We start from the raw sequence: 142,785 nt of genomic DNA, 5'->3' as shown, positions 1-142,785 counted from the left end.
TTATCATTTAATAAGTATAAAATTTCTACTTAGTTACATATAATAGCTTTGTATAAATTTTAACAGAACTGTTACTATTTTAAAATTGTAATTTCCGAAGAATATTTCGTAACTATAACTTATTAGAAACCAGTTGTTATATATTATACTATCAGCATAGTATCAAATTGTAAGTTTTATATGAGTACTTTTATCTAAAAAATTCTCACGATACAAGAGTGATAACTTAGTTTTTACTTTTATCTAAATAGCAATTCCCTTTTAATAAAAGCATTTAGTTGCCACTTGCTACCAGATATTATATTCTATAATAAGTTAAAATTAAGAAGTTAAAATCAATATGTTTTGAAATTAGGAACAATGCATGTGTCGGTTGAATTTTAAAAAATAATAATAAAACTAAAGATATTAAGATATGAATTAATGTCGAATACGATGGTGTGACCATAATTTTTTGAATGACATGTAACACTCGAATGAATGTTGATCATGTATAAATATAAGTGTAACTTTCATCATGTTCTTTGCATATCTATCTATTAGCCCGGCCCACTAAACTAACGTACGGGTATATTTGGACTTATAAGTTAAATCATGAAAATATATTATCGTTATTATTTTTTATCTATACTATATTAATAAACAAATTACCCTTCCTTTTTTAACTCTCTACCTTTAAAATACCAAAAATACCTTTAATTTTCAACACATTTATAACTCACACACTAAATCTATCCAATATATTCTTAAAATATTATACACTCATATTTATCAAAACTATCTATCTTTTTTATTAATTAATTTAAATATTTTCACCTAATATCTCTATAATATTCTTAATAAAGTTATTTACAAAAGATACATCACTTAACCATTCTATACTATATTAATAAACAAACTACCCTCCCCTTTTTAACTCTCTACCTTTAAAATATCAAGAATACCCTTAATTTTCAACACATTTTTAACGCACACACTAAATCTATCCAATACATTCTTAAAATATTTTACACCAATATTTATCAAAACTATCTATTTTTTATTAATTAATTTAAATATTTTCACCTAATATCTCTATAATATTCTTAATAAAGTTATTTACAAAAGATATATCACTTAACCATAAAATAACTACACTACCATTTAAGTCAATTACCTTTAGATTAATAACCATATCGTTACCACCACCGCCACTAGCACCATCCGTTGCCGCCACTGCCGCCGCATTGCGCGGGTACCCATCTCATTTCCTTATACACAGATTTGCATCTATTAAAGTTAAAATCAAACTATTTGTAGATAGTGGCGTATTTACTACGTTGTTAAGGGGATGGTCGCTTAAACACCCCTTCAAACAAAAGTTTAAAAGTGCTATATAAAAACCTTTGAAACCTACATAGATAAGATGTACGAATTCTTTTAGACATGCAGTTTTTGGAACTTAAAGTTTGAAGGACTCCTCTAAACTATAATTCTAGACCCATTACCGTTGATAGGTTATGTTGAGAAAGATTGGGAATGTGAAAGAAAATAGGGAGTTTTAAATTTAGTTAATTACATCTGGACCTGATGCTTTTTATTTCTTTTAGCTAAATATTGGTCACGGGTTCAACACCTATGAAATAGTACATATTAGGAGTCTTTGCCAATGAGGTGCGGCATGGAGGTCTTCTCTAGCATTTAGTTGTTTTACTCTAGAACGGTAATGAGACTTCCACCGTCAGTCATGCCCTCAGACAGTGTCGGCTTAAGATTTTTGGGGGCCTTAAGCGAGATTAAATTTTGGGGGCCTAGTTGACTAACATACAACTTAAAGTAAACACAAAAAGCAGATAAAAAGTAGTTCGTCTTATATACTTGACTGTTATGTTGCTTCTAGCATGAATTTGTGAGGGGAGATAATTTTGTATTTACACATGTGATTTTCGGGGGGGGGGGGGGGGGGGGGGGGGGGGATTGTGAGAGGGAATGGAGAAACATACATGCTTCTAACAGCATATTTGTTTTTCCCATAAATTAAATCTTGAAAGCGTGAAACATTTTTATATTAAATCAATTCAACTCACCCTAAAATATTCGATCGTAAATAAAAAGAGATTTAAAAACATTTTGTATGTATGATTTTGAGAACGTGAAAACCAGAATATGACCAGAGAATGTTATGAACGGGATATATCTCTGTTTTTGGCCCATTGAATGCCTTTTAGGTAGTTAATTTCATGGGTTTTACAATATTGCAAAATAAGTTCTCCAAACTTGACCCCAGCAAGGACTCTGTCGCTTAGAGTCCACCAGCTGTTGTCGCCCCTTTGACCCCGATTTCAGGGGCGTTGCCCCCAAATCCCCATCCTTTAAGGGTTTCACCCTTAAGATCATAATAAATTTACTTAAGTGTGTATTCCGCAACATTATACTTACGTAATGTTTTATTATGATTGAATTGGGCAAACAAATTAATTCAATTACAATAAATATCTAATATTACAATTTTTTGTGTAGGATAAATATAGTAAATGTTAGTGCATGATTTTCAGTGACATGAGCATTATAGATATGTGAAGTATATTTGTTTATATATTCAAGTCTTGTAATTTTCTTGTAATTACCGTTTGTCAATAATATTACCTTGGCATATATTGTTAATCCAATTGGGATCCTTTTATGTTTATATGTTTGTTTATTATTTGTATTTTGCAAGTTTTAGACATAACATGTAAAAAGTCATTAAGTTAATATTGTTTCTGCATTTAACATCAGTTGAGATATTAACTTAATGTACTTCCAAAGGGAAGTTAAGATAATTGTGTTTCTGCGTATTAACAGCAGGATAAACACTATCTTATATACACACTTCCAATAGGTAATATAGACGACGTTATTTTTGCGTATTCACGGCAGTAGAAATGTTGTCGAAAGCTAATGTTGTTTCTGCGTATATTTACAGCAGTTGAAACATTAGAGAGTTAATGTTGGTTCTGCGTCTTGACAGCAGTAAAGACATTAACTCTGAGTGTAATGTCGTTTTGCGTCTTGACAGCAGTAAAAACATTAACTCAACATATCCTAAGTGTTATTTGAGGGTTCTTAGGAACGAGCAAAAGTTTTGCTTATTCAAATAAGAACACTCAAATGGTTATTTGAGAGTTTCTAAGAAACAAGCAAAGGTATGCTTGTTTATAATAACTCTCAAACGGTTTTGTGTGTTCAGGGAAACACGCAAACGGCCAAAACCCTAATGGGCTTGGGCTTAAAGAAACACGCAAACCCAACAGGGTTTTGCGTGTTCCTGGCCGCGCCTATATATATGGGTGTGTGTTCATGCGTGTTTGAACAAGAGTGTAGAGAGAGAGAAACGAGCAAATCCTATAGAGTAAAACCAAGAACACGCACGGTCTATCTTGTGGGTAATACTCGTCTCGTGCACGAACCGCAAACACACACCCGGCCCCCAAACGGCTCGTAGACTGCAGATTACCACGTGTTTGGTAAGGTGTGTCCGGAGAGTCGTCCCCCCGAGTGTTTATATTCACGCAAAAAGATATATATATATATATATATATATATATATATTATATAAAGGTTGATAAAAAAAACCATGGGTTATCTCGAGGAATTTCCACACCTCGACATATTCTTAAGTTAATCTCGTTTCGATAGAAGTACAAGACCCGAAAGACTTACAAGAAATTTATTTTATCATCATACAATGCATCGTGTCCAAAAACAAAATATATATACCTAGTCTAAATTATTTGTAAACTTAAAGTTATTCGGTCGTGGGTCATACAAATTAAACAAATCAAGATGGGATTGATACAATTTGAATCGAGACTATCTTATCATTTTATGTCAGTCTAAGTTAAGTTCGATAGTTTAACATATTTCATAATTATAGAAGCTCTAAACCATCAATGATGAGTTGGTGGAGTGGTTTGGAGTTCTCTGGTGACTTATAGGTCTCAAGTTCGAATCTCTATTCCACAAACTTTGAGATATAGTGCTTAGCTTGGGTATACCCATGTTTAAGTCTGAGGGGGCAAGGGTTTTCCCCTATTAACCGTCGTGCCTTCGGGCGGATTAGTAGGGAGTATTTGAAAAAGGCATTTCTACTTCGAGTGAGCTCTCTAGCACGGACCCGGCTAAGACAACGTATACTAGACCTCTCGTTGTCGAATCACGACACGAAGTTTCAAGCGAAATTCACCTTTATAAAAAAAAAAAAAAAACTCTAAACCAATTAAAAAGTCCCGACTTTTATATAAACAATTATTAAATACGAATACCAAACTTGTTAAGTTTCAGGTACATTAAATGTTAAATACATTATTAAAAGATGTGTATGAGTAATATATATACTATAAAACTTAATATGTTCGATAAAAGCTTATTTATAAGCTCAAGTAATCAAGTTGATGTATATTTCAGGATCCATCTTTCGATTTCAGGTTATCTTTGGTGGTCAGCCTTCTTAAAGACAGTTATGTTCGATGAAATTTTGGCTTTGTCGTATAATTGGTGTAATACTAGAAGTAAGTTGAATTGTAGTTGGATATGATGGTTACATAATCCTTTGCTTAATATATTGTAATTATGATGCTAGCATCTTGCTAGAATGTTTTAAATAAAAGTTGATGTTAAAAAATAAAAAAAAAAAGTTCGATTCAATTTCATGTCTCCTTACATACATGTCAGAAAAAATATTTTGAGCAGACAAATTTATAATGTTAATTTTATGATTTGCATTTATTTCTTATACTTACTTTTTTTTATAGGGGTAAAATTATAAATATATCTTTAAAATAAAAAATAGTTACATTATATCAAAATTTGATTGAGTAGTTGTCCATATTGTCCCAAAGCTAAATCCATTCATGATTACCATTTTACATCAACTTACTTTTTATTATTATTATTATTATTATTATTATTATAAAATAACACTTTTATTAAAAATTTCATAAAAACTACAAGATTATTATTATTATATACTAGCACGGTACCCGTGCTATGCGGCGGTGTTCGTGGCGGCGACGGTGTTGGTGGGGGACGACTGTTGATGGTAGAGGCGACGTCGAGTGATATCGATAATTGATGTAAAAGTAATTAATGTAAAGAGTTAATTGAGATACTTTAAAATATTAAGGACTAATAGTGTAATAAATCATTAAGGGTATTTTAAACATTTTCCCCCATGTAACTTTCAACATGGGGGCTATTCTTTTTATAATACTAACATGGTGCCCGTGCAAATGCGGCGGCCGTGGCGGTAATGTGCTGATAACTAGTGGTGGTGACGATGAACAATGTAGTCTATTGATATAAATCTATTTAGTATAATGATTAGTGTAATTATTTGAAGAGTTGAGGGATTAGTGGTGTAATTTATTTCATTACGAGTATTTTAGGTATATTAGTGGAAAAATAACTAATAGTGAAAAAAGAAGAAGTTGATTTAAAGAAAGAATATGGGTATTTTAGTAATATTGCATAGAGTAACTTTCAATATTACCATAAATAAAATGAGCTATTTCCTTTATATATAGGTATAGATAGTATAGATTTGTTATATATAGACATAGATAAGCATGTACGCAGTGTCGGTTCAAAATTTTTGGAGACTTCAAAGGAGATCAACTTTTAGGGTTACCATATTAATTAAAGTATAATAAAAAACAAAAACGTAGCTCAACTTTTGTTATTGAATTACTAATAACAAAAATGATGTAAATGTTGATGCAAAAACCAATAAGAGTGTTACTACAATGCAAATTATATAATGGTATTTAGTCCAAAATTCAAAAATCAAGTCTAATATATAAAATACTAAGACATTAAAAAATTTTAGAAACCTAAAATGATTGTCTAGTCTCATAGTATTGTCAAGCCACCTCTCCATCTACGTATGAATTATTAGAGGGATTCGTATATGATTGAGCATCTCCATCATTGGTTGTTTCCATCTCCTTGACAAATATGAAGGCACATGAGTGTGGGACTATGGGAGGCACCCCCATGTTGTCCTTATTAATATATATTGGTCAAACGCAAGTTCATCACATTAACATTATATAACCATTTTGAAAATTATATCGCGTATGACAGACATGAGTTAACATATGCAATCATTCCTTGGCTGAAATTTAGCTGAAAAGATTAATATTATCATAAAGCTATATATAATTGGTAGTGATATTCGTACCATTTATTTTAATTAATGTATCATAACTGTGCATTACTGACTTGTATAGTCAGTTATACAATATATACATTGTGGTACATTAATCAAAACTGGTGGTACGAATATCAATTCCCATATATAATGGTTCGAATTCACTTACTTACTCGTATTTACTACTTTGGAAATAAACTGTTAGACCTAGGACCAGTCGACCAGATATAACGGGGCATATTGGTTTAGTCTTACTTTTTCAACATTTCGGTGTTTTAGTCTTACCGATCCGACCATATTTGGTTCGGGTTGTTTTCTTACTATTTACAACATTTTGGTTTTTGGATTGCGCCGGACCAGGTTAGGTCGGTTAGGCTTATGACATAAATTCAAAACAACAGGTTTTTTTAACATAAAATACGAATCCAAAACAACATTTCGGTTTTCGGGTTGCCGTTGCCCGACCAAGTTCGATCTAGTTCATCTAGGGTATCTCTTTAATTTTTCGGTCTTCGATTTCACCGGTTTGGTCTAATTGGGTATGCCTAACCCAAGTTTCGTCCAGTCATCTATATTGTCCCTTTTTTTTTTTAACAAACTAATTAGCATTCGAGTATTATTGTTTTGTTTTTTTGGGACTCTGAGTTTTATTGGTCATATTTTTTCATTAAGTCAAAATCAAACACCATATTAATAAGATAGGGATTTTGGATTGGGTTGGTAACTGGGAAATTGTAAACGAGTTTTTGAAGCACAATACTGAAATAAAAAGTAGATATGAAGCTAAAAACGTGACTTTCATGTGATGTGTGTGTGTCGATACTGTCGATGATAAGGATGGAGAAACCACATGGGGAACGTGAGACGAAGATACCCTCAGGCCTCAGTCATGTTACACATTCTGTTTGTTTATAGAATTGGGCCACACTTTGGACCGCTTCTCAAATGGCCCATAGTCTCTATTCACTTCAAATTAAGTGTCACTTAAATTTTTAATTTTAATTTGAAAAAGTATATAGTCTCAAATGGCCACACTTTTGAAAGTTGAAAGTTTTTTATACGCGGGTTGGGAACTTGGGATATTTATATTTTTCATGCACGTAAAAGTATAAGGGTGTCTGGTTAGAGGTTTTTAAGGGTAAAGAATGACAAAGGTAATGAATACTAATGTTTGGTTCTACAAAGGAAAAAGGTAATCAATGTTTAGAAATGAGTAATGAAGCATTACCCAATAAATTGGAGGGTAAGATATTCATTCCTCACCTATCACCTTCTTCTCCTTTCTCTGACAACCAACCACCACCACCATCTGACATCACCACCGACAACCATCTCGACATCACCTCCAACAACCACTGACAGCCATCCCAACATCACCGCCAACAACCACCATCCGACACCACGACCGACAGCCATCCCAACATCACCTCCAACAACCACCATCTGACATCACCACCGACACAACATCACCCATGCTCATTGTATACTGCTGGTCAAAGATGATGTTGATATATGCTATATTATATATATATATGTGTGTGTGTGTGTGTGTGTGTGTAAAGTATGATATATATATACGATACGATATCAAAGAACAAAAGTAGATCGGAGTATACTGTTAGTCAAAGATTTGGAATATAATATTGATATATGATTAAAAAAGAAACAAAAGTGGAGTAGATTTCGGTGGACAGTGATATTAGAGAAAGATAGAAAATTGATTGTAGGTTGGGAACCAAGCACCTAGAATATAATGATAATATAGTGTATAAAGCTTTCCATTATACTCGTATTCCCTTATCCTTACCCTTTCCCTTTACTTTTCCCCAATACTAACCAGACCCCCTAACTGTTTATATTTATCTATGTTATATTCTAGTTACTCTATAATGGAATTAAATTTGTTATTGTTTAATATTTGGTATTAGACACTCCCATACCATTTATTTTTTTTAATATTTAAATCATATTAAAAGTCATCTCATCTCTCTATATAACTAAGAAAGGATATAATTTTGATTATGTAACAATTATCTTTGTTTGCCGTCTAGGATTTTGGCTTATATGTCATTGTTTGGTTTTTTAGCACTTTTTTAATTTTTTAATAAGATAGTCATCAATTAATTAATTAACTAACTAAATATAAATATATTATCTATTTCTTAATTAATTAAGTTACCTTTAAATATAAATTAATTACTATTTTTTTAAATACAAAAGCTTTATATTTTATTTTTGAAAAATTTAAGAATTCCATCCAAATTAGTGTTACGACCTTTATGTAATATTAATTTAATATACAATCAGTTATATTCCATTTTATTCTATGTTGATCATAATCATGCATAAATCAACAACAAATATATATTTTTTATCTATATTTTTTACTTCAAGATACCAATATTAATTTCATCTTCTTCTTTAAATTATTTTTACTATATATTCTAAAAACATAATTATTATTTAATCAATGTGTTAACTTTTATTGACAAAAACTATGGTTTGTTTAAGATAAAAAAAATACAGTCTTATAAAGAGCTTATGATATTAGTTAATTAATTAGTATTAAAGTATTGATATAACTATACTTAATAAATACGTTTACATTTGAAAGTATTATTGTTATTTAGTTTCATAATTTTTAATCTAAAACATGCATTATGTATTTTTAACATATTTTTTTAATAATAATTATTTACTATGCAACGCATGAGTTTAATCTAGTATATAAATAAAAAAAGATTGTAATGACATCATCAATATAAATGAAAAACCTATTTGGTATTATTAGAAATTTTTTAATTAATTTTTTATTTTAATTTAATTAATTTATGAAAAATCAAATATTGATATTAATTTTTTGATCCTCATTTTGAAAAATATCTTTACTTTTAAAAAGTATGAGATTACATGACATATACAAATATTTTTCAGTATATCAAAATACATTTATCCTTGATTAGCCTGCGGGTTGCTAAGCTAGTTTATGAAATGGTTCAATTGTTGAGTTCGAAATGGGCCATCACCGTATGAAACTATTTTATTCATGGCTTCAACCTGGTTACTCAACCAGTTTAGAAATACCCGAATGTATAAAGTCCAGGTTTATTGTGCTATGAAAATTGAGGTTTATATTCATCAATACTTATACATTTTATAAGGTGATCTGGATCAAATTTGAAAAGCTAAATTTGAAACAAATGAATGTTTACTACTAAAAACATGTCTAATCTAAGCTTACAAACTAAAACAAAGTCCAAATCTTGGCGCTATTGCCTCGCCTAAAACTTGGTGCAATATAAAGAAAATTCAAGACAAATACCAAAATAGAATTACATAATTAGACCCTAAACTTTTGATCAAATTCTATATGCATTCCAAACAAACACAATTACTTAATTAAACGCCTACTATTTGAAATAAAACCATCCCTTAAAGGACTATTTAGTTACTACCTGTAAAGAAAACATAAAATTTTATTAATCTTTCTCAACAAAATTGCCCATCATGTCATATTAAAAACATTCTAATCTTAATCCACCTGAGATTTGTTAAATCATCAAATCATATTAATAAGTTTATCTGCTTTTGTTGTTGTTTTCGGGTTTGAAAGAAAAAGAGGAAAGATGAACGACGCAGATGTATCGAAACAAATACAACAAATGGTTGCATTCATTCGGCAAGAAGCCGAAGAGAAAGCGAATGAGATCTCTGTTTCTGCTGACGAGGTTTTATTCTCTTGTCAAATCTATTCTTTTTCGCAATGTGGTTGTTTTTATATATGAAACTTTATGGATTTGAAAAACGTTAGGTAATTGTAACAAAATGTACATGATTCGTTATGCAAAATTTTACATATATAAAATGTTACGAAAGGGGGATTTTGGGCACAAATCTTGGAAATGTAACACGTCTAATGTTGTAACTTCCAATTAAATTTATGATTTCAATTTTTATCTACATTGTACATGAAAATTTCACATCACAGCACTATCTATATAGATAGATTTGTAAATTGTCCATTAATTTTATGTGATTGTTTCTGACCACTTTTTCTCTTATGTTCATAAAATTTATTTGTTATTCGTAGGAATTTAACATTCAGAAAATGCAAATAGTTGATACCGAAAAGAAGAAAGTCAAACAGGAATTCGAGCGAAAGACAAAGCAAGTAGAGGTTAAAAAGAAAATGTGAGTTTGTACTCATTTTTATCATTATAGATACAAATATTTTGATGTGATAATTATAGTAGATGGTTTATGAAATTTTTGGGAAATGATTGTGGGTTATGTTCGTTCGTGGCAGTGAATACTCGATGCAATTGAATGCAATGCGTATCAAAGTTCTTCAAGCACAAGATGATTTGGTAACTGCCATGAAAACTTCTGCTAGCAAAGAGCTTCTTAATGTCTCTCATAACAAGAAAACATACAAAAAGCTTACCCAAAGCTTGATTGTCCAGGTACCCTGTTTTTAACGAGTTACTAGTACACTATACCACTCGAAATTATAAAAGGTAATTCAATACATATGTTGTTTTTAACGAAAAAGTGACAAACTATCTTACTACTACTTCGCCGGCATGCCTAACATCAAATTCAAGACTAAGTACGAATGAAATTTATTGTATACATGTAATAAGAGTATTTATATACTTGGTATCAATTTAATGTACTAGTTTAACTTTCAAAATCTTCTTTCTACAAATTTGATCTTAAATGTTTTTGTTTGTGTTACTCATATGACAATTGATAAAAGTTATATCATTGAAAGATATATTTAAAACCTAATCCATTTATATATCATATATCATGTTTTATATAACATATAAAACATGGTCCAAATGTTTTATATAACATAAGCGGAAATATCTACAGTCAAAGTTATAATAAGAAGACTTGAAAAGTCAAAATAAGACATCTACATTAAGACTTATGAAATAGTTAGCAAACCAGTGAGATGAAATTAACTCTTGGAACTTGCAGGGTTTGCTAAGGCTAAATGAGCCATCAGTGTTGTTGAGGTGTAGAGAGGTTGATCTTTCACTAGTTGAATCGGTTTTAGAAGATGCTAAGAAAGAGTACGCTTCAAAAGCAAGAGTACAAACACCAAGAATCGATGTAGACAAAATTGTATATCTCCCCCCTCCTCCAACCAATGCAGACCCTCTTCGTCCTTCATGGTAATCACCATTTTTCTTTCTTGAATAATCTATACCAAAAGGAAAAAATTATTTTAACAAACACAACAACGTATTAAAACCATGTTTCACAATTTTGTTATAGTCAAGTACATAAAAATGTATCAATGTTACTGTATTTACTAATTTTCAATTTTTGGTAATGTATGTACGTAATCTCACTTATTTCTTTATCAAAAACCGATATTTTTGTTCACATGACAAGTACTCTATAATTTTCACGTCGTTACAAACAAGTGTTTACAAACATAGATGGACAAATAAAACAAGAATAGTGAATGAAGAAAAAAAATATTATAATAATTCAAGTGGTTTTTATTGGTCTACTTATGTTTGTAATTACTGTTTGTAAATAGTTGTTTGTAAATAATTATTTGTAAGTGTAACATTTCTCTTTTTTTTTTAAATGAAATGAAATGAAAAACCAAAATATATATAAAGTTGAATTCAAACAATAACAAAACATAACATGACGTTGAATGCTCAATACTACACATTTTGGTACCCTCGAGGCCTCGAACCGTATTAATTGTTATATGATCCCCTAACTTATGTTAATTTGTTAAAATGACTTCAAAAGCTCTGGAGGGGTTGTGTTAGCTTCGAGTGATGGAAAGATTGTTTTTGAGAACACCCTTGATGCTCGGCTAGATGTTGCATTTAGAAAGAAGCTTCCTGAGGTATGTTATTGTTTATGACTTTAATTATTTTAAGAACATAAATTTATATTTTTAATAGTAAAGTTTTTAATACATCTATAGAGCGTTCTAATTTTGTTATATTGACCGCATCTAGTTTTGCACACATGTCTAAAAAAACCAGTTCCTCATGAACCGGTCCCAAATAACTGGAATTGGAACATGGATAGCGGGTGTTACTTCAACAAGTGCATCATAATGAAGCTCGTTGGCTAGGATGGTTTTATTTTAAGAAAATGAATGGATATATTTTTTGAATACTAAATCTTTAAACACATTAATGGGTAGAAAACAAAAAAGAAATTTACTCCATATAATGTTTTTGTGCAGATTCGCAAGACTCTTTGTAGGGAATAAGTGGGGGAGTACTTCATCTTGGCAATTTTCCCTTTTTGAGGTGCAATGCAAATAATATTCTACTACGAGTTGTACTTGAGTGAATAAGCAAGCCACTGAGTTTCATGATAAGAAGAGTCAAACTCGTTGATATTCTTCATTTGTTCAATAAATTGGATCTCCGGATTTTTAATGACGATCAATTGATAGTTTCTGTTTGAGGGTCGCAACGAGGCTAGGCGGTATCTCCAATAAAGTCTCATTAATCAAAGACAGATTTATCACGATTTTAACATATTGCTCTAATAGTCACTATGTTAGGTTTAACGGTCTCAATTGCATTTTTAAGATCCACCTTTAAAGTTTAAACTACTCGTAAATGATTTATAGAGCCCTCATACATAATTTTGGAACCCTTTTACAAAACATGGATGGACATCTCTGGATTTAAGCTTACCAGACATAGTTGTTAGACTTTTACGAGTCACGAGTCGAGTCAATTTAGACCAAAAACGATGCGACTCGATGGGTAACTCTTTTTTCTCCTGACTCTTACGAGTCGCTGTATAAATTTTGAACGAGTCAAGCGACTCACAAAGTTATGATTTTTGTAGTTTGATAATATAATTATATTATATATTATATATCATATTTAATGGTTACATTATTTTGTATGTTATAAACGTATTTTTGATCCTTTTAGTACAATTTGTAAATAAACGGTAAGTTTATGATTCAAAAGTATTGAATGTATAATATTTTGGTAATGTATTTAGATAATCAAATTATATTTTGTTTATAAATATGACACATATATATAATTATACGATATTATGAAGTATAGAAAAATGTCCTGACTCTTACGAGTCGAGTCACGTTTCAAGTCACGAGTCAAAAAACAGGTTTTCGAGTCGAGTCAAAAATTACGAGTCGACAACTATGTTACCAGATATAACAAATTAAGTTAATAAGGTTTTATTTTGAAAACCGTTACAAAACAATTAAATGATGCTTTCTAACTAGTCATCGTATTTAAATAGGTAAACAAAATCGAGTCAAAAGACTTGTCTTTTTCAATTGGATCCAACAGAATTAACTTCGTATCTTTCTCAGCAGAGCCGACTTAAGTTATTTGAAGGCCTTGAACGAGATTAATTTGGGGGCCTAATTGATCAACATATAAATTAAAGTAAACTAAAGAAAACATAAAAAAAAAGTAATTCATCTTATAAACTAGGTTGATATGTGAAAAAAACGCAAAGAAGCAAACTTCTGCATCATTTTTAGGAGAAAGTCTTTCATGTAATCAAGATTTAATCACTAACTCGTTGTTGAAAATCTTTTTTGAGAGTGAAAATCGACTGACGAACTTCTCGATTTCTTAATAGTCGTTTTTTTTTCTTCCTTTTTTTCCTTGAAGGTTATAAATTCATTTGTGTGGTGTATTTTTTTTTTCTAAAGGTTAGTCATAAGGCCATGATGTTTATTTGCCTATTTGTTTTTTTGGGCATTCTTGTCACCCTTGTATAGTAACATGATCTAACACAAAAAAGTCTACAGTCTTAAACATTAAACCCAAAATATGGAGGCCTTTGTATTTTGGGGGCCTTAGGCCCATGCCTAACCTCAATACATAGTCAAGCCGACACTGTTTCCCGGATAACTCCAACATGGAAAATCTCGTATGGTTCTAATTAATTATTTGTTATCTAATCAGTCCTTCTCTCAAATTTCTTTTTAAATGTTTCCATTAATTATTAAGTTATAATAATTGAATGGCATAACCAATTGATCATATATCAATTGATACCGACATCATGTAACCACATGAACATACAAATAAAATATTGCAAATTACAAGTTCAAATCTCGTCAAATGAGAATGAATAAACTATATCATGTGATCCAAGTGTGAAAATGATAACTCACCGTTAATAAAATCTATGTGATGCGCTTTGGTATCAAGACGGTACATGAAAATAGAGGGTTCTCATTCATTTACTTGTTTTTTTTTCCATAGCTTATGAACTAAAATCATAAACTCGCCTTCGATAAATATTCTAAATAAACAAGGTTAAAAATACCTAAGGTTAGAGGAAGTGGTGAGCTCCAACCTAATTTTACCAAATTGTCATATTACCACTTTCCAATTAAAACACTAAACCCAATTTTGCCTAAAATAAAAGGAGTGGTGTGGTTATGTACCCAAATATCAAATTATTCCATTTCTTCCACCATCACCAACTTTGTTTATTTACTCAATTAGTGTTATACCTGGATGTTGGCCGGGGATAACGGAACATAGACTTGAATGAAGGTAACTAATTCTAATATGTCAATCTTTACCATTAGACAAAAAATACATCGTCAAACAATACACCGTTAATCTTAAAACATAAAACTTTGGTGGCGAAATATAAACTTGTGATGTTCTTGGAAGATAAATATAAGAAGCTAAAAACTTTGATTGTGAAAATTAAAATAGACTAAAGTTGTATCACATGAATCGTTAAACATAAAACTTTAATGGTAAAAATAAAAAGTCTTAAAAGGATTTAGTGTTTAAAGTGTGAAGGACTAAAAATATTACCACCCTAAATAAGGGGGAAAATATAAAACTCAAGAAGTTAAAGTAACATCACAACACGCTAAAATTGGAAAGAAAAAAAAAAAAAACAGGCAGGTACTAACTTCACGTGAAAAAATTTTTAATAGGTTGTAATTTCTTATGCAACCCACCATACCTTCCCAGTTCCCACCCCAGTCCCAGACCCAACTCCAAATCTCCCATTCTGTCCACTTCCACTCTTAAGCAAAACACGAATAAATATTCACACTATGTTACAATAAACCATTGATTGGCAAAGGCCACAGACACCCCGTTCTGTAAATAGCCATTTCTAACTATCTTCTTGTTATCGAATTTCGATCAACTATTCATTTACAAATTTATCTTTTATTAATCAATTGTTTTTTATAAAAACAAGTCAAAGATTGTATACTATCTTTAAACCAAAAAATTTGGTTAAAAAAGGAGGACAATTTTATATTGGCATGCACACTCACATTCAACCATTTAATTTTGAGTTAGAAAAGTCATTCCACAAAATCAATCGAAATCTATCAATTTTGTTTTCCACATAATCAATCAATTTTATTTTCCACAAAATCAATCAATTTTGCATGATAGATACTAGCCGTAAACAGTTAACTAATAAACAATGTTTCATTATAGTCATAAATGATGGCTTATTTTACACCATGAAAGCAATATTAAACCTTTCAAAACAAGTGTACCTATGAAAGCTTATTGTCTTATCTCAAAATAAAGTTTTATTTTCCTATTGTATTGTATTTTAAATAAACTGGATCCTTTATGACATAAAATCTTAATATATACTGTAAGACAGTTGAATTAATAATGACTTATTAACCAATTAAATTTCTCAATTTTATCAAATTGAGTTTTACTTATGTCATTATTTAATTTAGTTATACATTAAAAATCCTAATAATCATTATCTAAATATATTATTATATTAATATTTGTAGAAAAAATCTTATTAATTTACACTTTTTTGTTTTCCATCAATAATTTTATTTTTTTAGCTCTGAATACTTAATTTACATTTATTTTTAGCCATCAATAATTTTCTCCCTTTTTATATATTAGTTTTGCGTATTAATGTTTAAAATTACGATTGTCAATCAAATCAAGAGTCTTAATTGTTATCGAAGAACATGAAAATAATACTAATTGTTATCTAATTATCATAGGACAATTGATTGAAAATAATCTTTTTCGTGTTATGAGCTCCAATTATGATTAAAAACATATACTTGAATGTCAAGTATTATGTTTATATTTTAATTCTTAATTATCTTTTATAATAATATCACATTATGAGTATAACTGGTTTCGAAAAATTATATAATAGAGGAATTATTGTAACATGTGAATAATGGAATGACTACGACAAACAATTCCATCAATATGTCTCAGCTAATAATAACAATGACGAACCTGTAATTATTATACTACAACTTGCAAAATATAACATATGGAACCATATATTTTTAAAGTTATTAAGCTTTTATGACTTAATTATATGAAGATCTAATATTGATAATATCGTAAGTTCAATGTTCAGTGCTAGACACGGGTCTAAAATCTAGTAAAGTATTACATTTAAGAATTCTCATAGAAACAGCAAATACTGAGTATTAATTATCATCGAAGTTACCAATCGTACAACAAAATTCCATTCAATACAAACCCTATCCAACGTCTCCAATGTCAATATATGTCTAACACTTACTATTTAAATATTAAATGCAAATACTATTGAGAGGAAGGAATTTTATATTAAAACGCCTATATTCCTCATCACATATATGATCCAATACATATATGTAACACAGCTCAATACAAGATATGTCTAATGGTGTTCATATGAGAACAAGCCCAACACGCAGGCCCGTATTCGCATCGGTATTGTGAAAAAGGTACACAAAAAATGAAATACGAGTAGTCGAGTAATAAAGTTTAATTGCGGAAGTGCATTTATAGAAATGTAGATGTAGATATTTATTTTTGAGCGGACAGAGAGAGCATACCGAAACATGGTGGTCTCCGTAAATTCCATCATCATTACATATTTTAAACATGAAAAATGTTTAATCCTCCTAATACAATAGCTTAAAAATCATCCTAAAAGCTTTAAAACATGATAAGTGTTATCTACTAATTATCTTTCTTAATCTCACCTCCTGATTTTGCCACATATCTCAATCTAATAGTCAGAATGTTTTTTAGGCTATTGTATTGAGAAAATTAATCATTTCGCAATCTCTAAGTAAACCACCTTTTGATGCTATAAAATAAGTGAGGTCTCCATGAATTCACTCCACTAGAAATCACACTTTTTGACTTAATATATTCTACCATAAGTACTTAGCCACTTACCAATATCTTGAATGACTTCAAATCATTGTAGAATTATGCTACAACCGGCCTAAATGAAAACTACGATCATAAAATCAAGTAATGCACAAACAGTTTAATTACACCACTAAGCTACAGACACATAAAAATGCTAGTCAATATGTAATCAACATCATTATACTTGGTCTACTTGTAAAAATATGTCATCAATAAATTGTAATTTCAATTGATTATCTATAGAAACAAATCTGCTAAATAATACGAAGTAATAAAAGATAAAAACTTGCGTGTACTGATTATTAATGAACGAGTATCCTTTAAAGTTGGATAATTTTATTGGTCTAGTTGGAAAAATTTCAATTCTTAAATGAAAATCAAAGGTTAAGATTAAAACTTGATGTTTGAATCTAAACATACATTGATTGCAATCCAAAGGTTAATGATTATCCAACTTTACTAACTTTAGAGTATTTTAATAGTGGCCTAATGATTGACACCATGTTTTATCATTTGTTTAGTTTAAAATGTTTTTACAAAAACATTTTGAGGTAAACAAAAATATATATTTGTAAACCTAATTAAAACTCAATTGTAAGTTCCAAAAAGACGGCTTATAAAAGTAGTACTGCAAATTTTTCACGAAGACGCCAAAATCTAGAGATAAAACATCACTAAATTGAAGAAAAGACGAGTCAACATAATCCTACCTTCACAGTCACTCTACATATATAAAAAGAAACATGAGTACATGACATATATTCCCTATTTATAAACTCTATATTCACACCAATTGCATAGTCATCATATACACAAAAACAGAACCAATAAAAAAAAAAAAAAAAGTTTGAGTGCATCACCAAAACAAACCTTACCACAATAACAAGGAAACACACACACAAAGTTTCTTTAATTAGGATGTGTATTCATGAGTAGATTATCCATACCCACCAACCAACTATATACAATACCAACTTGCTTATATACAATGTATATATAAATATAGTATCAGTCAAAATATTATTCTACTGTTCTGCACTACTTCTTATGATAGTGATACATTCAGGTAAATCTCATCCTATTTCATTTTATCATATATCTAACTCGTTTTCTACCTTATTTCGTTTTGACTAATCTTTTAAAAACTATATTTTCTTATGTCTTATATATCTTACCTAATTAGCTTATTTTCTTTAGCTCATGACCTTTTTTTTTAAAAAAAAAAATTTAAATCATTATAAGCTTACAAGTCTTAAAATACTTACAAAAATAAGCTTAAAAATAGACCAAATACCTTTTAAGGTGGTAGGGAGTATAATTGTAAGACGTTGTTAAAAAAAACAAATCAAGTTTAAACTTCGTTTGATATTTAATTATATTTACATATTTATTTTTCAAATGGACTTGCAACCTTTTTTTTTTTTTTTTATTTTATTTATGTTAGTATCATTTTTCAAATTAAAAAATAAATAAAAAAATAAAGTAACCATCAGGTTTGAACACACTCGTATGTCGGGAATCTGCTTTCTTGGGCATTTGACTAAACAAACTTATTCAAAGATTTGGTTATCATACATAAATTATTGGCCTATAATTCCTTTTTAACAAATTAATTAACTTTATGTTGTTATTGTCTTGTTGACATATGAAATTTGTCATCTTTGACTTTCATAATTTCAAAACGTTTTATATCTTGAAAATTCAAGATTTTCTTGTTTTTTTTTTTTTGAGATTTTACTACAAATTTTGTTATTTGAAGTTAACATCAAGTTATTGATTTTGGGAAGCATTTTTTGAGATATAATTTGAAGATGGTGGGATTCAAGTTTAAATCTTGTGGAAAATTGAAGTATTATATCCAACCTTATGAAATTTTGAACTTTTTTTTGGATAAAGATTTTCTCTTTATTCGGGAAAGTTCAAATTTTTTATTAATTTTTGTGAAATTTTATTGATTTCAGGATGACGGGGTTCAAGTTTAAGTCAAGTGGATTCATCTTTGTGTTCATTTTGCATTTCTTGGTGATGATTGCAGCTGCAAAAGTTACTGATCCTTCTGAAAGTAAGCTAGGTGTTTATATGTATGTGTGTGTGTGTGTGTGTTTTTTTTTTGCCTAAGTTGGTTTGGGAAAGGCCACCCGAGTCGTTGAGTGAGTGTCCTTGTTGCCTTCCATGGCAACTACTCGCTTTGCAAGTGACCAGGAATTGTCGTTGGTGAACCTCCATGGCCATAAGGGGTATATTTTTTTGGCTCATAGAATTCGAACTTGGGACCTTCAAGAATTTTCACCCTTAGAGACCAAACTTTTACCACTAGGACACCACTCTTGTGGTTATGCCTAATATCTTGAACGCTATGATTATGACTTTTTCTTTCTTCATTCTTTCCATTGATATCATCATGTGGTTTAATAGAAATTTGATGTCCATTTTTAGGCACACCAAGTAGGTCTATCAATCAATTCTCTTAGGAATAGTTTTGAATAGCTGGTTTGATACCAGCCAAAACAGGACTGATTAGCAGTTGGTAATTTAAGTTTACACATCTACCCTTGTATTGTTAGTTACTTTTTCATATATAAGGAGAATTTGTCAAGTGCTCAACATAATATGGAGTGATATTATAACTTCAAACGTTAGCACATCTGAATACCTGATTCTAAGTATCAATATGACTTACAGATATATATGCAACATTATCGGATTCTTGATTTAGTTTCTGGGTCTAAATTGACTAATGTTTGTTTCTGTGTTTGTTTTGATTATGTTTAGTATCTGCATTGCTAGCGGTTAAAGGTAGTTTAGTTGATCCAATGAATCATCTTAGTAATTGGAATAAAGGAGATCCATGTACATCAAACTGGACTGGTGTCTTATGTGTCCATAAAAACCGAGTTGATAAATACTGGCATGTTCAAGAAATGTATGTTTCCATTCCTTAATTAACTACTTTTCATGCACTGTATGTTTTTATGTCGTAAGTTGACTTATGCGGTCCTATTTCGACTTTCCTCTGTTTACAGACAACTGCTAAATATGAATCTTTCAGGAAGTTTAGTTCCCGAACTTGGTCAATTTTCTCATTTGACAATTTTGTAAGTCGTGATGTTCTATCTTATGAACTGAGTGCATAAGTTCTCTGGGTGATCAACTAACTCCCATTGTGTTTTATTATTTGAAGGGATTTCATGTGGAATAACTTGACTGGCAGTATACCAAAAGAGATTGGAAATCTTTCATCTTTAGTACTATTGTAAGTTAAATGCTGCTCTTCCTATAGCTTTTTGTTTAAATGATGTGATAGCATGTTATTGTAAGTTTTATGGATTAATATTCATCTATGACGTTCGTGACAGGCTTTTGAACGGAAACAAGTTAACTGGAAGTTTACCGGTTGAGCTTGGATATCTAGTGAACTTAGACAGATTCCAAATAGACCAGAATCACATATCAGGACAAATTCCCAAGTCATTTGCAAATTTGAACAATATTAAACATATGTAAGTGGATAATAGAACCAGATTTTGAGAAATTATGTGTTTGTATGAGTGATTACGTGACACTTTACTAGTTTACTTCGAATTACGCAGCCATTTTAACAATAACTCGTTGAGTGGTCAGATTCCTGCAGAACTTTCCAACTTATCTACTCTAATGCACCTGTGAGTAATCATGTCATCTTTCATTTCTTTTATATACTTTAGACATGTCAAATCATCCCATTTACTTATAAATGGGTCGTTTTGGCTGTGTTATATCTCTAATGGGTCAAGTCAATACATGTAGCTACAAGGGAAACATGGTGAAAGGGTCAAATGTTTAAGAGTTGTCAGGAGTCTATTTTAATGAATACAACCTTCTAAATAGTTTTGTTATAGATCTGGATATGTATGGTAACAAGTTGTAGCTGAACACTTAAATATTAAGAGTATTTTTTGTATATTTTAGAATGACCAAGAAGCTCTTGTGGAGACTCAACGCATATTGAAATGTATTTGACCTATCGATATTGCAACTGTTAATACATTTCGTGCTGATTTTAGGCTTTTGGATAACAACAACTTATCTGGGTATCTTCCATCAGAATTTGGAAAATTTCCAGGCATGCGCATACTGTAAGTTTCTCATTTTGCTGATTAGAATATGTAGACCAGAATGATATAGTTGAATTGTATATAAATATATAATTACTAACCTAGCTGTTAATCCTATCTTACAGTCAACTTGATAACAATCACTTTGAGGGTGAGATCCCTTCTTCATATGGAAATCTATCAGGAATTGTAAAAATGTAAGTACAAAGCTCTAAACATTTACTCGCAAAAATACAATAAAATTCAATCATCGAAAAATATATTTTTTCCGTTCTGTGCATTAATGTTGTATTCACATGCTCTGCAGAAGCCTTAGAAACTGTAGTCTGCAAGGAGTTATACCTGACCTTAGCAGACTTTCAGATCTTAGCTATTTGTAAGCTCGTATTTTTTACTTCGTTGTGTTTATGTAATATGTATGTGCTTATGCAAGTATATACATAATGTATATGTGTAATTTTATGTACATATTTATCTATATATGGCATATTGTATTGGCCTTCTGTAGTTTGGCTGATGATTGCTATCAAACTTGACAGAGATCTCAGTAGAAATAGGCTCACTGGATCAATACCATCATATAAACTTTCAAACAGTATGACAACTATGTAAGTTTTGAAGAAATTCCCCAACTTCTTACATGGTTTTATTCCTTATGTTTCTTTTGATTATTGTTTAAATTGCTTACTTATGTTCATTGATTGTATTACTACTACCATTGTGTAGTGATTTATCAGATAACCAATTGAGTGGATCTATACCTGAAAGTCTATCAGATCTCCCTTCTCTTCAGAAACTGTATGGATTTTTTCGCTTTTCATTATGTCAGAAAAATCATAATGGAAGTTGATTTTAAATGCATATTGTATAATCACAATTTTCAGGTCCTTGGAGAACAATCTTCTTAATGGTTCCATCTCTGCTGAGCTATGGCAGAACAAGTCGTTTAGTGCTACCGCGAGACTTCTACTGTAAGAAATACAGCATAGTAAATGACTCCTTTATGTAACCATAACATTTTACTCCTGAACCACAAAAATGAACCCTATATGAAACCAAGTGTCATTATTTGTACTTTGTTACTCATATTTTGACACTATGCAAAATGTCTTCATTTTCTGCAGTGATTTCCGAAATAACTCCCTTTCAAATATAAATGGAGCTCTAAACCCGCCTGTAAATGCCAGCCTAAGGTATGTCATCTTCTTCCCATGCTTCTTCAGTGAAATGTATGAGCAGAGGTGGCAAGATGAGCAGGTAAGGAAGTGGGTCAAAATGGTTTGGGTTGAAAGGCGTGATTTTCTAGTATGCTTGGAAGGGGCTGGGTTGACCCAAAAATATTCATTGTTTGTTTAAAAAGAACTCAATGAATCAATATGATTATAAATTACATTAATAATCTGGATATTTAAATAAAGTGATTCATAAGCTTGTCTAATAACACATTAATAACACATTAACACTATTCTTAAAGTTACAATTCATTTGACTGGTTCCTTCTTTTAGCTAATTTTTATTTGGCCCATTCAAGATTCCAACTTAACCAAATGCACATGCTGATACCTAATCATGTCATGCAATTGTTTTATCAGGTTAAATGGAAATCCAATTTGTCAAAATTCAAACATACAAAACAAAGATAAATTTTGTGGAACTACAGATTATGGTGATTACACTCGGGACAATTCAAAAAACTCAACTGTGTGTCCAGTCCAATCATGTCCCACAAGCAATTACTTTGAGTATGCTCCAGGATCCCCAACCCCATGCTTTTGTGCTTCACCTCTAAGGATTGGCTATCGGTTAAAAAGTCCAAGTTTCTCTTATTTTCGACCGTATCAAGATGAATTTGAAATTTATATCACCAAATCTCTTGGTTTGGACCCTTATCAACTGTCTATTGACTCGGTTATGTGGGAGAAGGGACCTCGTTTGAGGATGTTTTTGAAACTTTTCCCCAAGAGTGGCTCTGAGCTTTCAAGTACTTTTAGTACCAGTGACGTGTTGCGAATCAGGGGCATTTTTACGACTTGGGTATTTCCCGGAAGCCACTTTTTTGGACCCTATGAGCTTCTGAATTTTACTCTTCTGGGACCTTATGCACACTGTAAGCGTTTACTTATTATTGGTTGAGTACTAATTTGGGTAATGTTTTCTCTCTCTCGGGTTAGATGGGTCAGAAAATAGATTTTTAGAAAATAGTGAAAATGAGTCACATGGGTTAAAAGTTGCCGAAAGCGTTCTTTTAATACATACAGCTTTTAATTTGTTATTTCAAGTTATATTGCTTTTTTAAAAAAAAACAGTATGAAATTTTGTTTGACACGGTAATTATCTATAGAAGATGTTAAAAAGTCTTTCAGGTCAACCTAACCCGACCTGTTTTGAACTGTGCAAATGTTACGTAATTTGGCCCGTTATCCAACATTCCCGTTTTGCAAGTGTTATGTGTGTGCAAATATTTTCGATGTTCTTGACATTGTACATTTTTTTTCATTGATGTAGTAAATGTTGGAACTCCAAGGAAAGGCATAAGAAAAGGTGTTTTAGTAACTGTTGTAATTGTAGCAGTTGTTTGTGCTTTATTGATTTCTTCAATACTGACCGTTGTGATCAAGAAACGAAATGAGAGATACAAGCACACATCATCAAGAAAAGCTTTGCGTAAGTCTCGTATTTGGATTTATGTATAATCAGATAAAGTAATTTGTGCAGCAGAAGATAGTGTTTTCGGATCTGCTTCTTCTCTTTAGACCTGTAGTTGTCAGATGTTTGAGTGTTTAAAATATTTTCATTTTCTATAAAATTACTGGAGAAAATGACCAATAGTTTACATACTTACATTTTCGTGAAAAAAGGAGACCTTTTGTAATATAGAAGTAGAAGCTTTAGATAGGAGATTAAAAGAAGTGATATGAAACTGTTTATAGAACATATTATTTGAGCCTCAAATAATTACAAGAAGAATCGATACATCCGAACACAAAAATACTAGTTGTTGTGACTTCAATGTTAGTATTAAACTTTACTTGATGTTGACTGTTACGCTACTTTTGCAGTCTCAAAACTTTCCGTCAACCTTGATGGTGTCAAAAGCTTCACATTTCGAGAAATGGCAATCGCGACTGAAAACTTTAGTAAATCAAGTGTCATTGGCCGAGGAGGTTATGGGAAGGTTTATAAAGGAAAATTATCGGATAACAAAATGGTAGCCATAAAACGCGCTGAAGAAGGATCGTTACAAGGTGAAAAGGAATTTTTGACAGAGATAGAGATTTTGTCGAGAGTACATCACCGAAATTTAGTCTCACTTGTGGGATACTGCGATGAGGAAAAGGAGCAGGTATTGCATCAGATTACCTATATTATTTTTTACTATTATGATTTACCCATAGCTCAAAGGTGAAGCAATATGTAAGTTCTTGAGATTTATGCAGATGCTGGTCTATGAGTTCATTCCTCGGGGAACATTGCGTGATTGGCTTAATGGTAAGAACTCAGGAGATTTACATGTATGGCTACATATGTATTTATTTTTTAGCACTTACACTTTTATGGTTGCTGATATATTTTACAATTGGTCTCAATTTATTTAATTACAGCCAAATCTGGAGAATCATTGAGCTTCAGGATGAGGTTAAATGTGGCATTGGATTCAGCCAAAGCCATCCTTTATCTTCACACTGAAGCCGACCCACCTATATTCCACCGTGATATCAAATCAAGCAACATTCTTCTTGACGCCAAACTCACTGCCAAAGTTGCTGATTTTGGACTCTCGAGGCTTGCACCTATATTGGATGATAATGGAGCCGGGCCTAAGTACGTATCAACACTTGTTAGAGGAACACCAGTAAGTCTCTTTCCATCTTCTGCTAGTCGAGAAACCTTGGTGTATGAGGGTCAACCTTGCTCTTTTCTTTACTGTACAAAAAAGGAAGTTAGCTTGATATGTTCTAGCACAAGAACGAGAAACACACAAGGGTGGCAAAATGGATGGGTTCGGCAACAAGCTGAAACAACTAGCTTTATTTTGTGTCGGTCAAGTTGTTGACCGTTGATACTGTCCATCTTTTTTAAACTATAAACGTTAATATGTTAAATATAATATTTGACACAAATTTAATGTGGAGTATTATTATAGCTATTTAGGCAGCTATATGCATTATAAGTACACTTAGAACAATTTTGGACCCATTGATCTGTTACCATTTTAGCTGCAAAAGGTTTACCAAACTGATTGGAGTCATAAATTAATTGTTCCATTTACTTCTTTTAATGTTTTCCATATGCTATTCCAGGGTTACCTTGATCCTGAATACTTGTTGACCCATAAGCTGACTGACAAGAGTGACGTATATAGCCTTGGAATCGTACTTTTGGAGATCTTGACCAGCATGAAACCAATATCACATGGCAAAAATATTGTCCGTGAGGTACATTGTTTTTTATTTTTACCTTCGGATATCGAATTTCCCAAATTGGGAACAAAAAGTTGTAATTTTTTCTTAAAAGATGTGGTTTTTGACCTTTTCCAGGTGAAAATAGCTCATCAAATGGGAACAATGTTCTCAATCGTAGATAGCAGAATGGGTTCATACCCTTCTGAATGTATTGAAAAGTTCGTATCTTTAGCTCTTTGGTGTTGCAATGACAAGCCTGAAAAAAGGCCATCTATGTCAGATGTGGTTCGGGAGCTTGAGCACATACTTGAAAAAATGCCTGAAACTGGTGATGACTTTTCAGAGCCCGACTCAAAGTCATTTGCGGAATCATCGTCGACGTCTTCTTTTTATAGCTCGTCAAATGTTCCAGGAAGTGATCTTAGCAGTGGTGGTAACCCTGTAGTCCATCCTCGTTGATACACGGCAAAGTTTTGCACCAAGAATAGTATTACGAAGTTGTATATTTGTATAGACAGACAGGATAAAAAGCAGTTCCCTGTACATTAAAACCCAGTAGAGAAATTTTGTACACGTAATAAAGAGTCAAATGTAAGATTGTACTTTATCCTTGCTTTCAAAATGAATACATGTACAAAAGCTTATTTAATATATTCCAGTTTCTTTCTTCTATGGTTCAAAGTTGAAAAAAATTTGATGTTTATAGTAGTAAATGATTTTAATGAGACGCGGGTTTGAATCTCCATGCGTAAACATCTTTGGATGGCTAGGAAAGAGGGGCACAAAGATTCCGGTTATGCTGCATACATCTCAACTAAATACTCACTTTTAAAGGTATCCTGCACAAAAATCCCTCACTATTCACCTATTCATTCTTAAGTCCAAGGTTTCTCCTATCATGACATTCTTAGAAAGATTCTAAAGTCCAAGGTTTCTCCTATCATTACATTCTTAAAAAGATGCTAGGTATTTGATAATCAGTCATAGATTCTTAGGCCTCTCCCTAAAACACTTTATCCTTACCCTCTTCCACACCTCTTTCACACTGCCATGTCAGCTTTTCTCTCTCTTCATCCACTTCTTCCACAATCACTCCGTATAACCCCTCTTCCACACTTTTTATTTTTTATTTATTTTATATTTACACAAAATTAAAAACTACTTAATTTTATTAAAAATTAAACATTACAACTAAATTTAAAAAACATTACAATTAAACATTACCACTAAAAATAAAACACATAACACACTTAAAAATAAAACATTGCAAGGAAAAATAAAACATTACGATTATTAAAAAAAAAACTACTCGTCGGCGGCGGCGCTCTGGTCGTCCTTGTTCTCTTCCGGGTCGTGGCTAGGACCCGGCTGTGGCGCCGGTGCCGACGGTGCATAAAACGAGCTTGCATAGTTCTCTTGCAAGTATTGATGATATCTCATATGTGCTCTAGGTCGTATTGCGACAAACCCGTCAGAATTGGTCTCCCCAAAAACTTCATGGCATCTCTAATCTTGGCCCGTCGCAAAGCATCTTTTGTTCTTGAAGATAAGAACTAATCTGTTGAGCCGTTTCAGAACCCGAAGATCGACCCGATGTGGCATCGGATAAACTAGACAACCTACGGCTAACGTTACGACCCGGTGGTCGCCTAATGGTGTTTGGCCCAAATAAAGCCTCAAATGGGGCCGGGGTGGGGGTGGGAATGGGAGTCGGAATGGGGTCCCGCCTAATGGAACATCATCGGCGGTCAAATCTACCGCCGGAGCTTGTCGACTACTCGTGGCCTGGTTTTCATTCCGAAAGTTGGAGAAGTTTTTAAGAAGATTATAGCAACTCTGGTAATGCCAATATTTCTCCCCTGTTTGTTTCTTGTATAGTTTGACAGCCGCGTCAGTCACCTGTCGCTCATCCGCCCCACTTTGTCGGCCTTGCTCGCTAACCTTCTTCAACGCCGCACCAAATTCCTTAACACCTTTTTTAATCTTGTTCTATTTGCCATGTATTTGGCTCTTGGTACGTGCACCATATGCCGTTTTGCTGTTGAACATCTCCACCACTTTTTTCCAAAAAACACCCTCCGTCTGACTATTACCTACCACCGGGTCCTGCGACCAATGCACCCAACACCTTGCCAACAACAGTGTATCATCATTTTCCCAGTTCCTTTTCTCTCTCGGTTTTGTGGTGCGTCTCTTCCCACGACCCACCTCCACAACTTCATCTTCTTCTTCATCATCGGCAGACGCGACACTATCTTTGTCGGGGACATTTTCATTGATAATCAATGGCGGTTGTGACGTTTTTAGTCTTTGTTGTTGTTGGTGAAAGTCAAACGCCATTTGAGCTTGGACTAACGCCACACGTTGAGACTCAGTCCAAGTTTGACCCATAACTGGATTGTAACCAATTTGATTGTAATACGCTTGAGAATATGGGTTAACGAGGCAAGGGGGAGAAGGACCCATTGGGGGCGGGTTGGATGAGGTTGAAGAATGGCTTGTTTGGCCTTGGTTAGTTGACGACATAACCGGCATAGGCGGCATAGCCGACACCGGGTTTTCTAAAACGTGATTCCAAATGTCGTTACTTTGGTTTTCGTTGTTTGACATGGTGAAATATTTTGTTGATATTGTGAATAGAATAAAAGGAATTGTGGAGAAAATGGAAGAAGTAGTGAAGGAGAGTGAAAAGGTAGTATATATATATATGTGTGTAAAGTTTAAAAAAAACAAAAAAAAAAAGAAAAAGAAACTAGCCGTTTCCTTTGAAAACTTTTGAAAATATCTGGGTTTTTTTTTAGTTTACGTTAAGCATGGACCCCACATTTCCTCGTCTTCACACATCGATGGATCGAATAGGTTTGAATTATTCGCGGTCAACGAGCGTGCTCCCTAAGGCTTCGACAACGAAGAGCCATTGACGACCCATCGACCAAGCCCTTAGGGAGGGGCCTTATTGAGGTACTAGAATGGCCAAATTTCTATTCTGACTATTACTTTATTTTAACAAATTTTTCTGGAGTAATTTAACATTTTAAAAGCATTGACACTTTATGTGCCAAATTGCGGGTAACTGGTCAAAATATGTAACTTTTGTGACACTTTATGGTTCAAATTAATTTAACAATTTTTCTGGAAATGGGTAATCTTAGTAGCTACATAAGTACAGATAAATGAAAGGAAAAAAAGACAAAACTTTATGGTTTAAATGATATTAACTAATAAATTTATATATTTATATATCAACAATAACATACATATGTAACAACAATCTCACATGAATAAATTTAATGAATCTTATTTTACAAATGCATCACCAAACAAACAAGAAAAATGAATCATTCCTTGCTCTAAACTTTATACTCCAATCTGTACCTACTGTTCTATTTTCTTTAAAATAAAAAATAACATAAAATCCAATAAGAAACTCGCTGGTCAGAAGAGTCAGCCTATACATTTCAACTTTGTTCAGAAAATTAAGTGATATAATATATATCAGGGTGTATATGTATAGCAGGTTTCAGGTAGGATCTTACTAACGCCCAGTTTTGGGACGTTTCATGCCACTTGTGTTGAATGGTGACACGCTGCCACTTGGTCCGGGACTCTCTTCACGAAAATTTGAATTCAGCATGGCTAGTTCTCGTAACTGCTGTCTTTTGATATAATCTTCAGTCTCATCCTGTAAATTCAGAGATAATTATAGGACATGAGCAAGGAAAGTATCCAGATAATGACACTTTATGAACTATTTACTTCTGTTAAATTTATCTTACACTTATTATAACTTCTATAAGAGACATCTCAGTATTAAATTCTAGGGAAAGCTGCATCATCTCAAAGTTATCATAAAGTTAAATTTGTACTATGAAAAACTTTCCATTTGTTGCCATACCTTAGGTTTTTATGTCAGAAAACTTATAGCAATGAAATAATTATACGTCGAAAGAAAAGAGAAGGGGGAAGAGAAAAAGGGCGGTCGGGGGGGGGGGGGGGGGGGTCGCCAAACTCTTTGAATTACTTTTCAGGTTGAGTGGACTGCTTTCTAGTTCAAGATTATCCTGTATCTTTCAGATTACCTATATTATTATCTCAATAACTTATCTTATAATGAATAGGAAGTCAGATATAGAAATCAGTCTGTTTTAAGTAATCAGTTATAACTAAATCAATGAAGCTTAAATTATAACTTTCAAAAGTCGTAAGTACTTTTTTAGTTGTGAATTTTTTATTTTTTAAGTCAAAACAACAGCTTCCAGTTCCAGATTGACATGTCTCTACTTAAACTGTGGAGAAATAAGCAAAAAGTACATGACATGCTATAAATAGAAGAAACTTGTGTTGAAAATATAGAAGTATAGAAAATTGTGCAATATGTTCGAAAAAATAATTACTTCAAAGTCGAATGCTCCAACTTATAACGAATGTTAGGCAGTAACTTAAAAGAAACATACCACGGGTTTGAGCAACTCTTCAATTATTTCTTGTGCCTGCCTCAGCCTTAAATCAACAACAGTTGCAGGCAAATCAGCTTCGATCAAGATATGAAGTGGTTCGTTTAGATGCTCGTAGCCTGGTCTTCCCCTTAGCTTCTCTTCCTATTAATATGAGAACATTAATTAGTCAGGTATTAGAGCCAAAAACCACACAAAGGCAGATTAGAGAACTTTAGGCAAATAAAATTCAATGTATAAACAGACGCAGACCTTATCAGGATCCTTGATTGATCCCTTTCCTCTAATAAACACACGACAACCCGTTGTAGCTTCTATACGTTTTAGTGAATTGCCTCTAGGTCCCAAAAGCCGGCCGACGAAGTTAAACTAAAATTCAAAGAAATAATGTTATTGGCACATTCTCAGTTTCGTGGGTTCCATATATATAATATGAGAATGGAACGAATATTAATTGATAGTAGTGACTCCCAAAAGAAAAGGGGAAAATGATGTAAGTTGGAGGTGGCACATTCAACCCATATATATATATATATATATATATGAAAATAAGTCAATTCATGTTGTCTGCTACCAGATCATATGTAGGAAACTAGAAAATGGGTCAAACAAGTTAAACGGGCAAAAAGTTGACAACCATTTTACCTGCGTACAACAACATACCTGATCCCAAACATGCGGGGTATGGGGCATGTCAATGATATTAATTAATTACTTTCAATAAATGTTGTGTTCGTCATAAATTTTAATGCATTAAATATTTTGAAAAAACAATAAATGGACAAATAAGTGTAGATGGGTCTAACCTGGCACAAAAGATACATATTTTGACATGAACCCATTTTGGCCGATTACCCAACCCACAGTTTAATCACTTTCCTATAAGTAATGAATAACTTGGGGCAGTTTTACATAAAGATTTTCAACTATTGCAACTTCTTGAAACCTTACATTGGGATAAGAGTCAACAGGAATTTCTAGCCGCATGATTCGCTTTACAGTGTATGAACTAGGGCTTGCTGGAGCACCTTGCCAGTCCATTGTCATTCCACTTAATCGCTGCTATGACACAAGATAGAATGTCATGGTTTTTCTTCTTTTTTCGTGAATTAAGAAATGTGCTAACGTTCTTTAGCATATATATATATATATATATACAGAGCAGATAAACATGCAGAAAAAGAACACCAAAGATGACAACTTAATTAATTTTCATTGTTTCAAAAATATCTGATGGTGTACAAAAGATATTGGAGCTCTAATTAGTCGCTAATTCTCATAAACAAAGTAGAAGAGATATAACTTTACGTGTACATCAAGTTTTGGAGTTTGTTAAAATTCAAATAACTACCTCTTGTCGAAAACCATTCCAACCAGAAATTCCTGTTCCTGGAACATTTGACATAAGATCTGAAGAAGCCATGGGACTCGGGCTTCTATGCCGCAGTCTGTCATGCTCGTTAAACCCTTGGTTATGCAACATAGAAGAGACCCTCAAGATTTCTGCAAAACAAACAATTGAAGTGAATATTGAATCATAGAAACATATCATGTCCTGGCTTTTTTATTGAGGTAGCAAAAGGGGTAGTTTTAGGTTGAGTAACATTGTGTCTTTATTCTTGAAATTAATAAATAATACTCAGTTCAATTATGATTAAAAGGAGCAGCATAACTATGAAAATAATAATGAAAGTTCATGACAAAGCTTTCTTTTATGGGTTTGTATGAGTTAGGAACAGACATTGGGCTGTTTAAACTATTCCTAGCAGCTAACTTTATTTTATTTGACGGACTTGAGATAAAACACCACCTGGAGCTAATTATAATTAGCTAGGTCAATATCGCCATTTCTAGTTTTTCTCAATACCAACATTAAGATGCTTCAAAATCATACCAGAAACAATTTGAAACCATAAATATAAGCCTCTAACTATAAAACAAGTGATAAACTACAAGATAATTTACCATATACCATATTTCCGCTCTTCACAAACGATATAAACTTTCTGCCTTGAAGCATAAACACTTATGTTGCACAAAACTTACGAATAACAAACCCATGCTAAACCCAATTTCTCAAAAACACAAGGCTCTCCATTTAGATACAACAAGCCTCGGGCCTTCAAAAAAAAGTAGCTAGTACACCCCTAATGACCTCGACAAAAAAGTAGTGACACTAAGGCGGTGATTGGTTTTTTAGGAACGTTGATCTCACACACCCACCTACAGCTACTTTACACATTAGTCCTAGTTGGGACTTGAACCCTCAACCACTTAGCGGCGAAGCACCTTATATACCCTGAATATGGCTAGGCTAAAGGCTTTGGCCTGTTGGTAAGGTATCGCTTGGGGGACGAGTATGAGAATGAAGGAATGAGCATCATCCTAACAAGAGTGTTTGGAAGATGGCTATTGACATTTAAGATGGCAATGAAATATATGAACTTAAGAAACCTTCAAACCTGCCAAACGGAATGAGCTTGGAAAAATAATTTTCTGGTCATATATTCTCGCTTTTCTAGTCTCTCACAAATCCAACGCAACACGTGGCTTATCTTCTTATCTTTATTCATATCCATCCCCATTACCATTTCATCTTTTGATCAGAAACATATCAATAGTGACTCTTGACTTCAAACCAAAAACCTCCTAAATGTGTAATAGAGAGAGTTGAGTGAATCTAAGTGCTAATGAACTAAGACGCAGATAACCAATGTTGACAACACCATTGTTATGACCACGTCACACATTCGAGGATTCTTTAAAAGACCATTTAACTCTTGGAAAAGATCAATGGTTATGGTTATATTCTGCCTTTTTCACAACCACGGTTAAACCTCAAGCTAATGACGCTTTCACTGTTTCACCGATCAAGCAACTTCATTTAACATTCTTAGTGTGCTTAAGTTCATATTCTGTTACTTTAAAAGACTATGTAGTCGATAAATAAATCAAGAAAACTTCACATTTAACTAAGTTTCAAGAAAATAACAAGTGAATATACCTCACATAATTATTAATTAAAACGAAAACAAAACAAAAAACTTTTCATTTATAACTTATAATATACTCCCACCCACGAGTCGCGGGTCATTCTGGAAGGAGTCTCTCTACCTAGGGTACGTCATAAGTATATAAAAGTCTACGTCCCATCTTCCTCAAACCCCGTCTTTGCCGGATTAGATATCGTTTTTAGTCGAGTTACTTGTTATCCACAAACCATACACTAAAGAAAACATAAACCCTAAAATCTAAAATCATAAAAAACAAACCTTTATTTAAGAATCTTGTACATAAAGGAAAAACTTGTATAAAAGGCTGAAGCTTTTCATGTTCTGCCAATAATTCAGCCAAATACTGACTGCAAAACAATTCACCAAGTATTAGAAAAAACAAAAAATACATAAAAAAGCATAAACTTTATGATATGAAACTAAAAACCCATCAAAATTCACTAAAAAAAGATTAACAAACCTATCAACATCTCTATTGGGTCTAATTTGTGGAGACACTGGTCTTAATGGTGAAAAATTAGGATTATATAAATCTGACATGGGTTTTTTTCTTTTTTTGATCAAATCCACCAAAAGAAATGGTGGGAATTAAGTATAAAAAGAGAGAAAAAAAAAAACCAAATTTTTATTTTTGGGTGTGTGTCAATCTTCTTGTTGCTGATAATAAGGGGAGCAGGGAGAGTCCAAGAAGGTCTGTCAAGTTTGAGCAGAAAATTTGAGGCAATTATTTTCTTACTTGTTTTGGTTTTGGATATTAATTTTAAAATATTGAATTTTTGGAAGAAAAAAGATTTTTAATGATAGAAAAAAGTTGCCAGCATGACTTTTTGATTGATACTGTTTTAAGGTGGAAAAAACAAAAGAAATCAAGAGCACAAAATATTCTCTTTTTTATACTTTTGTTGTTGTTATATTAATAACAAACTTTTATTTTTTCAAGTTAATGAGATTTGTTAATCATTCCAATCACTGTATTGTTTAGCTAGCTTAAGAATGAAAAGGAGAAAAAAAAGAAGAGAGGTTTTACTTCCTAATCACCTCAATCACCTCAAAAATGAGGGAAAAACTTTTTAGACAAAAAAGGTCTAAACTTTCTCTTTTAATCATTTATACTCATTCTTTCTCCACACTTAAAAAAGACTTAAGAATGCATCTTATATATTTTCTCTCTTCTCTTCTTTCCTTTCCACCTATAAATAAATTAAACAATACAGTGTTAGTGGATAAAAGATCAATTTTATTGGACCATACAATACAATAGGTCAGTCCGGCATACTATTCAAATTTATACTTAATTTATAAATAACCTCAAATAAAAAAGATAAAAAAAATTCAAAAGCTCTTACCAGTATTCAGTAAATAACCTCAAATTTGTCATTTTGAACTCAATATTTAAAAAGATAACATCATTAATGAGCACTTTCTATGTTTATAAATAACTAGCTAATTAACCCGAGTTAAACCCGGACATATTAATAAAAGTTTTTTAAAAATGTGTTACCGTTGTTGAAGTTGCGACAGAATGGATTGTATCTATTCTGAAATATGTATGTGAAATATGCAAACGGCTACCTTTAAGCTTTTATGTATCACATATACTTGGTGTACTTAAACAACAAACATAAATATATTTGATGATAATTTTTTTAATTTAAACTTCATAAATCAAGTTATTTTTTTTTTTTATATAAAATACTTAGCATGTAAAAAAAACAATATGTAGTTATATATTAAACTTTAAAATATTCTTTTTACTTGGAGATAAATAGAACATGTCTATATTTATTAAAGTTTAATCAATACTTAAACGTAAATTATAAAACTATATGAAAAACTAATGAAGTAACTAAGATAGTGTTAAGATTGATTAATTTTTTAAAAATCTAAGATGTTGCTAAAATTATAATTTTAAATATGATGTCATAATTTTTAAAAACATTTATAGGAAAAATTGTGAGTTTGCCACATAAGAAATTTTTAAAAAAAATCTTCTAGAAACAATTCTTTTTTATTTATATAAGAGAAAAGAAGAAATTGTTACTATGATTATAGTTGGAGTAAACGATATAGATAATTAAGAGAGGCAAGAACGTATTAGATGTATGGGGGTCGAGCTTTAAAAGAGACAAATGTTCAATGAATCATATAGTAAAATAATTCATTTGTATTTATACGTCAAGTTAAATGAAATAATATGAACAACAATATTTTTCCATTTAGTTAAAAAAAAAAAGGCGAACATGAGCATATGAGACATCAACTCATTTATATCATGAATGATCAATAATTTGTTTATAAACATTTGTTCGTTTATAAAAGAATATATAACTTATTTGCAATCTATATTTATCTCTATACAAAGAAATAAAAGACATTTATTATTGGCTCAAATTGATATTTAAACACTGGCAAAAGTTTATATGTGATTACAAAATAACGGGTTAATCGACTATATATATTTCTTCAAATGTGTATATATATCATGATTTTTGATGTATTTATCATACTCGTAATATACTGCACGGTATATATTCATAGTTTTGATAATTGGTTAACATATTTGATATCAATATCAATATACAGGGGATGAGAATATAAGGCTGTCGAGTATCTAAGCTTAGATGTGAAATACTCATATATTGTTTTTTTAATCTATAAAAATTATAGGACTCATGCATTTATTCATTAAATAAGAAATAATAAAATATTAGTATGTGAGGGGTTTCACATCTAAGCTTAGGTGCCGAACAACCTTATATTCCCTTTTATTTCCATAAATATATATATATATATATATATGCATATAAAGTGTTATGATTAAAATATATATATGAAAAGTTACTTGGTTGATTTTATAAGAGAATTTTTCATATCGACATATGAAAAGATTGATAATTAATAACGGCGGTCAAGGAGGGAGGGGCGGACGATTGATTGAGATTCTACTAGTAGAGTAGTAGTAGGTGAAAATTTACATTTTCACACGTGTCAAACATGCAGACAAGGCAACAAAGGTGAAAAAGGGGTGGGACCCATAGCATGCGGCCAATAAGAGGTACTGATGTGGCCAACGGAGTATTAGCTGGAATTTACATTTACATTACAGGGTGGACCGACCGACACCTACCACAATCCGTCGCCGTTTTGTCCCCTCCTCCCTCATTCAATATGCATGCTCTTTTTTCTTATTTATAAATTTAAGCATACTTTATTTATAAATTATATATCCGCCGAATTTAATACTACGGGCTTTTCATTTTGAATCAACCGCGATAACATTTTGTACGAGTAACATTTTTATCAGGGTCATTAATGATGAGTTATATGGAATCAACGATCGTGATTATATTTTACAATTCGTTAAATGCATCGTTAAGGTATAAAATTAATGGGTCCTAACAAAATATAAACTTGAATTGTTAATTGTTAAGCCCTTCAGACTCACACTGTTGACTTTGTCACAATCAATTAAGGTTTACACTGTCACCCGAAGGTGTATATTTTATCAAAAGATATTTTACAGTTGAAACCTTCACCTTTTCTAATAAATTGTATCTCTCATTGATCGATCGAATTCAAAGTCAGTTGTCTTTACTAATATTACTAGTATTAACGAATTCTTATTCGTGTTGTTAAATCTTAGAAATGACGACATTGATCTTATCGTATACTTTATATATAATATATAATGTATATATATAATATATAATGTATGAGATTGAGTATTGTAAAACAACTATTAGAGTAAAACAAATAAGATAAGATCTTGACTTTTAGATCATAGTTAAATTTATGCACGAAGATTCACGAAGCAATTGATGTACGATGATATTTATGATGCATGATGATTTTCACCGATGTAAAACCTATTATTTTATTTGTTTTACTTTAAAACTTGTTTTATTTTACCTAAAGCCTATAATACACTATAATACTAAGTAATTAAGCATAAATTGTATAAGTAATAAACTGATAATACGTATCTTATAACCTTTTTGTTATATTTTAAAATATGATACAAATATATATATTTATGAAAATGATGTATAATTGAACAATCCATTATTGCGACATGTGCAACTTTTCTTTGAACAACTTCGATCAAGAAGGTATCCAATGAATTCCAGAGAATAGGTTAAAAGGGTTTGCTGGTTCTATTTTGGATTGAGTTTTGTTTTGTAATGTAAATAAGTAAGGTTGGATAATTCGTTATTACATTTGCTTATAGACATGGAGGTTAAAAGTTTCATATTAATTTCTTGTAAGGTTTTTTCTATCTTAATTTTAATCAGAAAACAATCTCTTTATATAGTTGTGGTGGGTTAAAGCTGACTACATTCTAATTTCTTTCATATATAATTGAGGTATTAAGACCTAAAGCTTGTAGAAGATGACGTTTGATGTTTAATTAATTACTTTTTTTTTTTGTAATGTAGGAAAATAAACACTAAAAGTGGGTTTTTTTTTCCGACTATATATCATACTATTCTTCACTAATTGACAAGTATGAAAGTGAAAAGTGAGAAATAATACATCATTAGGTTCACCACGTAGTTAGAAATCCATATTGTCTTTAATCCCTTATAAAGAGAATTAGATTAAGAAATTAAGCATTTTTTTTTTAAAAAAACTCTTTCAGCATGTTTATGGTTCTCAAAATGTCCCTCCACACACTACAACACTAAAATACCATATCTACCCGTATAACAAATTGTCAATCCTAAAACAAAATGACAGTGAAATAAAATCACAACTTTGTTGTCATGAAATCACACTTTGTAACCAATGTATTTATCTAATAAGGTGGTTATTAAATTTCGCTACAATGTGAGTATTATGCTCGTTATATTATATAAAAAAGTGAGGATATCTTATAATTTCATGAAATTTATGCATAATTTTAAAAATTTTAGATCAATTAGACAACTTCTCTTTTATGAGTTTTTTTTTTTTTTTTTATCAATATTAAAGACACAACACTAACCATCAACATATAGATTGATATTTAGAACAACTTTTTAAAGTTTTTTCTTTAAATCTTGATATCAGTAAAATGTTCTAAAAAAATAATTTAAATGTTGTTTTAGATATGAGTTTCCTTTGAACTTACCGATAAAAATAAAGAAGAAAAAGATACCACTTCTTAATTATTAACAATGTTAATTAATAATACAGCTTACTTTGTATATTAACACACATGTCACATTTTTCTAATGCATGTTTTTATTGAAAACCATATAAGTTGCAATTAATTATGTTTGAATGGCAATTAGTATTGTTTAACCCAAAGTTCAACTATTTATTTTTATTAAAACAAAAAATGGGTCAATCAAGAATATTCTCTATGTATCTGGTGTTGGTGGATGATATAATAGAATTTGATTAAAGCCTCTTTTACCATTTAAAAAAATGGCAAAATAATATTTAATGTGGACATATATAGTTACAATTTAAACAAGATTTGACTATATATTATACTAACACATTTGACATCATCACTATGGTCAGAATAAGATGCTTACAGGTGTGTTTATTATTTAGCAATTGTATGTATCACACCAGCTTACCATCATGCTTCAGTTTCATGCTCATGATTTCAATGTCAAATACTCTAGTACGTATTATTTATTATTTAAGAACTAGTCCTACAAAGTTCAATAAAAAGTATTTTGTATAAGAATCAAGAAGAAACTCCACGTTTTACAAAAACTATTAAATCAAATATACTAAATGGTGCAAGTATAAGGTGAACTATATACATAAAAATGACAAAAATTTGTAAGTTACTTAAATTGATAAATGAAAGTCTGATCAATTATTAGTTTAACTAGGTCTATGATTATTATGAAAGAAAGTAAATAACGTAATATTATGGTTAAAACTTAAACGGACATCAAATGAGATTTGGACTTCAATTATGCTTAATTTTAACTAACGTTTATATTTCACGTTTTCTGAAAAATATATCCATGTTTTTTTTTTTTTTTTAAAATTTTTTTAAAGAAAAGTGTCTAGAGCTAATAGGCTACATAAAAACTCATTACTAAACATTTCCACGTGGTCTTGTCTAATATCGTGTAATTTTGTATGCAACATTTAAGGGTAGATATGTAAGAAGGTTGATATTTGTATCACACAATTAATACTTTTCACTCATCATGTTACATAACTTCTAAAATAAGCTATACTTTATTACCAATACAATTGTGAAATATGAACTACATGATATGGTTCATGAATCACCTTTAATCTTGTAAGTGTAAGCCTTCTCCTGTATTAACCACATATTAAAACCTCCCAACATATGCTAATGTGACACCAATCACATCCTTAAAGGTTGTAGCATGTGTGTGAACGGTCCCTCCTTGCCAATTTTGCCAAGTTTTTAAAATCTATTCTAGGCAACGTTCTATTTCTCCAAACCCAATTGGTCCAATTAACAGTATTACAAACTTCAATTGGTCCAGAATATGAGAATATCTTGAAAATGGTTGTCATATTCTTTTCAAAACATATATAAAAATCAATCTAGAAAGTATAAAGATGTCACCTAATCCAACAAAATGATAGATGGATTGGCAAAAACAAGGATCCAGGTCATATTTGCTTGGTTTAGGCGTTGGGGGGGTGGTTGGTCATAAAGCCCAAAAAGCTACATTTCTTTTATAATTACTCTTTACACCTTTATAGAAGTGGTTGGACCAAAGTAATGCCCCTTTACAGACTATCCACCCATATTGTCTCATTAACTCTTTGGCTCTTTCACAAACATCATTGCACCAAATATGACTCCTACATATTTTCACTTCATTCTGGTACATCACAGAATTACTCTTCTATGTGTATCAAATAAGCAAATCGAAAGGGCAGGCTGACCAGAGACCGGAAACTAATTGTGGACTATACACTATTAGGAGGGTTGTATGACAAGCCCGGTCTTGACCCAAACTAAACTTATATTTCATACTTGATTCAAAGACACAAAGTACAGAGCGTTAAATACAGGTTGAAGACGGTCTTTGAATCGATTTCATACTAATCATATTACACTAAGTAGAATACAAAGGTACAAATTGACAGGAATTCTGATATGGACAAGATTAGTTACATAGTAATAACACATTGCAGACTAAAATCAACACATTCTTCAAGTTAAAGATAACTTCACAATTTCATGTGATGAATTACTGTCAGTTATATGAACTTTGCATAACAATGTATCAGTACTTGTCAATGGAAAATCAAAAATCACCATGAATAAAAACCACTCTTCTCTCAAAGCCTAAAATTCACTCAACAACGAATCATTGTGTGAGGTCAGAAAGTATCATTTACACAAGAACCCTAAACACATTTGCACTATTTCCATGAGATTACCAAAGAATGAACCAAAACATGAAATTAATGCACCTACAAAAACATGTGCAATTGGAAAGAATACCTAAAGAAAAGAGCTCATGGTGCATACTCAGTTTCAAGAGTCGGTTGTGTTCTGGTCACCATAGCTGCTGGTGCTTTCATTCCCCCAATCGTTGTCATATGTAACGGTTCACCACGTTCTGCAGTCCTTTCCATCTTATGCATCTTCTTTCTCTTTTTGTATCCCCGAACCCATAATACCAACAATGCCAACAAGACTAACAACAAACATCCACCAACTACAGAGCCAACAATCACCCAAACGGTAGAATCAACTCCTCCACCTTTATGATTTGGGTTAAGAACCACAGCCGGCACAGGAGATTTTGGCAAAGGAGACGCTGGCACTAAACTGGTAGTCGAGTTTACCACAATAGAAAAATGCCCTTGTCTGAAAGCAAAACATTTGTTCCCAGATACCACATTTGTGAAATTCACTTGACCATCAAGATCAACCCATACACACTTAGCAGTTGAACCATCAGGCCCGAGTTTTACCTTCCCAAAATCTATCAAAATCGGTTCACCAGATGCAAAAATATCCAACTCGGGTAGATTCTTAGCTAACAAATCTGATGCATCATAAGCAAGAAGACCTAACATAGGTGCTAAATACATGTATCCAGGTAAAGGGTAATAAGTTTTAGACCAATTCCCTAAATTTTGATACACCAAAACAAGCCGTTCCACATATGGCTGCTCGATAACACCTCTCGAGATATTAAACTCTTTATACATAGAAAAACCTCTTTTAAACAAACTACCACTTCTTAGCCTCAATGCTGAAACCCGAATACCAGTTAAGTTCTTAGGAACGCTACCGTCAAACGAAACCCCTGTTCTCGGTGTAACAAACGCCCGATAAGCGTAGTCTTGTAACATTATATCTAAAGCCCTAGCTGATCTTATTTCAGTAACATTTAAAAGTGACTGTGATTCAACTATTGGCCACGAAAGCAACAAAACAAACACAAGTAAAAACTTCCCAAAATTTAGCACCATTGTTTGATCAGCTGGTCGGGCCATCATTTAGTTGGGATTCTCGAAAACCAATGCCAATATCTCTTTTTATTTTTTCACCACAAAATCACTAGTGGGTCTAGCCCAATAGGTAAACCGAAAAAGTTTTCTGTTCAGGTTATCCGAGAATGACAAGTCAGAGGTATGCGACCCAACCGGTCTATCCTGTGGTGTATATTAAGTGGGGTTGTCAAAAAAAATAAACAAAAGTCAATAAAATAGAACGAACTCAAACAATGTGGATCAAAACAACATAGATCATATAAAAGAAAATTACATCTAAAGATTAAAATATGTCGATGAAAAAAATTACCTGATGTTAGAACTTTTGGGTTTATGGGTGCACGAAAAAGTAGAAAACCCTAAATAAATACTTACAAAAGTATTGTAAAAATATATATTATCATAAAGTATAAATTACCATATATATTTGGTGGCGAAAAATATGTACTAAAAAATAAGTTGATTGGGCTAAAGTATTTTAGGTGTCACCAAACTGTTCCGTGTTTTGAGGTACATAGATATGGTAAGTTGTAAGTATATGTGTGTGTGAGTGAGTGTGTGTGAGTGTGATTGGAAGTGAGATTTTTATGGAAATGAGTTGCCATCAATGGGGATTGAATATAGACAAAAGTGTCCAACAGAGGTGACAGTGAAGCAAGCTGTTTGTTTGTTAAAAGATGGATGGTGTTTTTGCTTAAATGTATTAAAAAATTGGATCAAATGAGGTAATAGTTGCATGCTCCTAATCTAATTTTAAAGTAAATAGAGTAAATTAAAAAGTTTTAATAAACAAAACCTTAATGATATAGTTAAAATCCATTAGATAGTATACCTTTATTATAAAATTTAAACATGAGTTTTTATATAAAATGCACAAGTTTTTTATGTAGGTTAACAATCTTAACTCTTACATTTAACAATTTCTTAAATTAAATGGAAATCTTCAAAATATATAAATGGTTCGTTATAACAAAAAACATTTTATTTAATTTCATATATAATTTTGCAAATTCTACAATTAAAAGTTATAAAATATATGTTTTTTTTTGTAAAATTATATAAATTAAATCGATGATTTAAAAAAGTAATTATCTAGATAATAAATCTAAACTGAATGTTTAAAAATTTTTAATCTTCAATGATTTTATTCTGAGGGTTAAATACTTTATAAAATATTATAAATAATGAGTGTGTTTAAAATAGTTTGGTTCTAATACTAGTAGTACCAATCCCACTTAGATGGGTTGGTTGTAAGGTTTCTCCTTAAATGGTTCCTTATGGCTGTTCAAAAGAAAAAGAAAAAGAAAAAAAAAAGTTAGATCCTTAAATGTAGGTTGTGGATTCTACCTTCACCGTGCGCTATTTTTGGTGAATTATCAACTTTACTAACAATACTAACATATGCTATTCAAAAAATAAGAAATAAATAAATACTAGTAGCACTATTAAACCTAACGAGATTGGAGTCATAATTGCTGACTTGTGTTTTTTTTAACCCAACGGATCTCGTGGCTTTCTTAGCTGGAAAGTGAGTTTTTTGTCCATAAAAAAACCATTCATTGGATAGGAATGGAAAATACAACCACCACTATTGAAATCTCAAACAAAAATGACCCCTGCGGGAGAGAGGGGGGAGGGGGGTTGCTTGCTTGTGGGTGGGGTGTGCCACGATGAAACGAGGGAGTGAAAGATCGTTTTGCGTTGGATGCTTTTTACCCTCCCCACAATGATGACTCTTTTGTCTTGTGGAGGACTCGAAAACCTGTTATTCTGTAGAATATAGTTGTCTGTTCACAATGATAAATATCACTAAACGTAAGACAATTTGGTACAAATTGATTTGATAATGAAAGGTAACCAAGTCACATGGAGGGTAAGATGGAGAGCGATATCCTCAAGTATTAGAATCTGTTACCAATTCAACAAATGATAATGAGGTAGGAACTTGAGAATTACACATGAATCAACAATCTAATATCATGATATAAATCGTGACATGACATGAACCAAATAAAATCACTACTGCAATGTTATATTATGACACTACTGTCTTCATTCGACAACTTAAATCACGAAGTTGTTGTACAACATCAAAAGAATTGTTCTTATGTATCCAAATTATTTGCAAAGAATCATGGGATAGCCATAACAGGCCACAAATACATAACAAGCCTTCTGTTATTGTTCATCAACATATCACACTAGACACTACTTACAAAACCAAACAAAGAATAAATAATCACCCCCATCACCCAAGTAAAAATAAACCACAAAACATTAAAAGAACAAAAGAATTAAGCATGGCGCTACCACTAACCAGAACACGAATCAAGGAGGTTCACGTGGGGATGAAGGTAATGGAGGTAAGGCTGAGGTAGAATGTGTTCTAGATATTTTAGGGGATGAAGGTAATGGAGGTAAGGCTGAGGTGGATAGTGTTCTGGACAATCCTGGATTAACTTCTGTAACCTCTTGGATACCCTCATCCAGATACACGACATCTTGCATTGTTAGTTGATGGTATTCAACAATTTCTCTCAAAAAGCGGTTCTCACGTGCATATATAGAATTCTCATTAGCCAAACGAGCCTTCTCTGCCAAAAGTGATTCAAGTTGAAGACGTATCTGATCACATGAATGTTCACCAAGAATCAGTCGAAAAACATAGAATGGAAGGTGCAATTGTGATCAATTAATTAATGAATGGGTCGTTGGGAGATGTTTTATTCTTAACTCGTAATAAACAAAATCATCTGAAAGGAAACAGGTCAAATGGGTTGAAAGTAGTCCCAAAATTGCAAGATTCCAGCAAGTAATTATTATTTCATAATTGACACAGTTTATATAGATAATAACTACACACACATATATGTATAAAGTGAAGCATCAACCCAACCCAACCCCTTTCGTCCGTCACAATGAATACCTGTTTTAACCTATTACCCAACCTGCCCATCTTGCCATCTGTAAAATTACAACAGTGCACACAATGAGACAAGTTGATACCATGTCATCGTCTGTAGGGTGTTCTCCTTTTTCAAGAGCCTCGCGTAACATCTTATTTTCTTCTTCTAACTGTGAGCTTCTATCTTTTGCAAAGGCCAAATCTGCTTTGAGAGTTTTCAGCTCCCGTAGGAGTAGTTTCGCCTTAGCAGCGGTTGCAATCGCCACCTGTATTCCAAACAGAAGGCAACAATGCATTTCACGGGGAAGGATACAAAAATATGGCTAAAGAAAAATACTTGATGAGAGTGGATCATAAAGCAATTCTCTAGTCTGGTGAGTGATCATCAAGACTGCCAACATGATGGCCTCCAAATTTGTTTTTCTATAGCATAGCAAATAAGGGGAAGAATAGGGAGAAAAGTCTCCGAACGGTAGAAAGTGTAGGAGGGATTTTGGTGCTAACACGCGTTTGAAACACCTTCATGCACCAATGATCTTTGGTGTATCAAGGTGTTGATAAAAAGCTGCATCAAGGAGTAAAAAAGGTGCAGGAAAAAATTTCATCAAGACACGCGGCACTTCAAAATTCTTCCTACACATACTACCTACCATGAGGAGACTTTTCTCCTGAACCACAAGCTTGCAAATAAATGATCTTACTTCCCCATTTTTTGCTTTACTACAAAGATGTTGTACATGATATGATGCATTTGCTGCAAGTAATTTGCACACATCCAAAGTATGTACTACGAATTTCAGATAAATGTATGAAAATTCCCCAAAATTATATACATAATCCACAAAAATGCAACTACACATTTGCAACCTTACGTCGCGAGATGCCTTGATTTGATTTTCTTGGTTTGTCTGTTCTTGTTCAGATAGCCTTCTAGGTTCCTGTAATGGGTCCTGCAAGCCAAAAAACTCGTTCGGTTCATCGGTCGTTCCTTTTCTCCTGCTCTGCAGCTTGCGAGTTTCTTGTATGATACCTTGAGTTTTCTTGTCCACAATTGTTCGCCCTTCCTGAAAATCAAAGTATGTTACTTTTGTATCTATAAGATTGTTTACTCAATCAACATTCTTTATGATTGACAAATTCAAATTTAGCAACCAAAAACAGTTTCCCTACATAAAACTTCCAAACAATGACATCCAACTAGACATGTATCCTTTTAGGTTTCTCAAGATGAAACAGAAGCAGACACAGATAAAGCAACGATATATCAAAAATGAAATTTCAGCCAGTGTTTTTCCTGCCAAATCCTCTTCAAACTGAACAAACAAGGTCACGACACAACATATGAAAGAACTTATATGAACATCATACACAACATTCCACACAACGTATTGGAGCTTAATATCTATTACTCAGATCATACAACTTACTAGATCACTGATTTTAGTGTAATAGACATGTCATATACTCGTATAATCCTAAATAATCTCCAAGATCATTAAACAGTTGAACACGTATAAACATTTCATATATGACCAGAAGGTAAATACAAGAATTCAAAATATGTTTTTTATTAATTTCTAATGGTCATTCAAGATAGACTAAAACCACTGAGATCAATCTACAATATTTACCTCAAAGGCATTCCCAATCGAGCCACCAATTTGATTAAGTGAGGATGCGAGTCTATCTAAACCCTTCCTTAATTTTGGATTATCGATTTTTCGGGAGTTCTCAAAAGACTCATAACGATGCTCAACCTGAACAAAGAAACACAATAAGCACTGAGGTTAGCCAAGAGAACATTATAGCTTATCATCAATCGGGAAAAAAAAAAAACAAGATATTGGTTTATTAAATGACATCAGGAGAGCTTCCATTTCGTCATTCTCATTAACTGATTTTTGTCTGTTATTGCAAGGTGAAAGCTATAAGGTAAATAAGGCAACACAAGTATATGCTTTTACCAAAACAAAAAATGCATACATACCTGGTTGCTTGTCGAGACTGTTTCCGTCTTCAAACTGCCAGGAGTATTAAAACGACGAGGAGCCTCATCATCATCGAGAATTGATTTAGCCTTTCTTGCTAAAACACCCCAAAAACCTCCTGGTTCATTCGTACTTCCCATCGATGTATAATCATAGGTAGCAGAACCCTGAATCACCAGATACAAGATATCAGATCTTATCAGCAGAAATAAAAATGTTTAAGGTTTTTCTCCAATCTTGCAGCTGTGGTCTGTGTCTAGGATCTGTTTTCAATCAATATTCCTATCATAATTATCAACTCGATTCTATATACAATTAGAGATGATTCTAAGCCAGATAACAATTAATTCACAAAATAGAAACTTGTTACCTTAGAGCTTCTAAAACACATGTAAGCAACCAAATGTCTTGAAGACAGTGATAATACTAATACTATAATATATTATCACTGAACTACCTGCTCAAAGACATGTGTTCTACAGATTTGATTAAGACATGTGTATTACAAGCACTAATGTAACAGAAGAGCAGGAAACCATTAATAACTAGATTTATAAGGCAAATAGACGAACTATATACCTATATGATACTGCCATTTTGTGTTGATTAAAGATACAAAACAATTAGGACCTTAGAAGCCAGAAATATATCTCACACTAAAAATTATCCACTTCGTTAGCATCTATATATATGGATCCATAAACCAATTTCCAAACGATAAGCAAAGCAGCAGAACAATAATTCTAGGCTTTAATACAAACACATATACGCATATATTAGAATTATATAAAAGTTTTCATGAGTAAAATCAGGGGTATCAGTCTATTCACTACTCAATAATCAAAATCAAAATCAAATCCCTAGAGCATAAAAGCAATAGCTGAGTCTCAAACAAACTATTAGCACTCATCGAGTAATGGTCATCTTTATCACTTACATAGAGCTACTTATCTAAAAAATATATAAGCTTTCTTTCCATTTTGTCCCAAATGACAATTTTTTCTCTCGTTTTTTTTCACATGTCGCACAAATTTTTGTCACTTTCTACTTAGTTTGTCCGGCATAACTTAGCTAGTAAACTTTGATAGCGATGTGATGATTCTCCATAACCTCATTCACATTGTGTTTATAAATCCAACATTACATTATTAGAGAGCCTAAATTATGTCTAGTCATATCTAGGTCGACAAGGTTTTACGGGATTATCTACAAAATAGCTAAAAACGGGCAAACATTTGTATCGCATATGCATACCGACACCAAAAAGTAACCAAAAAAATAATACGAAGTATGAATTCTAGCTATATAACAGAGTATACCTATGTAGATCATAAACATATGCAGTAATAAACAAAATAACAGAATAATAATAATATGATCAGTAAAAATGATCACACATTCGCATATATATATATATATATATAATTTGGATTTATGCAGTAAAAAGGAAATAACTCTGATGAGAAAACCTTAGATCGATCGGAGTGAAAAGAAGAGGAGCTAGAATAGGCAGAAGAGAAAGAAGAAGAATCACGGTGAGCGGCGGAAGCTTTGATCGCCTGAGCAGCTAGTGATGACGCTGGAGGTGCCGCCGTGGTGTTGTCGGTGACGTCCTTTGAAGTTTGGCGTCTACGGTACGCCATTTTTTTAATGAATCTTATTACAATAGAATATATATATATATATGTATATGTATATATATGTATAGAAAATGAAGGAGATATGACGATGATGACCGGCGGACAGCAGGAAGCTACCACCGGAAAGATGCGATGATGATCGGAGGAAGCGGAGATCAGGGGGAATGATAAAATGCGCAGGTGGTTACCAACACTCAACAACACCGTCCTTATTGAACCAACTTTCTATTTTCATTATTATATTTACTAGTAATTAACTAATTATTACTCCGTAACTAGTAATAAATCGAATTAATATATTATCCTACGTATGTTGTGGATACATAAGTTTTAAACTTTGCTAGTGTATTATTAAAAACAAAAAAAGTAGTCCCATTGTTAGAAGCCGCGGGGAAAAGTTATCAAAAATACTTTTATTGATTAAATTACACGTTAAAATATTTTCATTAATCTTTCACATCAATTATTTTACACTACTTTCATTACTAATAGTTACCCCATCATTACGCCGTTGTTGCCATGCATGACTGCTATCGTATTGCGTGAATACCGTGCTAATAAGTTTTAAATAAAATCTTTATGAGTAATAACAAAGGTCGTAAACGAACTGATGAAACATAGACGAGACTTGCTATTTACCTTTACGAACGATGCACGAACGTAACACAAGACTGTCATGACTATAATACAATGTGTTCGTGAACGAACGCCATATGAATTTTGATCACTATATATAAATAGAAACTATATATAAAATGAAAATTAAACTTTACAAAATATACAAGTCATTGGAAAAAGTCATAACTAGTTCTAAAAGAAAAGTCTTAATTTAATATATACACGATCATAATAACTGAACATATAATTTCAAATAACTAGCGAACGTTCAAAAAATAAATGAAAAAACACAAGGCTATATTCATGTTCGTTCTTCTAATTAATCGAATGAGTTTTTTTTTCTCATATTCATATGTTTAAGAACGTTGACAAAACTAGTAAGACTATCTCCAATGGGGATGTTTTTGGGCGCCCTTAAGTGCCCTTGAATATCCTTTGCGATTGAAGTATGTCCAAAACTTAAGATTTTTTTATGCATGCCCTTAAGTGTCCTTACTTATATTTTTTTTGTTTTTAATGGAGTTAAAGGATATGTAAGGATATTTGTATGGTTGGAGATAAAATTATAGGATCTTAAGGATTTATAAGGATGTGTAAGGATTTGTAAGGATATTATGTGACAGCTCAAGGACGCTTGAGAACGTCCTTAGCATTGGAAATAGCCTAATAACTAAACAATCTATACTCCAATTTTACAATCTTACTTTGAGCATCTCCAATTATATTAGGATTATCAAGCTCTTGGCATTGTTATATGTCATGGCACATCAATTCTTTTTTTATAAACTTTACTTTATATATATTTACTCTTTACTTCTACAAAATTTACCAAAATCCATACTTGGTCCACTTTCCTTTTGAGAATGTTTTGAACTTTTGATGCACTAACAAATAATGATAAAAACTTGGTACTATCACTATGTATCAATTACATTAAAAATATAAATTAATAGAGTAGTATTTATAATAATAATAATATATTTGTTGTTAGTCATTCAGTTTGCTAAGCAAAGTTTCATATACTAGTTGGAGGCCACGATCTCTATAGCTTTGAGAATATATTCCCATATGCATGCGTTCACGTAGATCACTAGAGCTATATTGTCAATAATAGCCAATCGAGTTGGTAAATTATTTCTATTTTGATTTTTCATATGGATTAGGGTATTTTCATAAGTCCTAGATTTTATCATAAACATTTGTGTAGATTAAAAATAAATACTTTTTAGCATTAAAATAAAGGTCGATTGCCTATTGATTAAGTATCAAATCAATTTAATTAATATGAGTAAATTTGCTTTTACCGGTTATTGTAAGAACAATTAGCAAAATTCTCTTATTGCTAGAATTAATAAGTAACTAATGTATTGAATTTTATTACAGTCGCAGACCCAACTCGTTGACATCAAATGATCTGCTACCGCTTTCTTCAAGTTTTCCTCCACCATTATTCATTTTTCGATAATTCGGTTTCAAAAAATCTAGATCCAATGTGATTCTCGTAGATGTACTCTCCTCTTGTCGAAGCCATGCAGGCATCAACGTTGACGTTACATTTAGATCCACGAGCCCTCTGTAACGATGATTAGTGTTACACCACATTTGGTTATTTGGAATTTGAGGTTGTTTCCCAAAATCTTGTTGTATGGTTGTTTGATAACACTTTCCATTTAAGTTTTGGAGTTTTCGATTGGCAACCATTTGGGCCGTTGGACCTAAACCTTTGACAAATTTCATTAGGCTGTCGCGGTAGCTAAGTTCTTGTTGATTTAACTGCAAAGACCACAAATATTGTAAATATACATAGAAAATGAAAGGGCTAATAACACATTAAAACATAACCTTTAAAATTGTAGATCAAGAAATGAAAAATGAAAAGTCAAAATATTGACTTACATGGATCAATGGGTTTGACCATGTTTCATTGTTGAGGTTCAATTCAGGTTTATAAGTGGATCTTCTGTCCACTTCAATGGATTCACATCTTTTACCTCCTGCGTATACATATGCTGTAAGCAGACTATACTTCAAAACTGAATTACAGTTTGACTTTTTAGGTCAACTCTTTATTTTTCTTAATCATAGTGTTATTTAGCTTTCATAAAAGACCTGACTTAATTATTGTTTTTTAATATAGTATTGGTAAAAGGCCTATTATATTTAGAAAACATTCTTTGAATACTGAAGGACCCGATGGTTATTTTGAAATTGAAGTTAGTACCTTTGACCTCAAAAGTCAATAGTAGCAAGATTTAGTATTTGTAAAGTTATATTGAGTATCTTTATTTTACTAGCAACTTCAAGAGTTTTTTTATTTTAATAAAACCTTTGTGAATCATAGAGCCATACGCTTTTCAGAAGTTTTTAAGAATGTTCTGTCATTCAACTCGTTGGTTTCATCGTGAGATCTCCTGCTAGATCGTCGCCTATTTGCTGAGAATTCTGACTCAAAGTTTTCTGGATTTGTCCTCAAGACATGGAAAACTCTTTGTGCTAGTTTATGTATCCCATGAGCCTGCAAATTCAGAATATTCAAAGTCACATAAATTCATAGCGTGTAACTCGTGTTAAAAGTTCATCAATGCATTCATACCTGTCTGAAAAATACAGTACCCGAAGAGTTAAAATGCATCGCGTTCCCTGGTATTAAGAATGCGTCATGCTGCAACAAGATTCTTTACATGAAAGCTCAGTGAGGCAGTAATAAAGACTTACATATATTAAGAACAATAAATACCTCAAATTGCTCAAGGGAAGTATACATTCCCTCATGAAGTTTAGCTCTCATTGTCCCGAAATCCATTGGTTCCTCGATGATTTCATAGTAATCCGCAACCTTAAAAGTTCATTTATACTTGTACTGTCAATTTTGTGTCAAGTAGTAGAACTATTAGGAGTATAAGCTTCAGTTATATAAATTTATGACTCAAAAGCACAAACCTCTTCAGGGTCAACCGGTTCAGCAAAGATTTCATACATATCCTTCCTATGTTATGACATCAAATTGATCAAAAGTGTAAGAAATTTCACTGCAACTAACCCTTTATTACGTACTTTCTAATGTCATATATATAGAAACGATTTTAGCAAACCTTTGCAATGTGTCGATAATGAACTCTAAGGTCTGCTTATCAGGCAATGGTTGAGTTATGGATGGTGCACCCATCGGTTCTTCTGAAATTGCATCAGTCCCTGTGTTCTCTTTAGCCTCTGTGACATGTTTCATATCTGGTCAAAATGTAAACAAGAGATATGATGTCTTATTTATCCACAAATGTGATTCCACCATGACTGCAAATGGAATGAATATCTCATAATTAACTTACCGCCATTTCTTGACCGGTCGTCTTGACTTAGTTTCTTTTCCGCCTGAACATTAAGATGGGATTTTTCGAATCATGAAATCAATCTTAGATAACCCATATGTGTGACAAGAAAATTATGACAGAATTTTGGTTAACAAATTTAGCACAAAATCATAAACTACCCTATACCCCAAATTAAACTACATAACTTATATATAACCAATCTGTACCTTTGGCTTGGATGATGAAGGTTCATGGAGCCTTCTCTTAAGGCTAGCCCTGGTGCGTGATGGTGGACCTCTAAGCTCGTCTTCCCTTAATGCCCGAAACCTGCTCTGTTGCTGCTGAGCTTTCCTGACTCCTGATGGTTCAAAACTGGATTTCCCAGTACTTTTTCTTCTTTTCTTGCTACATTCTTCATCTTTTAATACGTTCCTGCACTGTCAGCATAAACGCTACAATGATTACCGTAAGTCCAACATTATCGTTCGAAAACTGAAATTAACCAAAACTCACTTGGGCATTCATTTAGACTGTTTGTGGTCACTGGTCACAAACTTGAGTGAGATTAATGTAACACAAGATGGGATTATAATGCATACACATTATATACAGGTTTAAGCTTACTGTAAACAAGTGTCTCAATAAATTAGACATAATTGTGTATGAAGCAAATTTGGTTAGTATTTTCTATGCTAAATGAGTCACTAACAAAATAAAAAACTTATCATATGAGGAGCCGATATTATGTGTCATTCTAATTTTGACAAAGTAACTTATGAAAAAAGATATTATGAGTATAAAATGGGAAAATAAGTTATGACCTATTTGTCATTAAAAGGTTAAAATATTCTCAATTTATGATGTTTTATGACAAATGTATATTGAAACTTTCCAACCCATATGTACATTAGTACATTACCATATTCTTAGGTATCTTACAGCACATGTCATTTATTGTTGAAAGTTATTATCATGTCTGGACTTGAAGGTTCATATAAAAAAAGTTACAACCACATAAGATGAAGTGTATGAAAATGTATAAAACTCGTCACTTCTTACTATCATATGTTTTCTATTTTTAAAAGTATATATCATATATATCAAACTTTCAAGTTACATTCTATCTTTCTATACGTCTATAATCCTTTATAAAACATATTGGATTAAGAAATTAAGCATTTTTTCATTATTTCCAAAATACCCTTAATTAATTTTTAATACTTTTCACATTTTTCTTTTTTCCTAATACACATTCTAATACATGATGTACCATACATTATAGTCACATTACATCAATAACTTCTACTAATTACCGGCGCCGCGGCCACCATCGCCGCTCACCACCACCACCCGTTCCCGCCGCCGCCATTTCATTACCGTTGCAACTCGCAACACACGAGTACCTTTTTCTCGTACTTATAAATGAGTCTTAAGTGCTAATCTAGTTATTTATATCTAACCTCTTATAAATCAAAACTTGTAAACTGCTAATGTGACATTGGTTTTAATAATGTGACAACTTATATGATTTTTACGTCGACAAAAAAATTTGTTATCCAATAAATAGGTAACTAGATGCATACAACAACATGTAACCAAGGGTTTAATACCAGATTGTTTTATATTAGAGACAGGAAAAAAACTAGGATATATTCTCGTGGATACCTTTTCTTTTAAACAGTAAAATATATTATTATTAAAACACTAGTAAGGAGCTTGTAATAATACATGCTACTATTTATAGGTAACTAGCCACGTGAGTTTGTAAAAAAAAAAGAAGTTTATAAAAAATCCAGTCAGTATGGCATTACTAAACATAAGCAATCAAAGACCTTTTAGGCTTTTAGTCGTATAAGAATGAACGTTCAACCATCAAGATCAAGTTATAGGTTTTAAACACATACAAAGTAATTTCGGTTTGCGTAAGTTATGATATTTCAATGTGAAATGATTAATCCTTCTAACAAAATAACCTAAAAATCCTCTTAACTATTGGATCATTACATGTGAAAAAATCATGGGACAAGATTAGGAAAGGGAATTAGTGGATAACACATGTCATCCTCTTAAAGTGTTAGGAGGATTTTTAAGCTATTTTGTTAAGATGATTAGTCATTTTTCTCTTTCAATACCATTTTTAACGATGTATTAAGGAGATTGAGATATAAATAGTTTTATCCTAAAGGTTAATTTAGAAAAAAACTTATGAAGAATAAAGATTTATGGAAAACCTAAACTAAATCTTTGTATAGAAGAAAACTGCATAAAGTTGAAGGGTAGTGATATCAAATTAACAAAGTAAATAAACAAAAAAGTACATCTTATCTCAACTCTTTTTTCTCTGTCACATATACACGCACCCACCCACCCAAACTCACCAAAATTGATCAAAAAAATCATCATTTCATTTCGCAATTACAAAAACCCACCAAATTCCACTCTATAAATCATATCTAATTTCCCCCAAATTTCACACCCCGTATTTCATATTCTTTCGATTCGCAAAAGTTAATCCAATAATAATAATCTTTTTTCTTTTATAATCCCAAAGTTTATTGCTTTTTTGCTTTAATCATCTAGTTGGATCCTAAATCATATACCCTTTTCATTATTTTTGTTTTTGAGGTGATTAGTTTGATATTTGGGCTGTTTTCAAGATTTTTAAATTCTTTTGATATTTCTTTTTACTGATGATTTGTGTATTCTTTTGAAATCAGGTGAGGAAGTTGACTATTGAAATCTGGTAAAAGAAAATTCTAACCCCTTTTTTCATTTTTATTTATTTATTTTACTGAAATTAGGATTAGTTTATAAAAATATTTGTGTGTTTGGTTTAGATAAACAATATCAAAATAATAACAAATGAAGGATAATTACATAAAGATGTATCTAACTTGTCACTTTTTGCTGTCTTGTGTATCAAACTGTCAATTTATGTGTGACCCTGTATTTTTTGTGAATTATGCTGATGTCACAGCCGTATAAGTTGCTACGTCATCAAAACCGATGTTATTTCCCCGCTTTACAAGTTATAAGAGATCAAGTTTGATGTATACAATAGATGGTCATAAAGTTGAATTATACCAAATAGGAAAGTGTGATAAGTTTGATACATTTTTGTGCATTAGGCTTTGGTGTTTTTTAGATGTATCCTGCTATAAAACTTGCCATTTTATGTAGTGAACTTTATAATTGTTGATGTTCTGTATATCTTGCCTCTTATGACTCGTAAACCTGTAACACTGCACTGGTTTTGATGACATGACAACTGTGTCTATAAAGTTAGCGGTTACTTGATGAAGAAGAGTCACTAGATAAGTACAATATCAATAATCTGAAGTTTGATAGTTTGATACATGCTATAACAAGTTGTAAAAGTATACTATTGCGAGTTTTGTGTAAACTTGGAAAATCTAAAACACTTGACCATGGTAATAATAACGATAAGGCATTGTTACTAATAAGTTGCAACTTCTGGTAATTTCAACTTGATGATGAATACTCCATTCAGAAAGCTAAGATAGTTGGCTTTATGAATCACTAATTGGCTTTAGTAAGATGAAAGTGGCCATATTTATCTTTAAGGGATAATGTCATAGAATAGGATGTACTTTATGCAGCAGTTCATTTTGGTAGTTACAACCTTTTTCAATCTGTTTTGCTGCCTACAAGTTTTGAACAACTTACTTAGGTAGTTAAAGTTTTTTTTTTGTGCCCGATTTGGTTATTCTTATATATTTTACGCTAGAATCAAGTATAGTCGTTCAAAAAAACTGGTATAGAAAAACGGGTTGGAAAGAGTTATACCTACCTAAAGGGATCACCACCTAAGGTAGTTGCTGTTTTATGACATTTGCCCTCAACTTATGCGTCATAAGTACTTCTAAAAATACTGATTCTTTAGCTTATTTATGCACTTTTGCTTAACAAATCGCACAACTTTGCATTAGATATATGTGTATATCATATTCACGATCCTTTCAATTCTAATCTGCAGAAATGGATGATGCTTTATCTGTTGAAAATTTTGATCCACCTCGTATATGTGCATTATGCCATAGAATGCTTTCCTCCGAGAATGACCCTATCGACCTTGAAAACATGAGTATATGCGGTGATTGTAAGTTTTTGTTTTTAGAAGAAAATGGTACCCCATCACAACAACACGTTCCACGAATGACTAGTAGAATAAGAAGGGCAAGATATAACAACAGTTCCGAATCTATTGAAGATATGTTTTCGCAACAGTTTTCGACCATGATCACTCTTGCTAGACACAACCCGCCTGCTATTTCTGATACAAGTACTCGTACGACACCTAATGGTTCAAGAAGATGGAGGAGAGTTGTTTCAGATACGGAAAGTGAGGGTTTTGATTCTGTTAACGGGGAGAGTGATGTCATTTCTTATGGATATGATTCAGAAGCTTCTGTAGATGTTCATAGTTTTCTTGGTGGCGATTCAGATACAGACATTGACCCTATGCATGCGGGTCTTAACCAATGGAGCTCTGATGAAGAAGATGTTGCATGGGAAGAGGTTGAAAATAGTGAAAATACCCTTGGATCTTTGATTGCTAGAGTTCAACTTCAAAGATCAATGGTATCCGATGGTCAATTTTCTGAAACCGAAGGTTCAATTCGTGTAAGAATCAGTGAAAGAAGACAAGTTCATGTAACAAATCCATTTGGTAATACGGATGATGACCATGAAACATTGCCTTATGTGGGAAATTCTGGGGACTATCTTGATGCTAGAAGCTTTGAAGAGCTCTTGGAACGGCTAGCTGAGGCTGATAATACAAGACGTGGAGCACCACCTGCATCCCTTTCTTTTGTGAAGAATCTTGATTGTGTGGTCGTTAATGCGACAGACCATAATGGGTTGGCTTGTGCCATTTGTAAGGACACATTGACGGTTGGCGCCGTGGTGAACCGGCTTCCTTGCCTTCATCTGTACCATCGGCCGTGTATTAAACCGTGGTTAAGTGCACGTAATACTTGCCCATTATGTCGGTTTGAGCTTCCAACTGATGACATGGACTATGAAAACAGGAAACAAATCAACAGCCATGTATCAGGTGTTCAAGAAGTTGAACAGCAAGTCGAGGATACATCTTTTGAAGAGCCTGAAGGTCAAATAATCATAAATACCAACAGTGAGGTGGATACAGGAAGTGAAAGAGGACGGTGGTTGTTTATGGCAGCACCACTAGTGAGTCTAGTAGGGATCGGTCTTGCTTTGTGGTTAGGCAATCGTGGAGCCATTACGACTTCTGGTTCTTGTGTTTCTAATCAAAGGGCGAATAGAAGCAGGAGATGGTGGGGTCTTTTTTAGTTTCGAAGAGTTGTGAGATGAATCATGAGGTGATGAAAATGGTTTTATGGTTTGTTTGTTTCGTTATTTTTTATCCGTGGTTATATGGATACTAGTGTTAAAGGATGAATGAACGTCCGAGAGGATTCAGGTTAGCATTTGTACATAATTTTGCTTCTCATTAGGATCTTGATGGTTGGTTTCGTTAACTTTTTGATTAGTTTTTGCCGGTTGTAACCTGTTTCTGTTCTGTTACTAAAGATGTGCTCGAGTGTTAACCAGGACTTCTGTATGGGATGTGCCAACAAGTCTAGTCGTTTACTTGAAGATTATTGTCGTGATAGATGATGACAGGTTTTGGACAATGATATTTACTTGTTACTTGTCAATGAGATTCAAACACAGAATTGTTAAAAAAGTTTCATTTTTCTTCCCCATCTTTATGTTTCTAAAGTTTGCCAAACGATTTGAACATTATTTTAACACAGTAGCGGCCGTGACAAATATACCAGTAGCCCAGTAGGGTACCTGGGTATGACAAATATGCCCGTGTCAGTATGGTACCTGCGTGGTAAAAGGAGCTGATGTAACACATTTTCCACTAATCTATGTCGTTGTGGTTTGCTGGTGTTGCAGCTCTTAAATAGTACTCGTACATAACTTGGTTCAAAAGTAAAACCAATTGTCTACAAGACATTAACTAACACATCTCTTGATTTATTCAAATAAAATGGAATCATCCCTAATGTTTTTTCAAGATCAACCTTGTGGTAACTGTATCAATCAAAATGATGATATCCGCATTTGATTGAAGTAAACCCCAGAAGGACCATCGTCACCCAACAATGCAACCATTACAGGAGCTTTAGCCCCATCTTCTGGGGTCATATGTCCGAAATTAGATGTGATATCAGTTTTGACATAACCTGGATGGACACAATTGGCAAGAATTTTTGGGAATTTTCTTGCAATAAGTCTTGTATAAGCAGTGATCACAATTTTTGAAATCTTATAAGCAGCTGTGGTAAGAGGCCAACCATTTTTGGACAAGTTATCTGTCTCGAAATCTCTCAAAAACTGTTGCGTGATCCCATCAATCCTCTCTTCAGTGAGGTTGTCGATATCTAGAAGTTCTGCTTTCACTTCCTCATTGTGGATCCACTGCAAACCAAGAAAAGAAAAAGTTAGTAGCCTTTTTCCATACATATGACAAGTTCTTGTATGTTTCGAGTAGTTGTGAATTACATACATGTAGCTCTCCATAAAAAGATGTGATGTTGACGATTCTTGGCGAGTTAGAGAGTTGGAGAAGAGGAAGAAACGCTTCTGTAACTCGTTTGGTTCCATAGTAATTTGTTTCTATGCAATCTTTTCCCAGATTGTAAGGTTCTTCAAAAACCTTATTAACTAAAAGATGTGCATTTTCATCACACACTTGCTGCTCAATAAGCCATACACATTGTCATTGCTTGAAGTAAAACATAGAACACATATTTTCTAATAATCCTATAAAATGATACGGCAGAGGTTTTCCCTGGGTTACCCCGGGAACTATTTATTGAATCATAACCGGTCTGTTTTTTTGCCCGTGGCCAGTTCCAACTATTTCCACGACCACCACCAACCAGTGACCTCTTATGAGGAAACATAACTTTTTGCCACTAGACCACTTGGTGATGGTTTAGATTTTTATATGACACATGCCTAAAAGTATGTCTAAATGTATGTCTAAAAGCAAGACCGAGACAAATGTAAAATTCATATATTAAACAAACGTTTAGTTAAACTAGAAAATATTTTAGTCGTATATTTCGGATATATACTTCATTACTCGATAATACAATAATCATGATATGCAGATATGGCATTCTTGGTCATGGTCATGGGACCATATTACTTACATATCCACTTTCTTTGAAGGCTCTAAGTTCATCACAATGTATGATTGTTCCATTGACTCCAGCATTATTCACCTACAAAAGTTTGAAATTTTAAGAGAGAGATGAATAGAGAAAATAAATATATATGAAACATTATATATATGTTTACTGAGATACATTTATGTCGCGTTTACTTCACAAAATTTGATGGAATCTAATGAAATTGGAATTAAATTTCATTCCTTAGTGTGTTTGGTTGGTTTGAGATGAAGGAATCACATTCCGTTGGAATGTTAACATTCTCTCATTTGATGAAATCTCCATTCCTTGGGGATGGGGGAGGAATTTCATTCCGTCTCTCACTTGAATCTTTAAAAAATCAAAAACATTTCATCAAATTTCATTCCTTCATATTCTAATTCCTTTGAAAGATTTCATTCCTTCCAAAAACATTCTGTGAACTAAACGCGCCCTTAGTATTACAACTTCACAAGTAATAAGATATAACAAACTAATCAAATATCGTTCACTCACCAAGATATCGAGTTTTTTGAATTGCGTTTCGACGTATTTGGCCAACCTAGCAGCACTCGCGGGATCTTTCACATCAAGTTGATGAAAAATGACATTAATAAGACCGTAACCATTCAGTTTTTTTACGGCTTCCAGCCCTTGACTTTCATTTCGAGCAGTTAGTATGATTATTATGTCATTTGAGGCCAACTGACGACATATCTCGAACCCAATACCTTTGTTTCCCCCTGTGACAACTGCAATTCTGGTAGCAGAACAAACATAAATCGAGCTAGTTACGTTAGAAAATACCTTAAAAGAAGTATTTATGAACGAAAAACGATTTACCTTTTCTCACTTGAAACAACACTAGTATTCTCCATTGCCATTATAAATTTTGATCTAAAGAGGGTAGATTATATGTTTACACAAAAGCAACTACATATAACAAGAAAATAAACTAACAAAACTCTCACTTTTAAATTATTAAACAGACAGAATAGGCATATTTGATTTAGATTAACAAGATTTAAGAATACATTGTTTGATTATAACAATGTGACTTTTTTTTAGTTGGAAATTGTCAGTATGTCCCAAGATTCTTTTTTGATTAGGTTCTACTCTAAAACATACAAAAATTAACATTACAATCAGGGCGGTACTAGGAAAAAATTCCAAAGAGGGTAAACTTAGAAAAGTTATGAAAAATAAATTTAAAAAGAGGCAAAATGCCCAAAATTTAAATTTGGAGGGGGGCATTGAACCCCCTTGCCCCCCCCCCCCCTAGTACCGCCCTTGATTACAATTAGGGTCTTAAACGAATCGGATATACAAGACAGATAGTGTTCATTTAGGCTGACTAGCTAGAACAAATTAAAAGAACTGACATGAGCACTATGAACGGACTTTTGTGTTCTTGTTCGTTCATTTAGGTGTAACCGAACTTTTGTGTTCTTGTTCGTTCATTTAGGTGTAACCGAACTAAGGAACAAGCATAAGCATCAAAGGACCAGAAATTTGTTTGTTAAAACGTATAAATTTCGATGTTCGCCCATCAGAAAGGTAAAGAACACAAACCAACATAGACAAACATGCACAAACATACAACGAACATATAACTTGTAAATATGTGTGATTTCCTATGAATGTTTGGATAATTTTCTCTTTCGTTTAAGGCCCCTCCTTATAACCCCCTACTTCTAACCCACTTTTAATACTATTCATCAGTTTCTCTCTCTTCTAGACACATCAAGAACACCCCCTCCTTATAACCCCCACTTCTTCCCCTCACTTCTTCTTTTTGGGCCCCAATTTCCTTCACAAAATGTGTGTCTAATATTAGAAGAAACACCAAGACGCGACGCTAGACGCGCCTCCTGCTACTAACATCTTAGAGGGTGGCTGCGTCGGACTCGGGCTAGACACCCTATAAGCATGGGCCTTAGTATCTTAGTATGTAAATATCTTTACACGAATTGTTATAGTGTATATCAAATTTTAATCATGTGCATTGTATGTAATGAACTTTTTAATCTTGTACATTGTATGTAACCTAAAATTTTTGTCAACCATTAGTTGTCACTCGTAAGTTTTTGATTGGTTGAATTCATACAATTCACAAGATTGAAGTTCGATATACATTATGACAATTCGTGTAAAGTTGTTTACATTATGAGATATTAATCCCTTCTCTAAAAAATATGATGATCTTTTAACAAAGGATATAAAACCAAACTATGAAACAAATTCGACATAGTATGGCTATTCATAGAAAATTTTGTGTTGTTGGGTGATGTTACAACACATTAAATGCAAGCAAATGCCAGAAAGTAAAAGATAAAACTTGTCATCCAATTTAACCCATTTGAGCTTCCAATTGTAGACACAAAAATACCTAAAAGCGGTCCATGGATAAGAAACCAGTCCTATCATGTCCTAACTTCTTTGATAGCAACAACAACAAAAACAAAAACAAAAAGTAGTACGATGTGCCATTATGATGTATGAAGTGTTTCAATCAAACTAATTAAGAAAGGCAAAATAGTACAAATTGCAATAATAGAACCATATGTCACAAACTTATGTGTCTCTAGAAATTGTAATAAAAAACTTTAGTTAAATGTCCAGAAACTTTTATTCAAAAGGTTTTGAGTTCGAAAATAGATAGGTACAATCTTGGGATGACCACGAAAAGGTTCAGAAACGGTACCCACGGCCGTCTCAGATAATGAAAAAAGTTTGAGGCCAGTGCAAGAAGAAAAGATAAGCACCTAAAATAGTATTGGATAAATTATATAAACGAGTCGTGTGATTAACAATAATTCAATGAAGTATAAATTAATATACTTAAACATATCTAAATCAAACTTCAAAATGATTCCGATTTGTATTATAGAGATTATTATATAGAGCTAAAACTATATCAAGTGGCCTAATGTAAGGCAACACAAGAGCAGAAACAATAACAGAAAAGCAAAAACATAAACCTAATGGAAATAGAGACATACAAGTTATAGACTGTGGAGAAGATTAGATGACAAGTGATAAGCAAAGGTCAATATCAGTGAAACAATCCATATGGGTGGAACGAAAATGGAAATATATCTCCATTTTGTTTTGAGGCCCCTCACCATTTTGGGCTGTAGACTTAGGACCCTGTTCTATTGCCCAAAAGTCGGGATACTGTATGTATCTAAATTGGAAGAATTTTTTTCTTTTGTCTTTTCTGGATAATCTACATATGAAAAATCCCATCTTATTTATCCGTTTAAGACACATTTTGCTAAAAACTGATAGCTTGTGAAGCTTCAGTTAGTAACTTAATTAGTCTTATTTTAACCAATAAGAAACTAGGACATTATTAAAAATATTTATTTGAAGCCTTTTCAATGGTTAATAGGCTTTTATTAGTAGAGCAGTGAGCAGAAGTTATATTTTTTTACAAGAAGCGCCAAATATTAAAGTTAAAAATGACATAATTTGACGGTTGAATACAATCTGATGTATTTTCTGATGAATTGGTTTCCTCTATAGATACACAAGGAATTGAACCTGAGCCAATTAGGCTTTAAATACAATCTTCATTTATCAGCTGAAACATCAGTATCGGATTTTTGACATGTAGGGTACCTGTACCTCTACTCTTTAGTATTATAAAGTCGTGGAGAATGAAATCATCTCAAAGAACTAAAATGGATATCAAGAAAAGGATTTGGTTCCGAAGTATGGCACAAACATAATGAATAGAGAAACCGGACTGGGTTTCAAAATGGTAATACATTTCTAGAAGTCACAAAAGAATGTGGCTTTCCAATCAAACATGTTATATGTAAACAGCAGTAAGTAATAATAACATACAAGGCCAAATGATGAGCAACCAAGGAAGAAAGGATTAAGATACACTCTTCATTCACATCTCTTTCTCTCATTGTATAAAAGAATATCAACAGATCTATTATCAACATACGGATCGTTCCAACTCTATAGTTTCCCTGCATCATTTGATTCTTTGAGCTCCACCAAATGGCCTGCTATTTATGTTGGTTTTTCCCGGTTTTAATAACCGACTCTAAAAGAGAATGTTTAGATACAATACAATCCAACCCGCCATTGATATGATTGCAAAGATATGAACCCAAAACAAGATGGCAGCAGCTTCCCTACCACAACCTCTTAAACTAGCAACGGCACCTGCAAACGCCACGTTTATAAAGGCATAAGAACAAAATGTTGGCATTTTCAGTATAAAACCACTCAGGGTTCTGGTGGCTACCTGATAATACAGATGTCGGCATTGAATGTTGTAAGAGGAGAATGAATCTGAACATTTTATCATCAGGTGGGAGAAATCCAAGTTTGTCAGCTAATGTCACAATTCCTAGTCCTGCTGGTGGAACTAAAACTAGTCGTCCAAAAATAATTGCAGCGGTTGTCTTTAATCCTAGTTTTGAACTCCCGGGTCCTGCATTCATTGTTACAAATGGGGAAGGTCAAAAGGAAAGTAAAACACTAGAACCATTTAACGTCCACTAAACTACTTTTAAACTCTTAATGATATATAAAATAAATTAGCATCATATCCAAACAATCACGTAAGCGAATGGGAAGTGATAAAATTGAGTTTAAAAGAGCATTTTTGTTTTGGAGGGGCATAAACAAAAAGTAAACTTACCATCTGTCAGATTGCCGCCCAAAGCCAACAAAATGCAAGGAATCATAGCATCCCTGATACAAAAGAAAGAATTAAAAAAAACATTTTCATCATGTGGACACTTAAAAGTATAGTTGGTAAACAAAGTAACGTCAATAAATGGGACTAAAACAATGCATACCCAAGAATCAAGCAGCTGTCAGTGAAGAAGTAGAGTGGTGCATCAGGGGTGAAGATCAACCCCTTTAAAAATGGTATACATCCGATGAAAATAGCCAGTATCTAGAAACAAAACAAGATCAAAGAATGTGCTATAATTGGCATAAATTACACCACCATCTTTTGAGGAAATGAGTTTATATTATGAAAAATAATGTTTGCTCATGCCCATCAAAACAGGATGTCTCTTACCGATGCAATAATAGGCGGCTGGAGTACTTGCTTAAGCTTCAACTTGTCATACAGGTACTTTAAGAATTGTTTTATCTGTGCATAAAGGAGGGTTGTATCATTGAAATCATGTAAATTTGATGTCAATCTATATAGGATACAGATTAAAGAAAAAGCGGTTATTAATTATAACCTTTCCAGCTTTATGAGAATCTTCATTAATCAGTTCAGGTTCATGAGTGAGCAAAGGAACTTCTTCAGGGGGACTGCTACCCTTTAGAGGGGCTTTTACTGGAAGATTGCTATCTTCGATGTCAAAAGAACCTCCAGGAGGAGGTGCAAGCATTTGAAATACATACGTATAGAGGACGATTGCACCTACCTAAATAGATCATTCATTTTAAAATGTTACAAGGTAAACCATAACACAATTTTTCAAGGAATATGCCAATAGATATAGCAAAATGGGTGGGTCAGGCATGATGCACACAAAATCAAAACGTGTTACTATTGAACGGGTCAGGGCTGACTGAAACACTTTTTGACTAAGCTTTTGATTATTTTAATTAAACTTGTGCATGTCAGTTCTGGTTATAGAAGTAACACTATCTCAATAATCAGAGGTAAAGAATGTATAGAATGATTTAAGAGAGGGTTGACCCATTCACTATTAAATGGTAAAAATGCAGAAAAACTAGTTTAAGTTGAAATATCAAACTAAAAATGAAATAGACGTGATTAAACTTATAATGATTTATTCAAGTATATATATCGCTTACCCATTGCCCAAAGGAGATGTAAGCATTTCCATCTTGAGTACATTTAGCAGAATCTCCAAAAGGGTTTGCTTTATCTCTACATAAAGCAGCAATCAGGACAAGAGGCACATTCCCAATATTCCCTGCAAAGAGTTCGGATATTATAGAAATTAATCTTATACTATAGCAAGTTACAATGATTAAAAAAAATAGGGGTATGCATCCACTCCAAACACAAGTTACCATGAAGCTTAAAGATGAACACATGAAAGAAATAACAAGAAATAGAGAAATGTTACCTATGCCAATGTGAATAATAGTAAACTTGAAATATGGGTATGGAGGACGAACAATCGTTGCAACAAGTAATCCTATAAGCGAACCAGATATGGTAGCTAGCACAACGTTAAAAGGAATGAACCACCTGTAAAACGGTAAAATTGATATACCCTATTTTTTTATTAACTACATTACAACGAAACACTAAAAGGAAATCTCACCATTCGATCATTTTTTCGAAAGTGATGGCTTGGCCAAGTTGAGAGAATATCAAGCATGGAAGCAGAAGCGAAAACACCAACTATATCAAATACAAAAAAAAAAAGTTTATGCCATAAATTAGATTTGGATCCATGCCAAATCTACAAAGTATGATCAGGATTAATCGGCCCAAACACAACTGCATGAAACTAAAGTACCCAACTTTGGTCTGATATATTTTTTCAGTAAAATTAACACTCACAAAAAAGATCAAACATTTAAAAAAAAGTTCATAGTTACAACAACAGTCTTGTAGGTTTAATTTAATAGCCACTCGATAAAACACCACGCTATCCAATTTATTTCGACATCTGGACATACACACTTGAGTGATTTTACTTGTGCATGGTGCCATTGTCATTACTCAATATAGCAAACAAACTATCATTTGGACTTCAATCTCATGAGTTTACGATTTCACACCAGTAATTAGGTCCTTAGCCGAGATTTTCTGAAATTATGGAGGCCCTATGGTATCAAAATGTGGCCCTAAAATTAAAAAATTAGTCCAGACTCAACGATGGCGGTCAAAAGTTGTGTATGCTCCTAACTTAATTTACAACAAATCCAACTAATTTTTTTTTAAAATTAAATTTTCATTGTATATATATATATATATATATATTCGGAGATCTGTGCGATTGCACACCTGGCACACCCTGATCGATGCTCTTGCGCCAAATGTTCATGAAATACGGAGTATCTACTATTAAATGAATGCTAATATTAGATTTATATATTTTCTATTTAGAGCTAAATCACAATTGTAATAAAGAAACTAAATTCATAACATATATAGTAACAATACTAATAAAGAAAAGGTTGCAAATAGTTACCCCATTCAAAAGCTTCCTTCCATTTGCAGGCAAAATGTTGATGTATTTAGAAGCCATAAGAAACCCCAAAAAACACATGGTAAAAACTTTGGCTATCGGAAGAACAGCGATCTTAATCGAATCCAAAATCGACTCTCCGCCCCGTTGGGGTTCCATTATAACCTCTGATAAGAACCTATACATTCTGTCCTCGGTAGAAGTTGGTCAAACCTATATATATCCAATATAACAGGAACCGAAAAAACTCGGCAAAATTCGTCTCGATTTGCTAAAATCCAAAAGCTTGTTGGAAAACAAGCTTCAAACTTTCTCCACCAATCTTTGACTCTGCAGTTCCAAATTCCTGGAAGGGTCAAACAAAGCCAAAGTCAATTTCTTGAAAGTCAAGATTACCCCATAATCTACCAAAATTTTAAAGAACATTCTGGTAACACCTTAACATCATCTCAGAATCTCAAATTTTAAAACAATTTCATATAACATTTAGCTTGTAAAAATATATAATTATAAAAAAAAAATTGCTAATCCAAGGCCCTAGGCTATAATTAAAAGCAGAAAATTGTTATACACTGAAATAACTTCCCCTTAAAATAAGGCTAAGAGCTATGATTAGCAGACTAAATAAATAAAAACTGAGTAAAGGATGATGGTTGTGATCTAACCCTGATATCCACTAATTAAAACAAACTCAGATTAGAATTTCAATAAAAGATTAATGTTTAAGAGAACTAACACAAACCCAGATTAGAATTTACGTTACAGAACAGGAAAAACATAAACTTTAATTTAAACATGCAACTTAAAAATAGTACCCACATTAATTAATCTTGAATTTCAATAAAAACTCAAAATTTAATACAAATAACACCAACCCAGATGAGAATTTATGTCATAGAACAAGAAAAATACAAACTTTAATCAATCTTGAATTTCAATAATTAAATGAGAGAACTCATCTTTTTTTGAAAAGAAAAATAACACTAACCCCAGATGAGAATATATGTTATAAAACAACAAAAATAATATAACCATTTATACAGAACATGCAAATTAAATAATACCCACTTACAAGATTTACAATGGCTTGAATAAAAAAATATATTTAAGATCAAAAGTGCAAAAAAGGAAGAAATAAACAAAAGGGGGTTAAGAAATCTTTACCAATTTTAAGCTTTAGAATGAAGCTTTGTTGGAATTATTGATGATAAAGAGTGTCACCACTTAGAATTGAGAGAATATTAATAAAACAGGGTTTGAATCAATATGTGTGTGTTTATGAATAGACGCTTATATATATACCCGACAAAAGAGAAGAATTATACTCAGTAACATATAAATTGTGTAAGGTACCTATATAAAAGTCCTAATTTGATATGATAACTAGTTTATCGTTATTATTATAGAAAATATAAATAAAACAATATAAATAAACCTAATTATTAGGTAGGTATCAAATCAAGACTCTAAAATCGAAAAAACTGATTTATATGTTAGTTTTTATTTTAATTTTTACATGAGAAATAAAACTTTCTTTTTACAAGATCATGATAATATATAAATTTATTTATATAAGAGTGTTATATATGATGTTTACTATTTTTTAAAAATAACATTTATATGATCTATAATATCTAATACTATATTATCAAGGAGGACCTTTTTTTTAAATTCCAAAAGATGAATTGAAATACTTGTATTGTCCCTCTTTTTTATTCACTAATTTAAACATCTCTACCTAATATACCTATAATACCCTTAAATCTCAACTATTCATTTTTCTCTCTCTTCTCAAATCTCAATCACTCATTTTTTTTCTCTCTTTCATAAATCATTTTATTCATCTAATTTATTCAAAATCTTTTATCTCAAAAACCGTATATCGATAAACTATAAAAATTGTATGAGTGTTCTTAAAATTTCGTACTCTTTCATTAGAGATGTCGTTCGATATACCATCGACGAATTTTCAAATTCGAGGGCGTACGACTAAGACATTTGGCTATCACACTCTATGCCTTATCACCTCCTATTACCTACCACTCCACCATCTCACCGCTGCAACGCGCGGGCACTATCTCTCGTAACTAAAAGAGGGGGTTGTGGGTACACTTGGCACCCATAATCTCCCTCCTTGAGCCTAATACTCTCTTCTCATTAATCCTCTATTTTTTTAAATATATTTAATCTATTATCTATATATGACCGACCCCTTTTATTATATTTAATTAAAAAAACTTTATTATTTTTATCTATATCTATAAATACATATAAACCCAAAAAACCCCAAATAACTATCGCACAAAAAGAAATTTACGTTCTAATTTTTTTTCGTTAAGAAGAAAAAAGCATTCGACTATTGTTCTTCTATCAGGGTAAGTTGAACTACCATGGTTTTTCTAATTCATATTATAATTTCATAATCATTATTATAAACTTGAGTCTTGGTATGGTTTTTTGTAAGTTTATATGGAAGTTCGGCTTTATAGGTTGGACTACCATGGTTTCTTTAATTCATATTATAATTTCATATTAATCAATATTATGAACTTGAGTCTTTGTATGCTTTTTTCTTCAAATTATAAGTTACATCCGACTTTTTGTTCATATAATTTATATAAAGATTTCTTCATATTAATAATTAGTATTGTTACTATTACTGATTTTCACTTAGTTTGTTGTCCATTATAGGTTCGTTATGGCTTTTCCTTCAACAACAAAAAATAAAACCACATTAGTTCATCTTGAAGAGCTTAAACCAACACATGTTAACCATCATCTACGTCTTCGTGTTGTGCATGTATGGACTGTTCCGGAGTGGAACAACCCGAAGAAAATCAAAACGTTTGAGATGGTCTTTGTTGATGAATTGGTATGTATTTTTTCAAATTATATTGTTAACACTTTTATAGAATATATGAAACTGCCAATTTATATTTAACTAAAGTTGGAAAAAAATGGTAAACTAAAATCAACATATATATGAAGTTAATTTTCGTATGTTTCGTTTTTAGTTTTCGTTTTAATTGAGTTTTATATGACTTGGTTAATCTAAATAGTTGAAAAAAAAGGGGTAAACTAGAATCAACATATATATGAAGTTAATTTTCGTATGTTTCGTTTTTAATTTTTGTTTTAATTGAGTTTTATATGACTTGGCTAATCTATTTGTGATGAAGATGGACGTCCAACCAATCGTACAATCAACGTCGTTTACAAAGAAGTTCTTCAAAAGCTGTGACAATTTAATCTTCAAATATGTCGTTTACTTTGAATAGTTCATACTTTGAATCGTTTTATGTTAGATTTTTACATATTCTATTTTTTTACATTATCTATTTAATAAAGTTGAATTCTAATTTTTCAAGCTTTAATTAATATATTTTGAGACTACCTGTCCAATGGACGGGTTTAAACACTAGTATTATATATACATTGAATAAGGGGCTTTATAACATGGATCCGGTTAAAATAACATAATCTAAATAAATCTCCGATATAATATTTGATATGCACAAATCAAATAAATATACAACACTTTTATACGTGTTTACTACTTTTACTTTATGGCTACTAACATTTTGTATCTATCCTTTTTTTTTAGAAAATCATAAAACTTATAAATCTCAGTCTATTTATAAACACCTTTCATGTCTTCATACTAGTCTTAAACAATTGTGCCAATTTTAGATTTGTAGTGCATGTTATATGATACTCGTACCATTTAACAAATTTAACCTTAACCTTAAAATATGTTGTGGTATACTAAATCAAAGAAAACATTGGCAGTGATAAAACGCATCGATATATTGAGACACAAATGTAAACCACATCAAAAAGAAGAAGCTGGGTTGAAATTGTGTAATGGAAATGAGAAAGAAAATACAAAGTAATGAAATCAATACTTGTATCAATTTCCTCCAATTTCTAAGATAATGTTCTACTATCTAAAGTTTAGCATAACGAGCCATTATATCAAGTATTTTTAATCGTTACCTTTACAATTCTTTATTCTAATACAGTAATACCTCTAAAGATTGTCGTGATTAACACCTAGCTAGGGTGCTAAATGAAAAATAATTTATATATTTATTAAAAGAGTAATAATCCTAGCTTTTTAAAGTCATCTATGAAAACAAACTTATGCTAAAAAGTTGCCACGTAAGATTTTATCTACATGGCATCTCCATATCTTTTTAACAATATTTGTCTATTAAATTAAATATTAAATAAAAGACCCCTCTATATATGCCAAATTCAAAACTAAAAATTAAAGTATGTTCCAAAAAGATTTAGTTTCATATTTTATCAATTTATTTCATATTTTTTTTTCAACAATACACAATATTTATTTACTTACTTGATTTACCACATGCTTAAAAGAGTTAGACTTACAGGTTTTCGAGCATTCTACAAACCAATAGAATCATGACTTATCTTTAATTTATGTAAATTTTGGTGTTAGAATGTAATATAATGTTATTCAAAATAATAGTGATACGGGAATTGACCATGAGTTATATAACATATCGATTTATACGTAATAAACTTCTAGAATAATTTAGTAATGCATATGTATATATTTTTGGGTTAAATACGTCGGCATGTAACTAACTATGGTTGAAAAGTTATAGTGTGCACGAATTCAAGTCGACTTTTAATATATGCATGAACTTAATAAAAATGTTTAAATCGTGTAACTTTTAGTGACTGGCCAATCAAAAACTTGCACATGACAACTCATATGGTTGTCACACATGTCATGTTAGATGATTTGAACATTTTTTAATAAGTTCGTGTAACCTTATATTTTTTCCCAAAAAAAAACCTTTTTCCATGTATGTATTAAGCAATTATTTTTAATTGCCGCACATCGTGCGTGTAAAATATCTAGTATATATATATATATATCTATAATACCTTATAAAGCAAACTGGATTTCTCCCTTAACTTAATTAAGAACCTGATAAAGACAAAAATGCCCTTAAATAATCTTTCTTGCTAAGCATCCTCTCACGTGATATACCAACTATGTCCTTCAACCATTTTCGTCTCTAGCAAAGTAAAACCCTATCAATGCCACCACCAGATTGTCTTCCCCACCACCGCCGCATTGCCCGGGTACCATGCTCGTATATATATATATATAGGGTAACACTTCGGTGAGAACACTCTTAAAATAAGAACGGTGAGAACACCTTAAAAACATCATTTTGATGCATTAAAAGTCCATAAAACTAACATAGTGCATAACTAATTAGATACAATTAAAACATATATATATAAAAAAAAAAGTCAAAACATGCATGTCATTGTCCAACATATAGTTGCTAATAATGAAGCAATAATTGGATATTTTAATAATCAAAAGTTAATTATCGAAACCTTATTACATAGTGCATGTATCTATCTTTTTTTATTCAAATTTAGTGATAAACAACATGAACTAAAATTAAGAATAAAATATAGGTTTTGGTGTTGTGAAATGTGAATTGTGATTGTATGGCTTTAAATATAGGAAAGTATAGGCGTATAGCATAAAGTTTAAGGAGCACAGCTGAAGTTTCATGAAGTTTAAGGACTTTAACATAAATATAAAATGTTACATAAGCAACCTTTTAGTTTTGAAAGTACGGAATCGAGTTTGATGATACTAACATCTCCTGCCACGTTATATAGCAGTCTCTCTCATGTGTCACTTCACTTTGTAGATCTTTCTAGTTTCCACATCATAACATAAAACTAGAGTCATACCAGCTCACGACGACGATGATCTTATGGGCTGAGATGTAGCTAGTGGTGACGGAAACACATGAAATGACAGCGATTGATGTTGTGATGATGGTAATAGCGGTGATGATGCGATTATTATGTAAGACTATAAAATTAGGCGGAATAGTCTGCTGGTGGGGCATTGTCATGCCCAAAAGTACACGGCGTTCCCGACCTTAAAATTGGCTTGCCCATTCCAATTCCTTTCCATCTATCCATGTGTCACTTATTTAATGAATGAGGGACATTCCCTTAATGTCTCCACTCACCATTCCTTGTAGTATAAGAAGCAAGGGTATAGTGCAGATTTTTGGTTCTTTGGTAAGTTTTTGGCAAATTTTAAACCAATGAGAGAGTGCCATGTGAACTTGAAATTTTTTGCCACTTTTTGCTAAAAAAAAAAATAGCCAAGTTCAATGGTATAGTGGCTTGAATCGGCAAATTGGCATCTATCCCCACTATAATAAATAATTAATAATAAAATAATAATATAAATATAAAAAATATATATCTCCACACCACACCGAGTAGACCACCATCCACCACTCTTTTTTTCTACCTATTTTTTGATTAATGATTAAATGCTTGAGCCCCATGATATTTATGGATTAAAAAAATAATTTGTGAGTGTTCCACAACATATATGTGTGTGTGTGTGTATATATATATATCACAGTCGGTTTTTGACATCTAATCGTGGGTGTACATTCGAAAACCAAGATGCTTGCCGGAAAAACTCACCGGAAAAGATGGTGAATACGGCTAAAGCATTTGCTATCACACTCTATGAATTATCACCTCCTATGACCTATCAATCCCACTATCTCACCGTCGCAACATGCGAACATTTTCTCTTGTATATATATATATATATATACGAGAGAAAGGTACTCGCGCGTTGCGGCGTTGATAGAGGTGATGGCGGGGTGGTAATGTAATGTCGGTGGCGGTGACGGGGTGGTCTACCTGACGTGCTCCGCGTTCGGATTTAAAAATTCGTCAAAAGTATATCGAATGACAATTGTTGTAGATATATCATTCCCCATTAAGATAACCTTCCTCCCTTCACCTTATTTCATCTCATATACCTTTAACCATTCATCTCTTTCACCTTTACCATTCACCTAACTCTTTCACATACTTTTACAACTGCTTTTATAATGTGAACATGATTTTTGGATTAATATTCAAGTACACCAACATTTGTGTAGTTTTTTTCTTAAAGACACGGTGATTATATAGTTAAACAATTTAGCTAGACTCACCATCCCGGGTAACCCGAACAAGAAAAGGCGCCTTTGTTTACCATTTATCTGTAAGAAAACATACTCGTAAAGTTGATTTTTCATAAGTGTCAAAATTAATTGTTTCTGACATAGTAGTATTCGGCATACATACTTCAGGCTCCACATTGGTTGTGGTTTCAAAGCTTGGAGTTTAATATTCCATTTTCCCTACCTGATATTAACAAACTTATGTTAGTTAGAAAATAATGATCGCCCGATTAATTTGTGTCTTTTTTTGTAATTTTGAAGTGGTAATTATGTACAAGTCTAAATTCACACGATACTTAATTTCTTTCTGTTCAAAATGTTACACAGAATTTTACAGTGCAGTTTTTCTGTTATATCTTGCTAAAAAAAACTAGCAAATGTGATACTATTGTGATCCTTGTGATTATGATCTTAAAGTATAGCAAGTAGCAACAATCTCCAAACAAACATTTTGGCTTGCATACCGGGGTTCATCGTGGGAAGAAGCAAGTGTATATTGAACTTTTGCTTAAGATTGTAATCATTACATTTACTGTAAATTATGCCACGAAAGTCATGTTAACATTTATACAGGTAATCAAAATAAAGTTATTTCAGATTTTCATCCAATGAATTTGGCCCGAGAGAAACAGGGTCCAACCCAACAAATAATTCATTCCAAATACGAGTATAATTTTTTATTTTTTATTTTCCTTTTAATCAAACAAGTATCCTCTTTTTACCCAAATTTTCCCAGATCCTGTAAATCATCACATATCAAGTACAAAATAATCAAATAAAAAAAAAATCCATACAAAAACCAACCAATAAACAATGGAATCAAACGAAACAGATATTGTAATCCAAGAATTCAACAAAATAAAGAAAACATGGGATGATGCATATCTTCAAACCCTAAATCACATTCAAGAAATCCAAAATTATGGCAAAATTTCAAGATTAAATGATACTAATAATAATAATAATAATAATAATAATAATAATAATAATAAAAAGAAAGATTCATTGCCAAGATTAAATGGGCTTGCACAAGATGGACTTGCTACATTGACTACTTCACAATTTAATCTTGATCTTTTGACCCCACAACTTCCTACTGATGACCATGTTCAAAATGCTCAGTTGACATTGCAATCTTGGAGTAACCAAATTCAAAGGTTCGTATCGAAAACCCGGGTTTTGTTTCTGTTGTTTTGTGGTAAAGTTTTGATCTTTTTGGTTGTGGTATACTGGTATGAGCATTTTGATAGTTTTATGATGTGAAAGTACATATAGAATGTGTTTGTATGTAAGTAGATAATTCCGTAGTTTTGTAGCAAAATTCCTGAATTTGTTTCGGTTTATTTGTGTTAAAGTTTTGATCTTTTTGGTGGTTGGATGATTATTTTGATAGTTGGTATGTGATAGTATATATATTGAGACGTCACTTTTTATGAGCAGCCATGGAAACCCGCGACAAGGAAAATCGTGAAATCTCATAATAAATAGGTTTTCACTGGTTATTGACAAACAACCTTTAAATGGATAAGAAATCAAGCTGATCTTAATTTGTTGCCCAAAAGATGTTGAAAATCACAAATATATCTATGGCACCAATCGGGTTGTGCATTTGAAACTAGAAAGTGTTGCTAGTAAATGATAAGCTATATATCTTTTTCTGATCATAACCAGGTTTATGAGTGATTTGTGACCAAATTTGATTACAATGATATTGTATGCCGAGATAATTTTTAGCCATGTACGTCTAGTCTTCTGCTGTATGTGTACTATATTTTTTTAACCATGTTACAAGTTGTTCGCTAAGAGGAAACTTTGTTTGGTTACTAATATACTTTGTTCCAGTTTTGCCTGGTAATGTACTTGCCTACTTCATATTACCACTTCATTTCTAATTTGCTCATTAGGTTTTTAACAACAATACTGAAAACCGTGGCATTGTTCAAAACTGAATGGTTGTCATAATGGTTCCCAAAATTGAATGATATTATCCCAGTTTATGGAAGTTGGAGTATTAGGGTAATAATTTGGTAGCGAAGTGACCAAACTAGAGTGAGGTGAAAGTGATTAAGCTGCTAAACAGTTTATTTAGATACAATGCTAATGAACGTTTTTAATTGTCATCTAATATAGTTTGCGGTCAAATTTGAGAAATGCTAATCTGCAAGCAAAGGCTAATATGAGAAAAGCTGCCCAAGAAGAGGTACTGAATTTGATTTGATTATTCCCACTTAAAATGTAAGCTTTTACTTTATCTGGATATCTATAACTTCATTTTAAATAGTTGTATGCCTTCCTGATATGTCAATTTGATTCAGCAGTTTTTAATGTAAGCTTTTATTCGAGTTGGGTCTTGCTTTATCTTGAACTGATCAAATGGGTGGTCAAAATTCTTATGAAGTGTTTCAAATGCATAAAACTCCTAAATCGGTTTACAAGTCTATTACAGAAAAGGTTAGATTATCATTACAATAATATAGTTTTTGAGGTAGTAGTTTTAAAATTCAAACAAAAAAGGATAATGAAGGGTTTGCAGTTAGGTCCATCTTGACGCGACTTCTTTAAAGATTACCCATTTTGACCTGGGCTCACGTTTCTGCAATCTTATTTCAGACAATAGTTATATATAAAATCCGAAAATCAATGGATAAACAAGTGTTAGCAGGTAGGTCTGTGCAGACACTATCCATCCTAAAGGTCCATTTTGACCTGAACCCTCCTTGACCAAATACCCGACCTGCCCATTTTACCACCTCTAATGACAATTTTACTTGCATCACATGATTTTGACGATTGTTCTAGGATACTATAAGTGCAAAACAGGTTCTGATTTGTAACAAATTTTATCGAGTCTTGAGATGTATTCTAGGAAAACTATACATCATTTGTAAGATCTTATAAGTTTTATCTGATGTCAGAGGGAGCTTCTGTTGGGAGGTGGAGAAGAGTCAACAGCTCGAAGGCGTAATTTACAGTATGTATCATGATACTCGTATTTCTTTATCTACAATTTTTTGTTTATACTGTCATAAATCATTGTGCAGTATGATTACAGCATAAGGAATTGTGTTAGAAATAAGTTAATAACAGTGACGTTAAATGTGCTAAATTATACCAATAGGACAAAAGCTGGAATGACATCTGCAGCAGAAAGCATTACCGAGAGTCTTCGTCGTACAAGGCAGATGATGGTTCAGGTTATCTCTCTTATACATCATCTCATCGTGTCACTTTCGTGTATTTAAAACCTTTTCCTGTATTTACCTTTTTTATATTTAAAAAGCATTTATATATTTATCCACAAACATGATCTGAACCATGCCTTTTAACTTATAAATTTGTTTACAGGAGGTTGAAAGGAGTGGAAGCACACTTATGGCGTTTGGTTAGTCTCATGTTAATATCTTAAGTTTTTCTTGTTTCTTTGTTTAGTTATATAATAAACTAGGTGATACCCGTATACCCGTGCGTGCACGAAATATCTTATTTTTCAACTGTTCCTTGTAAGTAATATAAAATAAGAACAAACGTATAACTTGGATGTAGACAGTTTTATATAGAGGGATAACAAAATAGATGTACATATGAATTCATCCTAAAAATACGGAAGGTATTAAACCTTATTACAAAAAAAATTGCAAAAATGGTTGGAATTAAACATAAAATGAAACCTTTTCTGATATTAGCAACAAACGCTCATACATTCAGATGTTGCAAAAACAGTCTCTCAAACACTGATAACTAAAAAGTACATTAATCTACAACAATAAACCACAAAACTTCAAGGTAAAACATGAAATAAGGTCAAAAAACCAAATAAGGTATTGATGATAAACTATAATAGGATGAGAACCCTGTTCAATCACCATCAATCCATCTTCATTTGTTGTACTTAACAAACCACAAAATAGGGTGTGTACCGTGGCTTTCCTTGGTATTTTGGACCCTTTTAGTTTCTGAAAACATGGCCTTTCGACATGATGTGATTTCTATATCAATTACAGTTATATGTAGACAAGTGAACCCGTGTTTTCAAGTGTGGTTCCATTTCTTGAAATTTGACTTGTTAGTTGCAACAGAAATGAATTAGTAATTTAGTATGTGTAATTTGAGTAGCTGAGCCTATATCAAATGGATTAATTTTTTTCCATGTAAAATCTCTAAGTGCGTCTTGGATATCCTGAAGATGGTTGTGGTCTCGTTCTCATGTCTGTCATTGGTATCTTTGCAAATTCATTAGGTTACCATGTCATAGGTTGATGGGTAGCTTCCCTCCTGCAAATTTAATTCCAGATGTGAACAAAAAAGGACATAATCAAATACAAATGTAGAACATGTGTTCTTGAATACAGTTTTCGCATGATGGGTTATATATATGTATATCTTCTATATAATTCCATGAACATAATCGAAAGGAGCTTTAATCAAATAACCGAAAGCAGTTGACTTTATAGATAGAATACAAAAAAGTGTTCACTTATGTAAGCATTATATATCTACTTTTTTGAATGTGGATGAATTTTTGAGATTTTAAAATGCTAATGAGTTTACTAAATTACTAAGTTTATCATGCATGGTCAAATTTTGTAGTTTATCAAAGCAACCTTTTCAAAAATGGACAAGGACATTCATGAGGGCAAATTTGTTATATATAAATTAAATTATTAATTGATAGCTATTTCACAATACATTATCAACATGACAAATAGAAATAAGCAAATCAACACCAAGTATGACTAACAATAATCAAATTGAAGCATAAACTGTCACTTGAGTGGCATAAAACTTAGAAATAGGAAGAGAATTTATAGTGTATACCATCTTTCTTAGTCATGATCACTTGATCTGTATACTATTTTTCATAGTTGTAAAGGCAAGCGCCTCTTGCGCCTAGGTGCAAAAGGCAGGCAAGGCCCAACCTTAAGGCCTGAATTTCTAGGCCCAAGGCCCACTAACTGTATGAAGCGCATGTCTACACTTTTCCATATAAATAAACCCTTTGTTCCACATAAAATATCACCTATTTTATAGGGATATCACAACAGAATCTTTGTTCCAAAAATCACTTGGTATATATCATTATCATCATTCATCATACTATTCTTCATTTAACTAAAATGTAAGTTTTCTTCTATTTTTACATTATTAAGACTCTTCTGCTATTTTATATAGCTTCTTAGCTGAAATTTTCTTCATTATCATTTGTTAGAGACGCTGAAATTTTATATACTCTTCTACGCTTTTTTTTTTCCCAGGCCGGCGCTTTTTTGTGCCTCTCGCCTAGGCCCCATTTGGGGTCATTGCGCTTTGAGTTCACTTTCGTCTTTGACAACTATGCTATTTTCTTTGTTTTAACTCTGATCAGTCTTCTAAACTCTCTATCTAAAGATGTAGAAATTACCTTACCCGATGTCATTTGCTGCTTCGATGATTCTGTCTATTAAAAATGTTTAAACTTGGACAACATGCCCAAATGATGAATTCACCGTTGGCTTCACGATTTACAACCAACGATCTACATTCTGTGCAAATAACAAAAAATTAAGTAGAGCATTAATAAAAGAAAATATCAATTCAGTATTTCTAATTCAATATAAAAACATCTTATATTCAAATATTCCACTCACATTATATACAAAGCAACCCACTTCATCAAAAATTTTAACAAACTACATCTCCAAGGGTTTACCTCAATAATCTCTAAGCCTAACTATACAGAATAGCATTACATGAGAAACTTAGGCTCATTACATAGCTTTCAATATTTAGGCTCATCAAATACCATAGTGTATTTGAAAATTTCCATATAAATATTTGTCTTCAAATCAGTATATTAAACATAGATTAAACATGAGGCAAAACAACATGAATGTCTAACCTGTTCATCGGTCGCATATTGCCACCACGATACTCGATGCCTTACATGAATATTGTTGGATCTAGGTGATGGTCAACGCTGCGTCCATATTTCTGAATGATGAAATACATCCATTGTCAATAATTATAATATACAATAATAATAAAATAAGATACAGTATTAAAATTAAAAACAATAATAGTTAATAACAATAAAAACAATATCACCTTAAGATGTTGATGAATTGTGAAAAGGATGAAAACCTTCATATCTCTAATGAATATGTATATATATGCAGTCTCTAAAACCTATCTTGAGTATAAAAAATACTTAATTATAGGAAGATACGGCTATTGATTAGTATATTAATTTGGTTAGAACTAAGTTTTTTTAAAAAAAAGATTTGTCTCTAAAATATAGGGTTTGAGTGAATATATGAATGAAGATAGAGATTAGACAAAGTTGTATAGATTGGACGACATACACAAATGGGGCCGGCGAGTTTTTTAGGATATCTCAAAGGATAATTATTATGGTTATAGAAAGTATCAACAACCGATTGGGTAGCTAAATGGGAAAAGTGGTCTTCCTATTGTAGGCTAGGCGTGGGTTCGAATCCGACAAAATGCAAGTTTTTAAACTTAAATTAAAAAGCTGCTATACACTTAAATATGGCATTGAGGTGGCTACCAAGTGTCAATCATACAGGCCGTCTATATGAGAAGTTGACACGTAAGCAAAAAGCTGAGGTGGTGAGCAAAGAGATATGCCACATGAGCGCTTGAAGATACCAATCTCCCTCTCTGTATATATTGATACTAGTTATATAATATATACCATTGATATGACTATATGAGTTCTATTTGGCTTTATTATCGTTCGACCTTCTGATAGGAATTGAGGTCCTTGCGCGTCGCGGCTGTCTTCCTAAGACTTGTTTGCTTTGTATGGAATTCTCCGCGGTTCCTAGAGTGCCAGCCTCCCATTCCGCATGAGCTTCTTACCATTGGCGCTTTGCTTTCCTCTTATTCTTAGTTGGATGGTTCGGAACTTCGGATGCACCTCACCATTCTTTCCCAACTAAAATAGAATAGGCTGTATCACATCGAGAATGAGATGATGACATGTTTGGGGCATGATAAATTTTGATTATTCTAGTTAAGTGGCTCTTTTGTCAACAAAGTAGTCATGGTATGTGATATAGGAAACTAGGAATGCTTCCAAGAAAGTTACTCATGGAAAACCCGAAAAACAGAGAACATTTTTAAATAGGTTTTTTTTAGAAAAGTCACTTACATACTTTATAAGTAAATGCCTCCCAAGCTAGAAAAATTTTAGGAAAAATGACTGTTTTGTTGACGAAGTAGTCATGGTATATGAAATAGAAAATTAGAGAAATTTCTTAGTTACTAATGCCTCTTAAGTTCAGTTTAAAAGAAAGGGTGGGTAAAAGCATAACCTGTTTATTAAAGATAATCAGATAAGTAGTTAAAAAATGCAGATCTAAACACCCCCTAAACAGTGCTTATAGATAAGAATGTGAGGTATTCATTGATCTGTAGGATTTACTCTTCTTGCACGTATCTTAAATTTAACCATTCATCTAAATAAAGTACTGTTTAATTCAATGCAGAGGAATCAACAGGAGTGTTGAAGAAAGCAGAAAGCGAATACAAGGGTCATCGATCGTTACTGATGCGAACTCGTAACTTGCTTTCAACAATGAAGCGCCAAGATGTTCTTGACAGGTTGGACAATATATTAGTTTAATGAAGAGGTGGTGGAATGGGTGGTTCTAGTGGGTTGGGTAATGCAGATCAAACAAGTTAAAACATGTTATTTTTTAATTCAGGTCAACGAGTCAGCCCGATTTTACCTGTAACATATGTACTTTTTTTGTTAATGATTGAATATTATAGCTATATGACTTTAAAGGAATACTGTTATTATTAATTCAAAATTTCTTGAATGCAGTTAGGAAATTGAGAACATATAAAATCTGTTTGACCCATTTCATTTTTAGGTAAGGTTTTTTGTTATGACAGGTTGGCCCGTTAAAGAAAAAATTAGCCCAATTCAACACATTCGGAAAAAATGCGTATTGCCACATCTAGTTTATTGATCTCCCTTTGTGATTACTCTAAAGTTGAATTTTATGTGGGCAGGATTATACTCATTGTGGGATTCGTGTTGTTCTCCTTAGCTGTTCTTTATGTTGTTTCAAAGCGGATTGGAATACTTAAGTTGCAGAGAAAAGTTATAGGGGCTATTAAAGCTGGCATGGCTGCTGGAGATGCGGACGTTGCTATAAACCATCTTGCTCAGGTCAACGAACCTGCAGGTCCAAATGATGATTTTAATTTAGGACTACCTATGCACGATGAACTGTAAATGTTACAGTCACACATGGACATGAATATGCAGGTTTAGTATGTATATTTATATTATGTAAACAATGGTTGCTTTTGCCTTCAGTTAGAGTGTAAATTCTTGATCTATGCAATTGTTTGGTTTTGTATCCATTTTGTTTTACATGTTAGGAAGGTATTTGGATGTGTGTTATTAGAGTAATTTTATTGGGTTGATAAATGAGGAATCAGGTACACTAAAGTGTACAGTAGTAATGTTTGGAAGCAGATCTAATGAAAAGTTCAGATTTTTCTATGTTTATAATTAAAAGTGTACTGATGTAGTAAAGAAAGCAACAAGTGGTAGATGGTCTTTCCTTTGCCTCTATTATGGTGTGACTTTGGAGTAACGCTCTGACAAATTGTGTTTTAACAGGTTCGGTGAGCACAAAATTCTCAGCTTTCAAACATGAAAACAACCCATTTAACACTTGCCTTTGATGATTTGAACATGATATTTATTCGTTTTATGTATCAAAAAAGATAAATGTTGAACTTTAAAATATTAAAAACAATTACTTTTAAAAATAGAAAAAGTTGTATAGTACATTTTTTTGCTTAACAGTTACTTTAACAAGTCTTAACAGATACCCGATTGCCAGCCTTACAGTTTGGAGGGGAGTCGGGTAAAAAAAATCCAAATGCCCATTGTTCTTTTACTTGCTCTATCGAGTTTTGACTTTGAGATCAGACACGATATATCTTCCGATTTGTTAATACTTGCAACATATAGTTTCGGTCTATATTCTATAAGTTTCCACATATGATTGGAATTTGGAAGGTTTCCATAGAAATTGAACAAATCCATGTTCATAATTGTCATTACAAGTGTTTGATTTACAGTTGAAATCCACATCCTTCAGTTTTTCAGGTATAAACCGAAAAATAAGAGAAAAAATGTTAAAAGAACAACGTGCATGCCGTATCCATCAAGCACAACTCATGTCATCTAGTGCAGCAAATACACAGAAATGAGCATACCACACTAGGATGGATTTAAATGCACAAGATCAGATATCAATAGGCAAAACAAAGATCAAGGAGTTTTCTATGCTAACAGCCAAAAATTTCTATGGGTTTTTGTATGGAGAAGATAGCCTCCATTTTGGCCCTTTCTCTGCACTGCAACACAAGTGCATTTACTGTGTTGCACCAAATACTCCGCAGTTTCTCCTCTTATCGACCCGTTCCTCCTTTGCCTGCAACCAAAAGTTGATCAAGAAATAGGTTTAACCATATTTTGGTGGTTTTGTGGGTTAAAATCTTACATGGTAAAAAAGAACAGCAAAAGCAACAAAGAACTGACCGTAAAATTGCATTAGACAGGCTTTGACGCTTTCCTACTACAAGAAGATCAATTCCAAGCACCTTAGTTTGTGATATAATAACATAACCCTTGTCCCTAGCCTCTGACTCAACTTTAGACACCTTCACCTTGAGCTTCGGGTGCACAAGCTCACAAGCGCTTTTCATTTGGTCAAGAAAGTCAACATTATCGCCCAGACAACCACCACCACCTCCAACATTGCAACCAATGCTTTCCCTAGCGTCTGGGGTTGAAGAAGACGTTGATGATTGTTTTATGAAGCATGATATTTTGTTCTTCCAAAAATTAGGATTCTCAACATGAAGAAGATATAATATGTCATTATCGAATATGACATGAGATAGAACGTAATGTAAGGCGGCTGCTGACTCACGTGTTGGTTCTGCTACAACCATAACCTTACGTCGTTGTGCTGGCTTACCACCACCATTTGCCATGGATGATGTCATCTTTATCACCACCTGCCGCCACACCACCACGCCTTATGATTCCGATGGTGGTAGGGGAAGATGGTGGATGAAATGTTTGGTTTCTTGTAATATGTCAAAAACTACAGCCATCAAACTTTAGGCCATTTGTTTGTGATTAAAAACTTATTTTGCTTCAATGCAGTAAATTGGAAGGGTATGAGTAATTTTAGGGGAGTCATTCTTAAAAAAAAAAAAATAGTCAAAAAAACCCCCAAAAGATACATTTCTTCAAGGCACTAATATGGTTAATTGTATATTTTCTTGCCTTAGTTTCATATAATAAAGTTAAATGCAACAAGAAAGCTGATGCTTCATTTTCACTTATGTAGCAAAATAATTTCATTTACAAAGACCGTTTCCAGCTTAACTCATCCACATACAGATCACTTTATCGAGCCTAGACTCATTTTCCAAATGATTTTTTACAATGTGCAATCGCCGCTTGAATGGAATGATCTCTTGAATAGAACGAATTCCTTCTTTCATCACGGGCATTTCCAACACCAATATCGTGCATAGGTGAAGACTTGATCGAGACTGGACAACTATTGCTACCTGTTTGTTTTGACCTTCTCATTCTAACGTTTTTCATAATGACATCCATCATTTTACCAAAAACATCAAATTTAATCATCTGGGATGACTTTTCCTCTTCTTTACTTCGGTTTAGACCATGAGTCTTCGTGACAAAATTGTTATTATCATCGTTTTTTATGGTCATTAGACCACGGTTTCGTTGCAAGTCTATTTTATTTAGCTTGTGGTCAACGAAAGTTTTCTTGGTCTTTTTGTCAAGTTTGTCAATTGGAGACGGTTGCATTCGTCGCGAGAGATTTAGAGACGAACCTATCATGCTCTTGATGGATCTTAGTTTCACCATGAACTTCCTTATGCCACCCAACCTAGCTGAGTTCCTTTGACAAGTCACAAAATAATTTATCTAATTAGAACTTTAATACCGACCAATTCCCTTGAATATATTGTCAATATATGAACAAATATGTTGTATCAATGTGTCGATTGAATATTTTGATTATACGGAAATAAATGCAAAAGCAAAAGGACAATAATATGTACATGGTCTAGTCAAATTAGATTAAAGAACATGTTTATTCTAAAAATAGTAAAAAATTATTAGTCGGCAAACATTTTATGCTCCAAAATATGTTTTTTTACATGACTATTGGGTCAACAACACATGTAAGTGTCAATCTTTGGGGTTGATACCTTTTTAGCCCGTTTATGTTTTAGTTATATTTTATTTTTCTAATACTCGTGGTTAAAAGGGTTAAAGATAAGTTTCGCTAGAGAAAATAGTACCCGTTTTTTAACTTTGGCAGATTTTTCTCGAATCTCCGTGACCGGGTTGCTCCTCGGCCGTCGATGGGAGTCCGAAAAACATACGGTGAAAGCAAACCTTGACGACACTGTGGGCTACTTACTCTTTGAAGTATGTTTTTGTAATGGATTGAATTATGGGTTTTGTTGTGATGTTTGTACTTTTTATGCACAACATCTATCGCTTGAGATGTTGCACAAGTGGAAGTACTCATAGGTGTTTCTTGGTCGTGGAATGGATGGTTAGAGTTCGCAATGGGGGTGGTGGTGAAGTCGTGAAGGGTTGCCGAGTAATTAAATGAGAAGCAAAAATCAAATTCATCTTCTTTTTTATCGTCAGGCTTGGATTTTGTGATTAACGTTGATGGTGGTGGTGGCAGAGATATTTCAAGGTAATCCTTTTGATGATGGTTTGAAATGTGATGGTCATTCTCGACACCAAAATCTTCATCATCGGAGAAAAACCCGGTTTTAGAAGAAGTAGAAAAGGAGAAACTTTCTTGATTTTGCATGTCATTCATTTTTGTTAACATGAAGGAAACCAATTCTTTCTAAGTTTTTAATATAAGCGTGTTACTTAGTCCATCAGACAAACTTATAGATTATTAATTTTGGACCATAATCAATCTTGTTAATATCATAATAGAATATTTTGTCTCTAATGTATACAAAATTTGTTTAGCCGTCGTTAGTCATAGATAATGAGTTAATGACAAAAGAAAAACATATCATAATAAACTTGTTGATAATGTAGTTTTAATAACTTGTAATATTTAATTTATATCAAGGCAAGTAATAACAACATTTTAATATGGGTAAATTAAACACAGAAAATTACAAAATTCAAAATATCAATGTAACCTTCCAACCGGGCCTTTATCTAGAGAATTTATTTGTTATTAGATAGATTAATAATAAGATTTTGTTTTCAAGTTGTATTTATTTATAAGATTATTGATAGGTGTATGATTTGGGTTAAAGAATCTTTATAAATTTTAGTTCCTTTTGTTTAAGGCATCTAAGTTTGGATTATTGTGAATAAGGTATGGTCTCACTATTGCACTTTGGAAGTGTCTAAGATAAATATAGTAATTAAAATATAGATAATAGGCAAATAGAGGTCACTACAAAAATTTCTAATCGATTTATAGCCAGAGAAGTACTTTAACATTAAAAGGAGGTATGAGTGTATGATCAAATTAATCATTTGAAGAACAATATGAAACTTGGTTTCAAATAAGGTAAAGTTTTGTAGACACGAGTTTCACTCGAGCTCAATTATTATTGTCTATGAGTTTGATGTTCCTATATAATTGGGTTAATTGCCTAGAATGCACTTTTTTTTTCTTCCTTTTTGTATATCATTATATTGATATTGATGTAATGGCGAAACTTAAATACAGGGGTAGATTTCAATGAGACATAAAATTTAACTTTACAAGAGAGGCTAATATTATGAAAAATTATTTTTAAGAATGTATAAGAAAATTAGTGTTAAAAACAAAAACTTTTAGAGGGGTTTAAACCCCTTTTGTCCCCTTAAAAGTTTCATCCTTAATTGATGATTCCCTTCTAAGCTATTTTGTTAAAAAAAAAAGCCGTCGTTTGGTAACAAAAGAAAATGAAATGATAGAAACGCATTTTAAAGTTTTAATATCGCACAAAAACATTTGAAAAGTACGATGACTTGGACAGATTAAAAAAAGAGTTTAGTGGTCAAAGGGAAAAGATAATTCAATGGGTCGAAAGAAATTAGAAATGTACATAGGATTTCTATACAACTAATGCCTAACATTTACTTCAAAAAAAAAATACTACGAGTATGTCGGAAAGGAAATCAAATTAAAACAAGGAATAAAACAGAAAAAACGCTTCATATATACATTTCATCGAATGATACATTTTGCACTCTTGCAACCGATGGACAAACAAAACCGTTATCATACACAACAACCTTTAACCAAAACAACGACCTGCAGCCTAAGAAGGATCGGAACAAGTTCCTAAATATATAAGACGATGATATATTGTAATTTACTGCTTAAGAACGTTCACATTACGCATCATTTCCTTAAATTCGGAGAAATCAACAAGCCCGTCATGATTTCTGTCGACAGATGAAATCATCATCTCGACTCTCCTCATCTCATTTCCTTCCGCGAATCCTAACTTAACAAGCACGGTTTGTAGCTCTGTGGCCGATATGTATCCATCTCCGTCTTCATCAAACACCTTAAACGCCTCTGTTAAATCAGCCTCCTCTTGCTTCCCATCACTACTCGCAGCCTCATCGTTGTCTTCATTTGGATTACCTATAGAATCAATCAACTAACAATTATAATCGGCTTTTTTATTTTGTATATTTTGATGATTTGATCGATATACTTGCAAGAGATTGTATTTATAGACAAAAATAAAACGTCAATAAATGTGGCAACGAAAAAATTTATCAATGGGCCGGGTGAAATATATTATTTATATATGATGATATATAAGCTAAACTAAAACATAACTTAACAACATATTTTGGTGGTGACATAAAATGTGTAGAATGATACCTAAATCTTCGCTATCACCCAACCGAAAAAACAGATCATCAATCTCCTTATGCAAAGAACGGAAATCATCAAATGTAAGCCCGGTATTGCCCGGTTGAATAAACGTCTTGATAATGGAATCCAATTCATTCCTATTCGTATCAAGTCCTAAGAGAATCAACGCACGACTCAGTTCATCAACCGTGATCAATTCATCGTGGTTGGTATCGAACAAGTCAAATATCCTACGAAGACGGATAGAGTTCAATGAGGGTGATTTAAGACGAAACGACGAGGATTTTAGGCCGTTATGTTTAGGGGAAAGTTGGTCGACGAAGGTGGTCGTCGCAGGTGTTTCCATGGGGTTTTTTCCCTCTTTCTTTCCCTCGGGTTTCGAATTCAATCAATGTTTGAAGGAACAAAGATCGAATGGAATGGAGGGAAATGATATGATAATAGTAGTAATAGTAACAAGAGGATTCAAATGAATTATATGGATATATGTGTGTGAGATTTATTGAAAATTTGGATGGCATTCCGAGATTAAGGAAATTATGTAACAAATGATTGAAAATGAGTGGGATTAAGGCAGAATCTTCCATCCAATGGATTTGCCATTATTATGGGAACTTACATTACACATATATTTAAAGTTTCATTGTAAAAAATGTTATATCGACAAGACAGGATATTAAATGAGCATTCAGGGTGCTTCAAAGTTATTCTAAGAACTTTTAAAACTACCACACTACTTTTAAACATCAACAAAATACAACAAATCATGTATGCTTGTATGATTTACACAACACGATCACCGATGAGAATGATTGCACAGTGTGTCCACTAAAAAAAAGACTAATTTGGCTAACCCAGTTAATTTACCGCAACGTTCTTATAAGGAAAGAGTTGTAACAAGGAATTACGCGATGCTCGAGTGCACCATTGGTTTTTGCAAGGCTCTAACCATTTCGTCAACGTTTATGTTAAGGTTTCTGTTTATTAATGTAATGTTTGAATTATTTTAATGAATGTAATTTTAATATTTGTAATTTTTTTATTAGCGGCGATAAAAGTCAATTTAAATGCATCGGCCAGACCGGGTTATCAAGTCAAAAAGGGTTCGAATCAATATAAATGATTTAGAACATGTATCAAATTAATGTTTCCTTGTAACATTAGGTTCAGGTTGAAATGAACTATTGTTAATTTTTAATCAAATTTTCAAAAAGAAGAAAAAAAAACTTGAACTTACTTATTACTAAAGGTTCTAAGTTCTATATTTGGTCGAATCTAAATAATCTAAAATCAGTATAAAAAATTTCATGGCTTAATCAATCTAACATTGTCGATCAAAATATTCTAAATTGCAATTTAACATTAAAATCTAAGAAATGTTAATTACAGTTCACCCTTAAATTTCATAATAAAAGTACAAGTATTTTATGCACATTAATAAAAACTCACAGAACCGCCGTTAACAAAATCTTAAAACCGAAATATAACAAAAAAAAAAAAGATAACCGTAAAGATTATGATAGAAAACGAACGATAAAATTAATTTCTTGACAAAAGGAATCAAAGGTATATGCTGGAAAAGGGTTTTCATATTTTTCATGGATGCACAATAAACTCCTATCAACAACGGACTCATACCCATCAGGGATCAATGAAGACTTCATATACACAAAAACACTTTTCCAGTTACGAATATCTAAACCTCGCCTAACAAAACAGCCACTCTTACCTCGATTAACCACCGTAACCCATTCACCAGATGGACAAGTTTGTACAAAATACCTTAACAACTTCAACGATGGTTCTCCACCATAAGCCCTACACATCACTTCAAAGGCCACTATCCTAGACAACCCTAAAGGGGTAATGGTGGAGATATGTACCTCAAAATAGTCCAACACTTCAAGAAGAAAAGATGAAAAGGGGTATCTCACATTCCCTTCGGTCATCGACTGAAGGTAAAAACCAACATAACCCTTTGGCGGAGTTAAAATCGTTTCACTGTCAACCGGAAGCCTAAAAGAATCTAACTTCCCAGGGAAATACTTTTCAACAAATTTTTCTAACATAGATCGGATAACGGTCGATTCAGTAACTTTAATACCATTCTTGGGCATGATGACATACGAGTGAAAGAAAGTTAAAACACGAAAGGCAAAACGTACCTAAAGTAAAGGAAGATCAGAAGATATTTTTCGCCGAAAACCCTTGGAGAGGGTGGTGATTTTTGAAATTGGAAAATAAGGAAAAGAAAAGGAGGAAAACAATTTATAGGGGTAGCCTGCATGTGACGCAAGGCTGTCGATCCAGTCACCTTGAGATGCGTGCCCATCTACCACACTTAATATTGATTTGAAAGATAATTAAGTGATTATCTTGATTTTTCATTAAAACCCCCACAAAATGCAGTATTACTCAAGAATAGTCCAAGACCACGACTATTTTGGCAAAAGTCGTACCCTTGGACTGGGGGCTTGATGGTGTACCCTCCTAAGATACGCAGAGTCTGCGGGACTAAGCATTAATGAATACGCTACGACACGGAGGAGTACAAAGATACTCGCATTTCGGATAAAGATTTCCCTCCGCTTACATTTGAGATAAATAAGGAAGGAACTAATCACCTCATAATTAGGGATTTCCTCCCGCTTATATCCGAGACAAATGAGGAAGTAGTTGACCGTAGACCTTGGACTAAGGAAACCCTAGAGGAAAATCCCTAAAGTCCAAGAAGAGGTTGACTACACTTCCCTATAAATAGGATATTCAAAGACCTCATGAGGCATCACATAATCCTATCATTCAATATACTCTACGTGAGTAAAACACACAAACATCATATATCGTTCAACCGGCGTAAATCCGTGCATGCCACGTTGATACCTTCGAGGAACCGCCAACGAACAACCACCAAACACCCATCACCCCATTCCTTGTCCTAATTCTGGTCTGGCGTACAAACACCACAACCGCAATATGCGGGTACCGTGCTAGTATAACTTAACTCTAAATATTATTATTAATTATACCTTACCAAAGACTAGGTTGCATATAAGCAAATGTATATGGTAATTAATATAGAAACTATTACACGTGATTAGAAAAACCGACTCTAATAAAACCAATTAGCATAGACTAGTTTGCATATAAGCAAATGTATATATGGTAATTAAATTTAAAAACTATTTACTGTGATTAGAAAAACCGACTCTAATAAAACTCATTCTCTTTATATATTGGGTATAAATATAAATACCAAGGGAAAGCCTGAAACCGAAAGTCGATCAGTCCAGACCGGGGACAACATCATCATCGTCGTGATCAAGGTATTCCAAATCTAATTAAATATATATGGATTATTGTTATTATGGTAAACAACAAGGACCTCATAAGAGGAGGAGGGGGATTTGCATGATAAACCTGCTCTCCGATGACTGCTTGTTTCTGGTTTTCGAAAAACTAGACAGCAAAGCCGATCGTGATTCTTTTGGCTTGACCTGTCACCGTTATCTTGATATTCAAAATTCAAGTCGTAAATGCTTGAGAACTAGTAATAAATGTATATCATCCTCTATGATTGCTAAATTGCTTGACCGTTTTACCCAGTTACAATCTCTGACTGTGTCCACCCGTTGTCCCGACTTTTCAAATTCTATCATAACCAAATTGCCAATACACGGTTCTCGCCTGCACTCTCTTGATCTTTCTAACTCTTTGAATGTCTCCCGCTTCGATCTTTCTTACTGTTCCATTATAAACGATGCTGTCGTTGCATCCGTTGCTTCTAGTTGTCCTAGCCTGTCTACTATCCGTCTTCGTCACTCTTGTGTTACTGATGAAGGAATCAAATACTTGGCGACAAAATTGGGGCGTTCCCTCAAACGGGTGGATATTCTTGGGTGCTCTCAAATCACTGACCTTGGGATTTCTCACCTCAACCGCAACTGTCGTCAACTTACAGTTCTCAGAATCACTGGATGCAGTAAAATCGTTGGTGCAAGCATCCTTGGGTTACCTCCAACGTTGGTTGCTTTGCATGCTAAAGAGTGTGCGTTTGATGCCACACTTGTTTCTGGAGCACTTGTAAGAAGCGGAGGTTGTTCTCTCGAGTATCTAGATGTTTCTTATCCTTGGTACAAACATGAACTCGCAAGCCTTGCTTTTGGATTTCCAGCAACTCTTAAAGTCCTCAATCTCCAGTGTTGCAACCTAGTCATGGATGCCGATATAATCAACATCTCAAAAGGTTGTCCGTTGTTACAAGAGTGGAACTTAACAGGTTGTGGTAGGATTACGTTTCTCGGATGGAAGTCAATCGCATCACATTGTCAAAATCTGGAAACACTTCACGTCAACTATTGCCAAGGATTAAGAGACGAATCGTTGTTAGATTTGGGTAAGGGTTGCAGCCGCTTAACCTTGATATACTTGGCAACCCGTTACATTGGAATCAGAGGATTTCGATCTTTTAAGAAACAAAGACCGGATGTGAAGATCATACAAAGTTGGCCTTCGATACCTGTTCGCACTTCTTCTCGATATATATGATACTTCATGCACCTCCTAGCTTGTATAATGTCTCATGTGGCTTTTCAATGGTATGTATGATCGTCTTGAATTAAATTTATGGATTGTTATCATCATCAAACTCTTCTGTTTACAAATGTTTAATCATGAGTTTTCAAAGTTAGGCTCGAGGAAACATAATATATATATGAAATGAAGGATGGAAAATAGTCATATGTAAAAGTTCAAGTTATCGTTGCCGTAGTGTTTATTTTTTATAAAAACTTTTTTTCTATAATTTTGAATAAAAAAATATGTTGAACTTTACGGTTAAGAAAAAGACTTGTTTATTACTATAAAAATTCGCATTCGTTGGGTTAATCCATGATAACCCAATAAATTGACGACCCACATAGTTTAAATTAAAGGCCCAAATAGATAGTTAAATTCTTTTAACCATATAACTTACCGTTAATTCAAATTTTTATTACCGTTGATAATATATATAATGATTATCAGCTGTTTCGGAAGATTAAAAGATGAAAATAACGTCGTTTAATAATTCTTCTCTATATATTGATAGCACTGCACTAACCCTAAATTCATCTATCACACTTTTTTTCCCGGTGAGTTCTTTTCCCTGATTCTATATTTATGTTAAACTAATCACATAATAAAGAATTTATATCATGATTTTGATTAATTAATTTTTTTGGGGTTTTTTAATATATTTTTATTTTTTGTATATATGCTAATTTTGGGTCTTATATCTTTTAAAGAATTTTATTATTGTATGTAAATTTGTTAATTTTGATTAGTTAGAACTAAAATTAAGGCTTCAGATTTTTTTATTTTAGTAATTTTTATTGATTTTTGTTAATGCAGTTTGTCGAAATTTCGATTAGTACGTATTACTGTTTGGTATTATTTTATTGATTTTTTGTATTTTTTTGAATACATGTCAAATCAAATTTGTTTACTGTAACTAATATAAATAATATTTTTGTATATATATTTTATTGTTTTTGAGAACTGTTAATCTTATAGCAGTAAGAGATGGTAAATTGGGAATGTCCAATGTTAATATATATTCACTTTTTACCAAAAGAAGTTATTTTTCTGAATTTTTTTTTCAGAAAAGAGAATAAGTACTACTGATAATATGTCAACTGAATACCACAAGAACTTAGACCAGAATTCTGATACTATGGAATCCAAAAACGTGCTCGATAATGGGAATATGGGTCCGGTTACTCCGTATTCAAGAAAAGAATGCGTGAACACGGCTAACAAATATACGCCTATGGACGAAGATAAGGACTACTTATGTACCCCAATGGAAGATGTTTTTACCCCTAGTAACGAAAAGCTTGTGTCGGGAATAAATCATGTCAAAATTTCTGAAAAAACCGGAACTTATGTTGCAAGGAGGCTTAAATTTGGGGCTAATAGTGTTGGTGCAGAAGAATATGTTTCTGAAAACATATCTGATGATGGGTCGGCCGAGTCTTTTTTGGACATCATAATGACTAAACGGGCTGAGGATAATCTTAAAGAGATCTCAGATGCTGATGGCTTCACGACACCACCTTCTGTGGGTCGGGTTTCTGAAATGTGCCCTGGTGCGCCTATGAAGCCTGTGGCAGGCAAGTCAAGGACTTTTGATGCGAGTGTGTGCAGAGAGCTTGAATTTTGATTTTGAAGTAGGAAAACAACTGCCACATTGGTGGTTTTGTGCATATTGAACCTTATTTTCTTATTGCCATTGATTAATACTAGTTGCTTTGCTTGTTTAGCTTTATGTTTGGAGTTACTTATTTGTTTTTGAAGCAATTGTGTATAGCAGTGGTGTTATGTACTAATTTAGGGATATATTGGTTGAAACATTAAATGTTTACTTAGAATTTGTAGCACAATTTTTGGATTTCTAGCTATTTGTGTATGCAGTGGTGTTACTCTTACAGCTAGGTCACTTTGAAGGTTATTATGCATATTTTTTGACACATGATCAAAGACTTTCACTAACATATATATTTAAGTTTAACTGCTACATCTAAATGAAGTATTTTGAACATAAAAAAGACATAGAAAATCATGATCTACTTATTCAAAGCATATATGATATATGGTGTTTTCAATATTGGTGAAATCTTGTACGCTTACCAGAAACTATTGCTTTCCATGTTTACTTGTAAGACTAAGCCACTTACTGATGTTCCATTTTCCAACTTTTTTTTTATGTTTTGATGACTTTCTTTTCAATATATATATAAGTGTATTTTTAACTATAGTCGAAAAGTTATACTATAATTAAGAGCATGGTAGTCAATTAAAAAAGCCCAAAATTTTGCAAAATGCATAATGGCAAAATAAAACACAATACTACAGATGAAGAGACCACCAATGCCATACCCTCAGGCGCAGACAACCCTTCTCGGAGATCCAGACGCCGGAAATGTTTATGTTTGACAATCATACTCACCCTACTCGCTCTCGGTCTTATCATCCTCATTCTCGCTCTCACTGTCTTCAAGTTCAAAAAACCGATTACAACCATCAACTCAGTAGTCCTCAATGACTTTAATGCCACTATAGACCTTATACCGCTTAAAATTTCCATAAACATATCACTAAACATAAAGCTCACAGTCAAAAACCCGAACAAACTTGGCATATCATACAAAAACAGCTCAGCAGCTATTCGGTATAAAGGGCGTGACATTGGTAATGTTCCTATCCCAGCTGGGAAGATTGGGTCAGATGATACAAAACCAATGAACCTCACTGTTACAGTCTTTGCTGACCGGTTGTTGACAAATCTTGATGTTTATGGTGATATAATAACTGGTACTTTTCCTGTTTCGACTTATACAAGAATCCCGGGTAGAGTACGTATACTACATTTGTTCAATATTCATGTCGTGTCTACCTCAACATGCAATTTGAAAATCGATATTTTCAATAGAAAGATTGCGGATCAAAGCTGCCATTACAAGAATAAAGTCTAGTTCTGAAATGAAAAGGGTGTTTGGGATTCGTTATGAAAACTGTTTCTCAGATTATTTGATCAGAATGAAATATATCAACTGTCTTTGAATAAGCAGTTTCAAGTGGTTTACCTTAAAACGCTTGTTTTTAGCAAGTAAATAAGCCGATAAGCAGTTTGTGTAGCACTTCTGAGCACCCCATAACTATGGAAGTTGCGTATGTAATGATTGATTATAGAGAATGTATTTTAGATCGTATTTGCCTATGTTTGTAAACAAATAAATATATACTATACGCATATATGCATACATATGTATTCTATATTGGTTCATATTTTTTGCTGTATGAGATAATGAAGTATATTACTGTTGGTGTTGACCCTTTTTTGTTCACTTAATCGGCGACTGCAGAAGAAGTTAAAACAGATAGCAGATGCTTTTCAGTGTAAAAAAAAAATCATAAACTTCAACACCCTCTCTGCGTTCACCCGCTCGTTCTTCTAAATCTCGTACTTGTCTTAAAGCTCATCACAGCATTCTGCACGCATTAAATTGTAATGGAAGTATAAACTGGACAATTTGTTTACTTAAATTAAGCCAGATGCATTATGTAAATACTCATATGATAAGATAAACTAAATATATATATAGTACATGTCTGAAAAGGAAACTAAAGATCCATTCCCAAATTGTGGATGATAAGGCTTGCAAGTGTTTCATGAGGAAAATTTGTCTTTGATTGTTGTGGTATTGATGGTTGGGGCACTAATATATGGTGCTAAAATATAGCTGGTTAAAAAATAAAAAGATAGAAAGTTTCTTTCAAATTGCAGGAGCTAAACTTTTTCCCCCCTCTGTTACATAAGTAGAAAATGACACTGCCCTTTGGCCTAACAGAATCAGTAGGAGGTTACAACTTATTCGTCGTGGGTTCAAGTCTCTTTGTACTTTGTAGTTTGTAGTGTTACCAACTTATTAGAAGAACTTGAGACACTATTAGACAAGTACATATGTTGACGTTTGAGATGAATCTCTTACAATTATACATTTTGACAATTAACATTTAACTTTTGTGGTACTAACCACAATCTTATATTGGTTTTGAACTTTTGATCGTTTACTTTCTAAAAACTACTGAATAAGCCCATCAACTTAGAAGTACAAAAGAAAACATATTTTGGATCCAACGGTTGACTAATAAGAAGAGCGATACGATATAGTTCAGAAATGGCATAAAGTGCAGAAATTAGGAATGCTGAAAGGCAACAAGATCTTCCTTTATCAGGAATGTGAAAGAACCCATAGATAGATGTGATATGCCCTTACTTGCTAATCTTGCCTCCTTCATGAAAAATAGGTATAACATGCTTATTTTTGTTCTGTTTACAATACCAAGTCACAATTTTCTAGTAATGACCATAAACTTTAACACAAGGTTTTCGATTTCAAAATACATACTACAATCATAATTGCAATAACTTGAACAGCAGTTTTGTTGACATTAAAATACACAAATAAAGAAAAACAAAATGAAGCAAAAAACACCCTTTGGCAAAAGACAGACCAAAGGTTAGACCTGAGCTGTGCCTTCGGTGAACTTAGGGTCCTCGCACCTGTACCTACCATCAGGTCCAATTCCAAACCCTCTCGGATCAGCAAACACATTTTCCAATAGCTGGCTTCTAGATGGTGCAGGGCTTTCATCTGCAAACTCGACAGCATCCTCAACAATCTCATCTATTTTCTTCTCTATAGCCTTTAAATCTGCTTCGGTAGCCAGTTTGCTGTCAACAAGGTATTTCTTCAATTGTGTTATTGGGTCTCGTGCTGCATAGTGGGCTTTCTCAGCTGCAAGTTCAAAGAAAAACCAAATATATCAGCAGAACTCTACAAGTGAAATTGTGAAAAGCATAACAGATCAAGGAGATACTATATTTGTATATCCGTTCTCCAAAGGAATCAAACTGATACGAAAATGAGAATACAAATGGATATACAATCTTTTCGAGTTTTGCAAATTCGATGATGTTCTTTTCTAGATGCTATTACAGATATTAATGTTTACTATGTAAAAAAAATTGAATTGGACCTCGAACATGGGACCTCCTGGATAGGAGGCAGCACCTTTGCCATACTTGCTATGGTGCCAAAAAGGTAATTAATGTCTATGTGGTAACAAAATCCATCTTGTTGATTTAAAATCATGGATGTTGTGGCAAAAGAGGGGGTGGTCTAATCCAAATTCTAGAACTCGCTATGACATAATGACAAGACCTGAGAGCTGGTAAGAGTTACAGTATATATCTAAAAGTGGTACCTGCTAACATAGTTTATCAGCACTATGTATCGCTGGGAAAAATCATTTGACATTACAATCAGCCAGACTGATGATATTGATCAGCATGAAAGTAGCATTACAGAAAAATCAGGTAATTGTTTTCTAAATGCATGTCAATTTTACATAACAGAACAGTAGTTTTATAAGCAGATACTACCATGTTTTTCTCCCCATTAGTAACAAAATCAGTCTTTCTTTTACATCAGCATGAAAAAGAATAAGAAATTGTTTTTCTAGGGATCCACCAACATAGCAAGGGTTTTCAACTTTGTGTAATTTTCAATATAACACAATCCAATATATTGCAAGACTAATGGCCTATTAATAAAAAAACAGTATATATTGCAAGTTAGGTCGAGGATGAGCCTTCTACCAAAAAACAATTCAGCATAGGATTTAAAGAATACCAACTGACCTGGGTTACGGAGCTCATCGGGATCAGCCAAAGAGTGTCCTCGAAACCTATAAGTCTCGCACTCAACCAATGTTGGACCTTCACCTCTTCTAGCCCGCCCAATAGCCTCCTTTGCAACCTCCCTCACCTTCAACACATCCATACCATCAACATGGACTCCTGGCATCCCAAAAGCAGGACCTTTCTTCCAGATTTCTGGATCTGAAGTTGCACGTAGATGGGACATACCAATTGCCCAAAGATTGTTCTCCACCACAAATATAATAGGCAATTTCCATAGAGATGCCATGTTCAAGCACTCAAAGAACTGCCCGTTATTTGCAGTTCCATCTCCAAAGAATGCCAATGTGACATGATCACAATCAGCTTCTTTCAAAACTTCCCTTTTGTATTTACTGGTGAATGCTGCACCTGTGGCAACTGGAATCCCTTCTCCAATAAAAGCAAACCCACCAAGAACATTGTGTTCAGCAGAGAACATGTGCATAGATCCACCTTGCCCACGGCAACATCCTGTTTTCTTCCCAAAAAGCTCACTCATGACAGCACGAGCCGGTACACCCTTGCTCAGAGCATGAACATGATCACGGTAAGTGCTCACAACACTATCCTCCTTCTTCAAGAGCTTGATGAAACCCGAAGAAACAGCTTCTTGTCCATTGTACAGATGGACAAAACCAAACATTTTCCCCCTGTAATACATCTGTGCACACATGTCCTCAAAAGCTCTGCCCAAGTACATATCCTCATATACCTCTAAACCTTCTTCTTTGGTAAGCAGCTGCGAACACACAAGATAAAAGCCACAGATCAATTATATAATAAACTAATATGCCATGCTCATATGTACTGCATATACTTATACAAACTTGAACTAAAAAATGGACATAATTATTCATGGGGTTAATCGCTTAAAATGAGAACTTAATTTATCATTTGTTACTTCTAGGTCATCCAAGTTTTGTTGATGCAATTATAGGCCAATTATGTTTATATAGTACCTCATTCTAGTCGTTACAAGATGCCTTTTTTGGAAAAATGAATTTTTTATGACGCAGACATAAAAAGATCAGACTACTAGAAAACTATAATTTTACTATAATTTACAAGAAAAGGAATTTGAGAATAAGGCTTCTAATGAGTAACGACCAGTAGGAGCTATCAGACAAAATATCTCCATTTATCTGGAAAAATTCTCCAACAAAGTAGTAATAACTCCTCTATCAGCCTTTACTATATACACGACAATCTAAACACAATGCTAAAAATAAACTTACTGCATTTCAATTTTCAATTATCGGTCTGGAATCAAAGGATATAACTCAAATTAGATATTTTAACGCTCCATGTGCAAAAACACGTGTGTAAAGACTAGTTACCATATAAAAACACACTTGATCCGAAAGGAGTTTTTAATGACTCGAATGTGACATAAAACCATATGTTGTTAGAGCATCCCCCAATGGGAGCATAATGAAAAACTTATTTTCCTTCAAAAAAGTCATTATAACTTATCAGTTATCCATCAGTCCATCACACATTACAGCTATAATAACAGTACATAACAATTCAGATATCAATTATGCATATAACAATTTGCTAATTGAAAAAGAGCTATTCTGATACCATTCACTTGCTTAGCATGCATCAACCAGCTAATTTAACCTTAAACTAATCAAAATTAACACACACAGTATAATATATACATATATATATATACACACACATACATGTAGATTTTGCTAATTCAAAAGGAACTACATAGTAGTAATTATATGCATCAATTAAGTAACTTAACTTCTAGCTAAATCAAATTAACACTAACACACACTGTGTATCATACATGAATATATATATATATATATAGAGAGAGAGAGAGAGGGAGAGGGAGAGGGAGAGAGAGCTCACGAGATTATTGGCACTGGATTTGATCTTCTTCTCCTTGACAACTTCAGAGACAGCAACGACAGTGTTAGAAGCAGAAGATCTCCGGTGAGAGACGGAAATGGACGGCGTAAGGCGGAGAGTAGCGGTTGATCCAAGGAAACTAGATGACGTAGAAATGGCCGCGGCGGAAGATCTAGTGCCGCCGGAGTGATGAACAGGTAGTGGTGGCTGGATAAGTTTAGCTCCGGCGAATGACGCCATTAATTTAATTGTATTGAATTAGGGTTTTTTTTTTTAATTTGGAATTTGAAAGAATGAGAAATTTGGGAATTGAAATGGAAGAATGAGATTGTGAAAGAGTATTAAGAAGAATTGGGGGCGGAGAGAACGAGGGAAACAAAGTATGGAAATAACCGTCTGATTTGTATTAGAGAGTGCGTGTGTGTGACTGACAAACAAAAGCTGTCCACCCAACTCTCAACTGTAAACACCAAAGTCTAGTTTCATAATTTCATTTAATTGCTTCTATTTCCGGTAATTTTTTTCCAACGGTGACAAATGGTGATAATTAACTTTCGGTAATGTTAGTGTAGATTATTGTTGTAAATATTATTAATGTAAAAAGATTAGTGTATTTATTTGTAGAGTTATAATTTATAAATTAATTTTATTAAAAATATTATAGAAATATGATGTTAAAATAACGAATAGTATAGATGTATGCATTTTCTGTCTTTACTAGAGGCACCAAACTTTTCGGCTTTAAAAATTGTTATCAACGAGAAACAGAAGTCTGAAGTCTTGAATAGCAACTAACTTAAATTTGGAATCCCACTTGAAATGTTGCTTAGCGAAGGGCAAAGGATGAATTTCATATCTAGGTAATATATATAAAAGTTAGAAGAACAGAGAAAGAATGGTTTATGAATTTTTTTTTTTTATCAAAATGATAATTTTATCTTACTATATATATATATAGTAACATATGCAATTGAAAGTGAATTTAAAGATGGGAAATGTTATATAAAGCATGCATTTTCTATCTTAGGTAAAGCAGTAGAATTATGTAAAATTCAGGGGGAGGTTATGTAAATTTCAGGAGAGACTATGTATATTTATCAAATTCAAAAGTTTAATTTGTGAACTTTTTTAAAGTGACAATACCTAACCTTATGTAAAGTTTGCAGTATGAATCATTTTCTTTTTAAAGATATATGGATAATTGGAAAGAAAAAAAAACTATAGACAACTTTTGACATGTAAGGCCAAAACTGACTTGATTGCGAAATTGAAACACTTTAGACTGCGATAGCAACAAATGAAACTATTAACTAGTAAATTGACATGTAACTACTTAGAACTTAGAAGTAAAATTTGTTATTTACTGCAACACTAGGACCTCAATATGTTATGTGTACGTATCTTCTTTCTTATTCCTATTTCAACATGTTAATGATGTTTGCATATTATTCGACAGCTATTTTGTTTAAGCTATTTCAGCTATGGTAATTGAAACCAAGAGCTATTTTTATTTTATTTATCTTATGACAAGATAGTTTTACCTTTGCAATTCGATGAATGAGTTCTTTTTTGATATTTTTGGTAAAAATACATTGACACTGCACCTCGATACCATGTCAATAAACTCATGTTCATTAATTATTTATCCAAAGATTTATAGGGATTACCGCAAATGGAATCTAAAAAAGTAAATTGCATAAATACTTTCGATATGAAAAAAGTTATCAATGAATTCAGTATTTGAAATATGTCACGGTTAAATTGATGAGACAAAATAAAGGTTGTTGGCCACTTGGCCATGCTTTAAAATAATTGTGAGATATTGAGAGGTGCAATATGCATACACTCCAAATAGATTGGATCTGGACCGGGCCTCCATCATATATGGGCTTTGCTTATTGACATGTATTTAAGGGTAGTTTCACGACTATATCTATATCTATAATCTATAATCTATACTTCTATTCTTCTATACTTTTATACTTCTATATAAAAATTATATACCCATGTTGAAAAGTTTACAATTTTTTAGACATACGAAATTCCCAATTTACCCTTAATAAATTAAATCACCATCAACCCTTAATATTAAATTACACATTAGTCCATTATATTATAAAATATCTCTATTAACCCCCTTTAAATAAAATATCCTTACACCAATTGATGCCGTCACCATCGTCAACGTCCGTCGCCGCCATCATACCTGTCATCGCCGGCTCACCATCGCATTGCGCGGGTACCATGCTCGTTCCTTATAAAGCAAATTGACTCTCCTATTTTAAGAAATTCAACATTTTTTAATACCAAAAATATCTCTATTTCTTAATCTAACATTTGGTTACAAACAACCCCCTCTTAAAAAGTTATAAATGAGAAATTATTTAAGATAAAACAAATGATTAAATTACACTAGTAGTCATTCATATTTTAAAATATCTTTATTAACATTTTGCATTAATATTCACATCACTCGATGCCACCTCCACCATATCATCGTTACCACAACTACCGCCGCATTGCGCATTATCGTGCTAGTTACAATTTACAATTACATGTTTACAACTACGTAGTATGATTGGTGTCTGGTTTAACCAAGATCTAACTACGCTTATCTCTAGAGACCGTACAGTATGATATATGAAAGAAATTTTACAAGTTGAGGTTGCCTAACAATTTATTCTATAAATTGTATACGTGCTTTTAATAATAACAACTATAAAGAATTAACAAGTTGATTACATTGTATAAGTTAGTAGTTTTTTACCCGGATAAAAAACACAATGTTTACGACATTTATGAAATTAAGATCAAGTATATTCAACCAAAAAACCTTATAAGTTAATATGTGATTATCAATAAATGCAAAAAAAATAAAAAAAAATAGTAATATATACTTGAAACATTGAAAGCATATATTATCTTTTATTTTTTGTAATACTTTTTTATAGAAGATAGTTGTTGTGTTTTTTAGCTTGTCAGCTTGTCGCATATAAATAAAGGCCCTTTTCAATTTAACTCGAAAGATCGTCACGTATAATTATTCGTGCATGAAAAATAAACGTTGTAGATATAATCCACAACAAGAGGAATTTTAAGTTGAGTTACCATATAAAGGGAATTTGAAGAGTTGTGGGTTGAAAACGGTAAGTGGGATCCGAGATGAAATAACATCTTACAATTTTTGTCCATTTTCGATGTTGTGTTTTGAGGTCAAAAGTTTGTGCATAATTGGCGTCTCCTTGTTAATTGTTTTCATACTATAATGTTGTTTTTCTTTTAGAGTAATGGTTATGGTAACTTCAAGAGTTCAAGTTTGTTAGTCACTTTCCATTTGCTTGTATAATCAAGTGGCTAGTATTTATATTTTTGGAAACAAGGGTTAGACGAAATGGTTGATATTTTTTGTCTCCGGAAATAAAGATTAAGCATTAAGGGTTCGATTTTCACTCATTTATAAAGTCGAAGATTATTTTTTACCTTAAGTAAAACCTGAAGCTGACTTTTAATTGACTTGTTAGTTGATATTTATACTATATATTTTTTTTATTTGACAACTCCAATTTGTTAATGTTGTAATAATTATTAACGTATACTTTTTTGTCTCGACGTCACCATATTAATGTTGTATCATTTATCATTATTACATAAAGAAGTTCAAAACTAGTAAACTAAGACATAAAAAACTAATGGGATTTGTTAACCACAACTGTAAGCATTGTAGTTTACATGTTTAAAATAGTTATATTCTTATCATAAAATTTTGTAAAGTATTAGGTTATCAAATTCCAGGACCGGCTCAAGCTTTTTTAGGGCTCTAATCCGGACTAATTTTGAGGGGCCTCCCTTAAAAATCTCTAAAAATCATTTAATTAGTTCTACACAAGACCAATTTTAAAAACTTTGTCAATAATTTTGATTCATGCCAGTGTCATATTTAACCACTAATTAGATCACATGCATAACAATAAGGGATATAAGTTTTTTATTACTAAAACCAATATGTTATTGTTATTGATGTTGTCATGTGTCTTTTTTGAAACTCAAACAATAGAAAAAAAATATACCTAACAATCAAAACATATAAAACAAAAATAGAGTTAAAATCATTATACATATTAAAGTCAAGTAAAAACCTTAATATATATATATAATAATAATAATAAAAAGGATTGTTGACCTTAATATATATACTCAGTATAGTCATCAAAAATAGAGAAAGATAGAAATTTTATTATGGTATGAGTTTATTTATTTTCCCCAAAAGCTCGACCATTCCTCTCATATTCAAAATGGCTAGTGGAGACAAGCCGTAGAAAATACTCATTCTCTTAAATTTGGGGGCCTTAACTAAGTGTGGGCCTTAGGCACCTCCTAGCCCACCATACCTATTAAGCCGACAGTCCAGTCAAATTCTCACATGCCACATTAACGCCACATCATTTTTCACTTTTAGAATTTACTTAAAATTTCACCCTACCAATAAATACTGTCATTCACATCAAATTACCAATTTCTCACATGTCACATCATTTTTCACTTTCAGAATTTACTTAAAATTTCACCCCACCAATAAATACTACCATTCACATCAAATTATCAGTTTCTCACATGTCACATCAGCGTCATATCATTTTACACTTTCAAAATTTATCAAGAATTTTCCTTACCAATAAATGCTCCCAATCTCACTAAATTTTCAACTTCTCACCATCTTCTTCAAGCACATGGGGCCACACTTCTAGCCGTTCTTGCCATCTTCTTCAAGACATCGTCTCACGATTTGGCCTAGAACGCGGCACTAGAAGAAACCATTCTCGAGAACGGCCAATACACAAGGACAACGCTACGATTTGATGCTAAAAACAGAGACGTCAGATGGGCCAGAATTTAGCTCAGAATGGGGCTTATTAGCTCTGGCTTAATGTACTTTTTTTTAACTGCAGCCATAAAAATTACATTTAGTATACAAACTTCATGTTTGCTGAACTCAACATAACTTACCACTACTCTAAGTAAAAATGTAAAATGATAAAAACACCCCCTAAAAAGATCCCAAAGGACCCAAAGGATTCATTACCTTCTCTTTTTCTTTTTTTTTTTATACAATTCAAAATTTCAAATTCCATTACTAGAGAAAGATCTCCATTCTATTAATACTAAATGGAGTAATTAAATCCCAATCATTATTAAATAAAATTTTGAAATTCCAATTACTACTATAAATCACGTAAAATAATTATTACACCCAAACACTCACAAGATGGCGATTGGCAGCGGCGGCAGTGGCAGTAACCGGCCACCACCTCACTGTGGCGCCCGGAGAAGAATCGTCGCCACTAAAAAACGTGATTTGACTAATTGGCTTTCGGTCAAAAATAGCGTTAAGAAGATTCTCAAACGTGAGATTTCATCAAAACGACATCGTTCTGTTTCAATTACTAATTCCGCTCATCGTTTCAGTAACATCCGCTTGAAGGTAATTAATTTTTTATATATATATTTTTATTGAATTTTTATATTATTATTATTACTAATAGTATCTTAGGGTTAATGTTTTTAATTTTCATTTATATTGTTATTATGTGTATAATTATATTACTAGTTATTAATTAATTTATTATGCTTTGACTTTGTTTGACCTAATTTATTTTGTTTCTGTAGAAATTTGATTTTTTATAAGTATATGTATATGTGTGTGTTTGTACTGATTGAAATGATGCTGCTTTGAAATAAGGATGGCCGATGACGTTAATTACGGAAACCGGTTAAGTTCGAATAGCGTTTCAGGAGTCGTATTATGAATGGATAGTGCTATCGTTTCATAGAAATGATTGCTACATTATATCCCGGAGAGAGAGTTTAGCTCGAGTCTGGCTTTTTTGCATTTTCGTTAACTCTGTCGAATGTAGCCGTGTGTTAGTTATATAAATGCACCTATGCTATAATTACTTTAGTTTTCTGCACCTTGGCTATAAATCTTAAATCGGTACTTGGTGTTTTTATAACGGCGGTAGGTAGAAAAATGTGATGAAGCGACCAAATTGTAGTGGATATTGTCTGCTTGGGTGCCCGTACACCTCTAGTACTTGTTCCTGGAGAGAGTTTAACTTGAATCTGGCTCTTTTGCATTTCGTAAAGTCTGTTAAAAGCACTATGCTAAGGTTACTTTATTTTCTGCACCTTTGCTATAAATCTTAACTCGGCACTTGGTGTTTTTATAACGCCGGTAGGTAGAAAGTTGTCATGAACCAACCACATTCTAGTGGATATTATCTGCTTTGGTGCCCGTACACCTCTAGTACTTGTTCCTGGACTATAAAGGGCCTTTTCTTTGGATTGCCCTCTCAATAGATGAATCCTTTTAAGTACTGTAACAAAGAGGCCAAGAATTACTTTTTGCTTGCCAATGAAACTCATTTGATACTTGATAAGCATCATTAACTTAGCAAGTAGTCTATTTTCTCCAAAACTTCACCTACATCGAGTTGATTCATGTGCGTATGGTTTACCAATCATAATTAAAATTAGCCTTCAGTATTATTGGATAGAATAGATTCACCAGGGACTGAAGTTGACAATAGATTGCCAAGTTAGGAACATAATTCTAACTCTCATCTCCCTAGGAGTAATTTATTTTATTTCAGTAATTAGTTTTTCTTAACAAATAAATGCCAACACTCTTGTAAATAGTTTACTGTTAATTGGAGCAGAAACAATATGATACCCATGATCCTAAGGGACATTCATTATCTTTATTACCGTTCTTGATGAAAAGAGCTAGAGTTATTGAAATAGTGGCAGCACGTGGCATTGTATTCGCTCTTGTAAGCACAGGTGTTTGTGCAGCCTTTAGTAGAGGTGATTCTGCTAATCCTTAAAGCTGTCAGTTTTTATTATTGTATATGAAAAGAGAACATTCTAATATGAAGTTTCTTTTGGATTCCAAATGCAGATACAAACAAGAGGATATGCTTCCTGAATATCTTTCCAGATGAAGTTATCCGTAGCTTGTTTTACAATAAAAATAGCGACTCTTTAATAACAGTTTCAGTATATGCTTCAGACAATTTCAGCTCACTCAAATGTAGATCAACAAGAATAGAGTATGTTTATCTACTCCTTGCATGTAAATGTTCTGCCTCCATAGTTGGTGCCAATTTTGACCCATCTACAATCTTACATACAATTAGTCACTTTGAAAAAGCTTATATTGAAAAATTTTGGCCAAAAGGAAAATTGGTCAAACGGGTCAAAATTTGCCTATATGCGATTCATGCAGACCTCCTAACTCTTTCGACTCAGATTTACATCATGTTTTTGCAATAATAAAGTAATAATAGGCCACCCAGCTCAGACTAGCCCACACATGACCATTTGGAACCATACTATTAATTGCCTGGTACAAAGCAAAGCCATTTTGACCTGTTGTCCATATGGCAACTATTACTCCTTATACATCATTAGAAGTACTTGTCTTGTAATTCTGTATTTACGTTTATATTTTATTTCATTTGTTTCACTAGATATATTCAAAGAGGCCAGCCAGACGCCGGTTTTCCTCTTTTTGAGTCCGAGTCCCTAAAGTGGCCTGGATTTGTGGAATTTGATGATGTAAACGGGAAAGTGCTTACCTACTCTGCACAAGATAGGTACCTTCGATTTCTTTATAGTTCAGATTCATTGCCCACGTATACGTTATTGCTTATTTTTTTTTTATTCTCTTCTTTTTTTAAGTATATACAAGGTATTTGACTTGAAGAATTATACACTATTGTACTCTATAGCGGACAAAGAGGTAGATGAAATCAAGATCAGGTAATTCAGTTCTTGATCAACTTCTTGATTTCTGTCATTTGATGCATTCTGCAATAACTTTGTGGAATAAATATCCATCGAAGGACTTGTTAACACATAGTTACAAATCATTTTTATTGAGAAATGATGGATTCTTTAAAGATGATAGTTGAACATTGGTTTACTGAAGTATCTATATTCTGATTTACATTGGTTTTTTCTATTGAGATGTTTTTCATGATATAATATATTTATACTAACTATTTGTTTTGGAACAGCCCTGGCATCATGTTATTGATTCTCAGTAGGGCCCAGGGCCATGTTCCTTTGAAGATACTATCGATTGAAGATGGCACAGTACTAAAAGATTTTAGTCACCTACTTCATCGGAATAAAAAAGTGGATTTCATAGAGCAATTCAATGAAAAGCTTCTTGTTAAGCAAGATAACGAGAATCTCCAGATTCTTGATGTATGTTCAAAGTTCATTTCTTTACCCTTACGGATCTTGTTAGAACTATATAGAGGCGGCAATCTGCACTCATTTGCTTATGAATGGTCAATTTGGGTTTTGTTCTATGTCAAAACATCCAAGAAATTTTATTTAGCTTAAAGACGGTTTGGTCGAATGGGTTTTCATGCATGCTTCACTTGGCTCAGTGAAAATTCTCTTGAAGTCTATTTTTTAATTCATGCAACCTCCTAAATTTTGCTCCATTTTCTAATGATTTAGATTAATTTTGAAAAAATATTTTGTTAAATAAGACATCGTTAATATATTGAAAAACCTTGAAAGAGTCAATAAGTGGCGCTTTTGACCCTTGTTCGAAAAATGAACATTTCAACTGGAACATGTTTTGGTGTGAACCTGGCCTGCGTGGCCCACCCATCTTGCCAATTCTAGATCTGTATCTTTATATATGTCCAACTCCACTAACTACTTCATACGTTGTAGGTACGCAATGCTGAAGTGAAAGAAGTTAGTAAAAATGAGTTCATGACTCCATCGGCATTTATTTTTCTCTACGATAATCAGTTATTTTTAACATTCAGAGATCGAGTTGTTTCCGTTTGGAACTTTCGAGGAGAGCTTGTGACATCATTCGAGGATCATGAGTTATATCATGCTGACTGCAATACGAATAACATTTATATAACGAGTGATCAAGACCTTATAATTTCTTTCTGCAAGTCTAGAACAGATGATCAAAGGACCGAGACAAAAGGTATTTTTCTTTTCCATGTATTATATACCAATACCCACATCTGCATGCCGAAGATAGTGCTAACTCGCAGGCTCATGATTATATATCATTTCAAAAGTTGTTCTAGAGTTCAATCTTTATATATGCATGTTTAGAAGCAACATGGGGTACATTAGAGTTATAATACAATTTGTATTTGATACCATGTGTCTAAGGAAATGTATTGTGGATTAATATAGGTAGAAATATGTTACGATCCCACATCGGCCAAGTATGAGATTGGTTGGTGGTTTATAAGCCTAGGTGTCCCCTTCTCTTTTGAGCTAGCTTTTGGGAGTGAGTTCTACACTTAGCTTATGACATGATGCGAGCCTATTATGGGATGGGTTCGTATCAAAATATAGGTTGGCAAACAGATCAAAGTTGTACCTTTGGAACAAGTCGGGTGGTCACTTGGGCCGACTACGCACTCTTTTGCTATCTAGTGATTTTCTTAATACTTGATATTCTAAGAATGACTTTGGACCATTTGACCTGTTCGACCCATCAAACCCATTTCTGTTTTCATCATTTTTTTTGTTGTTTCCCATTTGATTGCTTAGAAGCGAAGTGTAACTTGAATCAACACGTTTATTCATGCGTTGGACGAAGTTGTCACCTAATTCTGATATATCTGCATTGTGATGCAGCTGGTTCTATTAATATCAGCAGCATTTGGAGTGGGAAATGTGTAGCTAAGATAAACTCAAGCAATGCAACTCTAACTGAATCAGAAAACGAGAGGCAAAAGATTATTGGAGGCAACATAATTACCGAAGCTCTTGAAGACATAACAGCCCTTTACTATGATGAAGAACGCAACGAGATCTATACAGGTAATGGTCATGGCTTGGTTCATGTATGGTCCAATTGAAGACCTCAAGAGATTAACAAATCTAATTAAATGGCTTTGATGGCATGCTGCTACTTAATTTTACCGGTTGTTGGGTTTTTTAGATCATGTTGAGTATACAGAATTGGTTGAGTTGCATGAATATCTCGTGTTTTTACTGGATTTCATTGTGCATTGTATATGAACTAATTGCTTGAGTTTTGAAAGCTAACAGAGTACAAAGAAATCTAGTGTTTTTTTTTTAAAAATTAATTTTATATTAGATGTTGCTGGCAATTTGTTAGAATTTCGGTTTCATCATACTTTATCCTATGTTTTCATTTGTAAAAAGTGTATTACCTTTTCCCCTTGTCATTTTGGAACATGGATAACTTTTTTTTCTCACTAAAGAAAAGTAAAAGTGAAAATACTATTGTATCTAGACTTGGTAATGTAAATAAATTAGAACATATCTTTTGGTGGTCTTGTCTATGTTTTGATTGGTATAAAAAAAAATGGTAAAGATACAAACAAAAGTTTCCAAATTGACTTATCAAATGGAATGGGCCAATCAAAATAAAATCTTTCTTTTTTTCATGTTTCTCTATCCTATTTTAGTGGTGACACATAAGTTTATACAAATTGTGTTTGTAATTTGTTAGTGCTCATCAAAAATATGTGTTGGTTTATGATATTACATTACATATAAATAAATTCTTATTACATGGGTCTAAAATTCTAATGACATGGACACAACCACCACCGCTATATTTTTATCGCATATAAGATAAATCTAGTTATATAAATTTAGTTACTCTGTATAAACTAGCTAATCAATCCGGACCAATTAATTAAAACTTCAAAACCAATAAATGTTCAAGAAATTGTCTTATTTAAATTTGTGTTGTTATTACATTATAATAATCAGAAGTGAGGATAGTAAATCAACTAATATAATGGTTCGTAAAATAAAAAGCACTATTACATTAACTTGTTAATATAAAGACATTTCAATTTAAAATTAAGAAAGAGCTCTCAAAAAGGTAAAACACTAAAACTAAAAAGGAAAAGTAGAATATGTCAAAACGTTTATCATAATAAATTACATGGGAATTTCCTACGGTAACTGTATGTGGTGAAACCAACCCATGCCAAATGAGCGCTCCGAAGACAAGGTTCTTTTAAAATTGTAATAACATCTACCAACAAACTAAGATGCTTATCATATTTACAAAATGAAAAAGGAAGGTACAGAGCAAATGACCACAAACTATAAAATATTGATCTTTAAAAAACCATAATAAAAACCATATTGAGTTTGTCTACATCCTGCTAGAATTTGTGTGATAGACACATGAACAACACAGCTACATTTTCTCACAAAATTGATGTTAAATAAAAAAAAAAACAAAGATCTATCATTGTACAATTTACCTTGGAATTCATGACCTCATATCTATTCATATATATACTGCAAAAAGCGCTCAATAAAGTTATGGACCTACAACATTCAAACGAATATGAACTTAGAGAACTCTTGACTTTCACGTAGATGTGTATACAAAGAATAATCCACCAAAACATAACATTAAGTTTTATACAAGTTCACTATCCTCCCGCAAAACTTTTAATTTCCTGGTGTCATTATTGCTTGAAAGTGATCCAAAGTCGGGAACATGACCTCTGTTGCATTATTATGTTAGTCACTTTGAGACTCGTGTGAAGTGCCGCCAGTAGGAGCCCATTTCCCACCAACGGTTTCCTCATCTTTATACACGCCAGGAACTCTGAAGAACTTCTCTTAATTTTGAAGCTAGATATTGCAGCCGCCTGTCTTAACTTTTCTTCTTCTGAAACGTGTGTTTCCGAAGGTCTTTCATCTGTTATGTATAGAGCTTCTTTTGGAGAAGATACTTCCAATATGAAGAATCTTCAAGCCACCGTTACTAGCTAGTCTTCGTCCTTAGAAATTAAAATTGACAACCTTTTGAGCTCATTTCACATATGCAGAGTCTCAAGTTTTTTTTTTTTACATGTTTAGGGTTTGAAGGAATTTATTAGTGAAGTGAACACACTAGCATCGCTCCAGCATCCCTTCCTTTGTAAGTTAATCGGGTTCCATGCTCGTGATGGATCTGATAAGAGAATGCTGGTTTACGAGAGGCTTTTTCATGGAAGTTTAGACCGGCTTTTGTATGGGAGAACTGATGGCCCACCTATTGATTGGAATGCTAGATTGAAAGTTGCACTTTGTGCCGCTCAAGGGCTTACATTTTTGCACGAGGAAGGCCCTTTTCAGGTGATCATTGATTTGACATCTTCCTCGGAGTTTGAATTAATTTTGAAATGTTGTCAAGTATTGGCTGCTCAACGCTGTCCTTTTTGTATTTACAGGCAATGTTCCATGAGTTTTCGACTGCAAATGTACAGATTTTAGTGCAAAGCTTTCTGGATATGGTTGCATAAGTACGTCACATTCCTGAAGCCGACATCCCCAATAACTCACCTGTGAGTTCTTTCTTTCAATTATATGTACCCTCTTTGTTGTATTCATGGTTAAGAAAAGAGAACTTATAATGGGTGGCTCGAGATCCCGTGTGACTGTTTTTAATTGCCTTAAGACAGTCAGATTTGACCTGCCAAATTAGGTGGGTACGTAGGATGTGTTTGGTAATGGGCCAAGATGCGTTCAATACAAAGTAGTCAAGTTTTTAGTGTCAATATGATTACAAAAGTTATATAATCTACTTGGCAGGTTTTTAGAATTTTTTTAGTTGTCAATATTGTTAAAGTTAATAACTAGTGTGAGAGGGTGTTTGGGATTGCGTTATAAAATGATTATCTGATTATTACGTTTGTAAAACGCAAATAATCTAAAATAGTGTTTGTATGAAAAACTGATTATTGGCTATGAAAACGCAGTTTTAGATAAACATGTACCTGCATGTTTTTTCAAAACGCAGTTTTGAAAACACATAATCTATTTTGAAAATGTAGATTTTGTTTTGTAATCGCAATACCAAACACCCCCTGAATATGGTTACAAACACGGCTTTTCACTTTTTCGACTTGGTCAAAAGAGAACTTTCTATCGAGGCTCACGAATTTGATCATTTTGTAAATACTCTTATTTTGTTTTATTATATGCTCACGTCCTACTTAAATTTTCGCAAATCTTTCAGTAGAAACACTTGAGAGAGGACTTTTGACCCCAAAGAGCAATGTATGGAGTTTCGGGATTGTGCTTCTTGAATTGCTTACTGGTAGAAAGAATTTTGACAGCCGCCACCCGAAGGAAGAGAGAAATCTAATTAAATGGAGTCGACCATTTTTGGCCGATCATAGTAGGTTGTCGTTAATTATGGATCCACAACTAAAAGGGCGGTTTCCAGCAAAGGCTGCCAGGACAATAGCTGACATAGCTCAAAGATGTCTTCAAAAAGATCCATCAGAAAGACCGACAATGAGAACCATCGTTGATCACCTCAAAATCATACAAGAAATGAAATTCTCGTCTCGGTTCCCCCTACAAGAACCTGGTACAATCAACACAATTAACAGGAAACACATGGCAAAATCGTTAAGTTTGAATGGGACTGCCCCGAGGTTAAGTTACTCACCTCCACCACCACGGCTTCCCGTGTTGCCACCTTCGTTGCCGCCACGAAGCTGTGCTTCCACCCTTACAATGGACAGAATCGTGGACCGTGAAGAAAGCAGAAGGTCGTCGTCATCGGCTCGACGGTCAAGTGTAGAAGGTTTTTGAATGTATATAAAGATTATTTTTTGGTTATGATTATTTTGTTTTTGTTTGCTTCCTCTATCCTTCGGAGTGAATCTTACTAGATATAGGCGGAAGATGTCATGTGATGTTATGTTCAACCTAGAGAAGTTGAATTATATTTTTGGTTAGCTTCTTTTTTTTTTTTGTAGATGCAAGTGTTTTGTTGATTTTGGACATATGATGCAAAAAGTTTATTTATATAGATTCAGTTTTCTTGTATCATCAAGTGTCCCAGCTTTGTTGGATATGTTTGTCATGCGGAAACTCGAGACTATCTGAGTGTTAAACCACAAAGTGAGGTTAAATGAAGATAAAACCATAATAAGGTTAAGCTTGAACTTAAGTAAGAACTGAAATTATAATATTCAGGTAATCCAAAGAGTCAGTCCCATGTGTTATACAAAATATATATGGCATACATTAAATGTATTCAAATAGAACCCGTGTCTAAACATCATATAACTCCCCAAATTGTACTACACATTGAAACACAAACTTCACAAAATAAAAAAAGGTAATATTTCTCATGCCAAAAGTATGAAAAACCTATGTAGGTGTCACTCAAATGGAAGTGTAAAGTAATTTACGAACTGTTATCGCTAAGGTCAGGTTCTTCGGGATCGTCCTCCTGAACCATAGATGTACAACCCGAGCTAGCTTGTGGTAATGCTTGTGAACCTGAGCTAGCTTGTTGCTCAGAGACTAGGCTTGTTAGACCATTTTGCTTCATATATGTAGTGGTTGATTTGCTGCTTGGAGAAGACTCATCATGCTTACAGGGGCTGTACTTGCTGCAAGATTGTCTTGTACACGAATAGGAAGGATGTTCAAGTCTAATTGTCCCATGCCTGATGATCTAGACTCTCTGACTTCCATCTCGGTATTTGGGCCCAATTTAAGCTGATTTTTTTCTGCAATTTCTGCTTCGCGCTCTGATTGGCGTTGTTGTTTGCGTAACATCAGGGTTTTTAATAGGCGTTTGACTGTCATGCAGACATTGCAACTGCAGTTAGGCTTGTGTTTACCTTTGCCACTAGGTGGTTGACTGCAGACTATACAGGAGCAGCCAGGGCGGTGCCTTGGGTGTTTGGTGGTGGCTGCAATGGATGGCTCTGTCTGATTGGCTCCACTTGTTCCTGCTCTTGGTCTATTCCATGGCTCAAAGAATTCCTCCACTTGTGAAATTCTAACCAGGGGTAACAAAAAAAAGTCCATTACATTAGGAGATAAAAAATCAGGGAAACCACAGTTGAGGTGGCAGAATGGCCAGGTTGGACAAAAATGGATTTGGTACTTTGGATGACCATAATACACTTGTGCAGACTTTTGCCCCCATTTAACCCATTTCTTTTAAACAAAGCTTTCTTAAGTTTACCAGGTTAGAAGCATAATATAACACGAATCGACCCATTTAAAAGTAAATGGGTCGGAATTGCCACCTTTAGAATTTTTGAATTATATAGGGACAATCATCGATTAGTATGTTTTCATCATTACCAAAATAAATAAAAAAAATCTTACTTTCCATCGCAAGGTTCTATCATTTTGTCATTATTGATGATTAGTTTAGACATTCGCAAGTTATTAGCATTTACCTAAGGCTATATACCCATACAAAGTTTGCAACTTTTATAAGGGAGAGGCATTAATAAACAATGACGGCATCATACCTTTAGCCATCCCAAGAAGGTGCTCGAATTTTCTAGGGTTTAGTTCATCTGGTGCAATACAGGCGGCCCTAAGAGTACCAATTCATTAGGGGCTAAATAGTAAATAATCATGTTTTATTACCTAATGTGAACATTATATAATTGTTCGACTTTATGGAATACAGTGAGAACCCATACATGAATTTTGTTTTATCATTAGAACAGTTTCTATACCTGCTCTGATCCCACACATTTTCTTGGCATGTCCATTTAGCAGGGAAAAGGAAATCAGCAGGTAGCCTTCGCCATTTTGAACAGTTATCACATTGCGCCCACTGGTCTAGCTCCCTGTAACATGAATCTTCCCACATTAACTCAAGACTCGATAACAATTACATATAAAACAAGGAAATTTCTTCTTAAAAGCATTGAGAACAGATTAACAAGGTAAAATAGATTGTATCATGTGAGCTAACTAGAATGCTTAATGAATATACTTAAATCATGCATAATTTCCACTGAACCAATCAAGGGCAGGGAATGAATCAGGTGCATTACGATAAAGTAAGAAATTCTTACCCAGATAATCGGACAGTGAATATACTCCCCTTACCGAAAATAGGAGGTTCCTCCAAAAAAGGAAGACATTTACTAACTTTGTGCATATAATATAGAAAATTATTAGAGGTCCGCATCGTTACCAAGGGCTCTCACAGATGCTACGCATAAGACGTAAGTGTATCGGACGAAGTTGGTGGGGTCATCGGGGTCTTTTCTTTATCTGAAAAGAACAAGCTAGTTGACAGTCCTTGGATGTGATGATTATGGTTTCGTCATCACATGGCCGGCGCAATAGGGACATTGTATCTGGATGTATTGGATGGTGTAACAAAGCATTGGATATACATGACAGGAATGCCCTGGAGGAGGTTGTTGTTAGACATCGAAAACAAAGGTAGAAAGCGAACCAGGAAACGCGAAACTGCTCAACTCAAGTGAGCTTAACTCGGGCAAGAAGGAAAGAGAGGCCTACGAGAGGGGACTTTTTAAAAGGGAAGCCTATATCTACCGAAATCTAAGGGCCTACGATGTTAGAATTTGAACCTTTAGGTCACACTCTTGCTTGGTCTGTCAACAAATGTGGCTATGCACGCGTCCATTGGTTAGGAATATAAGGTTGTCCGGCACCTAAGCTTAGGTGTGGAACCCCTCACATACTAATATTTTATTATTTCTTCTTTAATGAATAAATGCATGGGCCCCCATGATTTTTATGGATTAAAAAAACAATATGTGAGTATTCCACACCTAAGCTTAGATACCCGACCGCCTTATATTCTCATCCCCCTATATATATATATATATATATTTAGAATTTATCTAAAATATCAATTTGCTGTCTATTTTGTTCATCATAGAACAACTAACCTACCTTTTTATATATGTTTTATTAAGCATAATTTTTTTAAACTTTGTCCTTCTTTTCAACCAAAGTTGAAAGCAAAACTTAATTTTGTAAATCGGTAACAAATGACAATTGATCGATATGAAAAGAAACATTTGATGGCCTATAGCTAGCTACAAGGGACTGAAACTATTATTAAATTTTATTATATTCTATATAAATAACACTATTATAGCTAGATAGTGTGTTTGATTCCTCAGACATCAATTAATAATGATCAGATCTTCAGGTGATGGCAAAAACAGAACATGCAATGGTTGTCAACTTGCTGCTAAAGAAATTCTTTGGGCCATAACCATTACAGGGCGCCGGTATGTAACTCTTTCATGAAATTTGTACGTATGTCATAATCTAGCCCTGAAAATGGCGGTGTGTTTTTGAAACAAATTAATAGTGTATAAAATAATATAGCCAGCCTGGTAAACACGCGTTGCAGTAAAGAAGTATACACTAGTAGACGGGACATAAGTAGAGCTATTCATCAATAATGAAGTCTTGATCCTCACACAAGTAATTCATCGAAATGTTGTTAAGATCTAGGTTGTTGCCTAGATCGAAGAGGAGGTCCCAATACTTGTCTATATATGAGTTCATATCTATCAACTATCCGGCCACCCGATTTATGATGAACAAAATAGAAAAGCAAATTGTTATTTTAGATATAGCCCTTGTTCTGATCATTTCAAGTTCTATAAAAAAAAATGTTTGTATATGATTTTGTTTTGAACTGACCTTGGCAGCTTTAATTTGTTCAAGATAGGCGTTACCCTGGTAACCTTCTATGCATCTACAATGATACCCACCACCTTCTACATCATATTTCTCGATCTTTGCATTCGGTTGCCTCAATGCAGCTTCAGTTGGGATCACCCAATCTAACACAACAGGGATAGTCGACTCTATCCTCTACAACCTTTGAAGCATATATATATTGGCCGATAAATCATGAATGCCATAAAACATATAACCACCTCTCTCACCAAGAAACGCATAGCTACTATACATTTGTTGACGGACCAAGCAAGAGTGTACGTACGTGATTCCAAAGGTTTGAAGTGTAACATCTAATATATGCATGGTGAAGACCCTTAGATATAAATGTCTAGCAACAGCCTTCTCGATCCCTATGCAATCCAGTTAGGTATATCCAATGCTTAGTTTGTTACATCATCCAATACATCCAGAAACAATGTCCCTATTGCGCCCAGTGATGACGAAACCATAATCATCACACCCAAGGACTGTCTGCTAGCTTGTTCTTTTCAGATAAAGAGAAGACCCATGTAAAGTCGATGACCCCACACCAACTTCCTCCGATACACTCCCGTCTTCTGCGTAGCATTTGTGAGAGACCTTGGTAATGATGCGGACCTCTGATTCTGAAATGCTACGAATACTACTAAAGTTGCTTGATGACCCCCCTAGCCTATCAACTTCGGGGTCTTGTCACCATCAGTGGACGGGATGCACTTTCAATGAAAACTATCATGCATTTAGGAAGCAACCCTTGGCTTTACCCATACCAAATGGATATGGAACCGTTACATCACCGCACTTGGTCGGACATCTTGGTTTAACAATGTTGCTCAAACTACTTCAGTTGGCGCTTCAAGTGGCTGTTATATAGTAAAAGATAATGGAAACAGACACATGATCATGAATTGAAGAAGCATGTTTGTTTCACCCTTAATTATCCGTCTCTAGTTTAATTATGATGTAATACGATTTTTTTACTTCTTCCTCTATGTGTGTGCGCGCACGTTTCATGATTGACAATTGACAAAGCAATAATTTATGGAGCGGCCTTAGTTTGTGGTTGTTATAAATATCTTCGTGAATTTTCATTTGATAAAAATAACGTACGTGTATCGGTTCCTTATTGAATAGTAATCTGATTTTGGTTCCTCCATGGCTCCACATGACTTGAAAGGGCGTCTGAATAATTACGTACACCAAATTAGGCAGCGTCCAATTAGTTGTTGAAAACCGAAAAGATCGAGTGATGTATATATATAGCACTGATTTACATGTACGTCAATGATATAGACCTAGCTACTATAACAGAGGTGGCGATGGAATTAGAGTGGGGATTTAAAGAGGTTCTAATTAAATTATTCATCGATACATTAATATAGTAATCTGATCTTTATGATCCCATATTGTACTAGTGAATGGCTATCTTAATTACTCCAGTACTGGTATGACATCTCAAGAAAGAAATGACTAGATTTCTTTTGTCAACTAACATTAAAGACAATCGCACCCGTAAGTGGTAAACTATACAAAAGAACAAACAAGTCGGATTTCCAAATATTGCGAATGTAAAGCGTGTATGTGGATTACATTGGGAAAAAAACAAGTGAAATTTTTCAATGTCACTTTATTTCAGATCACATGACTTGTCCATCGATGAGGTATATTTTCTTTCTTCTATCATATCATAGTTATCACAATGGAAGATGAGAAGATTATACTTATGTTTGAGGAATGTGTCTTGCAGCAGACAAAGTATGTGCGTCATGGAGGTTGAAAAAATTCTGCCGCGTGTATAACTTCCTTCTCACAAAAACGTTTATAGTTATGTTGCTGAAATTCATGCCATGCACTCTTACAATTAATAAAAAGAGCCTTTGGAACCTCGCGGAAAGTAAGAGTGAAGATCTAACTTTTGTGAAAATCTCACAAAAGATGTTCACAGTCATTTTGCCAAAATGTTAACTTATCAATTTAATCACAAAAGATATGCATTCAAAGATGTGACAGTGACACTAAAGAAGAGACTAAAGCGAAGATCTTGTAGCAGTTGACTAAAGGCGGATACTTTGCTTCAACTTTTACTTTGGTGCACTTGCTGTTTAGAGAAGTCAAAGGATGGTGTACTAGTGTATGTAATATTCGGATTAAGGTTCTATATAAGAAAGCATACCATTAGAAGTGCAAGTCTCGGTGGTCAACAGTTAAGGATAACAGCTGCATCTTGGCATACAGGCTTACATTTGCCGTATTCTGGCGTGCGAAACTATAAAGTAACTGCAACTTTAATAAATCAACCATTCCTCTTACAACCATGTTTTAGCTTAAATAAAAAGCAATAACAATACCGACTAAAACCCACTCATAGGCGGGGTGGTGATAAGCAAAATTGGAAAATGTAACTGAACATATTGTCATATGTTTACTGTTTCCGTGAAATTATTCAATACAGGGTGAAAAATTTTTCCAACCACCGTTGGCTTTCACTCAGTCAACAACTTCAATAAGAGTTGTCTCGTAGTCGTCGGGAGCTACAAACCCGTGCAAGTTCATCACAGTTGCCGCTACATTAGCTAGTCCTCCACTTGGTACATCCTTACGGAACTTCACACCTGCTGCTAACCCAGGGCCTCCAATTGCAATAGGCACCTGATTCAAATATTATTGAGTAAATCTGTCATTCACTATACTTTTTGGCACCTTTTACATTATTGATAAAATATTACTACAGCATATAAACTAAAAAAACAAAAAGAATGAAGCCCTCAAGCCCCACATAATAACTTATACGCACGGGTGCATCAATCATGTAATCAATGCTTAAAACAGGAACCATCCCTCAGTGTCACTAATCAGAAAAGCATTATCTAGAATAAAAACGGCCTCTAAATAAACAAAGCATCAACATCAATGGGCAATATCTCAAAGTAAACGTATGCTATTAGGTATATTTCAACAAAAGAACCATTCTCTATGTAATCCGTTCATTGAAGTCTATGATTCTGATGCTATGTCCACTAACTCAGTTCAATAAAACTAAAAGAGAAATATGAGTTGTGTACCAATCAGCAAAGGTTCATTCGAAATGACAAGTCATATAGTTTTTCCAAAATGAAAAATTAGAATATAATAAAAACAGAGTGATGATATAGCTTACCGGCTGAAGAGTGTGTGATGTTAGGATCTGAACTTCGCCATCCTTGAGAATAGGCTCACCTTTCTTGTTTCTCTTTACCATGTCCTCAGCGTTACCATGATCTGCAGTCACCACATAAATTCCACCGACTTGCTCTACTGCATCGAGGATCATCTGTCACCATATCAAAACACACATTCAGAACAAACAAGCACTCCTTGTAAAGTAGCTAATTAACTTAAAAAATGGCAATATGAAAAATTCCAAGTCAACCAGTGAAGTTGATTACAATAGCAGCAAAGCCAGAACTTATAACTGTCACACCAAACCAAATAACTTTACCTTTACAGCTTCATCAGCAGCCTTGCAGGCCACAACAGTAGCCTCAACATCACCAGTATGCCCAACCATGTCACCATTTGGTATGTTCACACGCACCTAAAATCGCAGAGAACATCTTCGCATCATACAGATACCCAAATAAAAAACACATTTTACCTAGAGGTCAAGAGGTATGGACAGGGTTGACCTCCAAAAAACTTGTACAACCACATAAGTAAGAACTGTTAAATGTGATTATAAAAACTCCACCATTACAACAAGTGAGATAATCTTTTAAATTAAGATGACCGGGGATGCTATAATCATCAAAAAACACTTTGCCTGCTTTCATCCCAATTGAATGTTTCCCTTTTATCAAACTTTTTTTAATAGAAGTGTTTGAACCTTTAGGGATAACCATAACCAAAATCAACCCAACTGAACTGTTGCGGATATACCATAAACAAATATGATCGGGACAAAATTGCTTACCTGGTCGAATCTTCCACTGAGGATAGCATCACGGGCCTTCTCACCAATCTCCAAAGCTTTCATAAGTGGTTGTACGTTAAAGGTAATTCCACTATCGCTGGGAATTTCAACATATTCTTCCAACTCAGCATTGAAATATCCAGAGCGGTTTCCATTCCAGAAAAATGTGACATGCCCGAATTTGACGGTCTCACTGTCAAATACAGAAAATAAAGGTGATCAACTTAAGCTTTCTTTACAACATAGCTTGGTGACTCTTATCAATCAGAGCCATATCCTATGATGATGCATGACCAGAAGTAAAGGTGGAAAATCGGGCAGGTTAGATAAACAGGAAAAGTTTTTGTCCAAAAATTTAGATGTTTCTTCTTGACAAAATTAGCATCCTAATACACAATCAAAAAACTGTTTTACTTAAAATATCATTTTTTTTATATATTTGAATAAAATGATTTGATACTTTATGACTCAATTGAGCTTTAGGGTGATTGTATTTGATTTCACTCAGTTGACTAGTTAGAGATAAGCCAAATCAGCCCGTTTGTTGAAAAAAAAAAAGGCGAATTTGCCACCCTTTAACCAGAGCAAATCAGTGCTATCATCACTCAGGGAAAGTCAGACCAAATAAAGTTCTCTGACCTGCAAGCAAAAGTGCGAACTCCATTATTCACCAAATATTCGCCAGATGTCCTGTCTATCAATGGAGGAGATACAAGGTAGTGGCTTGGAAGCTTCAACTCCCCATCATACTGAAGCATACCAGCATAACGGATTTTAGGGACCCGCACTCTGTCAAATTTATCAAATTTCTCATATTCCAGAGCTTGGGCAAGCATGGTCATACGATCAGCTCGGAAGTTGACAGTGACGACAGCATCACCATCCACAATAGGACCAACGGGCTTTCCACTATCATCAACAATGACAAACGGGGGTAGGTATTGGTCATTAGCACCAGGAGCTTGCCTAAGTGTCTTGATAGCCTCAACAACACTCTTAAACTTGTGTGGGGCCTCACCAAGAACCTGAGCATCCCATCCACGTTTCACTACTCCCCAGTCATTCTGCAAAAACAGACCAGTTGTCAAAAATTCCCATAGATTGCACATATGACAAATTCCACCGTTTAGAACTTAGTAATAAGACACTGCCTCAATCAATGCAGATCAAACTTTAAAAAATCTTACCTCATAACGATCCATAGTGACATACATTCGCCCCCCACCAGAAGCAACCTTAGCATCGATGCCTTTGCTTTGTAGATCTGCAAGTTCTGCTTCAAGTATTTCAGCAAAACCAACACTTGAACCATCCAAAACATCACGGCCATCAGTAAGCACATGAACACGTATCTTCTTAGCACCACGCTCACTAGCTCCTCTGAGCAACAACTGCATTCCAGTAATACACACGACGATCAGCAAAAGATAATTTAAATAAAAGAGACTAGCCAACACTGCTCAATGTTATATACCTGTAGCTGATCAAGACGTGAGTGCACACCCCCATCACTCATCAGTCCAATAAGGTGCAGAGTATTATCTGCAAAAGATTCCTTAATGTAGTTGAAACCTTCATCTTCGTAGATTTTTCCAGAGGCTAGAGCAAGATCAACTAGCTTTGCACTAAAAGATAGAAGGAATAAAAAAAGTGAAGAACAGTCAGCTGAATATAATTAGAAAGCATTCAACGAATACAGACAATGATAAGAAATGTTCGAATGGAAATGCATAGCAACTACTTTAATGTTGTCTTTTTCATTAGTATCGAATGGAATATATATTATTGCTTAGTTTTTTAGACAGACGTAAGATATAATAATTGTGATACATTTACATTTAAGTACCAGACAACAGCATGTCATCCTCCCCAAATTCAACCTTTGGCTATTGAAAAAATGACATTGACGGGTAAACAGGATTTTATAAACAGGAGAAAAATCTCACCCTTGAGCATAAATTCTTCCAGCACCAAGAGCATTATGTCCAACTTCACTGTTTCCCATATCATCTTCCGTGGGAAGCCCGACAGCAGTACCATGAGCTCTCACCAGTCTCCATTTATCAGGGGCACCCTATAGCAAACGATAATCATCAAATATGATTCAACACATCTAATTACCACTAACAGAACAAAATAACATCTACAAAGATGGCCGACCAGCCAGTTGATTCTTGCATACATTACAAATTTTTATTCAAATTCAATGTTTTATAAAACTTATTCTCGTTTCCAAAGCCACCTCCCATTCAGTTCAATATCATCAAACCACAAAAGCACACACTTGAAAATCAATCATATTTTTCCGTTTCTTCCTTGGGCTTCAAAGGAAACTACTTACCTAAATGCAAATTGAAAACATCCACTAACCACAATAATCCAACAAACATTATTTAAAATTCATCAAAAACTATGAACTATTACGGATTCTGACACATTGCCAACAAAAACTGCTGAATCTTGAAATCAAATTCATAGTTAATATCGATTATACAAGCAAATTGAGTGTCACTTGGTAGCTTTTCAAGATCTATAGTTACTCAGATCAAACTTACAATTAACAGCCACCAAGCACTTCAAACTTAACACATGCATACAAATATAACTTTTATATAGCATACAAATATAACTTTTAGTCTTTTATAAACTGATTTTTTTAGTATATAATATAAGAGATCAAAGGTTATTCAGATCTAATTTACAATCAACAACTCCACCAATCAAACACACATATAAAAAACAAACCTATAGATACAGATAAGATGTAAGTATATATATATATATATATATAGAGAGAGAGAGAGAGAGATGGAATGGAAAGTAAGTTATTACGTTTTTAAGGGAATCCATGGTAGGAGTATCAGCAACATGAATACAGTTATACTTATCAGCATCCGCTTCACCCCAACCATCCAATACAATCATAGCCACCAGCTTTCCTTTCGGCAGCTTTGGATGATCCGCCAATTTCCATGAGAATCCTGTGCTTCCCATTTTTTCTCTTCTCTTCTCTAATTAATTATTTAATTAATATAAATATCGAGATCTCAGAGTAGGGTGCGAAAGAGTGGTTAGATTTATTATGTCTTATGGGTGGGGGCGATATATATATATACGTGTGTAGATACGATTTTGTAATATATGTATATATATATATATATTTTTATTTTTTATTTTTTATGGTTTGTTGTCCAAGAAAGTCTTGAGTATGCATAAATTGTTAAAATTAGTCCTTTGAGTATGCACAATTTTTTTATTAGGATGTGATAAAGTTAAATCGAAAGAATTAAAGTTTTGATAAGTTTTGTTTGGTATTATGTACTTCATGAGCACATATTATTAGTTTTTTAAATTTCATAAAGTATAACTTTAGATTTTTCGAGAATAGTTACTATTCGATACCTGAGTTTAGGGTCTTCTAGTTAAAATCATATAATATAACTATAGAAGTTTAATTTAATTTTAGATATTCAGTTTAGGATGTCGAACAAACTTGAATAATTTTAAGACAAATATTTGGATTTACAAGATCATTGACTTAGATACAAGTATTTTGAACACCTCTAAACATATGAGTAAATGACACTTCAATCATGTACTCGTATTAGCTTTTTTTGTCCACACATGACTAAAATCAATAAAAAAAAATAACTAAGATTAAAAGATTAAAGGAAAAAAAAGTGAAATTCATATGAATTGATTAGATGTGGTTAGGTTTATGACTTTTAAGTTTGTTTAATATATATAAATGAGTTCTTTTAGTGAGTATGTCGATGCTTCTGAAATGTAGTCTTTATCATATCAAAAATCATATTGTATTTGACGTTAAAAAAATTATATATATGTAACTATGAGTTTTTTGGTATAATATAAATGTAAAGAATTTAAGATATGTTCAAATCTATAGTTTTGGTAAAATATTGCTACTATAATTATTATTGTCACAACTCAAATGAAGTTTTTAATATTTTTGACATAGATATTACATAAAACACTTAAGAAGTTTGTTTCCAATCTGAAGGTTAGATTTGAAAATAAAACAGCAAAAAGAATATTCGAGAAGCATCTAAACTAATAAGAAAAAGAACCACGCTATTGGTGGTCGTCATGGACGGTGACTGTTCTGCCGATCGGCATGGCTTCTGACAACACAACGTCTTCATTTTTCATGCCACTTTTCAAAATGAAAAAAGAAAGTCAAAGTTTAACAGCCAAACTTTCCAAGTGTCGAGTCAAATTAAATGTCAAATTCCATCAAATGCACTACGGGCCTTCAAGTCCAAAATCATACTGCTTAAAAATATCATATGCCCTAATGTAGTGGCCCAAAATAAAAGTGACAATATACGCCTATGAGTCCTATGACCCATTTAAGTAAATGTTTGAATGTTTCCCCCATCAATAATGGGCTCTTTCTTTTTAACCCAAAAACTAGTCAAACAATAGTGGGCTGATTGTGATTTGTTGCCTAAAGAATAACATTTGCTTATCTGGTTGCTAAGTGCTAACCCTACATTTTTTTTATTTTTTTTTTGACATTAGACCATCTTCACCTATCACGTTATGCCTGGCTTTATGGAGCCATAGCATCGGGACCTTGCACTTCTCACTGGAGAGCCGACACTATGGCTGCCGTGGGCTCACAATGGTGGTGGTAACGTCATGTTATCGACTATCAAGTTTCATGCATTTTTTGTTCTTTCTTTTCAGCTTGTGTATCGTGTGCTTTTTAAAAACATGTACGTATATGTGTTTTGTTGTGTATGTTTAGATAGGGATAGATTATTTTAGGAACCAATCTTAAATTATGACCATTAGTTACAAATTTAAACCATTGATTTTTCTCTCTCTTTTCAAATCTCAAATTCCGTTTTCCAGAATATGGCGTCAGCGACATTTCCGGCGAATCTCAGTTTCGTTTTCGGGTGGATACGGTATGGGCGTTGCCCTTATCCGTTTTAAAGGGGTTGCCACTGGACGCATATGAGAATCGTATGAATTTGATGGGCGGCGATAAATCAATAAATCATGTTCGACTCTTTCTATTCAAAGTTTGAACAAATGAAGTCTAAAGTTAAACACCATTAGCCTAACCCCTAACCATTTCGATTGCCTTATTTACAAATAAAAGTTCAAGGACTTAGGAACAACATTAATTTGTTGGAGCAAATTGGATGATCGCGTCGATGATTGTCCCCTCTTCTGGTCCAAAACTGTTTTTATGACCAAATAATAAATATTAATGAGTTTATTTGTCGATGATTATTCACGTTTCAACCCGCTTCTTATGAACGTCTAGCAACAAACAATTCAATTAATTAGTTGTCGCAATTTGACCTACATTATGATCATAATAACTATAGAGGGATAGAGATACTCAAAGTTGTTTTCAACTTCATAGATTAAGTTGAGAATATCTTAACCTTTGATTTAAAATCAAATGTTAAGATTCAAATATGTTATTTGAATCTTGACTTCTGATTTTAATTTAATGATCCAGATATCAACTTTATCTATGAAGTTAAGTTTTAACTTTAGAGGATCTCAATCCACTGTAGAGTCAAAGATGTAACATAATCAAACGCATGTTGTAGACATTAAGACATAGTGTTAAAAGACGTGTTAGAATCATTTTAAGTCTTAAAAATTGAATGGCCACGAGGATACCAACAAGTCACCAATAGTTATCACTAAGTATAGGTAGTTATCACTAAGTATAGGTCTAACTCATTTATACATATATTATCTTAGACCTTTCCTTCTAAATATATGTAATGACTCATAGTAAATATCTCATTATTTAGCGTTTTACCATTATACGATAAGGTTTTTTTCTGACATTATCCCAACTGAATGTTTGAAAAAAATCCATATATATACGATTAGATTAAAATTTTGATATTAAAATACTTTAAACTTCTTTATGCTTATTGATAGTTTCGACATGCATACTCAATCTTAACTTATATTATATAAATTAAAAATATAATAAGTTGTAGATGTTTACTAAGATAAAATAATCCAATATTTGGTATAAGAAAAAACAAAAAAAAGGGTAAATGTATAGGAATCCCTTAGTCTCGTAGAAAAATAATTTCTCTTAAGCTAACGAACTTGTAACGCTGCTTAACGGTGAGATCTCGAATACATTGGCTGATTGAATATGTTTTTGCAAGTATTCAAACCTGGGTAGTATTTAAATTGTTTGATTTGAAGATAAATCTAATATATTGTTAATTTTTTAAGGAAAAAAGTCCCTGAGTTACACTACATTTGATTACCTAAAGAGAATTTTTACTTTTTTAGATAGAACGGTTACACTTACACCTAACTAGTGGTAACAAACGAAAGTCGTAGGAAAAGATTTATGCAAATGGATTCAACAACTCACCAAGGCAGCAACTTCCAATTCCATATAAAAATACTTAATGATTTTATCAATACTATTGTCATATATATAGTGCTTTTTTGTAAATAATCGAGTTAATATAGTAAAAACATTTTTCAAAATATTATTTCAGGAATGATAGGGGCATAGGGCCGAGAAGATGCTTGATGGTGGTTGCTCCTTCAGAATTACGAATGGTTATCATCTCAGGACCAGAACTGCCACAAATTGGATAAAAGCCATGTTGGAGACCGAAGATTTCTTGTGCTTTGATGGTGAGGCGTATCATGTCATCTTTCTACTCTATTTTTTGGGAGTGTTATGTTAGAAATAAGACGAATTCCAAATATCTGTTTTTTGGAATCTTTTTGTTTATTGATTATGACTTCTTCGGAGTCTAGTTTAGACCCGATGATCAAAAACACTTAGGGGTAAAAATTACTGGCACGACTTTTGTTTTGCTGATAATTTTATTATGTCTTGAATCTTTGAAATTAATACTCGTATGTGTTTTTTTTATATTTTTTATAATCCTTACAGATCACAGGAGAAATCTAAATTATGCTTTTATTGTTTGTCTATCCAGATTTTAACTTTGTATCCTTTAACCATTTAGAGTCATGTTAATTGGTTTATATTATGATAGAGTATAATATATTTTCTACAGTCAAAAAATATTGCTAGTTATTTTTGAATTAAAGTTGGTAAAGCTAGAAATAACCGTTACCCGAATTAACCTAATGCATTTTAACTTTTTAGAAAAATACCCTATACACATTTAACATAATCATATACGAGTATTAATTTTCAGATGTTCTCATAGAGCATAAACGTTTTAGCAAATTTTGTTAACTCAACCTAACAACTGCAAAATGTCATTTTAAATTATTAATTATTCAACCCTTATGTTTAAGTTTGAACCTGAAAAAAGTAAGTAACGCTTAATGCCGTCTTCTACGGGTTTTGGGTCCCAATACCTCGACGATGTATAGGAGAGGTTAAGATGTAGACAGTCTTACCTTTACCACGACAGTGTAGAGAGGCTGCTTCCAAGTTCTATCTAAAGTTTGAACCTGAGATCGATTCCCCTAAATGTTTATGGGAACTCATTGACCATTAATTCTTAAATGATGCCCATAATAACTTAGGGGGTGTCTGGATGGGGGGTTTTAGGGGTAGGGAATGAGAAAGATAATGAATACATGTGCTTGGTAGTAGAAAGCAAAGGTATTCAATACCTAAAAATGGGTATTGGAGTATTACCCAATAAATTGGGGGTTAAGGTAATCATTACCCACTAATATCTTCTTCTCCCTTCCTTTCTCCTTTATCTGTCGAGCCCTGTTGGAATCCACCATTGCCACCGGGCAACACCTCCAACAGCGGACATCACCTCCGACAACCGCCATCTCTTCCAATAGTCCGACAAGCGCCATCTCTTTCAACAGCCCGACAACCGCCATCTCCTTCAACAACCGTCACCACCCATTTTTCTTAACACCCCCACCACACATCCTCCTTCGGAAATAAAGCACCACCATCAATCGACCATCGACATATCATCAACTACGCGCGCCTCAAATGATCATGATTTCAATAAATATGGGTGTGTGCCTGAATTATATAATTATATACCTATATATGTGTGTGTGTGTGTGTGTGTGTGTGTGTGTGTGTGTGTCTGTGTGTATTGTGGCTGGAGAAATTATCGTCATGGTGGCCGGAAATCCTTTTTGGTGGGTGGACTGGTGATAGTTCTGTACTATGAGATGGTGTGCGGGTCTTTCAAGAAAAAGATAAGAGAAGTGATAGAGTGGTGTATACTGTATCCATATGTATATATTATATAATCTGTTAGGTAGCAGAACATGAAAAAATCTTCAAATCTTCAAGTTGTAGAAATTGAGTGCTGGTGGTGGTTGTTGAAAGTTTGGAGATATGTATTATTGGAGAGGGAGAAGTGGTAAGCAAAAATAATATCTGATCAGAAAAACAAAATGAATAGCAAATGATAGTATATATAACATAATAAAGTATATATAATGATAGTATTCCTTACCTTTTCCCTTACTCTTTTCCTTTCCTATTTGTTGATGTCAACCAAGCATCCCCTTAGTGTTTTGAGACATGTATCATGAAACATGTAGTTAAATGTGTATAGGTCAATTCTCATTTTAAGTTTAAGGTTATCATGATTTATCTTTTCGCTTTGCTCAAAGGACCTATGTTGCCTACTAGGATGTCTTATCTTTTCTAAAGTCATTATTCTGAAATGTCTTAACAAATGTACTTTAAGCATATATCATATAATAATTAACGTTCAAATTCAATAGGAAATGAAGGGAGTTTGAAGAACACTGTTGTCCCTACGTGATGTATAAAAAGCTTGTTTTATGTGATCCAAGTTAGTGTCTTCTTAGTACAATGCAAAATTAAATGATAAAATTTTCCATTAAACAATTTTGGTCAACTAACTAAGTTGAGTTGTTAAGTCTAATAAAGGTATTCTCGATTTAAGTGTTTATGATCGACTTATAAACTACTAAACATACGAGGTTTTTATTATTCAGGTTATCATTTAGCCCGAAAAAAACGAGAGTTTTGACTCAAGTATATATGATTGTTTTAACCAAGATAGGTCATGGTTGTTTTTGAACCTTCACTTAACCACTCCCAAAACTATATTTAGCGTGGTTTAAATTTGAAACTTTTTATGAAAATCACGTTAAATTTAAAATTGACTTCATAAATTATAGAAATTAAGTTAATAATATTTGTTGTAATTTTTGTATATTTTTATAACATTGCTTGTAATTTTTATATATATTGTTGGTATAAAAGTTGAAACAGGATAACTTTTTATTTAAATAAAAATTAATAATACCTGTTGTACTTTGTTCAATATGTAATTGTAATTAGATACACGCTTTCATTTATGATATTTAATTAAAAGTAAAGGGATAATATATAAAAGGCTTTGTTTACACTTTTTATCTTTGCTTTACTTAAAACTATGATATTAAAATTAAGAAAGTTACTTTTATACATTAATTCAAAATGCGCAACTTGCAAACACTTGCAAGTGGTACGTTTAGCAAAATCATATTTCACAAAACTACAAAATTTAACTAATTAATTTCCCTTCTTGATTAAGATTTTAACTTCTGGTCATTTTGTCATAAGGTGAAAATCGAAAGCAACACATCTTCAAATTCAATAATTTCTCTTCTTGATTAATATTTTAACTTCTGGTCATTTTGTCATAAGGTGAAAATCGAAAGCAACACATCTTCATTTTCAATTTTGTCATACAATAAATAATTGTATCTACTTTGTATATATGTGTTGGTCGACAAAAACTATAAAACAACTATTATCTTTCTAAAATCCATGACGATTCTTGAATTTGAAAGATTATTTGTAGTCATCATATATCATTTATTCCGGTTTTAGTAGTTAGCATCAACTCATTATATGAAGGCTTGATGTTGAAATATATACAATTGATATTTTATTCTTGTAATTACTATACTAGAATCTATGCATTGAATAATTCTTGTAAGTTGATTAAATTAATTAATTAATAGAATGACTAAAATGAATGGCTAGCATTAAACTAAGTGTATAATATAGAGATATTTTTGTATGTTTACAACGTCAACACGATATTACAGTAAATTGCTTAATTAGCAATCAAGTAAAATATCACCATGAGTAGAATTTGGACCAAGTACTTTGATGAAAATGTAAGTTTAGTCATTGATTAATGATAACTACTTCCTTTATCTATCATTAATTTATTATTATCTTTAGCTATTCAATATATATAAAATTTATAGATGAATTTAGAGACTTTTGATTGCTCAATTTTCAATCAAAATAGCTAGTTAACAAGTCCCCTCAAATTAACTTTTACTAAAGTGTAACGTTAGTGAGGCTTATCGTAATAGGCTTTTTTTTTTTTTTTGGAATTGCAATTTTTAGTTACAATTATTAGGGATGATATCAAATAACGATTTTCATAGGATAGTGATAAATTCACTATACAATTTTGCCATGTATAACAACTATATGCTTTAAATAGTTATAAAGTATGCAATGTTATATTTGTACTTGTTGTATATGACAAAAGTTTGTTATGAATTTATCACTACCCATTTTCATATGGTAGAGCAAACAAAATAAATTACATATTGTTGTTACACATAAAATAAAATATAGAAAAAGAGAATGACATTTATGACAAAATAGTTGGAATCATATTTACTCAAGATTATTGGTTATAAAAAAAATATGTTAAATCAAAAGCTTTGTCCGATGGAAAATGATTAGATGCAAATAATTACACATCATCTTTTTGAGAAAATTATTGTTGGCTTAACTTCAATTCGTTGTCATTCTCAAATCAGGTAGATGATAATTAAATTGTTAATCGAATTGAAGAGATCTCTTGGATTAAGTTATCTAGGGAAAATCGAGCCTTTTTTTACGATGTATGTGATTTAATCAGTATTTATATATATGGTCGTTTTTTAGATTTTTTTTTTTTTTTTTTTTTTTTTTTTTTTTACAATTCTGAGATGTTTACTCAATAAGATTCGTCTGAATACACACGCCTCCTTAAAAATGGTTCGAACCGCTAAATGCAAACCATGATCACCAATCTCTAAAGAAGATAGTTGAATTTAACAAACTTGATCATTTATTTTTTGCCATTAACCTTACTAGTTAGGCAGATCATTCATGACAAATTAATTATCAACAATCATCTACATATATGAAAATCAAAATATCATATATAATCTATAATTACATGTACGTATGTATATAAAGAAATGCTACTCCTCATTGGAAGCTTGATCCTTTATATAAAACGAAAAAACCAAGCCCTCAACGTACATAAGTATCATTCATAACATTTGAATGACACTAAATAAAAAATTGAGGGAGAGGAATCAACTTATACAACATAATTAACTTATATACCAAAATGATTCACCTCCAATTTCCAATGTTCAGCTTCCTAAATCATGCATCTTTATTTGTTTCAATGACATCATGATCCCAAAATGCAATCTATATACCCAAAAAACTTTGATGCCAACGTCTACAAACAGACAAGACTTGAACCCACGACCTACAGATTGTACAGAGCTAGAGCCACTTGTGCCTTTAGGTCATCAAACGCCGCGCGTTTGGAATCTCTTGATCATATGTTTATGTTTAGAATCTTCTTGATGAACCACCGAACATTTGATCTAGAAGGACGACTAGTGCCATTGCAACCGTGGAATCAATATCTGGTTGTACAACTAGACGGAAAACGTCTCCACCAAACGCAACACCTCCAACTGCTTCTTTACGTTTGATCTCAGCAACTCGTCGTCTCTTGTCATCATACACCACACACGAACGTTGCGCATAAGAGCCTTCAATCTCATAGGCTATATTCTTTTTGTTGCTTTTTCTTGGTGATCCGCCCGTGGTGCTAACATGAGCTAGCGACTTCGTGTTTATGAAATTCACGTGTTTCGTTACCGAGAAACGTGGATTTACGGTTGTGTCTCCGTCGTAGACAAGCCAGTTGTCTGTAAAGCTTAACTTCTGTTTTAATCAAGAAATTATACATTTAGTTAGAAATCTTAATTTATTATAGCATATGTAGAAAAGTTATATATTAATTTTATAAAATTAGCAAATTAAATTGTTCTTGAATGCATTTTGATCAAATTCTTACTATGTTATTTACTATATATATATAATGAGTAACTATTTTTGTGACGTTGTTTCACAGCTTTGTTTTAATTAAAACAAAGTTGATGAACCAGCGTTATAAAAATAGCCAATAGATTTGTCTTTCATATAATAATTCAACTTTTTTATGTATGTATAGCTTCTTATTTGATCATGATTCTATATATATACCTTGCGACGAATAGTGAGTAGAGAGTGACCCGAAGCATCCATGAGAACAATCTCACCCCTGTTGCCAGCAGCATAGTTGTCAACTCGAAACACAAGATTGCCTTTAGTATCAAACACGGTAAATCCATCACAACTAAACAGCAATGATTTTTTCCAAACGGTAAGAACAACAGGATTATTAACATTTCGAACAGCACTAGTAGACGATTCCGGTAAGAATTTATGCCTATTATTGTCTAAAGAAACAAGAGGAGGGATAACAGTTTTGGGGTATACTCTTGTCATTTCACTGAAGTTTAGGGTTGTTTGTGTAAATTGTAAAATGAGAGTGGAGAGAGAGGGAGAGAAAGAGAATTAAAAGAGTTGTGTGTTTTGGGGGTTGGTAATGTTGATACTAAGTTTATAATGTGGTGTCGAGGGGTATTTATATACTCTTTATCAACGTTTTGTAATGACGAAAAGGCCCCTAGCAGATAAGAAGAATGAAATAATGATTAACTTGTAAAATGAGGAAATGTGGGGTTATATTGTCAAACGCGTGTTTCCCACTTCCATCCTCCATAATTTTTCATTAATTAATTGAAGTTTAAGATAGAAATATTGATGATTAACTAGGAGGAAACGATATAACGGATGAAAAGTAAGAATAAAAAACTTTTAATTTTTTTTAATGACAACTATGAAATAGAGTCTGTCGATTACAATTAAGAGATGGGAGTTGTCTTAACTGGTTTCATTATATATCCATGAGTAATACTCTCTCCGTCCCATTTTAGTTGTCCACTGTTGACTTTCAAAGTTTTTTTGTCTCAACTTTGACCGCAGATATTTTTGTTTATAATTCTATAACGCTTGATATAAAATATATAAATAAATTTGATTTTAAGAACTTTTCAATGATATAACTTTCATCAAGTATTATATAATACAAATAAAAATATTTACGGTCAAAATTGAAGCAAAAAAACTTTGAAAGTCAACACTGGACAACTAAATTGGGACGGAGGGAGTATACATCTACAAGAAATCTACATTAAAAGATTATCATCAAAAGGAAGTCATATTCGTACCACATAATTTGATTAATCTATCGTAACTGTATATTAAATACTTGTACCGTATGTTATAATATACAATGTGGTAAACTAATCAAATTATGTGATACGAATATCAGTTCCCATCATCAAAAGGTTAACAAGAGTTAAACCACCGAGTTAACACAATTGTAAGAAAAAAAAAATGTATTTAAATAAAAAAATATGTAATTTATGATTGATTTCTATCGATTCATTAGAATGTCAATCTTCTTACATCATTATTTTCAAGATAAAATTGTCAAAACACATATATTATGAAAGTTTTACTATTTGCATGTAATTATATAATATTGCATTCTAGTATCTTTTATCATTTTTGTTTAACAATTATAGCATTTATCAGACATTCTTTGAAGATAATGATGAAACTAACTTTGTCCATATACTTTGTCAAAATTCTAATTTGTCAAAATGCTAATTCGAATTTGTATGAAATAACTTGGTATATTTTACCCCAAAAATCATATTCCTCCAATGGAAAAGCAAAATGTTTGATATTCTCAACTTTAAGCGTCCCTAATATAATAATACAATAATATTTGATTAATTTCAAAATAATGTCTTACATGTTGTCTTGGAACAGTCATGAATTAAAATTAGTTAAGTCCTTATCCTAAGGTTTAATTATATATCTTTCTTTAAATTATATAAATATTTAAAAGAGGATAACATATTTATTTTTAGTAAAATAAGTAGTTTATTTGTTGGCTTGTATTGGATGGAATATTAAAAAAAGAATGTCATTTGTGGCTCAGGATGAGTTTGCGGTGAAGAGGTGGGGTCCAGGAAGAAAGATATTTCATATTTCATGGGGCGGCTTCGTAATACTAATCGAACATCTCTTTGACCTAATTTCCTTTTTACGTTTTTCCTTTTTATTAATACGAAACAAGTACCCGCACGTTGCGGCGGTAAGATAGTGAGAGTCATAGGTAGATGATATGTGATAGGTCATAGGAGGTGATATGTGATAGAGTGTCATAGCCAAATGTTTTAGCCGTATGGCTCCGTCCTCGGATTTAAAAATTCGTTGAAAGTATATCGAATGACATCTTTAATGAAAGAGCATGACATTTTAAGAACACCCATATAATTTTTATAATTTATCGATGTACGGTTTTTGAGATAAAAGATTTTGAAAGAATTAGAGGAATAAAAAGATTTATGGAGGAGAGAGAAAGTTGTAGGCATTGATGTATGGTACATCATGCATTATCATTTGTACATTGCTGAAATTGAAAGTTGAAAGTTGAAAACCTATTTGCTATGTAATATAGTATAGATATAGATAAAAGTTTTTTTTTGTTGCATTATTTCTTATATCCAATTTTCGTTTTAATTAGTTCTAATGCTCATACGATATACGGTAGCCATATAAATTATATCATAAAGAAATCTGAATATGCCTCATACATAATTTGTGAGTATGAAATAAATTATGGTTAAAGTAAATCAATGATCGAAGCTAAATTATAAAAATAATAATGATAAATATAATATATGTATAGTTAGAGTTTTGGATTTATCTTAAATTAATAGAAATTCATCAAAATCGAAACTTGTAAGCATAGTAGATGACGGAGAATAGCCTTATGATATTGGATTGTAAATTCAAATTTTTGATGTCTTTTATGTTAATAAGTTATTATAAGGATATAATTAATAGGAGTCGAAGAATTTAGAAAGAAAAAGAGACAATTTATCAATGAGAAAACTATTAATCAAATAATGTTATAATGTTTTTTGTATTAATAAGCCAAGAGTTAGAATTTAATTCGAAGTTTAATAAGGAACCTAAATCTATATACAACTAAATAAACTAATTTAATATAATAAATAAATTAAAAAGACACGTGTCGATCAAGGATTACGTCACGTGTCGTTTCAAGAATATTTCAATTTTGTTTTAGTTTATTGGTAGATAGAAACACAATTTGGAAAAATTATCGGTGTGATTATTATTTAAAAAGTAAGTGATGTAAAATAGGGTAGTATAGTTATTTTAAGGGTTAACAGATGTGTTGTTACTAAATTTATTAAGAGTATTTTTTTATTTTTTTTGAATACCAGTGCTGATTGGACTCAACGGCATTGTCTCTTCATCATCCCGTAAAAATCTACCACGTCACCAACACAGTCAATCTGAGGGTATGATTGAAAATATTTAAATTGATGAATAAAGTATAGAGGTAATTTAGGTATTTTAAAGACTTAAAATTTATTAATAAAAGGAAGAGTATGTTTATAAGAGAGTAAAGATCACTATTTTCAATCCAAAATTGTGAAACTCAGGAATCGGTAGCAGATCGGCGAGGGGGGAGATATGGTTTTTTAAAAATAGGATCGGTAATTAGTGGGTTTTTATGTATAAAATAATAGTCTCTGAAATTATATGCAAGAAAAAATTAAAATATATATATATATATATAACTTCAAACTTAAACATAAAATGATTTTTCAACTTAAACATAATTGTCTAGAAACAAAAACATAATTAATAAAAGCTTTAAAAAAAAAGAAAAAAAGTTTGACTTTGGTTGACCCAATCCGATACAGCCGAGTCTTGACCGATACAGCTGATTCTTGATTGATATAGCCGAGTCTTGACCAAGTTAACCCGATTCTGGAACCCTGACGATTTTCAGACCGAGTATAGCAAACCCGTATTATCAGTTGGCCGATACACGATCCAACTCGGCTATATCGGGGTGTATCGACCGAGTTTCACAACACTGTTTCAATCCTTTGAGCATTAATTTAACTCATACCAAGATTTAAACTTAACCCTTTGATCTCGAATCCTTTTAAATTAATACTAATCCATTTATGTAATAAATGTTTATAATCCAACTTTTGTTTGTCTAAAAAAATAATGTTCATGTCAAAACTTTTGATTATAATCCAACTTTTGTTTGTCAAAAAAAAAAAATGTTCAATGTCAAAACTTTTGTCCAATTGATATAAAGTTTTAGATAAAATAAACCAGATACAACAATAGATTTCTTTTTAATGCAAATCACTGTATATCATATATATCATCATATATCAATATATATGCTTGTATTTCGTGAATTTGCACGTATCAGTTTTATCATGATATAAAGTTCAAAATCTTATCTTATTTGTTATATTTTAATACTTATTTTAAGATTAATCAACTTAACCTCATTGAAATAATTCTAAAAACGTAAATGTATCAACTTATTCAATTCATATATTGACAACAACTTTATATAAATATACGAGTATAATACCTGTGCGTTGCGGCAAAATTTTATAACCACCTTTTTGTATAAATACATTGGTTACAAAGTGTGATTTAATGACAGTAAAGTTATGATTTTATTTGGCTATCATTTTGTTTTATGAATAACAATTTATTATAAGGGTAGATATGTATTTTAGTGTTATAGTGTGTGGAGAGGCATTTTGGGAACCATAAATATATTGAAAGGGGTTTTTTGGGAAAAAATATGCTTAAATTCTTAATCTAATTCTCTTTATAAGAGACGAGGGTTGGTGCCCGCACGTTGCGGCGGTTAAACAGTGATAATAATACAAAACAGTGGAAGAATCGATATGTGTGTGTGTAAATAGAAATGAGAGAAAAAAGTGACCGTGTATTAGAAATCATGCTTAGAGAAATAGAATTAGAGGTAATGTGTGAATTAGGGACAATATGAGGATATTGAAAACATTGATTAATTTCCTAAAATAGAGAGTCCAATATGTTTTATAAGGGACAAATATATTGCCCGCGCGTTGCGGCTAAAAGGTGAAGACAATATAAAAGGGAGACGGTAGTGGAGATCGAGGGAGACGGTGGAATTTCAGAAGCCAGTGATAAGATGTGTGAATATAATGAATGTTGAGGGTAATTTGAGGAGGGAAAATATGCTTTAAAGTCATAATTTCAATATGCTTTATAAAGATGTATAGATGTTTAGATTATAGAAGTAGGAGTATTTTATGAATAATGAAAAATTGCTTAATTTCTTAATTCCAATACCCGAGTTTATAGATTAAATTAAATAAATAAAATTAAAGATTAAAGATAAAGATATGTAAATTGGTCAAAAGCTTTGGACGCTCACCGAACACTCTTCAAGTATCTTCACACAGCTCTTTACAGTAGTATAGATACAATAATTGAAGTGCCATTGACATTATTGTATATCCAAAGGCACATATATATGAACGGTGGTGGACTTTCAATATTCGATTCTCATAAGCCCTCGATCTATCATTTTTCTTTCAACTTCCATACTAGAATTCTTAGCCTATATAAACCTAATCTGTAGACTATACAAACTTGATCATCAAGCTAACTTACTCTCTTACTTATTAATATGCCAACATATCAAATTAGCTACAACTATTTTAGAAAATTAGCATTGCTTGTTTTACATATTAAATATTGTAAGTTGTTTAATATAATTCGTAATCTCATGTGTTTACATATTAGTGATGTACATGCACTAGTTGTTGCAACTCTATTTGTAGGCCCTTGTATTTTGGTACAACATTTGTTGTTTTGCCTTGCACATTATATTATATACATACTAAAAAGTACTCGTAATATATTATGTATAAGTCCTTTAAACATAAAATATACAAATTCTTATAGCGCATATTAATTCTTACCAAATTTCATTTTAACCCCCTAAAGTTTCTATTTTTTAACTTTCACCTCACATCAAAGTTTTCGTTTTTACTTTTTTGACACTAAACTGTTAGGTTCTCATGTTTTCATCAAACAACTTTCACACATTTACGGTTTTATTTTTAAACATTTGGTTTTTGATTATTTTTATCCGTCTTTTAATATATATATATAACGTTTTCAATATATAACAACTTTTATCATCGTCACGTCTTACGTTCATGTAATATTTAAAACAATAATATAGTTATTGTTTATGTTTTTATACATCTTATTATTCTTTTATAATTTTTTATCGTTATTACTACATATTTAGTAGTCTTTTTTTAAAGAAAGTTTATATCTTTTAACTTTTATCTCACATCAAAGTTTTTGTTTTCATTTTCTTGACACTAAACTTTTGGTTTTCATGTTTTTATCAGACAACATCCACACAGTTACCGTTTTACCTTTAAATATTTAATTTTTGATTATTTTCATCCGTCTTTATATATATATATATAACGTTTTTGATATATAACAACTTTCATCATCTTTACGTCTTATGTTCATTTAATATTTAAAACATCAATATAGTTATTGTTTATGGGTCTATACATCTTCTTATTTCTTAAAAAAATATTATTGTTATTACTGCATATAGTTGTTTTTTATAATTTAGGTTCGTATATTTGACCTAAATTTGGGTCCAAAAATTATCGTGTAAAACACAAATGCCGCAGCAACGTGCGGGTAAAAATAACTAGTTTTTTTCTAACAAGAAAGGAGAACGTGCTGTGATAGTGACATCCAATTTTTAGGATTGGCAAATAGATGGTTACGCTCCATACATATTTGATCATTCGTAACCGTTCACCTTTTCACCTACACTTTAGCCTACCACATCAGTATCACCTTCTCATTTCTTTCACTTTCTAGTTTTTCCTCTTAACCATTCATCTATCATTTAGTCCTCACTTTTATTTAATTAAAAACACAATAACCTACTATCTTTCACTTTATATCCAATCAAAATAAAAAAAATAAGAAAAACATATATATATATATAATAAACCCCACATTTTGTCTTTTTAGTTAGGTGATCACAATTACCTTATTCACTTCACCTTCATTCATCACCTACACTCCTTAACCATTTAACCTTTTCACCTATATCTTTCACCTACCTGTTTTACATACTTTTACAAATGGTCCTACAATTCAAATGATAAATCCATTTTGATTAATTCTTGAGCAACCTATCAATTTACATTATAATTACATTTCCTATAGTATGCATTAAATTTACATCGACAATCTATAAAATCGAAAAATATAGAAAGAACAGAAGAACCCGAGAACCGTGTAAATCTAAGTCTCAACTTCCACATAAATTTTCTTTTTTTCTTAAATAAGAACCATGAAAAGTTGTACATTATTTATTAGATCACACATGTTTTAAGTTTTTTCACATATGAAAAGCCATAAAAACTCATATGAGAACTAAAAAACCTGTTAAGATGTAAAATTACACATACATAATTTTATATGGTCACATGGGCATGATTTATTCACATGAACTTTTCAAATTTGAACACATCAAGTTATATGTAAATTTACATGTTTTTAGCAATATTTTTGTTCTCATATATGTGACTTCTCACATTTGACTGAACCTTGAAAACATACGACATAATACATAATTTAAAAATTTTCATAACACTTAGCAAAAAAATCCTGTGCAAAAAGGCCTCTTAAATGTAACCGAAAACATATACTACTAGTCTACTAGAGAGCTTGAAGAACGTCTCACCTAAACCTATTGATTCGTACAAATTTAATAGTTTAATGAAGAGGGATTTATCCACTATTTTGCTTAAGTATGCAGCAAGTATTTTAAGACGACTTTTGATCAAACTTTATATCATAATCACAAATAATATGTGTTCCTATGGATTAAGAAGAAACATTTAAATATGAATGTTAATGTTACTTAGTTGGTGTATTATAACATCCACCCAATATTAGGTTGAGTTACTTTCTCAATTAGTGGATCTATATATGTGTGTCCACAAGTTAATATTAGAAGGCCAATATAATTTATAATTTACTAGTCATCCACGCGTTGTGACGGTGCAGTAGTGGTGGCAGCAACAACGGGGTGACGGCGGCGATAGTGACGTGGTTATTAATATAAAAGTAATTGATATAAAGAAGATATTGTAATTATTTTAAGGGTTGAGGGATGTATGTTGTAAATAATTTTATTAAAGTTATTATACGTATATTAAGTGGAAATATCTAAATCTCTTATATAAATAAAAGAGAATTGTGTCTAGAAGTTTTTTAAATAAAAATCTTAGGTGTTAAACTCATATTTTATCTTACAAGGGTTTTTCTTTTCACGTTTGTATATTTAATCTAATTTGGAAACCAATTATTGTTTAGACTAACATATCTCTTAGGGTGGACGGAGCGTCCTGGGGAGGGATCCGGTACCTATCTGGTACCGGTTGGAACACCGTGCCGACCCCCCGTACCGGTAGGGTGGGGAAGGATTTGGGAAGGGTGGTGCCGGTTTCACTACCGATTAATGACCGTTATATTTGATTGTTTCTTATGTTATTTATTTAAAGTAGCTGCCATATATATACATATAAATATAAATATCTATATCTATATGTTGCAGGGATGGGGAAAGAAGACAAAGAAGACAGACGCACAGCCCACGTATCCATCTATATATAATTAAATTTAATTTTATAATTTATACCCCTAAAGTTTAAACTATTTATAATATTAGTTCAAAATCTTTTTTTGTTTGTTTTCTATACAATATATTATTATTTATAATTAGTTTTAATTATTATTTAGAATAAAAATAAATAAAAAGTAAATTAAATAGAAAAAGATGGAAAGGGGCGGGGAGGGGTGGCGAGACGTTCCTAGCATTAGGGAGCAGCGGGAAGGAGGAAAAAAACCGGAGAGGGGAGGGGTGACGAGGCGCTCCCCCACCCTTATAAATAGCAAACCATGTCTCTTATAAATAGTAAACCATCGCCTCATAAATTTCATGCAAAATGCTCCTTTATGATTATTAATTATTATTATGTTAAAGTTATTATTAATGATACACATGCAAAATGCTCCTTTATGATTATTAATTATTATTATGTTAAAGTTATTATTAATGATACACAGTTATAGTTTATTTTAATTTGTAGCTTAATTATTAGTTTTCCTTTTAATTTGTAGCTTAAGTAAAAGAAAATAATTATTAGTTTGTGTATTTTATAAGATTTTTAATAATGATTTTTATTCTTAAATAGTACTCCTCCGTCCCAATTTAAATGTCACGTTGACTAACTTTGACCGTAAATAACTTTGTTTGTGTCATGTAACACTTGATATAAAATATATGAATGGATTGAGTTTTTAATGTACTTTTCGTTCATATAAGTTTCATCAACTACTATATAGTACAAATAAAGTTATTTACGGTCACAGTTTGTCAACTTGA

General features: G+C 32.7%; 18 protein-coding genes and 1 pseudogene across 21 annotated transcripts; 8 read left to right on the top strand and 11 right to left on the bottom strand.

Annotated features, from left to right (window-relative positions):
* The first annotated feature begins 9,638 nt into the window (after positions 1-9,638).
* LOC122608405 (V-type proton ATPase subunit E-like) lies at positions 9,639-12,622 on the top strand. Its single transcript, XM_043781507.1, has 6 exons — positions 9,639-9,897; positions 10,260-10,360; positions 10,476-10,632; positions 11,156-11,352; positions 11,951-12,050; positions 12,399-12,622. Exons 1-6 carry the CDS (start codon positions 9,796-9,798, stop codon positions 12,423-12,425), a joined length of 684 nt encoding a protein of 227 aa, XP_043637442.1. The 5' UTR covers positions 9,639-9,795; the 3' UTR covers positions 12,426-12,622.
* A 6,432-nt stretch (positions 12,623-19,054) lies between these two features.
* On the top strand, positions 19,055-26,515 carry LOC122607348 (probable LRR receptor-like serine/threonine-protein kinase At1g06840). Its single transcript, XM_043780304.1, has 21 exons — positions 19,055-19,195; positions 19,308-19,408; positions 20,119-20,269; positions 20,370-20,441; positions 20,528-20,599; positions 20,703-20,846; positions 20,937-21,008; positions 21,390-21,461; positions 21,566-21,637; positions 21,748-21,816; positions 21,980-22,048; positions 22,167-22,238; positions 22,325-22,411; positions 22,565-22,633; positions 23,033-23,547; positions 23,946-24,104; positions 24,500-24,783; positions 24,878-24,929; positions 25,043-25,293; positions 25,742-25,876; positions 25,979-26,515. Exons 1-21 carry the CDS (start codon positions 19,158-19,160, stop codon positions 26,300-26,302), a joined length of 2,880 nt encoding a protein of 959 aa, XP_043636239.1. The 5' UTR covers positions 19,055-19,157; the 3' UTR covers positions 26,303-26,515.
* Positions 26,516-29,103: 2,588 nt separating this feature from the next.
* On the bottom strand, positions 29,104-34,061 carry LOC122607409 (KH domain-containing protein At2g38610-like). 2 transcript variants are annotated; one of them, XM_043780376.1, is made up of 7 exons: positions 33,772-34,061; positions 33,570-33,658; positions 31,649-31,800; positions 31,249-31,359; positions 30,550-30,666; positions 30,298-30,441; positions 29,104-29,525 (listed from the first exon to the last, which is right to left on the bottom strand). In XM_043780376.1, exons 1-7 carry the CDS (start codon positions 33,849-33,851, stop codon positions 29,379-29,381), a joined length of 840 nt encoding a protein of 279 aa, XP_043636311.1. In that variant the 5' UTR covers positions 33,852-34,061; the 3' UTR covers positions 29,104-29,378. The 2 variants fall into 2 exon arrangements, with proteins under 2 accessions (XP_043636311.1, XP_043636313.1); XM_043780378.1 differs by having other exon boundaries at positions 31,249-31,356; positions 33,772-34,059.
* A 6,484-nt stretch (positions 34,062-40,545) lies between these two features.
* LOC122608152 lies at positions 40,546-42,176 on the bottom strand. The gene is made up of 2 exons (XM_043781245.1): positions 42,064-42,176; positions 40,546-41,915 (listed from the first exon to the last, which is right to left on the bottom strand). The coding sequence occupies exon 2, from the start codon at positions 41,757-41,759 to the stop codon at positions 40,767-40,769; it is 993 nt and encodes a 330-aa protein (XP_043637180.1). The 5' UTR covers positions 41,760-41,915; positions 42,064-42,176; the 3' UTR covers positions 40,546-40,766.
* Positions 42,177-43,836: 1,660 nt separating this feature from the next.
* LOC122607470 lies at positions 43,837-48,497 on the bottom strand. The gene is made up of 6 exons (XM_043780445.1): positions 48,116-48,497; positions 46,646-46,813; positions 46,290-46,415; positions 45,531-45,722; positions 44,760-44,924; positions 43,837-44,378 (listed from the first exon to the last, which is right to left on the bottom strand). The coding sequence occupies exons 1-6, from the start codon at positions 48,287-48,289 to the stop codon at positions 44,082-44,084; spliced, it is 1,122 nt and encodes a 373-aa protein (XP_043636380.1). The 5' UTR covers positions 48,290-48,497; the 3' UTR covers positions 43,837-44,081.
* Positions 48,498-50,281: 1,784 nt separating this feature from the next.
* LOC122609474 (bromodomain-containing protein 9-like) lies at positions 50,282-52,737 on the bottom strand. The gene is made up of 10 exons (XM_043782519.1): positions 52,726-52,737; positions 52,440-52,649; positions 52,231-52,273; positions 51,997-52,132; positions 51,845-51,890; positions 51,642-51,740; positions 51,498-51,566; positions 51,254-51,419; positions 50,801-50,898; positions 50,282-50,677 (listed from the first exon to the last, which is right to left on the bottom strand). The coding sequence occupies exons 1-10, from the start codon at positions 52,735-52,737 to the stop codon at positions 50,282-50,284; spliced, it is 1,275 nt and encodes a 424-aa protein (XP_043638454.1).
* Positions 52,738-54,558: 1,821 nt separating this feature from the next.
* LOC122606858 (E3 ubiquitin-protein ligase CIP8) lies at positions 54,559-57,965 on the top strand. The gene is made up of 3 exons (XM_043779738.1): positions 54,559-54,837; positions 54,930-54,955; positions 56,210-57,965. The coding sequence occupies exon 3, from the start codon at positions 56,212-56,214 to the stop codon at positions 57,547-57,549; it is 1,338 nt and encodes a 445-aa protein (XP_043635673.1). The 5' UTR covers positions 54,559-54,837; positions 54,930-54,955; positions 56,210-56,211; the 3' UTR covers positions 57,550-57,965.
* Positions 57,966-58,110: 145 nt separating this feature from the next.
* On the bottom strand, positions 58,111-62,495 carry LOC122606860 (short-chain dehydrogenase/reductase 2b-like). 2 transcript variants are annotated; one of them, XM_043779739.1, is made up of 6 exons: positions 62,429-62,495; positions 60,270-60,323; positions 59,943-60,186; positions 59,430-59,501; positions 58,778-58,966; positions 58,111-58,689 (listed from the first exon to the last, which is right to left on the bottom strand). In XM_043779739.1, exons 2-6 carry the CDS (start codon positions 60,308-60,310, stop codon positions 58,312-58,314), a joined length of 924 nt encoding a protein of 307 aa, XP_043635674.1. In that variant the 5' UTR covers positions 60,311-60,323; positions 62,429-62,495; the 3' UTR covers positions 58,111-58,311. The 2 variants fall into 2 exon arrangements, with proteins under 2 accessions (XP_043635674.1, XP_043635675.1); XM_043779740.1 differs by lacking the exon at positions 62,429-62,495 and having other exon boundaries at positions 60,270-60,562.
* A 713-nt stretch (positions 62,496-63,208) lies between these two features.
* Positions 63,209-67,856, bottom strand: LOC122607365 (protein PIN-LIKES 6). Of its 2 annotated transcripts, none has more exons than XM_043780326.1 (11): positions 67,757-67,856; positions 66,596-66,938; positions 65,720-65,799; positions 65,519-65,643; positions 65,241-65,362; positions 64,655-64,843; positions 64,483-64,557; positions 64,253-64,353; positions 64,093-64,145; positions 63,694-63,882; positions 63,209-63,611 (listed from the first exon to the last, which is right to left on the bottom strand). In XM_043780326.1, the coding sequence occupies exons 2-11, from the start codon at positions 66,776-66,778 to the stop codon at positions 63,490-63,492; spliced, it is 1,239 nt and encodes a 412-aa protein (XP_043636261.1). In that variant the 5' UTR covers positions 66,779-66,938; positions 67,757-67,856; the 3' UTR covers positions 63,209-63,489. The 2 variants fall into 2 exon arrangements, with proteins under 2 accessions (XP_043636261.1, XP_043636262.1); XM_043780327.1 differs by having other exon boundaries at positions 66,596-66,922; positions 67,757-67,851.
* Positions 67,857-74,339: 6,483 nt separating this feature from the next.
* LOC122607590 (hybrid signal transduction protein dokA) lies at positions 74,340-82,031 on the top strand. Its single transcript, XM_043780598.1, has 7 exons — positions 74,340-74,795; positions 75,769-75,838; positions 76,554-76,609; positions 76,757-76,832; positions 76,984-77,020; positions 81,126-81,240; positions 81,658-82,031. Exons 1-7 carry the CDS (start codon positions 74,452-74,454, stop codon positions 81,881-81,883), a joined length of 924 nt encoding a protein of 307 aa, XP_043636533.1. The 5' UTR covers positions 74,340-74,451; the 3' UTR covers positions 81,884-82,031.
* An 812-nt stretch (positions 82,032-82,843) lies between these two features.
* Positions 82,844-83,789, bottom strand: LOC122609560. The gene is made up of 2 exons (XM_043782589.1): positions 83,207-83,789; positions 82,844-83,099 (listed from the first exon to the last, which is right to left on the bottom strand). Exons 1-2 carry the CDS (start codon positions 83,674-83,676, stop codon positions 82,949-82,951), a joined length of 621 nt encoding a protein of 206 aa, XP_043638524.1. The 5' UTR covers positions 83,677-83,789; the 3' UTR covers positions 82,844-82,948.
* A 3,257-nt stretch (positions 83,790-87,046) lies between these two features.
* On the bottom strand, positions 87,047-87,933 carry LOC122608765 (calcium-binding protein CML42-like). The gene is made up of 2 exons (XM_043781855.1): positions 87,594-87,933; positions 87,047-87,347 (listed from the first exon to the last, which is right to left on the bottom strand). The coding sequence occupies exons 1-2, from the start codon at positions 87,931-87,933 to the stop codon at positions 87,070-87,072; spliced, it is 618 nt and encodes a 205-aa protein (XP_043637790.1). The 3' UTR covers positions 87,047-87,069.
* A 3,005-nt stretch (positions 87,934-90,938) lies between these two features.
* LOC122609473 (F-box/LRR-repeat protein 12-like) lies at positions 90,939-92,135 on the top strand. The gene has a single exon (XM_043782518.1). It carries the CDS (start codon positions 90,939-90,941, stop codon positions 92,133-92,135), a length of 1,197 nt encoding a protein of 398 aa, XP_043638453.1.
* A 2,312-nt stretch (positions 92,136-94,447) lies between these two features.
* On the top strand, positions 94,448-95,101 carry LOC122609472. The gene has a single exon (XM_043782516.1). The coding sequence runs from the start codon at positions 94,448-94,450 to the stop codon at positions 95,099-95,101; it is 654 nt and encodes a 217-aa protein (XP_043638451.1).
* A 1,415-nt stretch (positions 95,102-96,516) lies between these two features.
* Positions 96,517-100,166, bottom strand: LOC122606929 (pyruvate dehydrogenase E1 component subunit alpha-3, chloroplastic). The gene is made up of 3 exons (XM_043779822.1): positions 99,742-100,166; positions 97,834-98,614; positions 96,517-96,928 (listed from the first exon to the last, which is right to left on the bottom strand). The coding sequence occupies exons 1-3, from the start codon at positions 99,979-99,981 to the stop codon at positions 96,651-96,653; spliced, it is 1,299 nt and encodes a 432-aa protein (XP_043635757.1). The 5' UTR covers positions 99,982-100,166; the 3' UTR covers positions 96,517-96,650.
* Positions 100,167-104,868: 4,702 nt separating this feature from the next.
* LOC122607607 lies at positions 104,869-109,877 on the top strand. The gene is made up of 8 exons (XM_043780621.1): positions 104,869-105,220; positions 106,455-106,602; positions 106,697-106,847; positions 107,268-107,393; positions 107,479-107,559; positions 107,817-108,009; positions 108,493-108,763; positions 109,432-109,877. Exons 1-8 carry the CDS (start codon positions 105,005-105,007, stop codon positions 109,653-109,655), a joined length of 1,410 nt encoding a protein of 469 aa, XP_043636556.1. The 5' UTR covers positions 104,869-105,004; the 3' UTR covers positions 109,656-109,877.
* Positions 109,878-110,848: 971 nt separating this feature from the next.
* LOC122609471 lies at positions 110,849-113,601 on the top strand (annotated as a pseudogene).
* A 5,930-nt stretch (positions 113,602-119,531) lies between these two features.
* LOC122606875 (2,3-bisphosphoglycerate-independent phosphoglycerate mutase) lies at positions 119,532-124,292 on the bottom strand. Its single transcript, XM_043779757.1, has 9 exons — positions 124,046-124,292; positions 123,160-123,287; positions 122,688-122,838; positions 122,401-122,604; positions 121,853-122,277; positions 121,214-121,406; positions 120,743-120,838; positions 120,422-120,574; positions 119,532-119,913 (listed from the first exon to the last, which is right to left on the bottom strand). Exons 1-9 carry the CDS (start codon positions 124,205-124,207, stop codon positions 119,752-119,754), a joined length of 1,674 nt encoding a protein of 557 aa, XP_043635692.1. The 5' UTR covers positions 124,208-124,292; the 3' UTR covers positions 119,532-119,751.
* An 8,085-nt stretch (positions 124,293-132,377) lies between these two features.
* On the bottom strand, positions 132,378-133,906 carry LOC122607532 (protein LURP-one-related 8-like). The gene is made up of 2 exons (XM_043780522.1): positions 133,527-133,906; positions 132,378-133,205 (listed from the first exon to the last, which is right to left on the bottom strand). The coding sequence occupies exons 1-2, from the start codon at positions 133,809-133,811 to the stop codon at positions 132,825-132,827; spliced, it is 666 nt and encodes a 221-aa protein (XP_043636457.1). The 5' UTR covers positions 133,812-133,906; the 3' UTR covers positions 132,378-132,824.
* Between the last annotated feature and the right edge of the window lie 8,879 nt (positions 133,907-142,785).

This window comes from Erigeron canadensis, chromosome 7, assembly GCF_010389155.1.
Source record: "Erigeron canadensis isolate Cc75 chromosome 7, C_canadensis_v1, whole genome shotgun sequence".
NCBI classification, from domain to species: domain Eukaryota; kingdom Viridiplantae; phylum Streptophyta; class Magnoliopsida; order Asterales; family Asteraceae; genus Erigeron; species Erigeron canadensis.
The sequence above is the reverse complement of the archived record's forward strand: the minus strand, read 5'-3'. Positions and strand labels throughout refer to the sequence as shown.

Bases quoted from the DNA above. Each gene is read 5' to 3' on its own strand.
- LOC122609474 (XM_043782519.1), bottom strand. The intron at 51,567-51,641 runs GTATTTATTGTT...ATCTTGTTGCAG, and splicing joins CTTCCCTTGAGCAATTTGAG to CATGACGCATTCTTAATACC. The intron at 50,678-50,800 runs GTAAGTCAATAT...TGGTCTTTGCAG, and splicing joins GGTCAAACCCATTGATCCAT to TTAAATCAACAAGAACTTAG.
- LOC122609473 (XM_043782518.1), top strand. From the start codon at position 90,939: ATGGATTATTGTTATTATGGTAAACAACAAGGACCTCATAAGAGGAGG.
- LOC122607607 (XM_043780621.1), top strand. From the start codon at position 105,005: ATGGCGATTGGCAGCGGCGGCAGTGGCAGTAACCGGCCACCACCTCAC. The intron at 106,603-106,696 runs GTGATTCTGCTA...TTCCAAATGCAG, and splicing joins TTGTGCAGCCTTTAGTAGAG to ATACAAACAAGAGGATATGC. The intron at 107,394-107,478 runs GTACCTTCGATT...TCTTTTTTTAAG, and splicing joins ACCTACTCTGCACAAGATAG to TATATACAAGGTATTTGACT.
- LOC122607590 (XM_043780598.1), top strand. From the start codon at position 74,452: ATGGAATCAAACGAAACAGATATTGTAATCCAAGAATTCAACAAAATA. The intron at 75,839-76,553 runs GTACTGAATTTG...ATCTGATGTCAG, and splicing joins GAAAAGCTGCCCAAGAAGAG to AGGGAGCTTCTGTTGGGAGG. The intron at 76,610-76,756 runs GTATGTATCATG...TTATACCAATAG, and splicing joins GCTCGAAGGCGTAATTTACA to GACAAAAGCTGGAATGACAT.
- LOC122607532 (XM_043780522.1), bottom strand. From the start codon at position 133,811: ATGACAAGAGTATACCCCAAAACTGTTATCCCTCCTCTTGTTTCTTTA. The intron at 133,206-133,526 runs GTATATATATAG...TGATTAAAACAG, and splicing joins TACTCACTATTCGTCGCAAG to AAGTTAAGCTTTACAGACAA.
- LOC122609560 (XM_043782589.1), bottom strand. From the start codon at position 83,676: ATGACATCATCCATGGCAAATGGTGGTGGTAAGCCAGCACAACGACGT. The intron at 83,100-83,206 runs GTCAGTTCTTTG...TTTTGGTTGCAG, and splicing joins CTGTCTAATGCAATTTTACG to GCAAAGGAGGAACGGGTCGA.
- LOC122606875 (XM_043779757.1), bottom strand. From the start codon at position 124,207: ATGGGAAGCACAGGATTCTCATGGAAATTGGCGGATCATCCAAAGCTG. The intron at 122,839-123,159 runs GTGAGATTTTTC...TCTATCTTTTAG, and splicing joins GGAAGAATTTATGCTCAAGG to TGCAAAGCTAGTTGATCTTG. The intron at 120,839-121,213 runs GTAAGCAATTTT...CTGCGATTTTAG, and splicing joins TCAGTGGAAGATTCGACCAG to GTGCGTGTGAACATACCAAA.
- LOC122607470 (XM_043780445.1), bottom strand. From the start codon at position 48,289: ATGGCGTACCGTAGACGCCAAACTTCAAAGGACGTCACCGACAACACC. The intron at 46,814-48,115 runs GTTTTCTCATCA...CTGGTGATTCAG, and splicing joins TTCACTCCGATCGATCTAAG to GGTTCTGCTACCTATGATTA. The intron at 44,379-44,759 runs GTATCAACTTGT...TCATGTGATCAG, and splicing joins ACCCTACAGACGATGACATG to ATACGTCTTCAACTTGAATC.
- LOC122607365 (XM_043780326.1), bottom strand. From the start codon at position 66,778: ATGTATAGGTTCTTATCAGAGGTTATAATGGAACCCCAACGGGGCGGA. The intron at 65,800-66,595 runs GTAACTATTTGC...TATTTGATATAG, and splicing joins GAAGGAAGCTTTTGAATGGG to TTGGTGTTTTCGCTTCTGCT. The intron at 64,844-65,240 runs GTAAGCGATATA...TGATCTATTTAG, and splicing joins ACATCTCCTTTGGGCAATGG to GTAGGTGCAATCGTCCTCTA.
- LOC122607409 (XM_043780376.1), bottom strand. From the start codon at position 33,851: ATGTCAGATTTATATAATCCTAATTTTTCACCATTAAGACCAGTGTCT. The intron at 31,801-33,569 runs GTTTGTTTTTTA...TTTGTTTTGCAG, and splicing joins TACAAGATTCTTAAATAAAG to AAATCTTGAGGGTCTCTTCT. The intron at 30,442-30,549 runs GTCTGCGTCTGT...TCATATTAATAG, and splicing joins CAATCAAGGATCCTGATAAG to GAAGAGAAGCTAAGGGGAAG.
- LOC122608405 (XM_043781507.1), top strand. From the start codon at position 9,796: ATGAACGACGCAGATGTATCGAAACAAATACAACAAATGGTTGCATTC. The intron at 9,898-10,259 runs GTTTTATTCTCT...TGTTATTCGTAG, and splicing joins TCTCTGTTTCTGCTGACGAG to GAATTTAACATTCAGAAAAT. The intron at 11,353-11,950 runs GTAATCACCATT...TGACTTCAAAAG, and splicing joins GACCCTCTTCGTCCTTCATG to CTCTGGAGGGGTTGTGTTAG.
- LOC122609472 (XM_043782516.1), top strand. From the start codon at position 94,448: ATGCATAATGGCAAAATAAAACACAATACTACAGATGAAGAGACCACC.
- LOC122606929 (XM_043779822.1), bottom strand. From the start codon at position 99,981: ATGGCGTCATTCGCCGGAGCTAAACTTATCCAGCCACCACTACCTGTT. The intron at 98,615-99,741 runs GTGAGCTCTCTC...GTGTGTTCGCAG, and splicing joins AATCCAGTGCCAATAATCTC to CTGCTTACCAAAGAAGAAGG. The intron at 96,929-97,833 runs GTCAGTTGGTAT...TTGAACTTGCAG, and splicing joins CGATGAGCTCCGTAACCCAG to CTGAGAAAGCCCACTATGCA.
- LOC122607348 (XM_043780304.1), top strand. From the start codon at position 19,158: ATGGTGGGATTCAAGTTTAAATCTTGTGGAAAATTGAA. The intron at 19,409-20,118 runs GTAAGCTAGGTG...GATTATGTTTAG, and splicing joins AGTTACTGATCCTTCTGAAA to TATCTGCATTGCTAGCGGTT. The intron at 21,638-21,747 runs GTAAGTACAAAG...CATGCTCTGCAG, and splicing joins CTATCAGGAATTGTAAAAAT to AAGCCTTAGAAACTGTAGTC.
- LOC122606858 (XM_043779738.1), top strand. From the start codon at position 56,212: ATGGATGATGCTTTATCTGTTGAAAATTTTGATCCACCTCGTATATGT.
- LOC122608765 (XM_043781855.1), bottom strand. From the start codon at position 87,933: ATGGAAACACCTGCGACGACCACCTTCGTCGACCAACTTTCCCCTAAA. The intron at 87,348-87,593 runs GTATCATTCTAC...TTGATTCTATAG, and splicing joins GGGTGATAGCGAAGATTTAG to GTAATCCAAATGAAGACAAC.
- LOC122606860 (XM_043779739.1), bottom strand. From the start codon at position 60,310: ATGGCAATGGAGAATACTAGTGTTGTTTCAAGTGAGAAAAG. The intron at 60,187-60,269 runs GTAAATCGTTTT...TTCTGCTACCAG, and splicing joins GTTGTTTCAAGTGAGAAAAG to AATTGCAGTTGTCACAGGGG. The intron at 59,502-59,942 runs GTGAGTGAACGA...AAACTTTTGTAG, and splicing joins TCAAAAAACTCGATATCTTG to GTGAATAATGCTGGAGTCAA.
- LOC122608152 (XM_043781245.1), bottom strand. From the start codon at position 41,759: ATGATGGCCCGACCAGCTGATCAAACAATGGTGCTAAATTTTGGGAAG.